The 144,179-nt window shown below is 42.2% G+C and overlaps 1 protein-coding gene and 1 long non-coding RNA gene across 6 annotated transcripts; one reads left to right on the top strand and one right to left on the bottom strand.

The window, feature by feature from the left end:
- The first annotated feature begins 24,229 nt into the window (after positions 1–24,229).
- Positions 24,230–32,187, top strand: LOC103349417 (uncharacterized). The gene is made up of 4 exons (XR_517585.3): positions 24,230–24,425; positions 25,627–25,721; positions 31,277–31,339; positions 31,544–32,187. It is a non-coding gene; the product is annotated as an uncharacterized lncRNA (long non-coding RNA).
- Positions 32,188–41,805: 9,618 nt separating this feature from the next.
- Positions 41,806–133,165, bottom strand: ITGB8 (integrin subunit beta 8). Of its 5 annotated transcripts, none has more exons than XM_008261486.4 (14): positions 132,358–133,165; positions 94,169–94,254; positions 87,667–87,841; positions 76,545–76,791; positions 73,941–74,106; positions 73,199–73,357; positions 62,478–62,573; positions 59,356–59,445; positions 57,804–57,944; positions 54,695–55,100; positions 51,168–51,393; positions 50,286–50,392; positions 47,359–47,522; positions 41,806–47,265 (listed from the first exon to the last, which is right to left on the bottom strand). In XM_008261486.4, exons 1-14 carry the CDS (start codon positions 132,482–132,484, stop codon positions 47,143–47,145), a joined length of 2,313 nt encoding a protein of 770 aa, XP_008259708.3. In that variant the 5' UTR covers positions 132,485–133,165; the 3' UTR covers positions 41,806–47,142.
- Between the last annotated feature and the right edge of the window lie 11,014 nt (positions 133,166–144,179).

Raw genomic sequence — 144,179 nt, 5'->3', positions numbered from 1 at the left:
CCAGTTGGAGCAACTCCATAGAGCTACCCAAACTCTGTACTCCCCATAGGGAAAGACTTCAGTTCTTGACCTCATGGCTCATCTTCTTTCTCTATTGTCTGGCTTTCCTCTCCCACACAGGTATAATCCTATCTCTGCCTAGAAGGTATAATCCCTATCTCTGCCTAGAAGGCTCCTTTCTCAAGAACCTAACATATGAACCTCCTCTCTCTCCCAAATGGGGATGGAGTGACCAAATCACCCTTCCCTTTGCCTGGAAACTGAGAAATCCTTCTAAAAAGGCTTGGAAGGTCTGCACAGCTAACATTGGTGGATTTGGACTAGGTTGTCTGTTTGCATGTCTGTTTGTCTCAATGCTTTCTTTTTATTTATATTATATCATTATTTGTTGAACACATCTTGACTTTGAAATGCCTCAACTTTGAGGAATAAGGTGGGATTTCAATGAACAAACCAATCAAATAAACGGGAATCAGTTTGTTTGGAAGCCAACATAAACCATGAAGCTCAGAGAATTAAGTTTTCTAAAGGAATATTTCTGTGCTTTGCACTAACAGGAGATTTGGGGGCCAAATATTGGGCATCTCAGTTACCCTTCCTCCAGCATTCTGCCCTTAGGGCCAGTAACAAACATCATAAAGCAAAAGCTGGGTGGGATAAATGTGGGAACGCACCTCTCTTTTTCTTTAAATTTACCCCCTGCCTAAGAAGCAAGGCAGGAAAGGAGGAAAGCCAGCCAGCTATGAGCTGGGAACTGCAGGAGGCAGATGGTTTGTGGTTTAGTGAGCCTTCCACATCCTGCCCGATGGGACAGTTGTCCGTAAGCCACCTGCGTCACGTCTTGATTCGGCGCCACCTCAAGCTGCGGCTCTCCTGGGAAATGAAGCAGCGTGGAGTGATAAGGCATCCATTATGTGGCCATGACTCTTGAGTCTCGGTTCCTCATTCTTCAAACCCTTGTTGTAACTAGAGATACCAGACCCCAGAACAGAAAGAGGTTACCTAACAGAAGCATTTCTTGATGCATGTTTCCTGTTTATTGATATTGTTAATAAACAGGAAACAAAGCGTTGGCTATTGTGTTTTGTCGGGGCTGAGTGAATTATAAGGTCTGTCAATGTGCCAAAGACATTTACATGTTCTGATCCTATTTCCTCCTTTGCAATTTCATTCAAAAAAATGGTATCAGACACATGGATTTCCATGATAATGGTGAGGGAAATGCCCGCATCTCTTTCTTCCCTGCAGTTGAGGTCTTCCTTGAGAACCCCAGATCCCTTGATAAGGGAAATCTTTACATAACTCCAGGCTTTAATCAGGGCATTTCCCATCAACAGCACAGACTTCTTGCAGCCAGGAGTTCTTAGATGAAATTTGCCTTGGACCTCAGAAATCAGGATAGCTGGTACATTTACCTTGGTAATGGCTGGGTGTCCCAGCAGAGAAAACACATGGAGTAATTCTAAAGGCTCATTAGACTATTTTGCAACTTGCTTATTTGTATGAATTATGAATATAAATTAAGGTCTGACATAATAGAGAATATAGCTAAACATTTATTTCAGCTGTCAGGTAGCAAATTATATATCCAAAGTATTTCTTTTTAAAATAGAATTAATATAAATTGTATGTCAAAAAAGAGTGAAATTATAAGACAAAATTTGCTTTTTAAGAAAGTTTATTCTGATAATAATTTTAAAGGATTGTGTGTTCTTTTATTTATTTTTCTTTCTTTATTTTTTTTATTATTTTTTGACAGGCAGAGTGGACAGTGAGAGAGAGAGACAGAGAGAAAGGTCTTCCTTTGCCGTTGGTTCACCCCCCAATGGCCACCACGGCCAGCGCGCTGCAGCCGGCGCACCGTGCTGATCCGGTGGCAGGAGCCAGGTACTTATCCTGGTCTCCCATGGGGTGCAGGGCCCAGGTACTTGGGCCATCCTCCACTGCACTCCCTGGCCACAGCAGAGAGCTGGCCTGGAAGAGGGGCAACTGGGACAGAATCCGGCGCCCTGACCTGGACTAGAACCCGCCGCAAGGTGGAGGATTAGCCTAGTGAGCCATGGCACCGGCCTGATTGTGTGTTCTTTTAAAAATAATGTTTTTGAAAAACAGATGGGGGAGACGAAGATACTTACTTAGCAAAGTTACGATGTTGGTCAGGAACATGGCTTGCAGAGAGCAATGACAGTGCAAGAATGTCACTCTGCACCCTGGGAGGGACACAGGAAAAAGTGATAGTAAAGGGTTTGACCTCAATACTACCTCATGCTCCCAATTTCTTTGTGAACCTGTTGAGTGGATTCACTAATAGAGGATGGAAAGCAACTAAGAAAAGTCTTACAGAATTTAGAAAAATGACATTAAGATATGATGTGATTTCCATTAAAAATGTCTGCAGAGAGTTCTTGTTTTTAAAAATGTATTATTTATTTATTTATTTAAAAGAGAGAGAGGGAAGAGAGTGAGAGATATCTTTCATCTGTTTCTGGTTCATTCCTCAAATGCCTACAGCATTCAGGGCTGGGCTAGGCCCACGCCAGGAGCCCAGAACTCTGAGTCTCCCATGTGGGTGGTGGGGACCCAAGCACTTGGACATCATCTGCTCCCAGGTGTGATAGCAGGGAGCTGGATCGGAAGTGAACTGGAACCAGCACTCTGATGCGGAAAGCAGGTGCACTCAGCAGTGGCTTAACCTGCTGTGCCCCCACACCTGCCTCTGCCATGGGTTCTGATGTGAAGAACAAGGCTGAACATTGCAGCTTAATGGCACTGTGCTTTATAAGGTTGTCTTCATCTAGGATCCCAGCCTGAAGTTTGGGGGATCTCATGCCACCTCTAACTTCTGACTGCCTAGCTGCAAATCCAGGGGTTCTCACTGCCTGGTTAGGTGGGTAGTTTGTTAGAATCACTCACAGAACTGAGGAATGCATTGTCCATATGCTTCTAGATTTATTATAACAAAAATGATACAAACGAGAACCAGCCTAAGGGACAGAAGCACAGGGCCAGATCTATGCAGGTCCTAGTCACAGAGCTTCTGTTGCCTCCTCTATGTGGGATAGGGCCTGTCCATAAGCACATCAGTGTGGGACAGCATATGTTGCCAACCAGGGAAGCTCATCCAAGGTTTAGTATCCAGGGTTTCCACTGTGGTTTGTGTATGTGGGCTTGATTGATTGAATGCCAGCCCCTCGCTCCTCCTTGGAGGCTGGGCTGGTATGACTGAGCTCAAAGCTTCAGCCCTTGAATTCTGTGGTTTGTGTTTCTCTCTGACCCTGAGTCACCTCTGTGGCATAAACTCAGGTGTGCTCCAGGAGTCATGCATCACAAGGACTCTCCCGTCACTCTGGAAGTTTCTAGGGTTTAGGAGAACCTCTCAGGCACCAGGGGGAAATAACTGGCAAATACCTTATTACTCAAAAGGGAACCAAAATAGGAGGGTTGACAGAACACTTAAAATTTTAGATTATTTTTGTATTACATTTTCATACATTTTCTTGGGAAGATGTCACAAGACATCCATGGAGTTGACTGGTGACAGCTATAAGTGAATCTGTATAAATAAATCTGATTTTTAAAAAGTAATTGAAGATTAAGGTTCTGACTCTTTTTGTGCTAATCAACATCTGACACAAGAACAATGATATGTTGGAAGTTACTCAGAACCTAAAACTTGGAGGGTGGATATGTAGCCTCGCTGTTAAGACACCACACCAGAGTACCTGGAATCATTACCCAGCTCCAGTTCCTGACTCCAGTTCCTGCTAATACAGTCGCTGGTGGACAGCAGTGATGGCTCAAGTTCCTGTCACCCGTATTGGAGTTTCAGATTTATTTCCCTGTTTCTGGTTTTGTCCTCAGCTCAGCCCTGGCTGTCGGTGGCATTTGGGGGAATGAAACAGCAGATGAGAACCTACACACTCTCTCTCTTTGCCTGTCAAATAAGTCAGTAAAATTCTTTGAAAAACAACTAGCATTTTCCAATCTATGACTAACACAGTGATTTTTTGGAGTAGGCACTTGGCTTAGCAGTTAAGCTGTTGTTGGGAAGCCCACAGCTCATATCAGAGTGTCTTGGACACAGTGTTGTATCCACTCTGGATTCCAGTTTCCTGCTAATGGACACCCTGGGAGGCAACAGGTCCCTGTCAATGATGTGGGAGACCTGGATTGTGTTCCTGGTTTTTGGCTTCAGCCTGGCCCAGCTCAGGCTATTGAAGCATTTGGGAAGTGAACCAGAGGACAGAAGCTCTCTCTGCCTCTGTCTTTCTGTTGGTCTGTCTCTTTTTGTCTCTCTATTTCTGTCACCCAAATAAATAAAATAAAATCTTTTAAAAAAAATTGAAGATAATGCAGGTTTTCATTTTGGTTTGGAGCGTGAAGCTGCCGTTTGCGATGCTCATTTCCTATATTGAAATGCCTGGGATCAAGTCGCTCCTCTACTACTGCAGAACCTGGGAGCAGGTAATGGCCCAAGTATTTGTTTCCCTGCCATCCATGTGGAATATCTGGGTGGAAATTTGGGCTCCTGGCTTTGGCCTGGCCCAGCGCTGGCTGCTGTAGGCATTTGGAGAGTGAATCAGTGAGTAAGATCTCTCTTTCTCTCTCTCTCACGCTTTTTCTCTCCCCTGCTATCAAATAAATACTGAAATACAAAGATTATTTTTCTAAAAATGATATATTTATTCAGTAAGTTTTATAATTAAGTATTAACAATTAAATATTTGTGTAATGCTACTAATTTGTGTAATGTTACCTTACAATATGTGGGATATTAAAAGTTTGAATTTCCTGGATTAAAAAAATTGTAGATGATGTGTTCTTGGTTCTAATTCTGGAATACAAACTTCTAGGGGCCAGTGTTGTGGTGTAGGGGGTTAAGCTACCACCTGTGAGGCTGGCATCCTATAATGGGCACTAAATTGAGTCCTGGCTGCTCCACTTCTGATCCAGAGCCCTGTTAATACATCTGGGAAAGCAGCGGGAGGATGGCCCAAGTACTTGGAATACTGTACCCACATGAGACACCAGGAAGAAGCTCCTGACTTTGGTCAGTTGTGGCCATTTGCAGCATGAACCAAAGAATAGATTTCTCTCTCCATTTCCTTGCCTCTCTGTAACTCCACCTTTCTAATAAATAAATAAATAAATAAATAAATAAAATTTAAGAATACAATTTCTAGGGTTAATTTTTAGGATTTTCCCATTTTTAAAGGAGATACTTCTGTTTGATGATGCCTTCCTTTTACTTATTTTTTAAGTATTTATTTTTTTGAATGGTGGAGTTAGAGAGAGAGAGGGAGAGACAGAAAGAGAGAGAGAAAATGATCTTCCATATGCTGGCTCATACCCTAAACAGCCATAACAATGGAGATTTGGCCAGGCTGAAGTTAGGAGCTAGGGTCTCCCATGTGGTTGACAGAGCCAAGAACTTGGGGGCATCTTCCAGTGCTGTTTCAGGTGCATTAGCAGGGAGGTAGATCAGAAGTGGAGCAGCCAGGACTCCCACTGCTTCTCATATGGGATGCTGGCTCACAGGTGGTGGCCGAAATTGGCACACCACTGTACCAGTCTCTGACTTTCCATTTCCTGCCTAAAGAGTCAAAAACATTAGATAGTGTCCATTTTATTTAACTTATCAACAAAACAACTATAAAATTATTCTTGAATGATTTTTATAAAGTTTAGCTACGTGATTAGGAAGGAAAGCTTTTGAGTTTTAATTTAAGTATTTTTAATTGGTAATATTTTTCTCAACCTTTTCTAGATCTCTAGAAATCAGAAGGTACTGGCACTGGATTTCTAGATTTCAGAAAGGCACTGACAATGAGAAAGGTAGCTGCCCATTACATGAGCAAAAACCATCCGTGACTCCAGGGTTCTGAGAAGAGAAATATCTTATTGTTGGCCACTTAGAGCAGCAGATGACCCAACTCTAATGCTCTGCTCTGGTCTAGGGAAAGTTCTATGGGTTGGGCAGAGAAAATTGGTGTGTGGATTGCTGGCAAGGCAAGTTCTGATTGGAAGAGCATGTAATTGGCCAGCATGGTAGGATGGGCTTTTCATGCTGGATCTTCTGGTTCAGTGGACCCTTGGCAGGCTACAGTGCACTGCATTCCCAGTAGAGCTCTGCTCTCTGATTCTACAGGTTAGCTTTTCCTTCTGTGCACGTCCAGATTTTGTGACCTGTAGTTCCAGGCTGTGTTCTTCCCGGCCTATGCAAGACCACATTCTAAGCAGGTATCCTAAGAAAGCAAGGACGTAAAAATGTGACCAAACGCATTGTTAAAGCAAAAGATCTTAAGGATGAAATTTACAAAACATTAATGAAAGAAGATGGGCCGGCGCCGCGGCTCACTAGGCTAATCCTCCGCCTTGTGGCGCCGGCACACCGGGTTCTAGTCTCGGTCGGGGAGCCGGATTCTGTCCCAGTTGCCCCTCTTCCAGGCCAGCTCTCTGCTGTGGCCAGGGAGTATAGTGGAGGATGGCCCAAGTGCTTGGGCCCTGCACCCCATGGGAGACCAGGAGAAGTACCTGGCTCCTGCCATCGGATCAGCGCAGTGCGCCGGCTGCAGCGCGCTGGCTGTGGCGGCCATTGGAGGGTGAACCAACAGCAAAGGAAGACCTTTTTCTCTGTCTCTCTCACTGTCCACTCTGCCTGTCAAAAAAACAAAAAAAATTAATAAATAAAAAAAGAAAAGAAAGAAGATGAAGACACATAAAAAAGGGAAAAAGCTCCTATGTTCATGGATTATAAGAATCAATACCATCAAAATGTCCATTCTACCAAAAGTAACTTACAGATTCAATGTGATCCCAATAAAAATACCAACGACATTCTCCTCAGATCTAGAAAAAGCTATACTGAAATTCATATGGAAATACAGGAGACCCAAAATAGCTAAAGCAATCTTACACAACAAAACAAAGATAAAGGCCTCACAATACCAGATTTCAAGACATACTACAGGGCAGTTATCATCAAAACAGCCTGGAACTGGCAAAAACAACAACAACAACAACAACAACAAAAAAACAGCAGATGGATATACCAGTGGAACAGAACAGAAACTCCAGAAATCAACCCATGCGTCTACAACCAACTTATCTTTGACACAGGGGCTAGAATCAATCCCTGGAGCAAGGACAGTCTGTCTCTTCAGCAAATGGTGCTGGGGAACCTGGATCTCCTCATGCAGAAGTATGAAACAAAACTTGTACCTTATACCTTACACAAAAATCCACTCAAAATGGGTCAAGGACCTAAATCTATGACCCGAACTCATCGAATTATTAGAGAACCTTGGGGAAACCATGCAAGACCTTTGAATAGGCAGAGACTTCTTGGAAAAGACTCCAGTGGCACAGGCGGTCATAGCCAAAATTGACAAATGGGTTTACACCAAATTAAGAAGGTTCTGCACTGCAGAAGAAATACTGAGCAAAGCTAGAGGCAACTGACAGAATGGGAGGAAATATTTGCAAACTATGCAACTATTCAAGGATTAATATCTGGAACCTATAAAGAGCTCAAAAAACGCAACAACAACAAAACAAACAATCCAGTCAAGAAATGGGATGAGGACTTGAACAGGCACTTTTCAAAAGAGGAAATTCAATTGGCCAGCAGACACACAAGAAATTCTCAGGATCAGTAGCCATGGGGAAATGCAAATCAAAAGCACAATGAGGTTTCACCTCACCCCAGTTACAATGGCTCTCATACACAAGTCAGCAAACAAAGAATGCTGGTGAGGGTGTGGGGGAAAAGGAACCCTAATCCACTGTTGGTGGGACTAAAAACTGGTGCAGCCATTGTGGAGGACATTATGGTGATACCTCAGAATTCTGACTATAGACCTACCATATGACCCAGCCATCCCACTGCTGGGAATTTGCCCAAAGGAAATGAAATCAGCATATGAAAGAGTGATCTGTACTTCCATGTTTATTGCAGCTCAATTTACAATATCCAATTCACAATTTCCAGATGTCCTTCAGCTGATGACTGGATAAAGAAATTATGGTATGTATACACCATGGAATATTACTCAGTGGTTAAAAAAAATAAACTCCTGTATTTTGCAAGAAAATGGATGCAACTGGAAACTATTATACTTAATGAAATAACCCAGTCCCCCCAAAAACAAATGCCATATGTTTTCGCTGATCTATGGTAACTGATGGAGTACCTAAATTTTAATGTGTTGGAGCGAAATGGACATATTGAGATTCAATGATTGTTTACAGGCCCTGTCTCTACTGTTGAGGAACAGGTTTTTTTTTTTTTTTTCTTCATACTATCTGTTGAACTCTTTACTTAACATAGGTTTAACCTTATGAGTTTAAAGTAAACTGAAAATAGATCTTTTAATTTTTTTCTTTCTTTTTTTTTTTTTTTTTTTTTTTGACAGGCAGAATGGACAGTGAGAGAGAGACAGAGACAGGGAGAAAGGCCTTCCTTTGCTGTTGGTTCACCCTCCAATGGCTGCCGCGACCGGTGCGCTGCGACTGGCGCACCATGCTGATCTGATGGCAGGAGCCAGGTACTTATCCTGGTCTCCCATGGGGTGCAGGGCCCAAGTACTTGGGCCATCCTCCACTGCACTCCCTGGCCACAGCAGAGAGCTGGCCTGGAAGAGGGGAACCGGGACAGAATCCGGCGCCCTGACCAGGACTAGAACCCGGTGTGCCGGTGCTGCAAGGTGGAGGATTAGCCTAGTGAGCTGCGGCGCCGGCCCTGAAAATAGATCTTTGTGAAAATTAATGGGAACAGGAGAAGGAGGAGGAGGAAAGGTGGGGTTGCAGGAGGGGTAGAGGGACGTTTGAATGGGAAGTATCACTCTGTTCTTGAATATGTGTATATGAAATACATGAAATTTATTAACCTTAAATAAGATTTTTTAAAAATTAAAAATGAAAGAAATTATGCTGACTATAACTAAAAAAACAGGAAAAGTAACTTTACTCAGATTAAAAAAAGCATAAGATGGGGAATTTTCAGGAAAGGAATGGGGAAACATGTCATGAAGATTTTTAGATTGGGAGATCAGGGGGAAGCCCAGTACAGGAGCAGATCAACCCCATAAAGATGCAGTCCCTCCCTTCTGTTGCTACTTCCTTGATCTTGAGGTATGGTGATACCATGTGTTTGATAGATGTTAGATAGATACCATGGTATGATAGAGTGGTATGGTGGCCACTCTATATACTTCCTGCTGATCACACAGGTACTGCTGGGGTTGAAGAATGTAATTTTTTGCCATTAATTCTAATTATTCTTGGATTTCAAGGTTTTATCCTTTTAGAAGCAGATTTTTCACCAATATAATTAGTTGAGGTTTCTTGTAAACATCTGGAAATACAGTACCCAACCCATCTTAACACAATTGTAATACTTGAAATGTTAACAAATTTTATGATAAAAATTTGCAATTCTGAGCAGTAAAGGCCATGTGAGCCTGAAAGTAGAAACTGGGCCATTCAAGTAGAGGATCCTCTCTCCTAATTTTTTTATAATAATGTAACTTTTAATAAACATTATTTTATTTACTTGGGTTTTAACTTCTTCAGAATTATTAATGCAGATACAAAAATCAGTATTTGCAATTGTATACATTTCTGCTTGTCTAACCAATAGGTAATCTAATGCTACTCAGGTACTTATAGTTACAGAGGCAAGAGACTAGGGCAACTTGGCAGTGTCTTCAGCTATCTGATAATAGTAGCTGACAGATATCAAGTGACATCCCTGTTTACATAGATTCTACCACGAGATGTGAGCATACCAAGAATACTTGTCTGACATTGCCATCACATCCAGTTAGCATCTCTCTTTTGAAATGGTGACCCTCTGCCTTGGAGGAGAGAAGGTAAGGGTGAGAGCTTATCAAACCCTCCCCTCTGATAAAAAGGAGAAGATATTCCACACCCAACTTGGGTATTACCTTGGAGCACTGAACAGAGCTCCCTGGCCACACCCAGCACACATCACTGACAAGTCACTGAAAGAGCAGGCACTCTAGGCCACAGAGGCATAGTCCAAAGATAAATGTCACCAGAGGAAAAAACTCAACAAATATCTCCACAAATGCTTAAAAATAAATGTAGAAATTCAAAACACAAGAATAAGGAAGACAGAATGATGCCTCCAAAAGGAATACAGCAACACTTCAATACTAGAATGTGAAGATGAAGAGATTGATGACATGCCAGAAATGGAATTCCAAAGATTAACCATAGGCTTACTCAGAAGCAGTAAGAACCAAACCCATATATTAAAGAAATGTATACATGACATAAATATAAATTTTCCCATGGAATTGAGATGTTAAAAAGAAATCAAAATATTACAAATGAAGAAATAAATAGATCAAATAAAAATGCAGTGGGAAGCCTTAACAGCAGACCCAGTGAGGCAGAAGAAAGAATATACAAGTTAAAAGACAAATCAAGCCTTTGTCCTGACTGTGGAGGAACAATTTAATACTTTATCCTTTTTTTGTTGTTGTTCTACTTAATACTATTGGTTGAACTCTTCAATTAACACACAATTATTCTTAGGTGTTTAAATTTAACTGAAAAGTGATCCCTGTTAAATATAAGAGTGGGAATAAGAGAGGGAGGAGACGTACAGTTCGGGACATGCTCAAGCTGACTTGCTCCAAACGGTAGAGTTAGAAACATACCAGGGGATTCCAATTCAATCCCATCAAGGTGGCATGTACCAATGCCATCTCACTAGTCCAAGTGATCAGTTTCAGTTCATAATTGATCATAATGATAGGACTAAGAACCAAAGGGATCACACAAACAAGACTAGTGTCTGCTAATACTAACTGATAGAATCAAAAAGGAGAGAACGACCAAACATGGGAAGCGGGATACACAGCAGACTCATAGAATGGCAGATGTCCTAAACAGCACTCTGGCCTCAGAGTCAGCAGTTAAGGCATTCGGATCTGGCTAAAAAGCCCATGAGAGTATTTTAGGCATGGAAAGCCAAGACACTCTGGCCAAAAAAAAAAAAAAAACCACTAAATGAAAGATCTCTGTGAGTGAGATCCCAGTGGAAAGAACTGGGCCATCAAAGAAAGAGGTACCTTTCTCTGAAGGGAGGAGAGAACTTCCACTTTGACTATGACCTTGTCTAAATAAGAACAGAGTTGGCAAACTCAAAAGGCTTCCATAGCCTTGGCAACTTATGACAAGAGCCTAGGTTGATTACTGATGCCATAAACAAGAGTGTCAGTTTGTTAAGTCAACAACAGGAGTCACTGTGCACTCACTCCTCATGTAGGATCTCTGTCCTTAATATGTTGTACTATGTATATTAAAGGTATAACTAGTACTCAAACAGTACTTTACACTTTGTGTTTCTGTGTGGGTGCAAACTGTTGAAATCTTTACCTAATATATACCAAATCAATCTTCTGTATATAAGATAATTGAAAATGAATCTTGATGTGAATGGGATGGAAGAGGGAGTGGGAGATGGGACGGTTGCGGGTGGGAGGGAGGTTATGGGGGGAAAAAGCCACTGTAATCCAAAAGCTGTACTTTGGAAATTAATATTTATTAAATAAAAGTTAAAAAAGACAAATCTATAAGAATTTTACAGTCAGACCCCCCAAAAAATAAGAAATTAGAAAAATTAAAAGCAGTGTTGGAGATTTATGGGTTTCTATCAGATGAGCCTATATACAGGTCTTAGGACTTCCTGAAGGTATAGAAAGAGAGAGTGAATTAGATGGCCTACGTAGTAAAATAATTGCAGAAAACTTCCCTAATTGGGAGAAAGAAAGGGAAATCCAAGTATAGGAAGCACATAGAACTCTTAATAGACATGACCAGAAAACATCATCACCACGACACATTGTAGTCAAATTTTCCACAGTAAAACATAAAGATTCTGAAATGTGCACGAGAGAAATGCCAGATGACTTTCACATTGATCTCCAATTAAAATTGCAGATGATTCTCATCAGAAACCCTACAGGCTAAGAGAGAATACTGGGATATAGTCCAGGTCTTAAGAAAAAAAACCCAGTCAACCCAGAATACTGTACCTTGTAAATCTCTCATTTATGAAGGAAGGTAAAATAAAGACCATCCATAACAGAAGTTGAAAGAGTTTGTCACCACTTGTCCAGCCTTGCAAAAGATGTTTAAGGATGTGTTACATCCTTAAGAAACACAGGAGCATAGTCATCACTATGAAAGAATGTGAAGGCAGAAAATCTACCAGTAAAAGTACAAAGTAAATCCAAAATTAATAATAGTAATATTTATGGAAAAATGGCAGGACCAAGTGTTACTTATAAATGGCAAACTTGAAGGTAAATGGCCTCAATTCTCCAGTTAAAAGATACAGACTGGTCGACTGATTAAAATAATAACATCCATCTATTTGCTTCCTTCAAGAAACACGTCTCATCAAAAAAAGATATCAGCAGACTGAAAGTGAAAAAGATATTGCATGATGACAGAAACCAGTAAAGAGCTGATGTAGTCTTCCTAATGTCCTAATAGATCTTAACACAAAAAACTGTTAAAAGAGACAAAGCAGCACACTTTGTAATGATTAAGGGATCAATGTAACAGGAAGATGAGACTATAATAAATATATATACACCCAATTACAGGATGCCAGGCTACTTCAAAGGAATGTAAATGTATCTAAAGGAGACGTAGACTCCAATACAATAGTAATGGGGGACTTTAAAACTGAACTTTCAGCAGCAGACAGAAAACCAGACAGAAAATCAGCAAACAACAGAGTTAATTAACCCTATTGACTAAATGGACCTAACAGGTATCTATAGAACTTTTCATCCTACAGTTGCAGAATACATATTCTTCTCACCAGTGCATGAAAATTTCTCTATGATAGATCACATGCTAAGCCATAAAACAAGTCTCAGTAAATTAAATTTTTTAAAAATTGAAAACATAATATGTACCTTCTCTGACCACAATGGAATGAAGTTGGAAATCAACACTGAAGAATCTCTAGAACATAAGCAAAAGCATGGAGACTGATAAATATGCTCCCGAATAAACAGTGTGTCATAGAAGAAATCAAAATAGAAATAAAACAATTTCTGGAAATGAATGAAGATGTCAATACATCATTTCAAAATTTATAGGATACAGCAAAAGCAGTGTTAAGAAGGAAGTTTATAGAAATTGTTGCCTACATCAAGAAATTGGAAAGTCATCAAATAAATGAGCTTCAATGCATATCAAGGACCTAGAAAAACAACAACAAATCAAGCCCAAAATTATTAGGAGGAAATAAATAATTGAAATTAGAGAAGAAATAAACAAAATTGAAACAACAAAATACAAAAAAATCAATGAAACAAAGAGCTATTTTTTCTGAAAAAAAAAAAAAAGAACAAAATTGATACATTGTTGGCTCAACTAACCAAAAAAAAAATAAGAACCAAATCCATAAAATCAGGGATGAATAAGGAAATGTAACAAAGATACCACAGAAGTAAAAAAAAAAGTAATCAGAAATTACTACAACGAACTGTATGCCAACAAATCGGGAAACCTAGAAGAAACAGATAGATTCCTGGAAACATACAATCTATCAAAATTGAGCCATGAAAACAGAAAACCTAAACAGGCCAATAACCAAGACAGAGATTGAACCAGTAATAAAGACCTTCCCAACAAAGAAAAGCCCAGGACTGGATGGCTTCACTGCTGAATTTTCCCAGACGTTTAAAGAAGAACTAATTCCAATTCTTCTCAAGCTATTCAAAACAATTGAAAGGGAGGGAATCCTCCCAAACTCCTTCTATGAAGCCAGCATCACCTTTATTCCTAAACCAGAAAAAAGATACAACAACAAAGAAGAGAACTTTAGACCAAACTCCCTGGTAAACATAGACACAAAAACCTTCAACAAAATATTAGCCAGTTGAATCCAACAATGTAACAGAAATATTATTCACCTGGACTAAGTGGGATTCATCCCTGGTGTGCAGGGATGGTTCAACATTTGCAAAGCAATAAATGTGATCCATCACATTAACAAACTGAAGAAAAAAACCATATGATTATCAATAGATGCAGAGAAAGCATTTGATGCATTTGGAAGCTTTGAAAAACAACATCCTTTCATGATAAGCAAACTGTGTACAGAAGGAACATTCCTTAACACAATTGAGACCATTTATGACAGACCCGCAGTCAGTAACTTATTGAATGGGGAAAAGTTGGGAGCCTTTCCGCTAAGACCCAGAGCCAAAGATGCCCACTCTCATGCTTACTAGTCAATATAGTCCTGGAAGTTTTAGCCAGAGCCATTAGCAAGAAACAGAAATCAAAGGGATACAAATTGGGAAAGAGAATGTCAGATTATCCTTATTTGCACATGACATGACTTTAAATGTAGGGAATCAGAAAGACTCCATTGAGAGACTATTGGAACTCATAAAAGAGTTTTGTAAAGTGACAGAATGTAAAGTTAACAAACAAAAATCTATAGTCTTTGGAGCTGGCGCTGTGGCTCACTTGGCTAATCCTCCGCCTGCAGCACCTGCATCCCATATGGGCATCAGGTTCTAGTCATGGTTGCTCCTCTTCCAGTCCAGCTCTCTGCTGTGGCCCTGGAGGGCAGTGGAGGATGGACCAAGTGCTTGGGCCCCTGCACCCTCAATGGAGACCAGGAGGAAGCACCTGGCTCCTGGCTTTGGATCAGCATAGCTCCGGCTGTAGTGGCCTTTTGGGGGGTGAACCAATGGAAGGAAGACCTTTCTCTCTGTCTCTGTCTCTCTCACTGTCCATCTCTATCTGTCAAAAATAAAAAATCAATAGTCTTGTATAAAAGGACAATGCCATGGCTGAGAAAGTGCTTCTAATTTAATACCATTTACATTAGCTACAAAAAATTAAATACCTCGGAATTAATTTAACCAAGGATGTTAGTGATCTCTACAATGGAAATTACAAAACATTAAAGAAAGACATAGAAGAAGACAAAAAATATGGAAAAATCTTACAGATTCACGGATTATAAGAATCAATATCGGCCGGCGCCGCGGCTCACTAGGCTAATCCTCCGCCTTGCGGTGCTGGCACACTGGGTTCTAGTCCTGGACAGGGTGCCGGATTCTGTCCCGGTTCCCCTCTTCCAGGCCAGCTCTCTGCTGTGGCCAGGGAGTGCAGTGGAGGATGGCCCAAGTGCTTGGGCCCTGCACCCCATGGGAGACCAGGAGAAGTACCTGGCTCCTGCCATCGGATCAGCGCGGTGTGCTGGCCGCAGCGCGCTGGCTGTGGCGGCCATTGGAGGGTGAACCAACAGCAAAGGAAGACCTTTCTCTCTGTCTCTCTCACTGTCCACTCTGCCTGTCAAAAAATAAAAATAAAATAAATAAAAAATAAAAAAAGAATCAATATCATCAAAATGGCCATACCACCAAAGCAATTTACATTCAATGTGATCCCAATAAAAATACCAACGACATTCTCCTCAGATCTAGAAAAAGCTATACTGAAATTCATATGGAAATACAGGAGACCCAAAATAGCTAAAGCAATCTTACACACACACACACACACACACACACAAAGATAGAGGCCTCACATTACCAGATTTCAAGTCATACTACAGGGCAGTTAGCATCAAAACAGCCTGGAACTGGCAAAAAAAAAAAAAAAAAAAAAAAAAAGAAAGAAAAAAGAAAAGAAACAGCAGATGGATATACCAGTGGAACAGAACAGAAACTCCAGAAATCAACCCATGCGTCTACAACCAACTTATCTTTGACACAGGGGCTAGAATCAATCCCTGGAGCAAGGACAGTCTCTTCAGCAAATGGTGCTGGGGGACCTGGATCTCCTCATGCAGGAGTATGAAACAAGACCTGTACCTTACACCTTACACAAAAATCCACTCAAAATGGATCAGGGACCTAAATCTATGACCCGAACTCATCAAATTATTAGAGAACCTTGGGGAAACCACGCAAGACCTTTGAATAGGCAGAGACTTCTTGGAAAAGACTCCAGTGGCACAGGCGGTCATAGCCAAAATTGACAAATGGGTTTACACCAAATTAAGAAGGTTCTGCACTACAACAGAAATACTGAGCAAAGCTAGAGGCAACTGACAGAATGGGAGGAAATATTTGCAAACTATGCAACTATTCAAGGATTAATATCTGGAACCTATAAAGAGCTCAAAAAACGCAACAACAACAAAACAAACAATCCAGTCAAGAAATGGGACGAGGACTTGAACAGGCACTTTTCAAAAGAGGAAATTCAAATGGCCAGCAGACACACAAGAAATTCTCAGGATCAGTAGCCATGGGGAAATGCAAATCAAAAGCACAATAAGGTCTCCTCACCCCAATTACAATGGCTCTCATACACAAGTCAGCAAACAAAGAATGCTGGTGAGGATGTGGGGGAAAAGGAACCCTAATCCACTGTTGGTGGGACTAAAAACTGGTGCAGCCATTGTGGAGGACATTATGGTGATACCTCAGAATTCTGACTATAGACCTACCATATGACCCAGCCATCCCACTGCTGGGAATTTGCCCAAAGGAAATGAAATCAGCATATGAAAGAGTGATCTGTACTTCCATGTTTATTGCAGCTCAATTTACAATATCCAATTCACAATTTCCAGATGTCCTTCAGCTGATGACTGGATAAAGAAATTATGGTATGTATACACCATGGAATATTACTCAGTGGTAAATATTATTCAGTGATAAAAAAAACAATAAAATCCTATATTTTCCAAGAAAATTGAAAGCATTATACTTAATGAAATAAGCCACTTCCCAAAATACAAATACCATATATCTTCCTGATCTATGGTAACTAATAGAGTACCTAAAAGATAATCTATGAGAGTGAAATTGACACTGTGAACTGTCATGATTTTAAACAGCCCTTGTTTCAACTGTTGGGAAATAGTTTTTTTTCTTCATACTATTTGTTGAACTCTTTACTTTGTTTAGGGTTAATGTTATACATATAAAGTTAATTGAAAATAGATTTTTATAAAAATAAGAATGCGAATAGGAGAGGGAAGAAGAAGAAATGTGGGATTGTGGGTGGGATATAGGGTAGGGTGGGAAACACCACCATGTTTCTAAATTTGTATATATGAAATGGGTGAAGTTTGTATATCTTAAATAAAAGATTTATAGATTAAAAAAAGGGAAATGGTGACCTTCTGCATGGATTGTAGGTTTTGCAGTCTTTCGTGATAGTTCCTATCAGGCAATGATGCCTAAGAACCCTTTCTTCATAACCTTATCGCTTTATTCATTTTTGCTTATGTTTGACACAAGTAACTTCACTTAGATTCTGACACTTTCTATTTCTCCCTTGTGATCAATTTTTTTTCTTGAAAGCATCGTTGATAAATCTTCCTTTGGTATGTGTTGTGTTCATTGTTACTAGAATCCATCTGTCTTGGTTGGTGATCTGGTTCCCCTGTAGTCACAGTTAATCAACAAAGACATTTTTTAAAGAGCGGTTCTTAGAGTAAACTGCTAAAAGCATTTAAGTGAATAATCAACAATATTTTGAGTTAAAAATACTAAAAGTAATAAATGTTAACAGATCTTAATCCCATGTAATTAATTCTTGCTCTGTTTGGTCTTTATTAATGGTTTTATTAATCTATTAGTGATTTAGCTCTCATTTGCTAGAGGCATTTGATCCCTCTTTGGTGTGGTCCCAACGACAGCCTCAACAGCAGGAGCACCATTTTTTGGAGTCAGCCTAGGTGGCTAGTCAACTCCCCAGTGGGCTTTTACGAAATCTTTCTCCCCTCCTCTGGAATAAGTAAGGTATTTAGCCTGGATATCAAACCAACTGAGACTATGAGTGGTTAAGATAAAATGAAATAAACTTTTTATTTTCCTCACATTGTTTCAATAAGAAGGCATGTGGTTTTTCTAATTATATAAATCTGAGTTTTGGAACAGGGAGTGGACATATTTTAAAAAAGCTTGAGGTTGTCACTGATTATTTAAGTCAACCAGGACTTGTAGAAGTGGAAATTCCCCTGCCTGGGTTTGAGTTAATCCTTTGATTTGTGTGTGCGTTTGTGTGTGCACGTAGCTGTTTTTCCTGTCCTTCATCTTGCACTCCTGGAAAGCTAAGCTGGGCTCTGCTGTTGGCTCCGTAATCCTCATATGGTCTATGTTGAGAATAATGCCATGAGGCCAGAGCTACAGAGGAGGATATAAAAATCAGTTAATCTCTATGAATACACAGAGACTGAGCCCATCCCTTCTCTTTTCTTTTTTTAAAATATATATATATATATATATATATATATATTTATTTGTTATTTGAAAGGCAGAGTTTCAGAGAGAGAGAGAGAGAGAGAGAGAGAGAGAATCTTCCATCTGCTGGTTCACTCCCCAAATGACTGCAACGACCAGAGCTGAGCTGATCCAAAGCCAGGAGCCAGGAACTTCTTCCAGGTCTCCAACACAAGTGCAGGGACCTAAGCACTTGGGCCATCTTCTGCTGCCTTCCAGGTGTATTAGCAGAGAGCTGGATCAGAAGTGTACCAGCTGGGACTTGAACTGGCTCCGTAGATGGTAGCTTTACCCACTACACGATAGCACCGGCCCTGGGACCATGAATTTTCAACAATGAAACCTGGTCATGCCTCTGATACACCAGACTTGGAGTTTACTCTGCCAGTATCCACAAAAGAGTCAATCAAGGTCCCCAGAGGGTCAAAAACTAAGGCTCAACAGAGAGGCAAGGGAGGAGAGCAAAGTATCTTTGAGATTATTCACCCAGAGACACCTTGTTTCAGAACTGGTTTTCTCAAAGGGAAGTGTTAAACAGCTTGTACTACTGCAACAGGGAGGGGTTCCCATGGACTAAAACATGGGACTAAGGGATCTAAGCAGGTTCTCAGGCTTAGTCATGGTAGCCTTCTCTCTCTCTCTCTCTCTCTCTCTCTCTCTCTCTCTCTCTCTCTCTTTTAACAAGAGATTTATTTCGGGACACACAGCAGACTCATAGAATGGCAAATGCCCTTAACAGCACTCCAGCCTCAGAATCAACCCTTGGGGCATTCAGATCTGGCTAAAAGGCCCATGAGAGTCTCACAGGCATGGAAAGCCAAGACACTGTGGCAAAAACAACCTAAATGAAAGATCTCGGTGAATAAGACCCCAGCAGAAAGAATGGGCCATCAAAGAAGGAGGCACCTTTCTCTGAAGGGAGGAAGGAACCTCCACTGTGATATTGCCTTGACTAAACAAGTTCAGAGTTGGTGAACTCAAGGGGCTTCCATAGTCTCGATAGCTCATAGCAAGAGCCTTGGGTGATTACTGACATCATAAATAAGAGTGTCTATTGTTAAATCAACAATGGGAGTCGCTGTGCATCTGCTCCCCACGTAGGATCTCTGTCCTTAATGTGTTTTACTATGAGAGTTAAAGATAACACTACTAGTCGAACAGTTCTCTATATCTTTTGTGGGTGTGTGGGTGCAGTCTGCTGAAATCTTTGCTTAGTATATACTGAGTTGATCTTCTGTATATAAAAATAATTGAAAATGAAACTCGATGAAGAGTGGGATGGGAGAGGGAGTGGGAGATGGGAGGGCTGCGGGAGGGAAGGAGGTTGGGGGGGGAGCCACAACAATGCAAAAGTTGCACTTTGTAAATTCACATTTATTAAATAAAAAATGGAAAAAAGAGATTGATTTATTTATTTGAAAGGCAGAGTTACAGAGAAGCAGAGACAGAGAGAGAAAGAGAGGTCTTCCATCTGCTGGTTCACTTCCCAGATGGCCGCAACGGCTGGAGCTGTGCCAGTCCGAAGCCAGGAGCCAGGAACTTCTTCCGGGTCTCCCACGTGGGTGAAGGAGCCCAAGGACTTGGGTCATCTTCCACTGCTTTCCCAGGCCATAGCAGATAGCTGGATTGGAAGAGGAGCAGCAGGGTCTCGAACCGGCGCCTGTATGGGATGCAGGCACTGTAGGCGCTATGCCATAGTGCTGGCCCCAGCCTTCTTCCTTTTGCAGCAGGCACGTGATGCCACTGGCAGATGGTCCTAAGACCTGAAATTCCTTTGTGCTTGCCAGAAATTGTTACCAAATGAGCCAGATATGGTGTTTGTTGTGCACATAACAACAACCTTTGGCATCAGTCATTTGAGAAGAGAAAGTCTTTATTATGCATCGTGAAGAGGCCAGAGAATGTGACTTAACCCTACCTCTTCAGTCAGGGGTCTGGGGGTAGTTTTATGGATTAGGTAGGGAAAATCTGGCATGCAGAAATGCTGGCCTCGCTATTTCTGATTAGAGGGGCTTGGAGTCAGAGCAGCATGGTAAGTGGGTTATTTCCTTTTATTATTATTATTTTTTAAAATTATTGACGTAGGAGAGAGAGAGAGAAAGAGAGAGAGAAAGAGAGAGAGAGAGTTCTCCCATTTCCTGTTTCATTCCTCAAATGCCCACATAAGTTGGGCCAGGTCAAAGTCAGAAGCCAGGAACTCAATCCACATTTCCCTCGTGGGTGGCAGGGACCCAGCTATTTGAATCCAGGATACACAGAAGAGGGAAGCTGTACTGAGGAGTACAGCCAGGACCCAAGCACAGGCACTGAGATACGGGATGCAGAGCTCCCGAGTGATATTTTAACCACTGCCCCATATGTCTGCTTCAGGCTTTCAATTCCAGATTTTCTGGTTGGATGGGCCCCTTGCTTCTGAAAGGGCTCTGGTGCATTTAATGTCAGGTGGTGCTCTGATCTTTTTGGCTTCACAGGTTAGGTTTCTTCTGCACATGCTGTTGCTGTATGATGTGCAGTCCTCTGCCCTGTGTCTCTTTGCACATGTGTGACCATGTCCTGAGCAGCTCTCCTAAGGAATCAGAAGCCTAAAAACATGTGATCGGGTCAACTTCTAGAGCCTAAGATCGGGGAACTTGTAGGAAAAGAGTAGGGACGAAACTGCAAAATTTGGGGCACAAGAGGAAGCCCATTAATGGGCAGTCGGATAGCAGTACTCCCACCTGGCAAACCCCTAGAATAATTTTTCCACAAGGGTATGCAGGAAGGTGAATTGCAGGAGTACTGAATAAAGACCAAAAAGTCATTTAGAGAAGTGGGAATTAGATATGATTGCAGAAATCACTTGAAACTGATAGCTGTGTAAGAGGTTCTTCCTTTCTTCTCTTTCCCCTCCTTTCCTTTCTTCTTCTTTCCTTTCCTCCATGCCTCTCTTCCCTTTTCCCCTTATTTTCAATCAAATAAGATTTCTTCAAAATGCTTATTTTTCATTTTACTTAATTTAAAGGTAAATGATACACACACACCCCTACTGGTTCGCTCTTTCAATGCCTACAAGAGCTGGGGCTGGGCCAGTGCAAAGACAGGAGCCAGGAGCTACATCTGTGTCTCCTACATGGGTGGCAGGGACTCAGTCCTTGAGCCATTATCTGCTGCCTCCCAAGTGCATTAGCAGGAAGCTGGACCAAAAGCAGACATGGAGGTATGTCTCAATCCCAGGCACTCTGACATGGGATGTCGGTGTCCAAGTAGCTGCACCGCAACACCTGCCCCATTTTCCAGAAACTCTTTGAAGTACTTTCATATGGTGCTGATGGAGATCATTTTTGAGCTTGTGGATAGTAGACATTCTTTCTCCTTTTTGTTTACAGTTGTTTAAATGCTGCTAATCTCTCTAAAGTCATCTCCTTGTGCTATTATGTTTCAGCACTTTGTCTCAGCTCCCCAGAGTAAAATGTAATGAAATCCTTTATTTTTCTGTGTGTGTCCTAAGTTCCAGAAACTTATGAAAATGCTTCACAATTCAGTTGTGTCATAATCAAATCCAGAACATTCTACCATTCATACCCCAAGCACGCAGGCCTGGGCAGTTCAGGAAGTGTGTGGGTACTGAGCCAAGCTCTCTTCGAAAAGGCGTCTCAGTTCTTTCTTGTCATCCAGTGGAGTGGAAACAGTAGCCAGACAGAGACAAGGGAAAGAGCCAGGTTGATAAGTGGAAAGATCATTTGAGAGCAAGGATTTTCTAATCATCCTTGCAAAAGAGAAAACATTCTTCTCGGGTATTTCCCCAGCCCAGCTTTGTTCATAGCCTGTCTCCACAGGTCCAGAATCAAGGCCCAGCCTTTTCTTTCTTGTGGTACTTTCTCTCCTTCTCCTGTAGTTAGATTATTGTAGTTAGATCTCCTAAAGAGGACCTCATTTGTGAGTTTGTGAATGATAGATAAGAACTAAATATGTCTTTTTCCACCCAAAGGATAGAGTGCCTTTGAGATGATACTTTGGGTAAAAAGGGATAAATATTTAATGATAGACTTATATGATTATTCATTTGTTAGAATCTTTAATTATAACCTAGCTAACACAACAAAATAGTAGAAAAGGTTACAATAAAAGAATAAATATAATAACATAAATGTATACAATTCAATAACTTATATTTAATGTATCATATCCAGAAGTAATCTTTTTAGTTGAAGGTATTTTAACTAATGGATCTCACTTTATTTGAAAGGCAGAGAGACAGAAAGAGAAAGACAGAGACAGATTTTCCATCTGCTGTTTCACTCCCTCAAGGCCTGAAATAGCTAGGCTGAAGCCAGGAGCCTGGAACTCAATCTGTGTCTCCTGTGTCAGTGGCAAGAATCCAAGTATTTGAGCTGTCACCTGCTGCCTCCTAGGGGGTACATTAGCAGGAAGCTGGGTTGGAAGCCGAGGAGCTGGGCCTGTAACCAGGGACGTAGATATGGGATGTGGACCTCCCAAGTTGCATCTTAACCACTGCCCCAAATATAAAAGAAGAGTTGAGTATGCAGTTATAGATCATAGAGTAAAGATGAGTACAGGGAGACTGATTTTATTTAGCAGACGCTCATGCTTTCTAAATTATTTTCTCAAATCGTGACATAACTACTAATAGGATTTCTTTTTTTATGCCTGTTGGGTTTGATGTAAAAGTCTCAACTGTGTCTGGAAACATGAGACTAGCTAAAATATTCTTGAGGAGAATGTAAAGATGAGTGATTCATCTTAAATGTGTAACTCTTATGATTCAAATATTGTAGTAGTGCAAGAATAGATCAGAATGGTCACTATGGGGTAGAGCAGTCACCCTAGGAAGTATTCACAGCCCATCTACAACATCTCACAACGGACTCATTCCGAAGACTTCCTCTAACTAAGCAACTCATTGAAGACCATTCCTAAGTGCACTTCTGTTTATCAACTGGAGAAGGAACTCAGTGTCTACCTGAGTCCCATGGGGCCTCACTGGCATGATCAGCACCTCCCACCCCCTCTTCCTTTCTCAGATGAGAGTTGCTGCATGAAATCTCCAGCTCTGTGACCTCTCTGCTGGACAACTCTGAGGAACCAGGTTTGCACAGACTCGCCGTGTTCCCTACAAGCTTAAGGTACAATTATCCACAGCAGTAGAAGGGTTGAGAATGTGCTCTTCTTTGGTTGTTTTTGTTTCTTCTTTCAATTCCCTACTCTGCCAGTGTTTCCTGAGATAACCTTGCAGATAGATTATCTGCACCTGAATTTTTGGAGAGGTTATGGCTCATGGGGAGCCCAGACCAACGTATCAACCAAATTTAGTTCCTGGTGACAGGGCCAGGTCTTCATAGACCAGGGGCATCATTTACCAGAAAGTACTTGGTTGCACTTCAGGAGTCATCCCATTGTGCAAGGCAGGGACCCTGATAGTTTGCCATTTCTTCTAAAGTCCACTTTTGGAATTGCATTCTTGACAGATTTTTAATGTTAGAGTGCAAATATTAATGTTCTGCTCAAAGTGATGCTATAATAACATTATCATAGTACAGTATGTTTTTAAATTCCTGTCTTTCAAATTTATAAAGATAAATGTGGCTTAGTTTCTGTGATAAAAATAAATTCATTTACTAGTAAAAGAAAAATCAGTGGTGTTCTGGCAATTAGGGAGCTATTTAGGGCAAAAATCAAGTTATTTCTGTCTTCATAGTGAACACAGAAAATAAATATCATATTGATCAGTGAATAAATAAAAGATACTCTGGAGCACTAGAAAAGATTACCTAATATTTATCTTATCTTGAGCATTAAGTGTGATGAAACTGCAGAACGTTGCTGACTAATACTGTATAAAAATGAAACTTTGTGATGTCATAGTCAACATAAACAATGTCAAAAGATAGAGTGAAAAATGTTTTCAGATGTCATTGTGACAGAACCCCAAACTCTGAATCTACTTACCCAACGTGCATTGAGTCATTACTGGGCATCTGGGTTGGGGATTGGGAGGAAGTAGCTTTCTATTTTTGCAAAGCACAGAGAAAGGAGTATGGGCAGTTGTTGCTTAATTCCCAAACTGCACGAGGGATTAAAGATAAGGAATCTTCCAGCTGAAGTTTCAGTTAAGAGGTGAGTGTTCAGCTTGTGTGCATATCTCTGTATTCAGGGTCTTCCTTGATTAGTCAATGATAGGATGGCCATCATGTTCTTTTGGGAATTTTGAGAATGGCCACATGGGCTCCAGCCAGTCTGGGGGCTACCATATTGTTTGCTCAGGGCATGTGGTTCCTGTAGAAAAAAGACAGGGTGTGGTATCACGATGATGTTTGTAGAATAGGTAAATGAACTCACGAGAATGGTGGCCTGGGACCCTGTGCAGCCTGTTGCCTCTAGTACACCCCCCTCACTTCAGCAACTGAATCTTAGTAAGAGATTGATTTGCAGTCATCAAAGCAGGAAAAAGAAACTTGAAGCTAATGCAGGCAGATGGAGAGACTAGGACTTGAGAATATCCACACCAAAAGCTCCGAGTAGCATTAAAGGGCATTAAATATGCTATTAACATTATGAAGAAATGAGTGAACTCATTGAATTAAGATCTGACTGTATTTTCTAGCTGTACCACCTCTGGGAAATTAATTCATCCAGCTGTCTCAATTCCTTTTCTGTTAAATAGAAATAATAATTATACCCACTCAAGAGGGTGCTTTGAGCATTAAATGAGATTATCTAGTTAAGTGCTTTGCAGAATTTTTGGAAAATGTTAAAAATTTTGACAAAGCCTAATTTGAAGAACCATTTTAAAATATTTCTTTATTTTTTATTTTTGTTTTTATTTGAAAGACAGAGAGAAAAGGAGAGAAGGAGTGGGAAAGGGAGGGAGACAGAGAAAATGCTAAAAAAGATTTTCTATCCACTGATTCACTTCCCAAATGCCTGCGAGAGCTGGAGCTGTGCCTGGCTGAACACTATCTGGATCTTCCTAGTGGGTGGCAGGGACCCAGGGACTTGAACTGTAACCTGCTGCCTCCCAGGGAGTTCATTATCAGAAAGCTGAGTTGGAAGCAGCATAGCCAACATTCAAACCACTCCAATATGGGGTGGGGATGTCCCAACCAGCTACTTAACTGAGTGCCAAATGCCTGCCCTGAAGTATTGTCTTTTATTTTTTTTTAAGTTTTAAGCTTTTTATTCAGTGAGAGAAATGCATAGGAGAGTGAGAACCCTATCTGAAGGAGAGAGAGAAATCTGAATTGAAGTATTGTCTTTACAACTGGTTTATATCTCCTATACATAGTGAATACTTATACTATTTTTTTTTTTATAAAAGAGGATGAACACGTCATAGAGAATCAAAAAGAGGATGGGAATAAATCACAATAAAGAAACCCAGATGATTAAGTGCCAGGCATTTAATGAATTTCCGTGAGTATGAACAAATATAAATTGAAGATTCCTTTGCATATTGTTAAGTACCAAAAATTTTGTTTAACTATTTTTTATTAGTTCATGATCAGTAGTGCCAATCTTAAATGTATTTTGATGATAATCAATTAAATTATTGCCTTTCATACTCATCACACTTGGGAATAGTATAAAAATTAAATTTGGTTGAGTTACTTGAATTATTCTATTTTATCTAATTTCTCCACCCTTGTTGCTTGCGGAGAAAGGATCTGGGTAACTAGGGACAGCAGTGGGAGAAAGACTTTGAAGCACCTGAGAAAAATCAGGGCCAGAGTTGGGGTGTAGCAGGTTAAGCCGCTGCTTCGGATGCCTGCATCACATATAGGAGTGCCATTTTGAGTCCTTGCTGCTCTGCACTTCCAGTCCAGCTTCTTGGTAATGTGCATGGCAGGCAGCTGATGGTAATTAGGGTACCTGGGTTCTTGCCACCCAAATGAGATACCCAGATGGGGTTCCTGGCTCTTAGTTTTGACCTGGCCCAGCCCTGGCTGTTGCAGGCATTTGAGAGTAAACCAGTGGATGGAAGTTCTGTCTCTCTTCTTTCTGTAACACTTTCAAATCAGTCACTCATTTTCAAAAAGGGACTTAAAAAATCATTTCCTTAATGACCCAGGGGCAGGTGCTGTGGCGTAGTGGGTAAAGCCTCCACCTGCAGGGCCGGCATCCCATACGGGCACCAGTTTGAAACCTGGCTGCTCCACTTCCAATCCGGCTCCCTGCTGATGTGTGTGAGAAAGCTGTGAAGATGGCCCAAGAAGCCGTTGGATCCCTTTATACACGTGGGAGATCCAGAAGAAGCTCCTGGGTCCTGGCTTCTGATCAGCCCAGCTCCAGCCGTTGTGGCCATTTAGGGAGTGAACCAGTGGAAGGAAGACATCTCTCACTTTCTGCCTCTTCTTCTCTGTAACTCTGCATTTTAAACAAACAAACAAACAAATAAATCTTTAAAAATTAATGATCTAAAGGAGCAAAATTATGATAAGAATAGAAAATGGTGGTAAATAAGCTTTTGGAATCAGGAAAATTTTTTTCATAAATTATACTAAAATTTATGCAAAATGAAAAAATCCCTTTATTAAGTTCTATTTTACTATTTAGACTAGGAGAATATTCTACTGATAATGACTTTATTCTATCTTTAATGTTCACAAAGGAAGAATTGTGACTTATAAAAATCCAGCTTCCATATGACATGCCGTTCTTTTCCTCAGCAACAGAAATATTGTTGACTGCACCGTGTTTAGAAATATTAAACGTGCCAAGACCCCTGCATTTCTTGACTCACTTTTTGGATACATGAATTTCCTACTAATGAGCTACTTGCATTAAGCCAAGTCCTACTGATCAAATTATGTAGCAAGAAATGTACATACTTTTTCAGATTCCTTTACCATAGAGCTAGTGACCTACTTAATATCATTAATAATTTGAATATGGGGGCTGATATTGTGGCATAGTGGATAAAGCCTCTTGCTGCATGGCCAGCATCCCCAGTGGGTACCAGTTTGTGTCCCTGCTGCTCCACTTCCCATCCAGCTCCCTGCTAATGGCCTGGGAAAAGCAATGGAAGATGGCCTGAGTGCTTGTACTCCTGCCACCCCTGGATCCTTCTGGCTTTTGTCTTTGGCTTGACCCAGTGCTGGCCCCAGTGGCCATCTGGGGAGTGAAGCAATGGATGGAAGACCTCTCTCCCCTTCTCCCCAACCTCTGTTACTCTGCCTTTAAAATAAAAAAGGAAATAAAACTTTTTTTTAATTGAGGTTTGTTCATGGTAAAATAAGCCAAAAATAAGTAAATAAATAAAAGAATGTAAGCAAAAATAATAAAATGTAGAACTATCAACCTGAATATCTTGGAAGATTGGGAGATTCTGTAAGGAAAATTAGCCTAGTCATCGGGAAAATGCCTGACATGTGGGGAGGGGCTTCATAGTCTTAACGAAATGATAGTATGAGGTTCTAAGCCCAGGAAGCTTAGTGGCATCTGGATCCTGCTAGGATCTCTCTCTCTTTCTCTCTCTCTCTCTCTCTCTTTCTAGAGATTTCTTTATTTATTTGAAAGGCAGAGTTACAGAGAGTCAGAGAGAGAGAGAAAGCGAGAGCGAGAGCGAGAGTGTGAGAGAAAGAAAGAGAGAGGTCTTCTATCCAATAGTTCACTCCCCAGATGGCCACAATGGCTGGAGCTGTGCAGATCTGAAGCCAGGAGCCAGGAGCCTCCTCCAGGTCTCCCTCGTGAGTTCAGGGGCCCAAAGACTTGGGCCATCTTCTTCTGCTTTCCTAGGCCATAGCAGAAAGCTAGATCTAAAGTGGAGCAGCCGGGACTCAAACTGGTGTTCGAGCAAGGCTGAGAGGCAACACTGAGATGGTGGGCAGGCATCACGTGGCAGTGGCCTCAATGGAGCAGCAGTTTCCAAGAGTACAATCAGGTAGGCTGTGCCATCCAAGAAGACACAGAATGGAAAGACTCAGAATGCAAACACATATCATCAGAGCTTGTGGTTCATCGAGTTGATGTAAACATAGAGACGCAGGAGAAAGAGGTGGGATAAGTTAGCACACTGAGAAGAGGGTAGAGGGTAAGAACTGGACATGGGATGTGAATGTTCTCTCTTACAGTACTTCTAAGTCTTACTTTTCTCTCCCTTATCTGCCATCTCCATGGCCAGTGTGATTAAAAGAATCCAAATTGAGGGTGAGCAAGGGGCTCAGCAGATGGAAGGATCCAGAAGTCAGTGAACACTTATGCTATAGAAGAGCAATAAGGCAAAAGCATCCTGATCTCAGCACCAGCTTACCAGGAAGCTATGGCTTTGTGGATTTCATCTCAGGCTGAGAACCTGGGCCAGAATGGGTATCACCTGGGTGTGTGTGTGTGTGTGTGTGTGTGTGGTGTGCAATTTACATCTCCTGAATATTTGGTGTCTTCTCATTATCATGTATGGTGTCACATTTGCCGCATCAATACTTAGTAGATCGTGGATTTTTGTGACTCATGAACCAATTTCATGCCTTTTGGTCCCTCTATCGCCACCTGTGTTTAAGATACTCTTTTGGTCTGTTTCATGCATCCTAACAGAATATCTATTGCTGGGTAGTGTATAAATGAAAGAGGTCATGCAGCTCAGACGTCTGGTGCCTGGAATGCCCCATAGGGTCGTGCTAGCACCGTGTGAGGGCCCCCTGGCTGTGTCACAACAGGGTGGGCCGGCAGAGAGGGAGCCAGCTGCATGCAGAGGGGTGCCGGGGAAGATGCTGGTTAGGATGCTCACGTTCAGCATTGCAGTGCCAGGGGTCAGTCGCCGTCTCTGTCGCTCCACCCGGCTTTGTGCTAATGCACACGCTGGGAGGCAGTAGGGATGGCCCAAGTTCTTGGGTCCCCGCCACACATGTGGGAGGCCTGGATGGAGTTCCTTGCTTGGCCCAGTCCTGGCTGTTGAGGACATCTGGGGAGTGAGCCAGCAGATGGGAGCAGGCTGTCTCTCCCCCCTGCCTTAAATAACAAACAACAATAATTAATAATAATAACAGTAAAGAAACTGGGAGGGGGCCGGCTTGCTCTTTTTTAACATCCCACTCTTTCTGAGAGCTCACCCACTTCTAAGGGATCCAGACCTGTGACATCATCAGTTCCTTCCTGAGGGTGGAGCCGGGACCTAACTGCTTCCCTTGGTAAAGGTGCTGCCGCACGGGGACCAAGCTCCCACACCAACCCTTGGGAAACAAATCGCAGCGCCTCCTTAAGCTCTCCTTACTTGTTCCGCCTCAAGTGTCTTGTAGCTCAGGGACTCGCCACCCACGAGTGACACTTGCATCAGTTTCTCTCGCATCTCACAATTACTGTTGTTCTCACTATCTGTATTTAATGTTTTGTCTGTGTTTCAGCATTTCCATTTGCTTGTCCTGTTTGCTACGGGGGAGCTGAAAAATTCTCAAATAAAATGGCAAAAACACCTTCAGAAGGGGAATGTCTGAACGGAGACTGGGAGGGGCCGGGCCGGGGTGTGTGGACGGTAGACTCTTGTGTGTTTGTGGAACTTCATGCTGTGATGTGCTGCGGTTCTGCGGGAGCTGGCAGGGGTGGCCGTGGCCCTCCTCTTCATCTGGGCTCTTCCGTCATGACCTCTCTGGTCTGTCCCTTCTGGCTTCAGGGATCATGTTTAGGCACCACTGAGGAAGCATCTTCACAGAGCTGTGTACTTTAAAAACATTCCTTATATAAACTGCATCATGCTGTTTATTCCTGCAGCATCACATCCTCACCAGAACTAATAAATTATTTACTTTCAGCTGACAAAGGCTTAGCTAGAAAAACATACCAAAAATCAGAGGACCAGGGGATTGCAGAAAGAGGAACACACGAACTTTCTCAGGCCCTTGACTCCCAAACTGTTCAAGGGAGAATTCAGACTTGCATCAGAATTGAACCGTGGATCACACACGAAACAGGTTTGTCAGGAACCCAGCCCGTAAGTCCCTCTGCAGCTGACTCGTGTTGTCTGGGCAAGCCATCGATTGATTCTGGTCATTCGGTGCAGTAAACTCCAGATGAATTTTCATGAGCTGAGTTCCAACATAAGGGAGAAAAATCCCCGCTACCACTTACAGTATAAGACTCTCTTCTTTGTTTTTCATCTGGGATCATGGAAATCACCAAAGTTTTACTGCTGTGTCTTAAGATTCTATCAGGGTGGGTTGTGTGAACCCAACATTTGGCAATTTCTGTTTCCCCAGGCGGTTCCTTGGTAGTATCTGTCACACTGAGACAAACGTACTTAAAAAAAAAAATGAAGTCTTTAGCAATTTGAAGCTCCTTCCCCAGGTGATGGAATTATTTATCTGGGGACTGCCATGAAGGCCAAAGTTGAAGATGCCATAATCATAGGTGACAAAATGCTTCCATAAACAGGGATGCCAGTGGCCAACGTTGTGGTGCACTGGGTTAAGCCATCAAGTTGCAACACTGGCAGCCCATATGAGAGCACCAGTGGGAGTCTCAGCTTCTCTGTTACTGACCCAGCTCCCTGCTGATGTGCCTGGGAAAGCAGCAGAAGATGGCCCAAGTGTTTGGGCCTCTGCACCCACGTGGAAGACCTGGATGGAGTTTCAGACTCCTGGCTTCGGCCTGGCCCAGCCCTCACCATTTCGGCTATTTGGGGAGTGAACCAGCAAATGGAAGACCTCTTTCTGTCTCTCCCAATCCCTCTCTCACTCCTCTTTTCAATTAAGTAAAATAAATATTTAGAAAAAGAAAAAAAACAACTGATGTCACATTCATTAGTTTTAACTAAGGTGCCTTTTATGTTTAATCATTAATCAAAACCAATTGCTATATTTCAAATGGATTTTCTGTTCAGAGATGATGATGAGATATTCAAGATGATTTTCATGAGTTAAGCCTTCTATTTCATGACAGTTTGATAAAGAAACTGGTTGTGTAAAACTAAGAGGAATAATACTAAAGGGATGTTAATGTGTTTATGAGACCAAATATTTTGTTTTTTATATGTTGAATAGCATTTTTCCATGGGGAGAAAGAAGCCAGGGGACTACAAAGGAGTGGAGATTTCAACACAGGCAGTAAGTAAATTCATATAATAATAATAATAAAAAATTAATATAATAATAAATTACATATAAATTAAAATTCAGAGATGTCAGCCAGGTCTTAGCTTTGTGTAGTGTACATGAACAGACATGTAACATTTCACTTATTCATGTATCTGTAGTTCTACAAAAGACTTTGGGAGAAGCCAGAGGTTGTGTTTATCTTTGTGTTTCCAGTCTTCCAGAATTGTTCCAAGAGTGGGAGGGGAGAAATGAGGATTATCTTTGATCAGAAACAGCATGACTGGAATCTCCCCGGAACTGGAGCAAGCAATTTCCTGGACTGTGACACCAGGAACAGAATGCCAACTGTGACTCTGCAGTATTATCCTACTCTCGAATGCCCTCCGGTGACTTTTGTTTTCATCCCTGGCCTCCTCCCAGAGTGCTCACATCCAAATGATTGGCTCAGGAAGAAAGGGAGAAGGAGAGACAGAAAGAGGGTGCGGGGCACTGAAGTAACTGGAACAAGCGTCATGGAGGAAGTGTGGTAGAGTTAGAACGACTTGAAGGGAGATCAGGATCCAGACAAGTGAAGGAAGAACATTGCAAGTCAAAAGGTTGGCATCGGGGCTGGCACTGTGGTGAACCGGGTTAAAGCCCTGGCCTGAAGCGCCGGCATCCCATATGGGTGCCAGTTCTAGTCCTGGCTGCTCCTTTTCCGATCCAGCTCTCTGCTATGGCATGGGAAAGCAGAAAAAGATGGCTCAAGTTCTTGGGCCCCTGCACCCATGTGGGAGACCCAGAAGAAGCTCCTGACTCCTGGCTTCGGATCAGTGCAGCTCCAGCTGTTGCGGCCATCTGGGGAGTGAACCAGTGGATGGAAGACTTTCTCTCTCTCTCTCTCTCTCTCTCTCTCTGTAACTCTTTCAAATAAATAAAATAAATCTTTAAAAAAAACACAAAAGTTGGCATCAGTGAGCAGAAGAGGCACAATTTAAAGTTTATGATTGCCTCTTCTGCAAAATATGGCTGAATATGTAGAGTGAGGTTGTAGTATGGGGTAGGGACTCGAAAGGGGATGGGTAAGTTCAACATTCAGAAAGCCAGGAGGGGTGAGCGTTTGGTGCAGTGGTTGAGACAACCACTTGGGAAGACAACATCCCGCATCTGAGTGCTGGGGCTCCAGTCTCTGCTTCCAATTCCAGCTTCCTGCTGATGCACACCCTGGGAGGCAAGTGCATCAGCCACCATCTGCCGCCTCCTAGGTGCATGTATTTGTAGAAGGATGGAATCGATCAATGGAACTGAGTAGATTCTAGAAATAGAACCATTCACACATAGTCAGTCACTTTTTTGTTGTTGTTGTTGTTTGTTTTTTTTATTTTTATTTATTTTTATATTTTTTTAAACTTTTATTTAATGAATATAGATTTCCAAAGTACAGCTTATGGATTACAATGGTTTCCCCCCCATAACGTCCCTCCCACCCGCAACCGTCCCATCTCCCACTCCCTCTCCCCTTCCATTCACATCAAGATTCATTTTCAATTATCTTTATATACAGAAGATCAGTTTAGCATACATTAAGTAAAGATTTCAACAGTTTGCTCCCACACAGAAACATAAAGTGAAAAATACTGTTTGAGTACTAGTTATAGCATTAAATCTCAATGTACAGCACACTAAGGACAACGATCCTACATGAGGAGTAAGTGCACAGTGACTCCTGTTGTTGACTTAACAAATTGACACTCTTGTTTATGGCATCAATAATCACCCTAGGCTCTTGTCATGAGCTGCCAAGGCTATGGAAGCCCCCTGAGTTCACTGACTCTGATAATTTTTAGACATGGCCATGGTCAAAGTGGAAGTTCTTTCCTCCCTTCAGAGAAAGGTACCTCCTTCTTTGATGACCCGTTCTTTCCACTGGAATCTTACTCGTGGAGATCTTTCATTTAGTTTTTTTTTTTTTTTAAGATTTTATTTATTTATTTGAGAGGTAGAGTTATAGACAGTGAGAGGCAGAAACAGAGAAAAAGGTCTTCCTTCTGCTGGTTCACTCCCTAAATGGCATCAATGGCCGGAGCTGTGCTGATCTGAAGCCAGGAGCCATGAGCTTCTTCCAGGTCTCCCATGTGGGTGCAGGGGCCCAAGCACTTGAGCCATCTTCCTCTGCTTTCCCAGGCCACAGCAGAGAACTGGATTGGAAGATGAGCAGCTGGGATTTGAACCAGCGTCCATATGGGGTGCCGGCGCTTCAGGCCAGGGCTTTAACCCGCTGAGCCTCAGCGTGTGGCCCCATCAGTCATTTTTTGATGAAGGTACTGAGGTCGTTAATGGAAAAAGAACAATCTTTCCTAGAAATGATGCTGGGACAACTAGACTTTCAAAGAAAATGGACCTACACCAGGTTTTATAAAAACCTCAAAATGGATAATAAGGATCATACTACTAATACAAAACCTAAATTTTGAAAACTTCTGGAAGGAAATGTTGGAAAACAAAATGCAACCTTTCATTAGGCAAAGATTTTTTAGCTAGGCCACCAAAAGCATGAACTGGCAAAGAAAAAAATTGGATTTCATAAATGTAAAATTTCTCTAGAAAGCTTCTGTAATATTATTTTAAAACACCATAAACTGGGAGTAAAGATTTGCAAAGTGCTTGTCTATTTAAAGGTTTATAACCAAAGTAAAAGAATATTTCAAAAAGTTTATGGGGTAAGGACTTAAAAGTTTGCTTTAGTACTAAGTTTTGAAATTTGTGCACAGGTTTTTCCTAATATGTGCTTTTCCATAACTTTTTGAAGACCCTCTCTACACATGAATTTCAGAAGTTTTTGAACCAACATGAACTTATCTTTCATTTTCTTCTTTTTTGGACAGGCAGAGTGGACAGTGAGAGAGAAACAGAGAGAAAGGTCTTCCTTTTCTGTTGGTTCACCTCCCAGTGGCCGCTGTGGCCGGTGCACTGTGGCCAGTGTGCTGTGGCCAACGCACCTCGCTGATCTGAAGCCAGGAGCCAGGTGCTTATCCTGGACTCCCATGCAGGCGCAGGGCCCAAGGACTTGGGCCATCCTCTACTGCACTCTCGGGCCACAGCAGAGAGCTGGACTAGAAGAGGATCAACTGGGACAGAATCTGGTGCCCCGACCGGGACTAGAACCTGGTATGCCAGCGCCGTAGGCGGAGGGTTAGCCTATTGAGCTGCGGTGCTGGCCATTTTCTTCTATTTTTTAAAAATGTTTGAGACAGAGTGGAAAGGAGGGACCAGACAGAGATGGACAAGAGAACTCCCATCTGCTGCTTCACAACTCAGATGCCTGAATTGGCTGGGGCTGGGGCTGGGCCAGGCTGAAGCCAGGAGCCGGGAATTCAGTTCAGTTCTCCATGTGGGTGGCAGGGACTCAGCTATCTGAGCCATCCCCTGCTGCCCCCCCCCCCCCCCCAGGGTCCACATTAGTTGGAAGCTCGAGTTGGGAGCAGAACTGGGACTCTAATCTGGGTACTCTGATGTGGGATGCAGACATCCAAGTGGCATCTTAGTTACTATGCCAAATGCCTGCCTTTACATAGCCTATTAAATTTAGGAGAGAACTACATGAGGGTGTGAATTCCATTATCTAGGGGTTGCTGGAGGTCCATCTTGGAGGTTGGCCACTGCGGATAACAAAGAAGAACATGAAGGGACCTGTGTTGTGTGCAGTGGGTTAAGCCACTGTTTGCAATGCCAGCATTCCATATTGGAGTACCAGTTGGAGTCCTGGCTGCTCTGTGTCCCATCCAGCTTCCTGCTAATGCACCTGAGAAAGCTGAAGATACTCCAAGTGTCTGGGCCTCTGCCCACTATGTGAGAGACCAGGATGCAGTTCCTGGCTCCTGACTCTGACCTGTCTCAAGTCTGTCTGGCTGTTGCAGTCAATTGGGAAGGGAGCCAGTGGATCGAGGATGATCTGTCTCTGTCTCTCCTCCTTCCTCTACCTTTCAAGTAAATAAATAAATCATTTTTTTTAAAAGAAAAGCACATGAAGAGAAGATATCCCACTTTAGTCTTTGGCAAGTACAGATTAAAACCACAAAGAGAGAAGTACACACGTGCCAGTATGGTTCTTCAAAACCATTCTGCAAAGTCATGACCAGGGATGTTGAGCAATCTGATCATTCAGATTACGGCTAGAATGTGAAACAGTGCAGTTTGGGATTTTCGGATGAATTAACCATATTGCTCTCCAATCAATCTAATAACACTACTTCTAAGTACATAAGTGAGAGAAAGAAAAACTCATCCATGCACAAGGCCCTGAGGGAGAATGTTCACAGCAGCCTAATTCATAGTCATGAAAACTGGAAATTCTCCAAATGTCCATCAGCTGGAGAGTGGATAATCAAATTATGATAGATACATGCAGTGGAATCTCATAACTCAGCAATAAAAAGGCACGACTTGCACAAGGAAACATGGTTGAATCTCAAAAGCAGTGTGCTAAGTGACAGTCACATAAAAGTGACCCACAAAAGGCTATCTACAGTATTATTCATTATTTGCTTTATGTGGCATTCTGGAAAAGAGGGATGACAGTGATAGAAATCAGGTCAGTGGCTGCCATGGGATGAGAATAGGGACAGAGGATGGGATTGATGGAAGCATTCTGTGTTTAGATTGTGATAGTGGTTTCAGAACCGTATGCATGTGTTTATTAAGATCCATCTAATGACATTCCTAAAAAGAATGAGCTTTTCTGTAGGGTAAGTTCTACCCGAATATATATGGCTTTAAAGAAAGCAAATATAATGTAAATATCAGTCTATTTTTCATATTTAATTTGAAAATGATATTAATTTAATTGGAAGGTGAGGAGAAATTGATAGAGATGAGATAGAGATAGAGAAAGAGATAAAGAGAGAGAGAGAGAGAGAGAGAGAGAGAGAGAGAGAATCTTTTTTAATCTGCTGATTCACTCCCCAAATAGCCACAACAGCTAGAGGTTGGCCAGGCTGAAGCCAGGAGCCAGGAACTCCATCTGGGTGACAGGAACTCAAATTCTTGAGCCATCATCCTCTGCTTCTCTGGCTCCTTAGCAGGAAGCTGGATCAGAAGCAGAGGATCCTGGAATTGAACAAACACTCCAATGAGGGGTGTGGTGGTTCTAAGAGGTGGCTTAACTAGCTGCACCATAACGCCTGCCCCTATTTTCCATGTTTTAGTGTTACCATGGAAAGGTTAGGTTTGGGTAAATGTCAGATGAGAAGCTATTATTCTAAGAGAAAGTAAAATAGGATAGATGTTGAAGTCAGAGATTACAAGGAAGTGAAATTGTATTAGAGTTCTCCAAAGAAACAGCTCCATTAGGATGTATACCCATGTATAGAGGAGATACACTTCACTGAATCAGCAGGTTCATGATATGATGGGCAGCCTGGCAGGCTGGAGACTCAGGATAGAGTTTGAGTTTGGAGAACTAGGACAAGGCAAAGCCACAGAGGAAGTCAGAGGGTGTCTGCAGGAAAATGAAGTCCCAGTCACACCTGGAGGACGATCGGCTTTACTCCAAGTCCATAGATTCATATACTGATCTCATGCAACAACACCCCTGCAGACACATCCAACACGAAATTTGACCACACATGTGGGATCTGTGGCCCGGTCAAGCTGACACATGAGTCACCCATCCCAGGCTGGGAAAAGCATAAAGAACATTCTGAGGGGAAAGAATATAAGGCAATTGGAGGGACATTTGCACTAGGGTTGGAGGCTAGAGGGGATATCCTCTGCCCTCTCCCCAAAGAGAGGGAGGATGGGGACTCGCACCAAGGATCTCTCAAAAAACTTAGTAATGATTTTCTTTTCCTCCCATCCCTCCTGTCTATTTTTATCCTCCATGGCCTGAAGGAGAGTCTCAGGACTGTTACTCTTGAAAATCTGGCAGCGTAGGAGGGAGTTGTCACACTCAGTCCAGCACCGTGCTGTCAGCAGGTGCCCCAGTTGGAAGTGCTGTGGGTCATGCCTATTCTAACACCACCATGCTTTTGTTTGCCTAATTACTGACTTTTGCAGAGAGTAAAAGTGAACTTTGGTGACAAATTTCTACACTACCAATTTTTTTCATACCCATTATACCCATTAAATGTCACATCAGGAAATATTCAGGAAAATTATTTTCTCAAGGAAAGACATTCTTATGGGAACCTTTAGACAAAATCTTTGTTCATTGATAACTAATATTCTAAACAGACTTAAGCAGGTTAACAAAGGAGCAAGGTCTTATTGAGACAGGCAAAGAATTAAGGGAAGAAACTTAACTTGCCTATAAAATTAATCAATTAATTATAAATTAATTTATCTCAATTATAAAGCCCAGTAATGTTTAGACAGAACAGGTAGCACCTACTCAATAATCTGTGGTTTTTTAACTTCCAGTTCTTTTAATAGTATTCTTCATCTATGATTCTTTTTTGTTCATTTTTTAAAGATTTATTTATTTGAAAATCAGAGTTACACAGAGGGAGAAAAGGAGAGGCAGAAAGAGAGAGAGAGAGAAAGGTCTTCCATCCACTGGTTCACTCCCAAATTGGCTTCAATAGCTGGAGCTGCACTGATCTGAAGCCAGGAGCCAGGAGCTTCTTTCACATGGGTGCAGGGGCCCAAGGACTTGGGCCATCTTCGACTGCTTTCCCAGGCCATAGCAGAGAGCTGGATTGGAAGTGGAGCAGGCAGGACTTGAACCGATGTTCGAGCAAGGCTGAGAGGCAACACTGAGATAGTGAGCAGGCATCACATGGCAGGTGCCTCTGTGGAATGACAGTTTCCAAGTGTACAACCACAGTGCCGGCTCCCTAGTTTTTAGCCTTTATTGTCATAGTTCCTAAACTTTGATGGGCATTAGAATTCCTTCAAAAGCTTTTTAAAAAACAGGAATCACAAAATATCTCTATTTTTCATTGATGCCTAGGTGATGTTGATGCTGCTGGTTCAAGGACAACCCTTCAAAAGCCATGAACTTACAGTTTGTCTTGCATTTAATAGGAAAAAGTGGGAAAGAATTATCTCATGACTTTCATTATGACCCACATGAATTTTGCACTCATAAGAAAAGAACAGGAATAAAGGAAGAGTTTTCCTCTTGCCAGTCTAGTCTGAAGATTTTTTCAGGTCTGAAGGCAATTCAGTAGGAGGAGCTGAACAACACTAGGCCCTAAGCACTAAGCTAGGCACTGGCCCAGTGACGTTCTCAAGAATTGCGGTGCCAGAAGGCAATGTGCCATGTGTTTTTTTCATGAAGTCCACTGCTTTTCAATTAGGATCACAACATTCAGAGGTAAATACATACATTAAAAGAAGATACTACTTATCTTTCCACTAGATTTATTCTGATAATATTTGAAAGCTTGAGCGTTGACATGATTTAAAAATTGCCAGCTTTAGTTTTGTCTGGCCAAATATTTTGAGAACGTTAGCATTTAGTCTAAAAGTCGTAGATTGGCAAGAGCAGGGTGGTTTTTGAGACAAGATGGGGAGTTATCCAGTTTGGCTGGAAGCCTACAGTGAATTTTGGAGCTGGCATTAGAATAATCTTCAAATAACTCCTTTCCTTATCACCTATATCGAGCCAGTGCCCGGGTTCTTGCCAGCTTTCCTTTCAGTAGTAGTCATATTCCCTCTCTCTCTACTTTTGTCTAGATCTTTACTTGCTCACAAAAAGTCTTCATGATCGGTTCACTGGCTTTTCTGTGTCAGAATTTGAAATGTTCCCCTGTTGTATCTTATATTCATCCAATTCTTCCTAACATAAAAAAGTCTGCACACTGGCTATTTCTCTACTGCATCAGAAGTGCTCGCCCTTTTAGTAATAATTTATTGAAGAGTAAAATCTCTTTATACTAGACTATGGCACATTTGATTTTTAAAAATGGTTTGTTTATTTATTTATTTGAAAGACTGAGTTATAGAGGAAGAAGGATACACACACACACACACACACACACATATCTTCTGCTGGTTCACTCCCAAAATGGCTGCAACAGCCAGGGCTGGGTCAGGTCCAAGCCAGAGGCCTGGAACTCTGTCCAGGTCTCCCACATGGGTGGCAGGGGCCCAAGTGCTTGGACCATCATCTGCTGCGAAGGGAACTGGATCAGAAGTGGAGCAGCCTGGACTCTAATCAGTGCAGAAATGGGATGCTGGCATTTCAGGCAGCAGCTTAATCTGCGTGTTTGTTTTGTAGTCACAAATAGATATGTATGCTTCAAAAATATTGGCCTTGGTCAACTCTGGGTGGTTGGTCAGACTAACATTTAATTTTGATGTCTAGATTTTTTTATAAAAAAAAGTTATTATCTACATGATAACAGTAGTAAGTACATAGAAAAATAAAATGAAAATGAATTTACATATGAATATCAGTACCACTAGGGGTTAGATTTTGAATTTTTTTTCCTGCTTTTGTATACTTCCAATTTTTAAACCACAGGATTAAATAGTATGCAATTTTAGTATTAAATAACCTTTAATAGCATTAAATAGTACTTACATTTAGTATTAGCATAAATTAATGCTGAAAAACTATATTCATTGTTTGTAAGTGTCAACCATGTTTAATTCCAATAATACCACTTTTCTGTTCTGAAATTTCTACAGTTGCTCTCTCCTTGGTAACCAAATTTCAGAATTCTCAGTCTAGAAATCAAGCTCTGCATAACCTAGGAACTGTAGGTTTTTTTTTTTTTTTCATTATCAATGCTGATTCCTAATGGATTTCAGTGGCCTTGGATGAAGCCCTCACACTTTCCAGCCTTGGTCATACCTTGGCTGTCCCTTTATCACTCTTATCTCTTCTTTCTGCATAGCCACACTCACCTTTGCTGCAAGACTTGGCTCAGATACTGTCCTCAATTGGCTTTCTACTAATCCCTGGACTCCAACATTTCAGTGCATTTAGCATTTTGTCAATTTTAAGACCTGTTCCTTTTTTCCTATGTAATTTTTGTGTATATACATCAGCTTCTCCAATTTATTTGTTGCATGTGTTTTGTTGAATGTGAGAACAAATGTTAACCAGTGAAACCCATCCTCACAATGCAAATTATCTTTTCTTATGGAAAGACAATTGGACCTGGATATGAATTCTGTCTTGGCTACTTACTGATTGGATGAATTTATACAAGATTCTTGGCTTCCCTTTACTTCATTGTGTTGCTGAGGGTTCAGTGAGATGTTTGTATACTTTTTTACTTTTTTTTTAAAGATTTTATTTATTTATTCGAGAGGTAGAATTACAGACAGTGAGAGGGAGAGACAGAAAGAGAGGTCTTCCATCCAATGGTTCACGGAGAGCTGGATTGGAAGAGGAGCAGCTGGGACTAGAACTGGCGCCCATATGGGGTGCCGGCACCGGAGGCAGAGGATTAACCTACTGCACCATGGCGCCAGCGCCAAGATGTTTGTATAAAGAATGCTGGATTAGTGAAGAGTACTGATTGTCTGATATAGCATCAGATGCAATGGATGAGCTAAGATTATTTCTTTTCCCAGGCACTACTGATGAGAGAAGCAGTCAACAGCTAAAGGGAAGGATCTGACAACTTCAGCACAGGGCCAGTTGTCCCAGACAACAGATAGGAGAGAGGAAGTGAGACCTGGGGCTGAATGTATGCCCTCTCTCTCCCTTTCCACTGGTTCACATTTAGACTTCCAAAGACACTTAGCTGCAAAGGAGTCTGGGAATTCCAGTCTTAACTGTGTGCTCTGTGACCCTCCAGAGGTTGATCTCATTACTAACAGGGGAAGGAAGGGAGGAATGGGGTCCAACAACACTCGTGTCCAAATCAGGATTCTGAGCCTGGAGACTGCAGTCCCAATAGCCAGGATGAGTTCTTGAAAACTGAGGCTTCAGAGACCCCGGGCTAGCTTCCCCTCAACTCTCCAGCACAACACTTCCACCCACAGGCGGGTTACGCATCCCGTCTCCTTCTAGTGATGGAAGCTCCTTAGGGAAAGGGCATCTGCAGACATGTCTTTACGGAATTTTTAACGTGTGCACTACCTTCCTGCTTTATTCTTTATTATGTAACCTAGGAAGGTTACATAATGGAAAGTCACAGTACACGAGTGTTTGATAGATTTCAGTTGTTTTAAGTCTGACCCTCCAGAATGTACCGCTGAATGTGTAACATTACACTTGCATCGAGGTGATGGTAGAAGTCTCTATCAGGGGCAAAAGCCTGTTTTAACAGTTAGCTAATTTTTCAGTTCTTTTTTCACTAGGATGTTTCTTCTGTTTCCACACTTTGGCAGCTCTGGGAAGGCAAAGGGCAATTATCTGGTCTCACTTATTCACCATTGGCTGTACTGTTTCCCAGAAGTAGCATTTTTGGAATTATACCATGTCTTCTGCCCACAGCAGAGTGTGGACATCACATTTTCCTCTCATGACCTTGTACTAGCGCTCGGCAGCTTTGAAGGTCAAGTAGCACAAGGCAAATAAATCACCGTTCTGCACATTGGATCTTTACATTTTTATTTTAAGACAGAAAATTTCATATTGGTTAACACCTACATTGAAACAGAATGGTGCAATAGTGAAGGGCCTTGTCATAACTGTTGTAAGCTCTGTTAGAAAAATATACATCTCACAACAAACTACAGTGTCAGCTCTTTAATAAATACATAGAACGGAAGTTAGTAGTCAATCAGCTCTATAAACAGGTTCATATTGTAGTATGTAAAACCATCATATTCTCCAATCATCTGTATCAGTTAAGGCAATTTATGTTTATGAATAATTAAAAGCCAGAAATAACAGGATACATGTGAAGTGAAAATTTGTTTCTTAGTTGATTTATATTCAAATATTTTAATTTAAAAATACATTCTATATTAAAGTTCTTTTTACAAAGGCAGTACATGTTACGTGAGACAAATAGGGTTATGTTACTGATAATTTAAAAACATTTCTAAAATTTTTTTGCAGAGGTTTAAACAACTTTAATAAAGTAGCTGGTAAATGTAAAATAGCTTTAAAGATATGTTAAATATACACAATGGATTTCTATATTAATATGTGCAAATTTAATTTTTTATAATTTAGAATTAAAACATTATATATTCAACATTCTCAATAAATCTGTGTACCATACTTGTCATCGTGTAGTAATCTCATCAAAATCACATTTATCTGTAGGACAGTGTAAAATTGGTAAAAGTTCTTTACACAAATCACACATTTCCTATCTTTGATGATTGCAGTGTTTTTAAAATCATTATTGTGTTAGACAGTTTTAGCTGAAGTTGGCTGTTGAGGCTAGACACCTGATTAGAAAAGTTAGCTTACAAAGGTAAAATTTATGCAGAAAAAATATTCCAGGTAGATAAAAGAGTAGTGTTATTACTCTCAGATATTTCATTAACAGCTGCCCAGAGAGTTGAACAATTATTTCAAATAATTCAAATCACTTAAATATGCAGATTTACAACAGTCATTACACGGGCTTGAAGGTAAGTTTATCAGAGCCCGTGAAAAAATGAAAATGATAAAGAAGAATGAACAAGTAGGAAGACCCACGAGGAAAGTTGTTTTCCACTGTATGGATGGATTGCATCATATTTTTCTCCTGCCATTGACGTAAGGCATATAAGATACTGCAAAATCTAACTATGATGGTTTCATATCGTATTTTTTCCAGTTAATTCTGTTTAAAAGTGAGATGATCATATAAAAGGATCCCTTAGAAAGGAATAGAAAATATAAAACTTTGTTAACAAAACTGCAAGAAGCCCACCCAGTCGTATCAGTTAAGTTTGCTGAAACCATAATCATTAGCAAAGAGTATAATCAGGAGCCTGAAAGAGCTGTTGTAAATTAAAGATCTGCAGTATCTGACCAGATGAGCTCTCTATCGGTTGTATGTGATATAGTTGTACTGAATATTGGCTTCACATGTTATCATATGAGAGTTCACTCACATTCATGAGGCAAGGGATGCCCTTATAGCCATGAACATCCAGCTAACTTGGAATTAGTGTAATATGTATTCAAGCACAATATTTAACATTGCATCAATTGCAAGTGCCAACAATTGCAAGACAGATCACAATTTCAGATGTTCTATGGAAAATGTGAGTGTCTTGGAATCTATGAAATATGAACATGGAAGTGTAGAATCAATTACATGCAGCACTTTTGCTGTAGCAGAATTACAAAAGAAAAGGAGAATGAATTGAAAGATGCTAGTACTATATTTCTTTGCAAACGCATCTCAGTTTGCATTGGAGGAAATGGAGTTCTTAAGATCACAATAGACATGAACAGTCATAAATTAAATATATGAGTACACAAAACAGAACAAAAGGTGCACATAGCTGAGCTCCCAGGTCACCATATATCACTTGATACTTCCATGAAAGCATATATCTCAAATCCTTCAAAATGGACAGAAGCCCAAACAGTTATGAAAATTTCAAAATGTGACATTGTTAGGTTTTAATGGGTCTATGCTTGTTTAGGAGCATAGATTCAAAGGCGTTTTAAAATTGGTAAGGTGAATGGGAATCAAGAACTTCATTATATCAATCAATTCAGTGATTTTTTTCACTATTAAGTTTATGGAGCTTGAAACTTTAGGGCAACGTCTTGGAAACATGTGGAGGGAAAAACAGGAAGGAAAGGAAAAGTCACTGAGTGTAATCTATGTTATCAGGTACCAGAAGGAATACAGTGATGTGGAGAAAACCTTTCCATTCCATGGTCTACCACGACATACGTCAGTGTCTCAGGGATGTCTTCAATGAAGATTAAGTAAATATCTTTTAAAATATTGGGGATTTATTATTCCATGATGTGCTGCATCTGATGTATTCATCCATTAATTTTATTTATCAGTTTTGAAAAATTCACCTCCAGATATATTAATTCTGTTTAACCTTGGGCTTTTGGGGTTACTTTTGTAAATCAATGCCAAATTAAATATTTAGGACCCTGTCAGATTTTTAGTGAATTTTTTAATCTTTCAGGGAACTTCTAAGACTTAATAAATGTTAGCAGATTTCCAAAAGTACAGCGAACGCCTACAAATATATGTGCACTGCAGTGTAAAGATGTCCCCAGAGAAATCAGACGCACACAGCGCTCAGCTGTGTTGTAGTGTATGTATGGCACGTCTTTAAGTCATTACAAACTTCAGGGCACAAAATGCTGCCGTACCAAAGTGGTGTTCAAGTTCTAAATATTATTAACAAACTAAAATTTCTATAGTTGTATTTAATATCAATGAAACTCAAAAGGCTCCTGTAGTCCTAGTAGTTGAAAATAGGCTTTATGTACATAAATTATTTAATCTAAGAATACCCTGTGTCCCCTTATCTTTTAATTAATTCTAACTAGTCAAATATTAATTCTCTTTTCACAAACCATTATACAGAAAATATATCAATTATTCAAGTAAAAGATAAGCTCTAAAATATTTAAGAATTAGCTCATTAAGTTAAAAAAAAAAAACCGAAACAACAAGAAAGCACAAGATGTCATGAGCATAACTACAATCACCAGCTAGCACTGAGTTTCCTGTGAGAAAGTCTGCCCCTCCTTTGGTCACACTCTCTGTACACTATGCCACTAAGGCAAACTTGAGAGGGTAGAAAAATATACATCCTTGGTTTTTAAGGATCTCATTTTATTATACTCATATGGACATTCAGTCCATATGGCAATTAGTTTACTGTTCATTAACAGTGTAATGTCCCTTTAAGAAAATTTAGCATTTGAATCATGGATATCTTCCATTTTTGTATTTTAGAAGTTGTTAGGCATCCTTTTTTTTCCCTTTAAAATGGATAGTATGTGTTACAGGACACAAATGCACTTTGTACATAGTCTTGAGTAAGCAAAGGTTGCTCACATGAGTAAAACACAGTGCCACGTGTTGTTCATGTCCCCAGTCTCTATACGAGGAAGCAAGTGCCACGCCATGTAGGATCATCACTGCAGGGCTGTGACAGCCAGAGGAGCTGTGGTGTAGTTGGCTCCAGAGCAACTTATGAAAGGTTTCTCAGTCCTCTCTAGGGCTGTCTTCACCACCATGCAAATATCTAGTACTTAAGCTCAAGTACTAGAAGGCAGCAAATCTGGGAACTTAGTTAAAAGATGCTTTAAATAAATCCCTTTGTGCTCATAGGCAAAACTCTGTCCTACACACAGGCTTGTTGGACCACCAGCCAGGAGACCCAGATTGACCAAGTCCATGGGAATAGAGAGTTGTAAAGTTTTCTTTGAGGGAGAGAGAGCACAAGGCCTTTTTATCAAGGCCTCAAGCTGCGCACTGTACAACTGCAGGGGGCACTGTTCATCCAGGCTATGGAGTGTGTGCATTTCCCTGTGGGTGCGCCCTTTCAGGCTGGTGAGCAGGAAACACTGGAAGCCAATATGGAGAATTTGGTTTGAATTACTCATTTCAGCATTGCTTTGAAATGTCTTCTTATGTTCTTAAGACTTCAGTAAATCCCATTTAAAATTTTTTGTCAGTTGGATATCTTAAAGAGGTAGCATGATATTGTGCAATGAACACTGGCCCAGCAATAAGACAGAAGCTTTTTCCTAATGCTGTCACTTTATCAGTTGGGTGTGTTTCAAGACATCATTTAAATTTTCTGAGTCTCAGTTCCCTGACTTACTAGACAGGTGAATGAGCTTATTTAAATCATCTTCCCTCTTCTGATTTTATACCTGTATGAGTTCTGGTGGGTATGGTTGGGTAATCCAGAGAAAGCATGACTTTCTAGGTCGAACTGAAGGGCAAATAGAGCTGCTCATTTAAAAAACCCCTAACAGCTATTTGCACTCAAAACTGTGAAAGAGAACTCATTCAATTGCTTGAGGCAAACTTTCTAAATGGCTTGCAGAATTTACCTTAATGACTACACAAATGAAAGGGTTGAACAATCCATCCAGTTTACCAGGTGAAGAAGAAATCAAAACACTAGGTCTGCAAACAATGAAGCTATTCCGGTTTGGACAACAGTTTACAGTGTTTCTCATTAACATTCAGCCTTTAAAACCAGTATTCTAATAAAGTGACATTGTATTATTAGTTCTGTATGCAGTAGTAACTTAGCACTTATTCAGTCCAGTCATTTGTGACATATAAACTTATCCTGCAGGGGAGAAAAACAAACTACAAAGAGAAAGAGGAGAGAGTGTTAGAATTTGCAACCATCTTGAAAAAAAGAAAAGATCAACACACATGCATTAAACTATACAGTTTCAGAAGCAATATCCCTTAATATTAAGCTTTCATATGTTCACCTCTTGAATAAATGAGACACTAACCATTTATTCATCTAGTTGTTCTTGTCTACTCATTGCCAACAGTTGAAGTGTTGGGCAAAATTGGCCTAAAACATCCGGTGTAACTACCAGATGATATTTTTCGTCTGCATGGTCAATGCAGGGATCACTGTACCCTTGTGGTGGCACAATGCAACTCTCTCACAGCGTTGTCTCTCTCTCTCTGGGAAGCATAGGAATGGAAGGTACCTGTAAAGTGTAATCAGTGCTCTTCAGATGATCTACATTCTAGGTTGATCTAAATAAGTTATATATTACAGTAAAGTGCTACAATGACACTAGTCTCAAACAGTAGTAAGACATTTTTCTCTGAAAAATTCAGCAGCTATGTGAGTCACATGACGATGAGGATGCTTGGCAGTCTTCACTCGAATCCATCCAGCAACTGGCACAATCTGGAACAATCTGTCTCCTCCTGTGACTTTTAGAACTATCCTTTTTTAGGAGCAGTTATTGAAAAATCAGTTTCCCACAAAGTATTTTTTTAAATCTTTTTTTCTTAGAAGTTGCACCTGAAAGTTTCATGAGCATTTAATTTACTGATATCCAATTTTATCTCTTCAGGTTTCTCACGTCGGTAGGTCACTGCTCTTGTGCAAACACTCTGCAGAATCAGCTTATCCTTGACGGAGAAGAAATATTGTTGTTAGTTAAGGGCCTAAATAATGTAGCTAGACAATAATTACTGGCAGCATTTTTTTTTTAATTCACTGACCTTTTTTGAGGCTGACACTCTGTAATCTGAGGAGGACTTGATTTTACTGCTATTCCATTGTAGTATCACTTGTCTAATGATCAGGATTTTAAGCAACCCAATCAAGAACGTGACTATGAATATGATGAAAAAAATCCTCAAGTAGCTTGGGCTAGAGAAACACTCTGTAATAAAGTAAACAAATAAATGGATTAAAAATCAGTATGAGGAGATCAGAGGATGGTACCAAGCAACTTATGCTGAGAGCTCAATGAATAGGACCAGAGATATTTGCAAACCTATATTTTTAAAATAGGGGATTCACATGACATGATTGCTGGCTCAAAAAAGTATTCTCTCTAATTTTATTGCATATTTCTTATAAAAATATTTTCAATAGATAGCCTCCCTTAGGGGAATATCCATGCTAATGGGAGCCTCCCTTAGGGGAATATCCATGCTAATGGGATTCAATAACATTTTTTTTTGCAGCTTGATGCTTTAATTGTATTAACTGGAATGTGTCCAAATCCCTTAACCAAACATAATTTTATCCATGACAGAGAAAAGGACACTTTTTGTAGTGTTTACTGTTGATCACTAAGTGGAAAATAGGATTTTAAACAATTATCTAACAGCTCTGGGCATGAGCATATGTTTCCCTTATTATTTTGTTGCACACCAGTAATGGAAAATTAAGTAAACATCTACAGAATCTAAAATCGGTACTAGATGAACAAATATTTCCTCTGAAGTTGCAGTGTAGGTTTTCATTATTATTACACATGGCTTCTCCAGGAAATGGGAGTGTCCAGTTTGGGACACACTCAAATCTCTTCCTCAATTTTATTAATTTCTTTTTTTACTCGTCTGTTAGCTAAATCTACTCCATTTTCTACTAAAATTTCCACCCTATTTTTTTTCAAGGACAGATAATTTCCAGTTGGAGGGGAAAAAAGCAGCAGTGTGAAGAGCACGCTAGATCTCTGCTTCAGCACCAGGCCTTTGGCACAGCGTCCTTGGAAAGCGGACAGGCTTGGTTGCTGCCAGTGGTATTACTCTAATCGGAGGGGAACATGGTTGCACAATAGACAAGTATTCCAGGGAACTCAACAGCTGTCCCAGATTCAGAAAGTGACTTCCTGGCTAAAGAGGCATTTGTGCCTCTGCCCATTCTCCAGGCATGGGGAGGAGCCCTTGAACGTGAAGGGTCTCCAGGGAGGCGACTGGCCAAGGCCTGGGGTAGCACATCCCCAGTTTATAGGTGATCTGAGTTAGAACTCCCAGGGACCAGCACGTGGGGCTCTTGGATCCACCAAGAGCTCGGTGATGAGAGGCAAGGGGTGCTCTCTCCAGCTGGGAAGGCAGAGGAGCCTTCCTTCTGGTCGGCAATCAGTTAACTTGAAAGAATGGACAAAGGCAGAGGCCCCAGGGCTCCTACTGGAACGGAAACCCTAAATACCAGAGCACGTCTCCAGCCATGTCGGGGTGGACTCCAAGGCGCTCTCAAAATGGTGCCCTGGAGTCTTCCGCAGTGACTTGCGGGGTCACGACGCGCAGGATGCATTTTGTCATTTGCCTTGGCTGATTCCAGACCAGTCACCCAGCCAAGCAGATGCTCAGAGGGGGCACGTGGCTGGATTCCCCTCTCTGGCCTCCTGCCCGGTAGGAGCTTAGCCAGAGAGACCGAAAGAACACTCTTTAAGTGTGATTGAGCGGACGGATCTCAGAGGTGCCTAACAGAAGCCTTTTCCCCACTCCTTGCACAAGAGTTGTGACGAGGAGGGGATCTCCCTCGCAGCTGACACATTTTAGGGACGTTTCTAACAGGGTAGGGTAGAAGACATTTTCAGGGTGCAAATCCGCTACCTTTTCAACCGTTGCTAGGGGTGGTCAAACATTTTCCTCTGACCCATGCTTTTCTTAGTTTTGGTCAGGCCGGGGCTTTTCCTAAGAAGTTTTAGGCAATTTTTTTTATGGTAACAACAGCTAAATCAGGAGTGTTTACTGAACATTATAAATGACATGTTGATAGCGAGGGCCCTTTTATTAGAAAAGGCACTTGGCTTTCTGGAGTGATTGCTGTAGCCCCAGCTGGCAGCACATGGGTTCTGTTCAGAGCCAAATCCATTACGGGCTAAGACCAGTGTGGTTGCAAAGCAAAAGGGAGAGAAAGCTCTAGTGAAAGTTTGCTTCTGTGTTCCATCTCTGCAAGAGCTGCACTTTTTCTTACTGGCATGGTGGTGCTGGTGGTGGGGGCAGCCCTGAAATAGTAGATGCAATCGGAATGTTTCCAGTGAGGACACGATTTCAAGGTTTATTCTAATTCAGATAAAGTTCCATACCTCAAACCTGTGCAATGCTGGCTCTGGCTTTTTGGGTTCTACGGAGTTTTTAGTTTAAATAGTCTTTAGGCACAGGTCTCATGTATTTCCCCGATTTCTGTGTCATCTTTAGATTCCTCTTTGATGATCACTGACTCAGTGCCGCGTGGCCTTTTCAATTTGTTATTGCCTCCGTTTCACAGATCAGAAAACTGAAACCCAGGGAGATTTTCTAAGAGGGCTGAGAATTTTTTTTTTTGAAAATGATTTATTTATTTGAAAGGCAAAATGACAGGAAGTGGGGGGTGGGGACAGAGAGAGAGAGCAAGAGTGAGAGCGAGAGCGAGAGCGAGAGAATCTACCATCCACTGGTTCACTCTCTAAAAGCCTGCAACAGGGCAGTTGCTGGGTGGGCTAGGCTGAAGCCAGAACTCGATCTGGGTGTTCCATGTGGGTGGTAAGAATACAAGGAATGGATCCATCATTGCTGCCTCCCAGGGTGTACCTCAGCAGGAAACTGGAATCAGAAGTGGAGTGGGACTGCAGGTGCCTCAGATGGGGACTTAACCTCTGTGCCCCACAGTGGCCCTTCCCCAGTGCCTTGATTGTCCAGTGTCGGTTTACCTGATGCCTGCTCCACATAAGGCTGCTCCGTGGAAGCACATGAGGTTCTACACTGATCAAGTATAGCCTGGGACAGATTGTGAGGGTGAAGGCATTGCACACAATTCCTGAAGGGGAAATGGAAGGGAAAATCTTTATTCTTTAAAAAAGTGTTGGCTGTCAAATGTTCTGTGAGAAATACAAGAATACATCTGCAATGACCAGTTTAAATTTCAACAGGTTCATTAGAAATAACTCCATCATTATATTGAAGTACTGCATTTCCAAATTAACCAATAATGAACAGCTAATTATCAAACCCGTTATTGGGAAATTACTTAGTTTAATTAAAAACTATTATTGGGAAATTAATTAGAAACCAATAAACAACAATGTCACCTTCATTTAACATATTAATCACTTTTAGAGGACTTCATAACCACTCTCGTTCTTTATCATTAAAATAGAGTAATAACAGCTAACATTTATCCTATGATTACCATGTACCAAGAACAAAGGTGGTATTCTTACATGAAGCATTAACTTATTCAGAATTGTAGCATGGTATTATTTACTGATTTTCAATATCAGCAAACAAAGGCATGGAAACTTCTAAAGCTTGTCCTAGATCACATAGCCAACTAATAATAAGCTGGGTAGCCCATATATTCAGGAACCTATTTCAAAAGCACTAAGGCCACAGTGAATTTATTCTGATGCTTCCAAAGCTTTCTACAGCAAAAGGTTTGAATTTCCACCTCCTCTAACATCCACTCAACACTTTTTAGGGTAATGGTAAGAATTCACCAGGCAACTGTCAAGACTAAGAAATGCAGGAATGAGGAGGACAGGTAGCCTTCACGAGGGCTGCTTTAAGACTGACTGGAGACACAGGAATCGTACCAGTTTTCACTGCAGGCTGTAGGACATGTGGGACAGTGTTCACAGAAGCGACCGATGCTCCTGGGATCGCTGCACTCGCACCTGCCACACACACACGTGCCTCTTCCGCTGCACACTTGGCCCTTGGAATTGACACAGTGCTGGGCTGCTGCTGACGGGCACTGGCACCGATCCCCTTCCCAGCCACTGAAGCATTGGCATCTGCCCGCTTCACACTCTCCATGCCCTGCAACACAGACACCCCAGGACCTCAGTTGCCGAGTCCTTGATTTTGTGAAGAGCTCCCAGATGTGGATTCCCATCCTGTCTCCTTGGAAACACAGTGATGCTCAAGTGAGGGGGAACAGCGTTGTTTTCTATTTGGTTGACATCTACAATGCCAGGACTTAGAGGTACAGCTCTTTGCAAAGCAGTTCTATTGTAGACCATCTCCCGACGCTAATGTATTGGGCTAACATGTGTGCAGGGTGTCCCCAAGTCACTGGCAGCCCAGTCACTTGAGTGCCCTTGCCCGGTGTTAAGTTAAAAACACACAACTATAAAGAAGTGACAAAGGCTGCAGTAATGTTGTCTGAGTTGAAATCAGTAAAATAAGAGTATGTGAGTAACGTAATCCATTCTCTCAGCCTCATTATTACAAGTCTGGGATAACTGAGAGGCAGACGAGTGCTTCTTGCTGCCAACACCATTTAAAGATACCAGGAAGCAGACTGACTAATCCTTTCACACCCTCAGTACATTTAAAATTATTTAAAAGATTTAACAGGCATATAACATTGTATGTATCTGTGAGGAACCATGCGATCTTTTGGCTTGTGCACACATTTTGAAATGTACTATCAGCGTAAAAATAGCTCTCTTTTCAGACATTTAGCATGTCTTTATGGTGAAAGCAGCCAAAATTCCATCTTCTAGCTTGCTGGTTGCTGGTTTTTGAGAGATACACGGTACATTAACTTTATCTATGGCCACCCTGTACAGTGGATCCACAGACATCCCTACTCCTTTCTAGCTATAACCTAGTGCCTTTTTTTTTTTTTTTTTTTTTTTTTTTTTACAGGCAGAGTGGACAGTGAGAGAGAGAGACAGAGAGAAAGGTCTTCCTTTTGCCATTGGTTCACCCTCCAATGGCCGCCACGGCCGGCGTGCTGCGGCTGGCGCATCCCGCTGATCTGATGGCAGGAGCCAGGTGCTTATCCTGGTCTCCCATGGGGTGCAGGGCCCAAGCACTTGGGCCATCCTCCACTGCACTCCCGGGCGACAGCAGAGAGCTGGCCTGGAAGAGGGGCAACCGGGACAGAATCCGGCGCCCTGACTGGGACTAGAACCTGGTGTGCCGGCGCTGCTAGGCGGAGGATTAGCCTATTGAGCCGCGGCACCGGCCTAACCTAGTGCTCTTAATTAAGCTTTCCCCAACCCTTCTTTCTCCCTTGCCTCCTCAGTCTCTTGTAGCCACCATTATAACCTTCATTTCTATGACATCACCATCTCCAAATATGAGTGAGATCATGTGATCCTTGTCTTTCTGTGCTTGGTTTGCTCTGCTTAGCAGTTTCAGTCATGTTGTTACAAATCACAAGATTTCATCCTTTTTATGGCTGAGTAGTATTTCTTTGTATAATAGCTTAATGGGCATGTCCTTAACTACATGGTGAGCTCTTATTTGGTGATAAATGAAAAAAAAATAAACAAGATGGTGTGTGTTTGGAGGGGTGGGGTGGAGGCACTTATGCACACAGGCAAGTTGAAGTAATGTTTTCTATATATAATTAAACAGATGTTAGACTGAATAAAGTAGCCAAAATTTAGTATGACAAAGGGAACTAGAAATCATAAGGGGCTTACATTTTATTGGGGTATATAATGTTTCCTAAATGCACGTGTCCACAAATCAGCCGATCTGCATTCACTCCTTCCTTTCTCCCTCCCTCCTTCTCTCCCTCCCTCGCTTCCTTCCTTCCTTCTCCCACTCGCTCTGTCCCTTCTCGTATGCTGAGCACCTTAGAGTGGCTGCCCCAGGGTCCACGGCGGCAGGATCTGCCCAGTGTAAAACTAATGAGCTCCAGGCCAAACAGACGTCTGTCAGACTCTGTTCCTCTGTCGGCTGTGTGCCAAACCCTAGCCAGCTGACCTGTGAACATGTGTTTTTCCCTGCAGAGGAAACGAGTGGCGAAAACTCATGTCAGCCCTGCAGTGTGCACTTCAACACAGACAATTCAAAGCAGATCCTCCCCGCCTGCAGCTCAGAGCACCAGAGTTCTACAGAAGGGCTAGTTCTTGAATTTTTGACATGTCACTGTAATCACAGTGGGATCCTCATTGTATCTGGAATTTGTTTGAGAGACTGGATGCTGTAGGAGATGATTTCAGTAAATTCTTTCTCCCCTCTGTAAAATATTTCTCATCTCTGTAACATGCAGTAGACAAACTGCTGATTCATTCTTATGTCACCTAGAAATCTAATTCATCCTACTCACAATGCCAGTTATAGCTGAATAAATGCTTGGGATTTAAAATATTCTATGTATGTAACAGGATATAAAGGCAACTTGCCATCACATATTTAGATGCTGTAGGACCATTTTTGGTTTATACAAGAATATAAAATTTATTTTTTATAAGTTTGTTACTTTCTATGTCCTTAGGACAATGAATTATTTCTGCTCATCAATAATTTAACACATATTTGCTAAATGAAAATATTACCAGGGTTTTTTTTTTTTTTTATAATACGTAGACTCAGCACATTGTTACAGGGGCGTTTCCACAGAAATGACTGTTTATTTAAGTCATTTAAAAATAATACTTTGCTTTCATTTCCAAATGTGTACAAATTTTCTCTAATCTAACCTCTAGGTGGCGGCAAACCTAATTAGCCCATAGGAATTGTGATAACTTCATTTTCTGTTTGGTCTGTGTGTGGCCTCAGGAGCTAATCTTCCAGATTACTTAGTAAAACAGCATTTTCCTAAAGAATGCTGTCCTTTGGCAATTCTGTTGCTAGTGGTTTTCAAAAATTGGCTGGAGAGATTTAAATTATGCAGATTTATAATTCCAGCTACAATCATGCATTGAGAATTTTCCAATGAATGAAAAGTGTATTTTTATAGCTCAGTTCTCATTATCCTGATAGAAATAAAACCCTCTGAGTCAACTGGGGGGAGTGACCATTAACTAGAATGAATCAGGTCCTTCTAGAATATCTGATTCTTCTAGAAGGTGGGTCAGCCATCATCAGCCATTTCCCTTTCAGATAGCTATCTTTATGAGATCAAGGAATACATGGAAATGACAATTAACTTTAGTTTTTATTTTAAAGTATTTCTTATATGAAGTAAGCTAAAATATAAATAGCAACATTTGAGGCAATAGGTCTTGTGCTGTTTCCTAATCCCACACATTAAGAAACATTGAAAATTAAATTCAGACTCAGTGGTGGTCATTTGTAAGATGAGACGTAAGGGACTCTCACTGATATGCCAGTGTCTTCGTGACCACAAAGACAGACTGTGTCCACCCATACTCACCAGCACACAGACTGCCATGATGATAGGGACAGGAAAAGTCATCTTTTTCACAGTATTTTCCATACACTTTTCCAAGCTTCATCTTGTGACATAGGCATTTCCCACAAACGCAAACCCCTCGGCCACTGCACACCGGTTGGTCCTCGTGGGCCTTGCAGCCCTGACTGGGAGATTGTGCTTCCTCTTGACGACACTGACTCTCCTGGCACTGGGGACACGTGGAATCCAGGGGTGCTTCCTCGGCACACTTCGCTGCACCTCCTCTGCTGGCCTCACACTCACAGCCACAGTTTTGGTGTATATGGATTTTACTGGTTTCATTGAAACCAATAGGTTTGATTATTGCATAGTTCTTCCCTCCTGTGACACTGCATTTTTCCATTGTCACTGTTACATTGAAGAGCACCTAAATTGAGATTGAGGAAATAGATTTACATACATTGATTATTTTATCACCAATATTATAACTGCTAAGATTTGAATTGATAATATACTATCTTGAAGACATGAGTAATATTTGTAAAATACACATGAATCTCTTTTATAAGTAGATGCAGCTTCCCTTTTCAAGGTCATTTGCTTCTTAATTAATACCTAATTATTATTAGTTAATTCAGGCATTTATTTCTTAATTGTTAATAATTAATAAATTAATTAATAACTAGGGAGTTGAAGGATGCAATGGTTGCTAATATTGCACTATTAAAGAGACTAAGCCTATTTAAAGCATCTACTCCACCATTATGATTAATTTCTTAGCAGATTTGAGAAAGAATAGAGCATTGGTCCGAATTCAGTCCCAAAATGTGGGATTATTGAATACCTGGTGCTAGAGAGAGCAAGTAAACCCAAGCAAAGGGCTCTGCTCCGCTGGTGTAAAACCCTGAGATGAGATACTCAACCAAACAGCTTTCTTTCCTTCCTGTTTTCTAGGGTGCTAAGTTTCAGAGTCACATTTTCTTTTATACAGGGTGCCAAAGGAGGAAAATATGAGGTTTACTATGATCAGTCAAGGACAAAAGATTTAGACGTCTCACTCTCAAATCTTAGATCTTCAAGATGAGGTCAAATATTTATCCCAGAGGGAAGAGTTACTCCAGAACCAAGGAAGAGGACCGCCAGGCTTTGGTTTCCCTCCTGAAACTACAATGCCCTTCCCTCGGCCACTTTTTCCATTTGCTCTATTTCTTCTTTTTGCACAGCACAATTGGTTTGATGTGTCCACTTATAGTTGACCTGCCTTACCATCTTCAGGTCATTTGTTACATAAGAAGGTTGTATATTTTGTGGCCTTAAACAGAAATCTATTTAATTAGCATATATGTAATTAAATATACATAAAATCTAAATGTAAGTTTATTTATGCATAAGGAAGTAGAATCGGTCTCATTAAAATCAATACAGTTGGTTTGCACTTGAAATAGTTTTTGTTTTTAGGATTGTTAAGGATTAACAGATGTGTATGGTAATGTGGCCCCTGCCGTTCTGAACAGTGGAACAAAACTTAGGGTTGATGTAATTAGGAGGGAGGGCAAATGAATATTCCTCAGAGTCAAACTGCTTATGTTACTTGGTTGAAAGTGGAGGGGAAAGGGGATACAGGCAAAGAAGAGGGGGAAAAAAGTAAGAAATCAGGAAAATACTTCTTCTAAAATAGAGATTTTTGAAAGAAAGAACTACTCATAAAAAATTGGGTTTCATCACTCACTATCTTTTGCTAGTAAAAGTTTTCTCTGTATTTAAATCATAAATATTTTGTAAACTGCTGTGTGATACCTTTTGAACAAAATCCAAAGAGTGATTATAGAGGGAACTACAGAATTAGAAGCTTGCAATAATTAGTTTAAAATATACAGCTCAGAGGAAAAATATATGTGCTATTGCAGATTCTAAAATTTCCAAGATGGGATAATATATTCTAATTAAGGAGAAAGGAAAATTCTTTCTTTTTGATCTTAGAATAATAGGACTTTCCATCTCTTTCAATAACTCTTTACCTATAGCATGCCATTGAAGTAATTAACAATACCATAATACCTGAGAGGTGGAAGAAACAGGGATTAGAAATCCTATAGTCCCAGCCATTTATTTAATATATTTATTTAAAAATTATTTATTTAAAAATTATTTAAAATGAATAGAGTGTGTGTTTGGCAGGGGGTCAGGTCTCTACTTGGGGCACCTGCAGGTCAGAGGGCCTGGATTTGAGTCCTGGCTCTTCCTAATTTCAGCTTCCTGCTCATGTGCATTCTGGGAGGCAGCAGGTGATGGTTGAAGGTTGATGGATCCTTGCCATCCACATGGGAAACTTGGCATTCGGGGAGTGTCTCTCTCTCCTCCTACCCAACTCTCTGCCTTTCACATAAAAATTAAATAAATGTATAAAAAGGTTAAAATGAGGCAATTGCTGCCCCACGAGGTGAATGACTCAGTGAAAATCAGTTCGCCTTTCAAGGATTGTGTGCCTTGCTCTGCACTCTGGCAATCCTCAGAGAATATCTCCTCTGCTTCCCTGTCCTTCTGCTGGGGGTGATCGGGGCCTCTCTTCCTTATGCCTCATCCTTTACAGTTAAGTGATGCCACTTCTCTTTTCTTAGGAGATTCTTAGTAAGTGTCCCAACCTCCTCACTCATGCTGAGTGTACCAGCACCATCACAAACTGAAAGACCTCAGAATTCCCAGCCTTCATCCTCTGCTCCCTCATTCCCACTCTTTTCTGTGTCTTGATGCTTTCAGTTTCACATTCACTCTGAAAACCCGCAGATTTGAAACCAAGATGGTATTCTATCACCACTAGGTCTGAGACAACTTACTGAAGAGATGTGACTTTTCTAACCTATGCTGGTTGTGACAACCGCTTTAGGAGCTACTCATTATTATTAAGGAAGAGCTTAATTGAATATATTGATTTATTTTAACTTGAAAGTTAATGAGAATAGTCAATTGAATTTAAACAAACAGGAACATTGTGAAGAGACGATGCAAGATACAGGGAGCATAAATAGGACGCTTGGAATAAATATGTCAAGATGTCAACAGTGGTTTGATTTTTCTATGAGCAAGCACGCCAAACAACTTAGTTTCCTGTAAGTCAGAATGGCTCACTCACACGTACTTCGTCACTGCTTGTTACATTGCTGCATCCTTCCGTGCCCAGCTTCCTGGATCCATCTGGACAGATGGCTGTGACGTTAAAGTAGACGCCTGGCACTTTGCTTTCCACCTGCACTTTCACTTCTGAAATGAGTTTCTGCAGAGACATCGTTTTTTAATTACACTCTATCGCCATTTCCAACGTAAGCAACAAAGCAGAGTCAAGCTTATTAAATCATTTTAGACTCAGCTGTTAACTAAATCCAAGAGTCTGCTCTGCAAAGGATGAATAAGAACCACATTTTCACAGTGACCTGAGAATATGTGAAATACTGAAGGGTTAGATTATCTGCACAGAAACGCCTGTATTTTCCCACGTATTTCCCATGACCGTGCATTTTGATCATTTCAAAGAGATTTCTCACTCAGCCTGTGTTACAAAGATAATCATTTTAAATCCAATAATACTGACACATATTTTAAAGAAAACATTGCGAACACATTCATCATCACAAGTGGCCATTCTTGACAGATTGAAATGTGGAACACAGCTCTGATGCACTCAGCTGCTACAGTTCGGCTTCCAACGCTTCAGACTGACATGGAAGCCAAAATGCCTACTGATCTAGGACTATGAGGTACAATTTCAGGGGGAGACCATTGCTATACTGCAGGTACAAGAAGCACCTGATAGATGTCCTATCAGATTCTTCAAGGCCTGGAGGTAAAGAACAGCTGGAGTTTGCTCCTGCTTCTTCAGCTCATGAGCTGTGTAACTGTTGGTTAATTTGCTTAGTTTCTCTGCACCTTGGTTTCTACAAATGTATTTGTAAAATGGGACTGCTGACCCTTGCCATATAGGTCAAATGTGAGGACTATATGAGATTATATGTGGAAAATGACTGGTTCTTAGTGGCATGAAAGTAATTGTCACTATTATCAAAACATCGTAACATGTTCTAACCAGAAATGACCCAGTTTTAGAGAGCAGATATTCAAATTCTTGGCCATCAGCATCCAATCAATAAGAGAGTAAGAAGGTCGCTATTAAGGTGATTCTTTTCATCAAACCATTTCACAAAACTGCTAAAATAATTGGATAATTGTCTGACCACAGAGACTTAACAGAGTCCTCTTAGTAACCTCTATATCTCAGATAGTTCATTTCCCTTGGTGGACTTTTTGCTTTAAATATTAGTGTGAGTTTCTTATTTTACTTTATGACATGGGATTTTTGCAATGTCTTGCTAATAAAGTATATTGCATAGCCATGGTTTGGTGACTTCTTGAACTTTGAGTTTGGAAGGAAGTTGGGTTATCCTCTAGCCCAGTCTTATTTTCTTGTGAATGGGGATAATTGAGGGACAGAAAGCTGAAGTGACTTTTCCAAGGTACCATTCCTAGTAAAGCTAGGGCTAAGCTCCAGGTTCCTAATTCCTGATGTTCTTTCAACCACTCTTCTCAACATTTATATCTTGCCAAAGAATATACATATAATTTATATCTTGGCACAGAAATCAGGGTTAAAATTTACTGTCTGCAGAAACTTGGGTGAAATATATGCATACCTGATAGGCTTCTACTACCAAATTATTGAGGTTTGCAGCCTTTGATTCTATTTCACCAGCAATGGTACCCGGCAAGAGGGGTAGAAGGTCCTAGAAGACATATCAGTAGCATTTATGTAATGACAGTAGTATGCAGTGGTTTAACAGTCAGCAAATATTAAAACTTTCTTATATTTCTCAGAAAAGGGTGAGCTATTGTGAGACACAAGAAAAATACAAGCAACCTAGAAGGGCAGTCACAACATATACTCCTGAAATGGTAGTGAGTGTGAGTGTGTGTGTATGTGTGTGTGTGGCTGTGCATGACACAATGGCCTAGAAACCTAATCTCCAACCACACACCGGTGTGTCCTGAAGTATCTTCCATGGAACACAGCCCCAAAAGATTTTAAACATGAAATGAGTTTGGAGGGGAAAGAAAGAAGTTCTGCATTTTATTTCTTCCCCTTAGGGACTCATAACACACACCCATAGTTTAAAAGGATCAGAACAGGCTTGCAATTTAGAAATCATTTAATATTATTTAATATGGTATTCCTAATCCTGCCTAGGTTATCAGACTCTTTTCTCATGTACCATATATAAATATTTTACAGAGCTGCTGCTTCACAGAAAAGCTTCTAGGAAATGCAGGGGCAGAGTGGGGGATACATCACAGTCACAGAAGCTTTATGGGGCAGGTGTTCCAGACGGGGCCCTTAATAACTACAGAGAAAAGTCCAAGTATTCCTAGGAGGAAATGAGAACAAGGTCTACCAGAGGTGGAGATGAAGCAGAGAGAAGAAAGTAGCTTCACTAGAATGCAGGGTGCATTTTTTATAAGGAAGGAGATGCCAAAGTGTCTCAGAAATCCATTAATTCACTCATTTTTCTACTCGACAAGTATCATCAAATTCCTGCAGCATACCAGCCGCCACAGACACCAAAGACATGGTGTCTCAGATCATAGGAAAAACATGTCACTTACAGATTCTTAAAATTCACTTATCCAATTTTATTTGGTGCCTATTGTATAGCCTTTACCATAACCTATACTACATATGCACATATGCTACTTTATAGCCTATACTACATATTTTCTATCCATCAGTTTCATAAACCATCGTCCATATGAAGCCATAGAGATCTGCACAGACCCCTGTGAGAGGGGCAGCAAGCAAGCATTTGAGTGTTGGAGAAGGCTCGCAGGGACCATGTCCTGGAGGAGCTGATGCAGGACTACGTCTTAAAAGCTGAGTACGAGTTACACAAGGGATGATGGAGATTGGCATCCAGACACGGGGCTGTGGCAGGCAGCAAGAGCAAAGGCACAAAGGAAAGAAAAGGCCTGATGCGTACGTGCAGAGGAGGAGGAGACGCCTGGCTGGAGGAGCAAGTGCAAGGCCAGCAAGAGTGGGTAATGAGGCCGCTGCTGCAAGCAGAGACCAGATGGCCTCACAGACCACAGCAGAGCCTGGTCCTCTAAGCCAGAGGCAGCCACTGGAAAAGTAAACTCCAGGAGCTCTGTGGGTGCACTTGTGAGTTCAGTAGTCCATCTGGCCACCACTTGGAAGCTGGATTAGGGAGGTCAATTACAAGGTTGTTAGAACGCAGATGAAAGGGGATGGATAAAAATGATCCCTGGGCACTCAAAGCAGGAGGCCTTGAGGGCACACATGGGACTCGCTGCAGAATTTGTCAGGCTTTGGAGCCTGTTGATTCTTACTCTGCAGAGAATTTAATTAAAACTGTACCTGGTTTTATGGCTCATTGTTCAATAGCAAGTTTACAAGGCATAGGGAGAAAGTGTGATAGCTCATAGAAGTATCAGGAAATGATCAACAGCAGAGAAAGAGGAGGCACAAGTTATAAAAATTGGCACAGTATTTAGAGGTTAAGAGCTTGGGCTTTGGGTTGTTCGAGAACGTTGAGCAAGCATTTAACTGCTCTATATCTGGTTCCTTGTCTTTACATTGGGCATATGGATCATTGTGCCCTCATTAATAAGGGTTCCTAAGAGGATGAGATGAGTTAATGTTTATCAACTCAGCAGCAGATAATAGCTAAATGCCCAGTAAGCAGAAGTGGTTCTTACTGTTAACAAAGTGGTTTGAGCCATCTATTTTGGGCCAGATTCCCCACTTCCATGGGAAAGTGGTTCTATGCCACAGTGCAATGGGTTCAAGACTCTGAAAAGGTAGTTTCTTCAAAGTTTTAAAAAAGTGAGTAAAAGGTATTGAAGATGGGCCACTTAGCAGGATTTCCATTTATAGAGTAGAAGGAAGATGCAGAAAAGCAAAGGAGCTGAGAAAACCCAGTAACAGAGAACAGAGGAGCTCGATGGGAATTAGGGCAGCACAGAGTCACAGACACGAAGGGAAGAGTGGATCTAGGAAAATTAAACTTAAGAGACTGTGAAAGGAAGTTACTCCAAGGTCACAGGGGAGCAGGTCTTGCTGTGGGAGTCCATGGTGCCTCCACAGTAATACAGTTTCCACACTTGATCTTAGCCAAAAGGCCGAGAAGTGATAGTAATACAGTTTCCAAACCCCAACAATATTATTCTTATGTATGAAGCTGTGTCAGCTCACGCACTTCTATGGGGTGACCCAGGCCAAGCTGGGTATGTTGGTGCTACTGAAAATTAAGCTGGTATTCTACAAGGGCCAGAAGATGAGGGTACTTAAAAGATTAATGGAAAAATGAAATTAAAAGATAAGTCAATTTGGTGCCCAAATTGGAGTCTATGTGTAGTTCTTTCATACTGTGCATTTTCCATGAATATCTGAACACCGCCCAAAATAAGCAAGACTCTGGACGTGAAAGGTGTAGACATGGATTATGAACTACTTATCACTTGATGAAGTCTTTTCCTTTGTTGTTGCATTCAGTACCATGTTCATTGACTATAATTCTCAAACAGCATTTGGTGCCCACACTGGGTTCCATGTGTTACCAATGTAGACAGAATTTATACTTAATGCAAAGTATAAATTTAAACTTCAGACACTGTAAAATATACTGTAGTGACTACAGTATTAAATTCATTAACTGTACAAGATATAGTAATTCCAAATCCTTACCTGTGGTTCTAAGAAGTCTTCTAATGTTAATTAATTCCTATATGTGGGAAATTAACATACCTTATACCAATGAAACTGTTTTCCTTGAACTGCAAAGATGACATTGATGTTGTTGTCTATTAATTTCTCTGAAAGTTGGCCTAGTGAGGGATGTTCCTGCAATGGATAATGAAATAAAGAAGGGAGTGAAATTAGTAGCTCAATCCCACACATATCCAAACATCTATTATGAAGAAAGCCAGTTGATTTATAGAAAATGGACTTATTTTGGAAAGTAATGGATTTACTAGATGCATTTACATTCTTTTCAAAGACAATATCAGTATCAATGTATTAAGATCTTTTATAAGTAACATAAAAACCTGTAACTTGGAAAAACAAAGAGGGCCGGATTCAACATAACACAATGAGTTCAGCACCTCTTGAAGTTGACGTTGAGTTCAAAGTGACATAACTGAAAGGTAATTTAATGTACAGAAATATTAACACACTAGTGGCATTCATGGTTTGAGGCAAAACTCAGTGTTAAATTACAAATATATATTGTATACATGACATACCTATAAATATGTATATGTAATATCATCTATATGCCCAAATATGATATTAGCATAAACCTCTGCAGTAGCAGAAAGTCCTGAACTCAACTCTCAGGTCTGTCACTTTACAGAGTTCTGGCTTTCATGATTGCTGACAAAATTAAAATGACAACAATAGTGTGTGCACCAATACAATTGGTTCTTGATTGAATAGCAATTCTGGGGCAGATGCTGTGGCACAGAAGGTTAGACCACTGCTTGGTATACCCAGATCCCCTTCCGAAATGCCTGGATTAAAGTCCTGCCTCTATTTCTAATTGAGCTTCCTGCTAATGTGTGCCATGGGAGGTGGCAGGTGACAGCGCAAGTACTTGGATCCCTGCCAGGCATGTAGGAAACCCAGATGGAATTTCAGGCTGACGGCTTTGGTCTGGCCTGGGCTTTGTTGTTCCAGGCATTTGGGGAGTGAACCAGAGGAAGGAAGAGATCTCTGCCCCAACTCTGTCTCTGTCTTTTGCCCTCTTTGTAATTCTGCCTTTCAAATAAATAAAAAGAATAAACTTTAAAATAGGTTAAAACTAACAGCAATTCTAATTTTCATTTCTAATTACTTATCTAAGATATAGATTATAGCTATCTCAACAGTATCATTATACTTAATCGATTTGCCATTTTACCTATTATAAACCTGTTTTACATGGACAAATTAATCTTGCAGTCAACGGTGGCATTCGTTGTGGTAAACTGACAGCTGGGGATGAGTAGGAGAAAGTGAGTAAAATTTAATTTAGAAGATATGAGAAACCTGCAAACTGCAGACATTTCATTGTAAAACCATATTAGAACACTGTTGTTTCTAATTCAACCTTTGGATCTACTTATCTCGCCCACCACCTCCTTTCCTCCAGTTTGTTATACAGGCTCCAATACCTTATTGTGAACTAGAGTCCCCAAGAACTTGTTCCTTCTGTCTAACTCTGTTTTGGTGCCTGCTGGCCTGTCTCCCACTAGCCTCCTTCCTCCAATGCTTCCTTTCCACAAATGCTCTTCTAAAAGTCAAACTTGTGTCTCCAATCTCAGGTTCATCACTGGACACCTCCCAGTGAGATGATACCAACACTCACTTACAGGAGCCTCTGCCTGCCCACCGGCACCTAGTGCATATGGCCAAACTTAATTAGCATCCTGTAATTCAGGTTCAAATCCCTCTATACTTTTTGTTTCTTATTAGATCTTCCAATGTTAAAAATTTCACTAAATCATTTTGGTTAACATTTCTGCATTTTGACAACCATATGAATTTGGTAAAATTAATTAGTTTCACTTACAGTCTAAGTTCTGTGACCCAAATATTACATTTATACATGGACATAAGATATCATTTTATGCTTAAAAATGCAATGACTAACATGAGTAACCATAACAAATGTCATTTCTTTCTATGCTGTTCTATAAATGTGATAGAAAAATCAAATTTCCATGAATTGCATTTAAATGTGATATGAAACCAGTTTGTGAAGACACAGGGTATTATCACCTAGGTTTGCATAATGAAAGATTCTTAAGAAAATTATTTTAAAGTATTAGAAAACAAATCCTCCAAATATAAATTTTGCTGGTTAAATTCTTATTCCTGTTCCTAATACAATGTATAACCTTAAAATGCATTTATGACAGCTTGAAAAATGCCAGTAAGTTAAAAAGAACAAGTAAAGGCAACGTAGAAGCAGCCGTATTGGGAATAATTTTTAATGGCAACAGCCACTTTTCAAATCTTTTTGCTTTGACAAAAAATAATTGCAGCTTGCCAAGCACTCACCCTTCTTAATTTTTAAAACCATTCCTATTTTACAGGAAATGTAATCCATATGTTTTTAACCAGTTTACCCTCAACTCACATGAAGTCAATATTCAAAGAGCAGCCTAAGATGGAAGCAGCTTTTGAAACCCTCTTAATCTCTTTCCCTGCTCCAAAGACAGGAAATCCAATGGACCAAAAGCACGCAATCTTTAAATCTAGAATATTCGAGCTTGATCTGGAGTTCATGAAGAAAGTTAGGTGGAACACACTTTTTGAACCCTAGAGAGAAATCTCTTTGAAAAGAAAAGTGCAAGTAACCCAGGCAGATTTTTTTTTAATTACAAATGTATAACAGATGTTTAAATAAGCCAGCGTTGACAGCAGACCTGTGGAGGAACAGCCATCGCTGAAGCCCTTCCCCTTCCTTCCATGAAACGTATTATCCTCTGCGAAGCTTTCTCTTTCATGTCCTCCCTGTTACCAGCAGGGGAATGCAGTCCCTCTCAGCCATCTGTCCTGTTCTGCTGATGTCACTGTTCCTGTACTCCAACTCCAACTCCCCCTCTGGCTAACCCATGACACGGTGCTTCTCTAACTCTGCAAACAGTGAGTAGAGCTAGAAGGCAAGAGGGAGAAGGGAAAGTGCCCTCCTTACTCAGGTTACGGGGACTGATATAAGTGTCAGAGGAAGAGCAGGTGAGGGTCACTCACTGAGAGCTGTTTCACTTAAAGCGATGATGCAGAGCCATGGGGTGGGTCTTCTACACTTTATTTGATAGGACAGGGAGAGATAGAGATAGATGATAGATATGTAGTAGACAGTCAGATAGACAGGCAGAAAAACAGACCCAGATAGATCTCTCATCCACTGGCCCAAATGCCTGCAAGAGCCAGGGCTGGACCAGGCTGAAGCTGGGAGCAATGAACTAAATTCATGTTTCCCAAGGGACAGGCAGGGACCTAATTCCTTGAGCCATTCCCTGCTGCCTTCCAGGGTGCACATTAAATGCAGGAAACTGAAAAGGGAGGTAGGGCCTGAAATTGATCCCAGGAAATCAGATTTGGGACACAGACATTGCAACCACCAGGCAAAACTGCCTGCTCCCAGCAGATTTTAAGAATGTATGGACCCAAGTGGACAAAAGAGAAGTGTATGACTCTTTTCATATTAAGGGAAATTCATAAAAATCATTTCATAAGATATATAAAATTTGAAGTGTTAATGAGAAGATAAAAAACTCAACAACTTAGTTACACAGAATGCTCAGTGGTCTGGATTATTTGGTGGAATTTATTTTCTAAAGGAGAGACAAATATCAAAATGCCATGGGAGCAGTCTGATAGCAGAGGCTGACTTTAAATTAGTCTTGTTAGTCTAAATCCAGTCCCATCCCATAGCCTATTTTCTATCCACATGGCTTTGTAGTATAACTTTATATGTCAGGGTTTCTCAAGAGTGGTGCTGTTGACATTTTGGGCTGGATGTTTCCGGTGCAGGGAGGAGGATGCTATGTGCACTGTGGGAGGATTAGCAGCATCCCTGGCCTCTCCCTGCCAGATGTCTCTGCTGCCCTCTTTCTCCACTGTGACAACCCAAGTGTCTTCTGACACAAACATCCTTTACAGGGTAAAACTGTCCAGCTGAGATGGTCTGCTCCTCTCTGGGAATGAGACTGTTTTGTGTGTGTGTGTGTGTCTGTGTGTGTGTATGTGTTTTGGTAGAGATTTATTTATTTGAAAGGCAGAGTAACAGAGAGAGAGAGAGAGAGAGAGAGAGAGAGATTCTTCCATACACTGGTTCACTCCACAAATGGCTACTGGGGCTGCCCCAGGCCAAAGCCAGGAGCCCTGCATTCCATCCAAGTCTTCCCCATGGGTGTTAGAGGCTCATGTACCTGGGCCATCTTCCACCACTTTCCCAGGTGCATTGGCAGGGAGCTGGATCAGAAGTGGAGCAGTGGGGACTTAAACTGACTGTCCAATATGGGATGCCAGCATCACAGGCAGTGGTTTAACCCACTGTGGCACAAAACTGGCCCTAGGACTACTTACTAAGAGACAGTTTTTAATAAAAGACTGCTTAATAAAGGCATTTGAAGGTCACTCACAAAGGCTGAAGGTGCTCGTGGATACATGTTGACTGGCCTTTCCTTCATATTTGGTCTCTGAAGATGTTTAGGTCTCTGCCCAAAGTAGAGTTGATTTGTAATCATGATACTCTATTCACTAAAGGAGGGCACGGGCTAGTAATTTTTGCCAGGTTTTCGAGAAGAATGGCAACAGTTTTCTGTTTCTTTAGAGCAGTTTCCAGGTTAATTGGGACAGTCCATTCCATAAGTATTTTATGAAATAAAATTTGATTTTGATTTATGATTTGATAAATTTCATAATTTGATAAATTTCATAAATTTGATTTATGAAATAAAATTTGGTTTGAATTTGATGGTGCCATCTTTGCAAACTCTCAGTTTATCCTATTCAGAGATACTTGGGTTACTTTGAGCCTGGTACAGGTGATTTCTGCATAAAATATTACCTTTTTGTTAAAAAAAATCCTACTAAATACTGACTGCAGAGACGTTGTAAGTTTTTAAAAGCAAGATGTAACATTGCATTTGTTAATGCAACAATGCATTTGTTGAAAAGAATTGCACATGGACTTAAAGCCTTCTAGGTGTATTCAGTGCCTGGCGCAGAATAAATGCTCAATAGATTAGCATATTTGGGGCCAATGTTTAGTTTAGTGATTTAGTTGATCTCATCCCCTATTGGAAGAACTGGGTTCAATACCTGGCTCTGGTTCCTGACTCCAACTTCCAGGTAACATGGACCTTGGGAGGTAGCAGTGATGGCTCCAGTAACTGGGTTCCAGACACCCACATGGGAGACCTGGACTGAGTTCCCAGTGCCTGGCTTCCTCCTAAGCCCAGCCCAGCCCAGCCCAGCCCAAGCAACTGTGGATATTTGATGAGTCAATCAGTAGAGAGAGGCTCCCTGTCTGTCTCCCTGCCTGCCTGCCTATTTGTTTTCCTTGCTGGCTATTGAAGAATAAATGAAAAATAAATCAGTGGGGCTGACGTTTTTGCATAGTGGGTGAAGATGCTGCCTATGGCACCAGCATCCCATCTGGGTGCCGGTTCATGTCCTGGCTGCTCCTCTTCTGATCCAGCTCCCTGCTAATGGCCTGGGAAAATCAGCAGAAGGCGGCTCAAGTACTTGGGTCCCTGTACCCCCGTGGGAGACCTGAATGAAGCTCCTGGCTTCAGCCTGGCTCAGCCCTGGCCATTGTAGCCATCTGGGGAATGAACCAACAGATAGAAAATAATCTCTCTCTCTCCTGTCTCTCTCTCTTTCCAACTCAAATAAATAAATCTTTAAAAATGATCATTTTTATTAGCGCTTATCCAAGACAAAGCAGCCCAGAAACAGGAGAGAGAAACATTTTCAAGTTTCTGACGTCCAAGAGGTTCTTTCTACTCACAGGGCAGCAAAGACAATGAACAAATCCCTTAACTAAAAGATGGCAGTGAAAGCCTTAAATGCAATTCTGTGCAGTATTGTTAATTATCAATGTCCTCCAGATTTTGAAATGTCATAAAAATCCCTTTTGGAAAAAATAGATAAAAACAGTGAAATAAATGTGGTAACTTTATGAACATTCATTAAATCAGGTAGTAAAGATGTGGATTCAATTAGTTAAGTATGTTCTTACGTGTTCCTCTCCCTGCAGTTCTAGGACAACTGAATAGAGTCCAAAGTAGCTGGACTTTGTGGCAAATAGAAAGACTGTTCAGTGGCGTCCTAGAAGTTGAGTCTCCGTGAGGCACAGATGCAGGAGAAGAGGAACAGTGCTGATGGTTTTCACCCGAGAGAGCAAAGCTGTTCAGCTGTGCCTAATATTCCTGCAGCAATACTGCCCCAGGTCTCTAAGCTGCACCTGCTCTACCCAAAGGAGGCCACAGCAAAAGGCACTAGGAAGCCAGGGGTAAGGGAATCCTAAGGAGGTAGCAGCATCTCTGATCACCATGTCACAGGACACTGAAATACTCAGTGGAAAAAGCCACACCAAGCCTGACCTCGTGACTGCTAGCAGACAGCAGGAACGTGGCAGGAGCTCACCGAGCCGAATCTTTCTACTCAGGACCGACAGTCACACCAACATCTGAAAACCGCACTGATGAGGTCCACTGGGTGACCTCCACATACTTGCTCCTTGTTCTCCTCTCATTGTGACTGAAGATCTTTGTGCTGTTCTCAGCCTCTGCCAAGGGTGGGGTGAGTGGTTTCTGGGAGGGCTGAGAGAAGCTGGAATAACCCCGGAGGAGCTGGGTGCGGAGGCAGGGTGAAATTCCAGACCCTCGGTATTAATAACCCATTTTCTACACCACAAGCAACTTTCATATGGACATCTACCATTACAGAAAGAACTCTCCTTATTACTGGTTGTTAAACTACTTGGGTTTCTGATTCATGCACTCAGTCTTGAAGAAAAAGCAGTAAAAGATGTTATGTTATTCTCTTGTGTAACATCATTGCCAATATACAAATATAAGCAATGTGTACACATAAACAATTTTAAATTATACCTTATTTTGTAATTTACATAAGCTAAATCCTAAGTAAGATGCACTCAGAAAATTAGAGCAGAAATTACACCAGGAACCTCATGTCTACACGTCTCCTTTTCAGTTGAAATTCCATGACAAAGTGGACAAAAATTATAGATTTTAACATAAGATTGAGATGGATTTGGCCCAGCTCTGCAACTTAGTGATTTTTCAGCTCTCTGTCCTAAGATAACTAACTTAACTTTTCTGACCTTTGACCTTTCAGTATGTGAAAGGAGATACTTATGATAATCCTATGGAGTTGTTGTAGCCATTAGCTTGACACTGTTTGCTGGAGTGCTTTCAGTTAACACATACTCAGTGCTAGTTGTTATGATTCTGGGGTTTGCACTGACCTTCATGCAGCAGTTATGTGCATAAGCAGTGGAACTTTGGCCTTTGTAATTTGGATATATATGAGGGTATTTCAAAGGTTTGTGGAAACTAGAATTAAAAGATGTTTATTTTGGTGCAAAAAATTGAAATCCTTGCATACAAGGAGTCTAAAAGGTTGGTAGAAAATGCATATTATGAAAAGCTATGCATGATTTCAAATTTTCTTTGCACAAAAATAAACTCAAATTAAAAAAAAAAGATGTATTATTTAATTTGAAAGGCAGACTATCAGAGAGAGAGAGAAGGAGAAAGAAAAAGAGAGAAATCTTCCATCTGCTGGGTCACTCCCAAAATATCTGGCAACAGTCAGGGCTGGGACACACTGAAGCCACGAGCTGGGAATTCCAGCTGTGACTCCTACAGGGGTGGCAGGGACCCAAGCACTTGAGCCATCATCCACTGCCTTCCTGGGTGTGGCAGCAGGAAGCTGGATGTGAAGATGAGCAGCTGATTTGAACTGGAACCCTAAAATGGGATACCAGTGTTGCAAGCTGAGGCTGAATGGTTTGTGCCACAATGTCAGTCCCAAACTTATCTTTTAATTACATTTGTTCCATGACCTTTTTGAAGTATTTGTGTAAGTGGTCTTTTTCTAATTATTTCTCCTTCTGAATAAAAGAACCGGAGTCTTAGACCAAGAAACTCAGCTGTGAGCACTGTTCAACATTGTTGGTATTGGCTGCTGGAGATAAAACCAGGAATCCAAGTGTTCCATTATTGGTATACCTCATAGAAATCTTAAAGTTCTGGGGCCTAGTGCTGTGGTGTAGCAGGTAAAGCCACCACCTGCAGTACCGGCATCCCATATGGGTGCTGGTTTGAGTCCCGGCTGCTCTACTTCCAATCCAGCTCTCTGCTATGGCTTGGGAAAGCAGTGGAAGATGGCCCAAGTCCTTGGGCCCTTGAATCCACGTGGGACACCCGGAAGAAGCTCCTGGCTCCTGGCTTCAGACTGGTGCAGCTCTGGCTGTTGTGGCCATCTTGGGAAGTGAACCAGCAGATGAAAGACTCTCTCTCTCTCTCTCTCTCTCTCTCTCTCTCTCTCTCTCTCCCCGACTCTGCTTCTCTGTAACTCTGCCTTTCAAATACATAAAGAAATCTTAAAAAGAAATCTTAAAGTTCCTCCATCATGGTCAAGTTAAGGAGGATGGTGGTCATCTGAGAAATGCTTAGAGTCAAGGTCAAGGCAGCCTTGGATAAAGGGAGTTTCAGAACAGCAGCACATCTTTCAGAGAGGAAGCTTCCAGACTTTGGGGGGAAGTGGAATTCAAAGCACATTTTCCATGAACTGTTTAAGCCCACAGATCTATAAATGCATGGCTAAGAGAGCAATCAAAGTGCTTTTAAGCTCCTTGAAAACACAGACCTGCCATAACTGAAATCAAGTATTCTTCTAATGTAGTAGCCAACACACTACCCCTTGGCCTACTCAATACATCACACCAGTGACACATGGAAGGGTCATTTCTTCAAATAAATGACTCGATCACTCAGCAGGTGGGGGAAGTTCATGACAGACTGTCCAATTTCCTGATATCATAAAAACCCAAACACTGTCTGAAATTCCACCAGAATTCTAATTGATTTCCATAAGGTCCTGTGACATGATGTATGTCTAGTATTATTACAGCATTTCCCTGCCTAAGGAACCCTCTCTAGATGAGCAATGGCCTCTCAACAAAGGAGAGATGACTTCAGTGAGCTGGCAGAACTTCAAAAGAATATAGCAATTTGAGAAGAATGTCACTGTTCTTTCTCCTTAAAAAATAAGAGCTTCTCATTGTCTCCTGTCTCCTCCTCCAGTCTTCAATAAATAAATGAGAACTGCACCTCAGATTAACAGAGGTCACACAGAGGAATAATAGATATGAAATGACTAAGTAGAAGTAGATGTGTCTGCCAAAGGCACAGGAGAACTAACACAGGGAAAGACTATTGGAATAACTCCAAATTCTGAAGTTTTACATTCACTGACCAAGGGTTGAACTTATGGTCTATGCCAACACAATTGCTCCTCTAGCTTTTCAACAAGTTTTGTAGAGTGTCTGACAAAGAGAGAGAGAGAGTTATTGGTGGTCTCTTTAAATTTTATACACGGGGACCACACCATTTCAGCATAATTTGTCTGCTTCCAATACTGTAGCTCCGAATTGTGTATGAAGTGCCTTGGAGCACTGTGCTACACTCACATTTATTTGAGAGAGACAGACAGAGTGAGAAAGAGTTTTTTTGTTTGTTTGTTTGTTTTTTGCTGGTTCACTCCACCAATGCTGGCAACAGCTGGGGACCTGAGGCCAAGAGCTAGAAACTTAATCTAGGTCTTCCACATGGGTAGTAGGAACTAAATTATTTGACCCATCACCACTGACTTCCAGGGCCTGCAAGGGTTTGCACTGGTGGGAAGCTGGAATGAAGAGCCAGAGCTGGGAATCAAATCCAAGTACACCAATGTGGGATGCAGGTGTTCCAGCTGGTGGCTCAACTGCTAGAACAAATGGTGGCCTCATGAAATATTTTAAAATTTCAAGGTAAAGACAGTGACAGTCAGTATATGTCAAGAGCCCATAAACTACTCGCTGGAGGTAGCAGTTAGTTCCTTGTAAGATTCCATTTAGTTCTATTCCTTTAAAGGGAATCCTATCTTGGCCATGTGGGTCAAGGTGAAATAGCAAGTAAGGGGAGCAATGTCCTGTGTGATTAAAAAGTTTGAGAAGTTCTCATTGTTATTTCCTAAAACTGACACAAAATTCTCTCTATATATTTGATTCACAAATATTATTTTTACTACCTCCTAAGTTGTTGTGACATAAATAGTGAATTTATTTAGACCTAACTACTCAATACATGCAATTGATAGGTATTTATTTTGGCCTGGAGGCACTGTGGAAAAAAATCATTGAGACACTAGGGAGCCAAGATCTGAGAAATTTTGAGAGCTTCTATCCGTTTTTGTTTGTTTAAAGATTTATTTTATGTATTTGAAAGGCGGAGTGATAGAGAGAGGGACACACACAGAGATTTTCCACCTGTTGGTTCACTCCCCAGATGGCCACACAATCATTTTTCATACCACTCCTTAATCTGTGTGTAGATAGCAACCCTGGAGAACTCATCTATTTGTACAAAGCATACTCTCCCCTTTCCCCTTTTCAAGGTTATTGAATTGCATAAGAAAGAAGGCTTTGTATCACTTTTATTTTTTAAAACCTTGCCTAGTGCTACATTTGCAACCCATCAAACCAGGTGCTGTCCAAGTATTTAATGTTCTGTTGATCCACATTTGTAAATGGCATTATTCTACCTGTTCTCAATCATGGCTTATCCTGGTGCTGTATCCTGCTCTTTTAGGTCAGTTCTTGGTACAAGAACAGCTGGACTGCCAATTTAAACTTGTCCTTGAACTCAGTCATAGCTCTGAGAGGGCTACTGCTACATTACCATGGTTGTGGACTTGACGTAGACGTTGTTTCTCAGATGGCAATTTCCATCATTCGGCACCACAATGCCTGCCAACTTGCTATCAAGGGCCAGATGAGATGTCTGATCCGTCATCACCAGCAGCAATCTTTTAGCTTCTTTTCGCCATCCGATGTGACTCTTGAAAGAAACATGTAATTAGACCTAGTGCAGTAACACAGATCTGCACTGTGGTTTTTACCTCCAGTAAACGTAACATTTGAGTTGACAAATATTAAACCAAGGCTAGAAGGATGTGCATGCGGAGAACGCCACTTCATAAACAGTGTTTTTTTTTATTTGTCTATTCTCTATTTTTCCACAGTCATTTTGACCACACTAGTTCCTGGATACAGAGTTCTGGGGTTGCCCTGCCTGGAGGAGGAATGAGACAAGCTACCAAGTACATAGGTAACACGTTGTGAGTGCCACGGCTGGCTAGTTCTGGTTCTTCCATGATGTGAGGCGCATAAAGAAAGCAGTCTTATTGGAGAGGCTTAGTCCATGTGCATAAGCAACCTTTTACCCTTGGTGCATTCGATTTAGCCTCCTCTTACAGTTCAGCCTGTCTCAAACACGTGCCCAGATGCATAACACTGGAGACACGGGAGAGATAGGAGAGTGCGTTCTTCTGCACGACGGTTTCACTCCATCAATGAGACAAGGAGTTCTCCTTTGAGAGCTCTGCAGGTGCGCCAGTGCTCAGCAGGGTGCAATGTCTTACCTCGCAGACGGCAGCCTGCAGCATGGCATCAAAGCCTCCTTCGGGTGTGTCGATGTTGCCAGAGATTTTCTGTCTGTGCACAGCTCGCTCGAACTCCGTGATGTTCTCCGTCAGGGACAGCACATGGATGTATCCGTGGGGGGGCATGCAGTCTAAGTTGTAGTCACTGAATGGGGAAAGACGGAATGCAAATTCATTTTGCTATGCTTCCTGGAATGTTCCAGAATACCACCCACATGCTGTCCTTGGTAGGAGAAAGGGAGTGTTTTTATTTATTTATTTATTTATTTATTTTTTTAATCAGGGAAATTTTATAAGCAAAAAGTTACACTTACAAAGTTAGATAGACGTTTAATATTGGTGAATGCTTTCTTGCATGGTGGAAATAGAACTATAAAGCTTGGTGTTCAAAAAAATGAAGATTAAACATGTTTCTGTAATAATACAGGACAACAAAGGGCTGTTGATGTGCTAATATGCCTGATGAAATTGTTTTTTTTAAAGATTTTTTAAAATTTATTTATTTGAGAGTTAGAGTTATAGACAGTGAGAGTTAGAGGGAGAGACAGAGAGAAAGGTCTTCCTTCCGTTGGTTCACCCCCAAAATGGCAGCTACGGCTGGAGCTACCCCGATCCGATGCCAGGAACCAAGTGCTTCTTCCTGGTCTCCCATGCGAGTGCAGGGGCCCAGGCACTTGGGTCATCCTTCACTGCCTTCCCAGGCCACAGCAGAGAGTTGGATTGGAAGAGGAATAGCTGAGACTAGAACCGGCGCCCATATGGGATGCTGGCACCGCAGGTGGAGGATTGATCTACTGCGCCACGGCGCCGGCCCCTGCCTGTTGAATTTTTAAGATGAGAATTTGCAGTGGTTCCCTATCACAACTGATCATGAGATAGTTGAGTAGCACATATTTGGGGAATGGTTTCAGAATTTAGTTGAAGTATTCTTTTATTGTTTCAATTAAAAATATTACATTGAATTTTAAATGACTATTTTTATTGATCTATATTTGAATGACAGAGAGACAAAGATACAGAGAGGAATCTTCCATCTGCTGGTTCACTTTCCAAATCCAAATGTCCACAGTAGGCAGGGTTGGGCTGGACTGAAAGCCTGGAACTCAGTCGCCCATGTGGGTAGAAAGGACCCAGGTGTCTGACCCATCACCCACTGCCTCCTAGCATGTGCATTAAGAAGAACCTGGAATTGGGAGTGGAACTGGGTCTCAAACTCAGAATTCTAATATGGGATGCAGGTATATTTCAGTGATGTCTACCCACTGAGCCAAACGCACACTCCCTATTATACTGATTTTCAAAATACTTGGTGTGGAATTCTTGGTGATGAACCAAAATATCTAGATTATTTTAAGAATTATAGGATATCCCAGAAAATGAGACTTCTTTGTCAGACATTCAAGGCCAGGAACTCATGGAACTCCACAAGGGTCTGAATGAATCCTGTTCTGGAGCAAAAAAAAAAAAAAAAAAAAAAAAAAAAATATATATATATATATATATATATAAAAGCAAAAAGAAATTGCTTTAATGAAGTGAAATGTGTACTGGAAGTTGATGTGAGCAATTCATGGAAATGGGAAAGTTATTAAAATGCTTGATGAAGAAAGAACTACACAGATTTGTTTCTCTGAAAATTCAGCAGGATTATGATAATACCGTGTGATAAATTTGCAATTTTAAGATTACTTTTTCAGGGCCGGCGCTGTGGCGCAGTGGGTTAATGCCCTGGCCTGAAGCGCTGGCATCCCATATGGGTGCCGGTTCTAGTCCTGGCTGCTCCTCTTCTGATCCAGCTCTCTGCTGTGGTCTGGGAGAGCAGTAGAAGATGGCCCAAGTCCTTGGGCCCCTGCACCTGCGTGGGAGACCAGGAAGAAGCTCCTGGCTTCGGATCGGCACGGCTCCAGCCGTTGTAGCCATCTGGGAGTGAACCAGTGGATGGAAGACCTCTCTCTCTGTCTCTACCTCTCTAACTCTTTCAAATAAATAAAAAATAATAAATCTTTAAAAAAAGATTACTTTTTCATTCATGGTGGAGCATGTACTATTTAGAACCAGAATTCCAAAATGATGAAAAAATAAAAAAGACTTTCAGCAAATTCTCATCCTTTGGCCCACTCTCCATGTGATAGCTGGCTGAGTTTCCTTTTGGTCATGTCCTCAACAATACAATTATACACAGTCACAATGCAGTCACAGAGAGCTAGGCACAGTGTGGGCAAGATAAACACTCTAAAATCTTAGTTCAACAAATTTAGAGCAATCAAAGAGGAGAAATGCCGAATTTCCAAACACATAATTATATACACAGCAACCTGATTATCCAAAGTTCCCAATGTTAGGTAGAGGGTATTTTTTGGTGATTAAAAACTGAATGACTGATATTTGAAAAAATAAAAACAAAAAACCTGATCTACAGATCCTTTCAGAAGTTTACAGGCAGGAATTAACCTCCACATATCTTTGATATTTATCTAATAAGACTAAAATATAAAATCTGTACACTTCTTTATATAAAAATAATGTGAGATTTTTATAACAAAAAGTTGATTTAATATGATATCTGTGTCACATATGAGATACCTGCATTGGTTGTGAATCCTTTCTGGGTGGATACTGATGTATGGTGAGACTGTTTTATCAACATAGGAGCCGAACCCAAGGCGGAAGTCACGGGAGAAAAATGCCATTTTTCTAGATAAGTCATTTCCAACAGAATTTAATTTTTCTATATTGTTGTGCATTGATGCTGAGACATCTACCAGATAATAAAGATCCACAGGATATTTCTTCAGCGGATGAATTTTCAGCATAAAATTAGCTGCAGCTCCTAGTTCAAAGAAAGATAAAAATCATCACATGATCTTCATTTTAAGCATCTTGGGAATCAGTCACCTTTCAGCATCTGAAACAATTACCACAAATTTGCATATAACAGAATTTGGAATATTCTGGAATATAAAGCATTTAAAACTATGCCAACGTTTCTCTTAATTCTATAGGCTAGATAGGGATGATAACCAATGGATGATCTTAATGCAAACGAAACAGAATACGTTTATGAACTTGTGTTGCCTTCAATAGCTAGAAATGCAGTGTACAAAACAGCAAGCAGTAATATGTCAAGACAGTAGGTGGCTGTGCTTCTGCAAAGATTTCAGGAAATCAGAAAGATATCCCAAGAAAAATGCTCTTTTATTGGATGAAGGTATGCACATCTTATTTACATATGAGGTATGAAAACTCTGGTAGTGGGGAGTACATGGAGCTGGCCAAAATATTTAGTGCCTCATCATGAATTAGCAAGATTCTTCCTAGCCGTCAACGAATTAGACTGAGGGCTAACACAGTGGTGCCAACCGAAGACTTGGAGGATCCAGGGAGCTGCACTTGTCCAGCACTTAGTGGTTGCACAAGAAATGTATACTGGAGAAGAACCATAGCAGAGAGGCACTGGCCTTGGCCAAAGCAGCTGGAATGTGAAGAGGGGATTACACGGAGAAATTGAGAAGTCAGCCTCCCAAGGACAGCCATCTGTAACACCATTCTTTTCAGTTTTGTGTCACATTATTATTGAAAGAAGGACCTGGATTATCCCCAAGCACAGTTAGTAGAAGAGCTTTTAATTTAAAGTATTCGGTGAAAAGTCATCTATTTAAATTCAAGCAATATGAGAATTTCACTTTTTGTAAACAATAGAGTAAATGCTTTGTAAGTCACTCATTATTTTTCCATGGAAAATATTTTTAGTGGAAAATAGTTTCTAAGTAGACACCAATTTCTATCCATAATTGCTAGGCTAATCTACTGATTAAACGAATACCTTAATTTATCCAATCATATTTCCAGTCTTAAGACACTTGAAAGTAGCAATATCCTCTTAAATTATTTCACACATCAGACATTTTTCATTTGAATTAGTAACTTATTCAAAATAGTAAGGTTTTACCAAAATGTAGTATTAATTACAGGAGAAAGGGACCTGTTCTTTCGTTCTTAATTTGCCTTTATGTGTAGGAACTCCCTGTAGTGTTCCACTCCTAGCTTTTTGGTCCAAGACTTTGGAAGAAGAACCAGGGCATGCATAGCTCAGCTCAGCCCATTCTCTCACCCCTTCATTTTGGGAGCTGGGCTAAAGGAGAGCATGTATGAGTGTTTTGCACAGCTTTTGGGCTTCTGGTGACAAGACCTGTTCTGAGAAATTAAATTCAGGGGCTGGCAGTGGGGTGAAGCAATTGTGATATGATGTGATAATTGTGACATGAGCATCCAATATTAGAGCATTGACTTGAGTCCCAGCTGCTCTGCTTCTGATCTAAGCTCCCTGTTAATGCCCTTGGGAAAGCAGCAGAAGATGGCCCAACACCTTTACCCTGCTGCTGATGCTGGTGACATGAATGGAGTTCCAGGCTCCAACTCTGTCTATTACAGCCTTTTGGGGAGTGAACCAGTAGCTGGGCGATCTCTTGTTCTCTCTGTCTGGCCCTCTCTCTGTGTCATTCTGACCTTCAAATAAATAAAACAAATCTTTAAAAAAAATAAAGAAATTCAGAAAACTTAAACTTGAACACGGGACAGATCAATGAAATATAGAAGGGTCTTGAACTTTAACGTGTGGGTCAGCATTCTTTAAATAAAATTTTATAAATTGTGTAGTGTTTTTTTTCTTAACTGTTGACTTGGTTGTGTTGCTAAAGGCCTCGGGCACTGGCCCATGGTATTTTTATCTTGGTGAATCATGGTAGTTTATGGTAGCTCTGTTTGAAGATGAATGTCTGTGTGTTTTCATTGAGGCGTAGCTGGATGCACCAGATACGCGGCCTATTGTGCAGGGGGCTCAGCCATAGTGTGGGTTGGTGACCTCAGCAGAAAGGCAGAGTCTGTGAAGCATTAGCAAAGAAACAGTCCTTGGAGGCCCAAACAAATGCTAGCCACACAGGGACCCTGAGCAGACATCAGCTACTGGGTCGAGGAAGCACACTAGGTTCTTAATGGCCCCAGTGAGGAAGAAGGCTATGTGCAATCCTGCCCAAATGATCAGAGTTGCAGGATACGGTGGCTTGGTTATGGATCACATAGATGCTGGCCTTGCACAAGTAGTTAGGGTCAGATGAAGATCTCAGCATGGGCAGGGGCCTCAGTATGATGAGTTTTCACTAAAAGAGGAGAAAGACTATACACAGACTTCTTAGTCCTGGCTGAAGAGAAAAGCAATCACTTGCAAGCACTTACCCTGCAAGGCCCCTGAACTTCTTGGGAGGTCCCATTTTAAGCAGTCAGCCCTAGAGAGGTGGAGCCCAAATCTCATGCTAACAAGGAAACGAAAGGGGTTGAGGTTGGATCACCATGTCTTGCCCATGAAATTTGAGACCTTCCCGAAAATATGCTCCCAGATTGGCTTTGGATTGGATAATTATGTATGATTGCTTCTCATGGAAGAAAGTTTCTTAGGCATTTGAATCCCACAGTAAAAGGTGGTAGAAATACCTCTCTCTGGCAGTGCAGATACTACTGTGTCTGATGGAAAAACCCAGACTCACTCAATACTAGAATGCTACCAATAGAGGACTGAAAAGGCAGATGACATTAAAGAGGCTTTGAATATGCTGGATTGGAAAGAAACATATCTAAAAGTAAGGCCTCATACGTGTGCTGTCACCATCATGAGGTTACAAATTTCCTCTGACCAAGGAGCTCTGCAAAGCTGAACTCTGCTCCTAGATTCTGCAACACTGGCGTGGATTGACCAGTACACAGAAACCAGTTTTTATGTAATCTCCTGGTGTTACCACTTATCAACTAGATTGGACAAGATGCAGAGGCTTAACTCGGGATGAGAAATAGAACAGGGTGTGAAACATGGGCTTAGAGGGACTTTGGAAACTAATTATGAAGTGCTAGGGCTGGTTGCAGGAAGTTGGGGCAAATCCTCACTCCCCGCCTTTGGTGCCAGGTTGCCGCCAAAGGAACTGTAGTTGGCAGGAGGAGGTGACTACCTGGGAACCACAGCTACACTTTGCTGACAGACCACGGATCTCTGTCCTGGAGGGGTAGTGCCCTTAGGTTCGTCACATACTGAGTGGTTATAACCAAGTGATTATGCCCCCGTCTTGACCTTTCCTCCCATGTAGAACGGTTGTCTCTAGAATAACACTCCATTGCACACCCAATTATCCTCTCAGAAATATGTAATTTGCAATCCCATTTTCTCTAAGAGCTTTGTTAATTTTTCATGGTCTAGGTTCATACATTTCTGTTATTTTAAAACTATCTGGAGTATTCCAAATACCTGATGGTATTAAATAGTTATATTCAACTGAATATGTAATATAAATAAAGCTAAACTTGACTGCAGTGCACTCTCCAAATATTGTCAGTGTTTAATAAGGCTTAATATTTAAATAAATTTAATGCCAAGGTGTCTTTTTTATTTCACATTAAGTTAATGATAGCTGCTCTTGTCACATTAAGGGATTTGGCTGTTGAAGATAACTTTATTTATATTTCTTGTATCTGGTATCTTTCTTTGTCAGTATCAGAACATAGCTTAAGTATTTTTATTATTATACAATTGTTAAAAATTTGTTTATCCATTTGGGTGAAAGAGACACAGAGAAACACAGAGATAGACAGTGGCATCTTCCATCTTCCAGTTCACTCTCCAAATGCCCCCAACATCTGGGGCTGGGCCAAACAGAAGAAAGGTGTCAGGAGTCAAACTAGGTCTCCAATATAGATGGTAGGCACCCAAGTACTTGAGCCCTCACCCCATCACTTGCTGCCTCCCAGGGTGCACATTAGCAGGAAGCTGGAACTGGAAGTGGAGCCAGGACTGGAAATCTAGGTTCTCCTATATGAGATGTGAGCACCCTAAGTGGCATCGTAACTGAAACACTAAGGGCCCTCCACCCCTGCACCCCGAACCCAAGTAATTTCCTACAATAGGGAATGTGATGACTCAACTGTTCTCTTGTTGCAAATGCTTCCTTGTTTTCAACAGCTTTCTAATTTTTGGAGAACAGGTAAGTATGAAGGATCTATCTGGTGATGTGAGTTTATGAATATCTTTAAAATACTGACTCCTGGATGTAGGGCTATCTTTTTTTTCCCCCTCAGTACACATTGTTTCACTAATTTTAGTTTTTTTTTCTGCATTAAACAATGAATCCCAACCACTAAACATATGTGATGATTAGTTAAGGCCAACTGTAAGGAAAATAGTGTAATAGACCGTCACTTGGGGTTGACCATAACACTTCCTTTTTGGTTTCTTCTTTTTCCTTTGAGATGTAGAATTTCTAACACGAGGCAAAATTAGATTGACTTTAACATTGTAGCTCTAACTCATTACTGCTGACATGTTAAAGGATTTAAGAGTTGTGAATCAGTAGTTTAGAACGTAGTCAAATACTTCACTTATGTTCACCAAGTTAAAAATCTCCAATGACCTCCTGCGGCATTTCAGAATGTCAGATACGTTTCCATCCACACCAGCTTGTCTTGGCTTTTGCCTGGATAATTTCTATAGTCTCTTCATTTGTCTTCCCCTAATGGTCTCATTTTTCCTGCAATTATTATCTACACCACCGAGTCCATCATTTTTAAGACTGAAAATTGCATACGTCACTCCCTGCTTAATATGTCAGTCGCTCTCCAACTATCAGATGATTAATCAGACCAGATCAAAGTGACTCCACCATCCTGACTCTACATCATTAGTTCCAGCAGGACAAAAGGGCTGGGAATTCCCCACATAAACTCTGCAAACAGACACCCGTGTCCTGCTTACGTGATTTCTCTTCCTGCGGTGCCCTAACCGCCTCTTCTCATCCTGTGTCCACTTACGTGCCTTGTCTTCCTGCGGTGGCCTAACCACCTCTTCCCATAATTACCACTGGGTAATCTGCTCCTCCCAGCAGTGGGCTGAGGTCCCTGCCCCTGTGTTTCCATGACAACAATAGCGTCCCACCATTACAGTGCTTGCTATATAATTATGAGATTCCAGAAAGGGCATCCACATCTTCTTTTAGTGATTAAGGGCTACTAAAGGAGTAGATCTATGTAGAATATTTACCAGAGTATTTGGTAAATACATATATTTTTGTCATTAATGCTCTTATCGCTACTAGACTCTAAGCTAGTGAAAGGCAAGAAGTATTTCACCATGGCTGAAGCTTCTATGTTAGGTCCACGCATAGTCATTCATCAACCTCTATAACTCAATTGTGCTCAGCAGGTATGTCTTTGGTAGCAAAATTCATTTTTCAGATGAGCCTATTTTCAATGTAATTTAACACACATTTGCTACAAAAAAAGGAATATAAAATAAAGTTCTGCCAATAAAGATCTCAGCTATGTTGGAAAGATTTAGCCACATTAGCAAACTATGCTAATTTGTATAAGTTTATTTTCGGTGAGATTGTTCTTATTAAGGCCATTTTTTTGGTCATATTGTTACTACCACCTGCATCTTTTCAAAAATGTATTTAGGGCCAGTGCTGTGGCTTAGTGGGTAAAGCTGCCACCTGCCGTGCTGGCATCCCATATGGGCGCCGGTTTGAGTCCCGGCTGCTCCTCTTCCGATCCAGCTCTCTGCTATGGCCTAGGAAAGCAGCAGCAGATGGTCCAAGTGCTTGGGCCCCTGCACCCACGTGGGAGACCCAGAAGAAGCTCCTGGCTCCTGGCTTCGGATCTATGCGGCTCCAGCCATTGCAGCCATCTGGGGAGTGAACCAGCAGATGGAAGACCTTTCTCTCTCTCTCTGCCTCTGCCTTTCTGTGTAACTCTGCCTTTCAAATAAATAAATAAATATTTTAAAAATGTATTATTTATTTTTATTTGCTAGAGTTACAGAAAGAGAGAGGCGGACAGGGGTCTTTCATCTGCTGGTCCACTCCTCAGGTGGTCACAGGAGCCAACAGCTTCAGCCAGGTCTCCCAAGCAGGTGCAGGGGCCCAATCACTTGGGCCATCTGCTGCTGCTTTCCCAGGCTGTTAGTAGGGATCTGGTTGGTAAGGGATGCTAGCAAGTTGCAGGTGGTGGCTTTACCGGCTATGCTACAACACTGACCTATGTTACATAGAGCTTAACTATATTTACTAAATTTTTATTAAGGACTTGAAGGAACTGAGAAACCTCTAGAAGCTGTGTACGATTTTGTATGAGAGGTCTCCGAGAGGTTCATGGAAATGTTTATCGTGAAAAACTATGCCTGGAGTTAAAAATTTCCAAAATAAACATCTTTTAAATTGTTTCTTAAATTTACTTATTTGAGGTGGAAGGGGGGAGAGAGGGAGAGGAAGGAAGGAAGGTCTCCCAAATGAGTGGCAGGGACCCCACCACTTGAGCCATTACTACTACCTCCCAGGGCCTGCATTAGCAGGAAGCTGGAGACGAGAGCCAGAGCTAGGTGTCAAGCCCAAGCACTCTGATTTGGGATGTAGATATCGTAACTGCCTGAATTTCTGAAGTACCCTATAACGTATTCCTGGAATGTTTGAGTGAAAATGAAACGTTCCTTCCCTTGAAAACGCTTAGGTTTGATGTCTTTAGAGAGTTCTCTTTATTTTAATAAAAGAATGATTGTAATTTTTATAATTATAAACATTTATAGGTTTTAAAACTTCTTGTATATTCTTGGGTTTCTTCAGGTTCTCCCCTTTCAAGAGTCAATTTTAGACTTGCATTTTCCCTACAAAATTATCAGTATTACCAAGTTTTAAACATTTTACCATAGGTTTTTGGTTAATATTCTCTTGAAGTCTCCTTTTTCAGTATTTGTTTCTGTGATTAGTTATACAATTAGGTTGTTTTTTGTTCTCCTTAATTTGATTTGCCAGTAACTTATTTTATTGGACTCTACAGAGAACCAACTCCTAGACTTATATGTCTATTTTGTTTTTATTTCTACTTTGCATTTCCTCAATCTTGTTTTTGTTTATGTGTTTGAACTCCCTTCTCTTGGTTTTCATATGGCTATTTTCTTTTTGCTGTTCTCATAGCTTTCTTTGGATGCTTAATTCATTATTACTCATTCTTTCTTAATAATAAAAGCATTTAGTGTCTTGAATTTTTCTGAGAGAGAACAATTTTGGTCACATCCCATATAGTTTGATGTGTGTTCTTCTTCTTATTAGTCTGTGATTATAGTTTTGCTTTATTTTTGGAGATAGAATTATTTAGGCTTTCCTTAATTTTACTGTTATTTGATCTTTATCTTTCTGGATTGTTTTCAAATTTTATTGCATTATGTTCAGAGATGTTGGCTTATGAAAACTTTTTCACTTTAGAATTGAGGTTTCTTGTTTGTCTAAAATATGATTGTTAAAAATATTCCGCCTAGCGGCGCCAGCACACCAGGTTCTAGTCCCGGTTGGGGCGCCGGATTCTGTCCCGGTTGCCCCTCTTTCAGGCCAGCTCTCTGCTGTGGCCAGGGAGTGCAGTGGAGGATGGCCCAGGTGCTTGGGCCCTGCACCCCATGGGAGACCAGGAAAAGCACCTGGCTCCTGGCTCCTGCCATCAGATCAGCGCGCTGCACCGGCCGCAGCGCGCCGGCCAAGGCGGCCATTGGAGGGTGAACCAACGGCAAAGGAAGACCTTTCTCTCTGTCTCTCTCTCTCACTGTCCACTCTGCCTGTCAAAAAAAAAAATATTCCGTGAATTTTAAAAATGTTGTTTTATATATCAGACTCTATGGACTGAATTACCTGGCATGAAGCTGCTCCCCAGGATTCCTAAGTTGACGCCCTAAGCCCCAGTGTGACTGTATTTGGAGATGGGGCCTTTAAGGGATAATTAGTTTACTTGAGTCTCATGAGGGTCAGCCTCCACGATGGGCTTAGTGCTCTCAAAGCAGATACTGAAGCATTTGTGCAAGTGTTTCTCTCCTTCTCTCTCTCTCTCTCTCTCCCTCCCTCCCTCCACTTTCCTCTGCCATGTGAGGCTACAGAAAGAGTCCTCACAGGACCTGAATCTCCCAGCACCTTGATCTTGGCCATCCCAGTCTCTTGGACTTCTAGCCCTTCTAGAACTGTGAAAACAGATCTTTTCTGTGGTTTATGCCATCCCATCGATGGCATTTTCTTGTGGCAGCCAAACAGACTAAGGTGGCAAGTTTATGATCACTGTATTGTACTTTGTCTACACATAGTAAGGAGAGTGTTTTCAAATTCTCCTTTTTAAAAAACCCACTAAAGGAAAATGAAGAGTGAGTGGAGAATGAATAGACAGGATTCCAGAATATTGAACAACAATTTGTAAAAGATGTATTAGTAGTATCTTGCTCTCACATTTTAAGTGTGAACTGAGGAATATCTACAGACCCATCAGAGTCAGGAAACTGAAATGTAACTGAGTGGTATATTAGCTACAGTTCAGTGTTAATCAGCCTCAAAGGGGCGACTTGCTAAACTAAGACCCTAAAGAGTCTTGTGATGAACAATGGGAAGGCACCAGATGACAGCATTGCTGGGGATATGGAAATGTGTAAGAAACTTGGGTTCTATGCATTATTTATTTTTATCATTACTTATCTGAAAGAGAGATTCATGAGAGTATTTCAGGCATGGAAAGCCAAGACACTGTGGCAAAAAATGACCTAAATGAAAAATCTCTCTGAGATCCCAGTGGAAAGAAGTGGCCATCATAGGAGGAGGTACCTTTCTCTGAAGGGAGGGAGAACTTCCACTTTGACTATGGCCTTGTCTAAATTAGGTCAGAGTTTTTGAACTCAAGAGGCTTCCATAGCCTTGGCAGCTCATGACAAGAGCCTCGGGTGATTACAGCCATCATAAATAAGAGTGTCAATTGTTAAACCAACAACAGGAGTCACTGTGCACTTGGTCCCCATGTAGGACCTCTGTCCTTAATGTGTTGTACTATGAAAATTAACAGTAAAACTAGTCTTCAAATTGTACTTTATGCTTTGTGTGTCTGTGTGGGTGCAAACTGTTGAAATCTTCACTTCGTATAGAGTTGATCTACTGTATAGAAAAATAATTAAAATGAATCTTATTGGAGAGTGGGATGGGAGAGGGAGTAGGATATGGGATGGTTTACGAGTGGGAGCATGGTCATGGGGGGAAGAACCACTGTAATCCAAAAGTTGTACTTTTGAAATTTATAAAATAATAGTTTTCTATATAAAAAAAAAAGAAAAACAGAGGGACTGTAAAAGCAAGACAGAGATCTACGATCTACTGGTTCACTCTTCAAATTCCCATAACAGAAAGTGTCAGATCACGCTGAAGCTGGGAGTCAGGAACTCAATCTAGGTTTCCCACATGAGTGCGAAGGACTCAAGTACCTGTGCATCATGGTTGCCTCCTCAGGGGTGATAAGGTGGCTGGAATGGAAAGTGGAGGCTGGGACTGAAACCCAGGAACTGGGAGATGGGAGGCAAGGGGTCCCAAGGAGCAACTTAACTGCTTTGCTAAATGCTCACTTCAGAAACTGGGGATATTACAGATAGCCTCAGGAGAAGCTCCAAGAAAGCTCACACTGATCAGAAAATCTAGAGTAATGAATTTATTAGAGTAACAGGAAGAGAGAACGAAATCAGTAAAGGGTTTGGGCAACGATAACACAGTGTGTATGTGCAAGAGAGATGCATGTGCAATTATAGCCATATTTAAGGGCAGAGTCTAGGGAGCATACTGAATTAGAATTAGGTGAACAAAAACATAAAATATTTGCTTTCCTCTGTTTTTCTAAAAAGGAACTCATTAGCCATTGTAAATTGTTTTTTGCAATAAAAGGTGACGAGATCCATAATCTTGCCAACCTAAGCACTTTCATTTTCTATCTCATTTTCTTGCTGTTACTCATGTATGTACATACTGGGCAGCAGTATTATTTTATATGGTGAAGAACACAGTTTTAATTGGCAGCTGGAAATACATCAATGGCCAAGAAAGAAGTAGATTTTGTTTTTCTGGTGATCAAATAGTCTGGAAGAACTAGCTCAACTATGGAGTGGGGAGGGGGTTGTGTCAAGAGTGGTTGTTAAAAATAAATGACAGGGTAGGACCACCCAGAATGAAATTATGAAGACTTGAAGGCAATTGCATACCGCTCTAAACCAAATCCACCTAATTGAGTGCCTGTGTATCCTGACTTACCTTTCTCTATGTAATCATACACTGGGATTCTCTAGCACTGAAGAAAAAGTGCTTTCTATAGCCCTATGGCTTGTGTCAAACTGTAGAATACACTGTGGTAGAAGAGGAAGTGTGGCAGAAGTACAAGAGGAAGGGGCACGACACAGCTGTCCACTGTAATACAACAGTCACAGAATCCAGTTTTGTGTCTGCAAGTTCATTACAAAGCATAATTCCCATCTCCTACTAGCTAATTAATCAATCAATCCAGCAAATATTTATGGAGTATTTACTATTGACAGCACTCTGCTGGGCATTGGAGGAGAAATGGAAAAGTGGAATAAAGCATGTTGCCTTTGTCTGTGAGCTGGTGGTGAGTAGGAACATGACCATGTCATGGTGTGAGCAGATTATGTGATCAAAACACATTGTTATTACATAGTGTGGTCATGTTCACAGGGTGTCTCAGGTCATGCAGCTGGCCACAGGCACAAGAGACTACAATTCTGGTTTTTTGACTGTGAGCCCATATTAGACACCAGCAAATTCAAATGAACTATAATTTCCAATCAAAATTCATCATAATTTTATTTGAAAAATCATCAAACCTGGTCGCAGCTGAATCGACACTTCTCCTGGTGTCACCTGGGTATTAACTTCATTTTCACTTGGAATTGTCACATGCACAGATGGGTATTCTATTGAATCCACCGGGCAGCCTTTGCTTATTAAATTGGAAACAATATCACAGCGCTCACTCCTTGGTCCACCTGAGATGAAATCCTGTTTGAAAGAAGGAAAATCACTGATGCTTTTGGTGCACATTATCTCAGCTATAACCAATGAAAACCACATAGCAAATATTGCAAAGAAGCCACCTTCCAATAGAGAATAAATTATGCAACTATTCATAGTAGTTGCATGTTTCCAGTAAGAGTACTGGGAAATGTGCCTGAAATAAAATTTTAATGTCTGAATCTTATTTATAAAGAAGAAAATGAATTATTAAAAAGAGATTTAAACTAGGCACTTCAAACATTGTTAACTGATCACAGTAAAATTATACCAACTTAATTCTTTGTAGATATTTTATGTTGGAAAGACTGATCCAAGAGAAAATTTAACTGAAATAGACTATTCAGTGGTTCCAAATGTGAGCCTCTGGTATGTCTATTACATACTGTTATGTTTGGAATATGAAAGCAAATGCTCAGACATCACATGCCTAATTAGCTACTGAAAATTCATAAAAGACTAGCATCAAGAATCAAGCAACTTGTTATATATGCAACAGTCTGTAAATAATTCAGTAATCCAAGGAAGATGTTCATGATGGGGTTAATAAATATTGTAGTTCAGTGTCTCACGATTTGCAACTGAATCTGAAACGATTAACTAACGTTCAGAATTAGATATTTGATAGCTATCTAAAAGTCATCCAGGGGCCAGCGTTGTGACATAGTATGTAAAGCTGCCACCTGTGACACCAGCATTGCATACGGTCACCAGTTCATGTCCCCACTGCTCCACTTCTGAACCATCTCCACGCTAATGGCCTGGAAAAATCAGCAGATGAAGGCCCAAGTGCTTGAACTCCTGCCACCCACATGGGAGACCTGGATGAAGTTCCTGGCTCCTGGCTTTCCCCTGGTCCAGCTCTGACTGTTGCTTCCATGCAGGGAGTGAACCAGCGGTTGGAATATTCTCTCCCTCTCTCTGCCTCTCCCGCTCTCTCTATAACTCTGACACTCAAATAAATAAATATATTTTTTAAAAGTCATCCAATAAATTTGGAATTAATAGAACAAACTTAAAATTTACTTCATCATGATTCAGAAAAAAAATTGAAATTTTTATTTTTTATATAAGCTTTCAGATTTATTTTCCAAGAGTGGTAAATATATTGAACAGTATAGAAGTATGTTTTATTATATATATATATAACATTAGATTTGTATACTATATGTATAGGTATACTATATAGACATACATAAATATATAATATTGTATATATACACATATATAGTGTGTATATATATATATATATGCATAGCACAATGTTGGCCTGAATTACTTGGGATATTAGCTTCATGTGAGCTGGATATCTGCTCAGTGATCTTCCTAGAAGTGGCTATTTTGATTTGATATTCAACTTTCCTCCTTTAGTTCTGATGAATCAGAGAACTGGGTTTCCAATCTATTAATTATTCCATCACAGGATGTTGAATGAATAACTTACTCAGAAACAAAGATTTGTTAGGTTCTCAGCATACAGGTTGGAGGAAGGCAGATTCCCTAACAGCCAAGTTGACAAAACACAGGTGAATGTAATAAGTAAATGCAACCTTCCTGGGAATTAAACTTAGGGGAAGCACAGAACGTCATAGGGTTATAGATAAAGGGGGTTATCAAGTTGAAGCAGAAGTAAATGTTGACTATGAACTCACTCGCTATAACCAGGGACATCCCTGGCACTGGTGAGTACTGAGATGGGACAGTGGTAGGCGACACAAAAACATCCACACAAAGACTTTAATTCCCTTCTCAACAGAGTCAACTAGAGTCACTGAGACAAACAGAGCTCATGGGTTGTTTCTGTATCATTTGAATGCCAAAAAACTCTTTTACATTTTTTAAGAATTGTAAAACAATGAAACAGATGAAGAGTGCAACGGAGACATTGTGTGGTCTGTCAAGACAGAATGTTCATCACGGGACTTTTTAACGGAGTTAAAATGTGTCACAAATACAGGTAAAAGCCAAGAGGGAATAGCTCCTTCCTTCCAGTCAGGATTTGCAGGTGTTATCTGGCAAATGACTTCATGGAAACAGAAAGATTAACTTTGTTCACCAGTTGACCCACATCAAGATTTCCGAATGAAGTTTGAAACAACCGGTCTTAATTTCTTGTCTTAATTTATCCTACCTACTGACAAAATTTGGAGGTACTGCATATGAGACTTACTTTTTTTTTATTTTTAAAGATTTATTTATTTATTTCAAAGTCAGAGTTACACAGAGAGAGGAGAGGCAGAGAGAGAGGTAAAGACAGAGAGAGAGGTCTTCCATCTGTTGGTTCACTCTCCAGATGGCTGCAAAGGCCAGAGCTGTGCCAATCCGAAGCCAGGAGCTTCTTCTGAGTCTCCCACGTGGGTACAAGGGTCCAAAGACTTGGACCATCTACTCTGCTTTCCCAGAGCTGGATCAGAAGTGGAGCAGTCGGGTCTTGAACCTGTGCCCATATGGGATGTTGGCGCTTCAGGCTAGGGAGTTAACCCGCTGCGTCACAGTGCCAGCCCCAGTGAGACTTAGTTTTTAAACAGCTGGGAGTTCCTTGGAAAAAGGTGGCAAGGAAGCTTCTAGCATGTGTATCACTTTCCTCCCAAGAGTCCACTCCTGCACGAGAGCTACTGAGAGGACACGAAGCTTGGCACACAGTTGCTCCTCCATGACTCACAAAACCTGCCTCCGACAAATGCCACATGCATGTTACTCATCTAAAACCCCCACGAGTGCACATCACGGAAAGGAAATGAAGAACAAATAGCTCTAACTGGTTTTTGTTTTTTGTTTTTCTTTTCAGCCATGTAGTCTGTTAATTGTGTATACAGAATGGAGAAGAGATTGGTGTAAATCATGGTAACTATACATCAAACTGTGAAATTTGACCTTTAAATGTCAAATAGTTCTGCCGAAGTCAGCAAAATATGCTCAATCAGCGTGGCTGTTTTTACACCGCTATAAAAATGAAGTTAGCAAAACATCGCCAATTTGCCAATTAGGTTTGAAATGGAAAAAAAAAAAAAAAAAAAAAAAAAAAAGCCATGGCATCGAAGAGGAGAATGGAACGCTGTCCTGCCCATTGTGGCCTACTTTCCACTTCATGTAAAAGAAAAGCAATTTGAAAGCACATCCTTTTAATTTTTGGCATTTTGTGTCATTTTCATTTCTTCTAATCCATATATTTTACTTTTTCTTCTAGTACAGCACAAGCGAAATCACACGTCAACCTTCTGCCCCTAAAAGCTACTCAAGGGTGAAAAAACCCAGGTGGACATGACTCTGGCTGGCTCTGTGCCAATCGATCTTTTCATTCATTTAATACAATATTTGGAGGGTATCAAGAAGGGAAGTTTTTTTTTTTTTTACCTCCTCATTTCTTAACCTTTCTTTTAAAAAAAAGATTTATTTTATTTATTTGAAAGGCAGAGTTACACAGAGAGAGAGGAGAGGTAGAGAGAGAGAGAGAGAGAGGTCTTCCATCTGCTGGTTCACTCCCCAGATGGGTGCAATGGCTGGAGCTATGCTGATTCAAAGACAAGAGCCAGGAACTTCTTCCGCATCTCCTATGCGGGTGCAGGGCACAAGGACTTGGGCCATCTTCTACTGCTTTCCTAGGCCATAACAGAGAGCTGGATCAGAAAAGGAGCAGCCGGGACTAGAACCGGTGCCCATATGGGATGCTGGTGCTTCAGGCCAGGGCGTTAACCTGTTGCACCACAGCGCCGGCCCCTGAACCTTTCTGATTTCCAAACAGGCAACCCGCACAGAAAAGAAAGGCTTCTATCACTTCCTCAGGACAGTGAATGCCCTCTGTATCACATGTCAGTGTAACTGTGCCCCAAACCTGTCCTCTCAACTTTGCCTATGCCGTGATACTTTCTATCAGCCAAGTCACATGAGGCAAGAGAACAAAAGGATTCTTCAGAACTTGTCTTTCATAGCTGTTAAAAAGGAACCTAAGGCGTAGAATTAGGTCATATTGATAAGATCCTTTCCTTCTATCTCTCAGTTACTTTCAAATCAGAAGCAAACCAACTGCCTCCTCCTTCCCTCTCTGTCCATTCTTGCTGCTTGAGAAATCAGAGACATCATTTGCATCTGGGTCTACAAATTCACCAATCCATTCTTCTTCTTGATGCTGTCAGGCCAGCCAGCAGGGAGTGGACAGCTCCTTGTGCTCATCAAAATGTCAGTGGCTGTCCTAACCCAATCACTTCCCCTGAGGCTATGCTCGCCATCAGGCAATCCCCTGGGTTTCCTAAATTGCACGGAGGGCTCCAGACCCACCTCCCACCCCGCCCAACTCAGGTCTGTTCTACTCATCAGTGCCATTTCTTCGGCAATGCCTCTGCGTCCACCTCATGCTGGATATTGCTTCATTTCATTGGTGCAGCGTTGTGACTGAGGTCCAACTGGCATTCCCATCTTAGAGGTGGAGAAAACTGAGATTCAGAGTAGATCTATCAGATGCCCAGGTCTGTACAGTTAGACACTGGGCAACTGGGGTTTGAGTCCAACTCAGCGTCTCTACAGAGCCTGCCTTTCAGTGCATAAAGTCAATTGTACTGCACTACGGGATACTTTGGGGCATACGTATTCAAGGGAATGACTGGACGTTTTTGCTAAGATCCGCTCTAAAAGCCTGGGCCATCCATGGCTGCAGGTCTGCCTCCTTCCTCTGGCTACTGCCCATTTGCCCCTCATCTTCCTCCCTTTCATCTGAGTGCCTATTCCTGTGAATACTCAGAATTCCCCCCTCCCCTTCTGTGGCATGATTGCTTTTCCCAGAGCTGTGACTCTCCACTCTTTCTGTGCTGTGTGAGCTGGAGAAAGGATATTTCCAGAACCCGGCCCTCTCTGGCTGGCATTTATACTTGGCTGACAACTGGGCTTCTGCACTGTATTTTGAAAGTTCTCCCAAACGACCCTCGCTGATGCACTCCACAGCTCATGTCAGGTTGGCACAAATTTCAAGGCTCTAAGAATCTTTCTTAGGGATGCAGCTAAACTTTAAAATGGATATGGTTTGGGAGTCAGGAAATATCAAGCCAGGAAGCAATCTTGACAGAGAAAATCCTAGAGGCAAACTCCAAATTCAAGGAAATGGAGACTCAGAGAAAGGCACAGACTCAAACAGATCATCTGCTTCACAGGAGGTGAGGGGACTGGCCCCAGGATTCTGCAGCTGTCCACCCTGACATTACCTGGCTCCATGAGTTCCACTCAAACGTGTCCTAATTTATGAATGGTACCTGCTTTTCTCACTGGTGGAGCTCTGGGCAACTTGAGGCTGTCAGTAAGAGATGCTGACTTTCAGGCATGACTGCTATCTGTAAACTTTTCCCTTTCCTCTGTCTGACTTGTTTCACAGAAGAAAGGCATGTCCATCATCCTTTTCTACTTTCAGTTTTCCTTGCCTCCTGGGGGAGGCTTTGAGACAAACAGTAACCTGAGAGGATGGAAAGATGGTGGTAGGTACACCTGTTGAGCTAACCCGGAGGAAACACCAGCCAGAGATGTGTCAAGCAAAAGGCCCAGGAACTACATAAGTAACATGTAAAATTACTTAGGAAATCTCATGACTTAAGAAACCCCAAATTAGCAGATGTCTTCTTCATTACAATGTTTGCATTTCTGACAAAAGAAAAAAACTCAACAATGCACAATAACTGTTTTACTAAGCATTTTGTTACTGGAGATTTGTTTCTCTCAGTAGAATAGGAAAGCGCTAATTTTGAACAAATAAACATTTTCTGGACTATTCTCCAATCCGACTAATTTAAATGTATAAATCATCTAACATACAGAGTCTCATGTCAAAAGCAGAACATCACATTTTCCATAAGTAACCGACAAATTGATTCATGATGTTATGAAATCGAGTACATCACTTATCTTCAAGTGTTTTAAATAAAATAAACGGAATAGCCCAATAAATTATCTGGCTTTGCTTTAATAAGCAAATACAAGTGAATGATCCAAGTGGGATTTATAACTTTATGCTTCAAGCTGCAGCAGGAATGTCACGCCAAAGCTTACTGAACTACCAAGAGTTACTATCTGTGTTTGCCAATTCTCTCTATAGAACAGATGGAAAATATAAAATGGTTTGCAGTTCATTTCAAAATTACCATAATTTTCCTAATAAAAATGTTACTTATTTTATATCCAGCCAGATAAAACCAAGTAAAACTTTCCTGATGTTAAGCAGTATCTTTCTTTTTCCTGATGCACCTTCAAGGCACTGAATCTTAGGGCGATGAAATCGATCTGGTGAGAAAAATCAACTCTGAGGAAAGGAAAAGATGAAAGACAGAGAAGGCGCACCTCGTGAACACACCATCCACAGTCTGGACCCAGCGCAAGGCACTCGGAACACGACACAGCATGGGAGGATGCGCATCTACTGTTTTCTGTAATAGAGGAGAAAAGGTGTTAAGGTTCACACTCATTTTAGGAAGGCTCTGTAATTTTACATAGAGATGGACTTTGAAGACTTCAATCAGGCAACCTTTCATTTTAAATATATGCCATCAGAAACATGTCATTTCTTGGGGTTGGTGTTGTGACACGGTGAGTTAAGCTGACGTCTGCAATGTTGGCTTCTCATATCTGAGTCCTGGCTGCTCTGCTTCTCATACAGCTCCCTGCTAATATGCCTGGGAAGGCAGCCGAGAATGCCCCAATTTCGTGGGTCCCTGCCATCATATGGGAGACCTAGATGGAGCTTTAGGCTACTGACTTGAGCCTGAACCAGTCTGGGCTGGTTGTTATGGCCAGTGGGGAATGAACCAGTGAATGGAACATTACTTTTTCCTCTCTTTCTCTCCCCCTTCCTCTCCTCTCTCTCTGCCTTTCAAATAAATAAACAAATCTTTTAAAAATGTGTAACTTCTCTAGGAAGAGTTAAACTGCTCACTGCAATTAATATATATCTTGGGAGTTATTATTTAAACGTTGAGGAAAAGGAAGGTGTTTAAAAATGTGGTTTTAGTCACATTTTAGGGTCTGGCTTGAGTTTTGCTGCAACAGCAGTGACTCCAAATTTTTAAGTGTGTTGACATTTTGCTGAATTTCATAATCTCTGAACCAAGCAGTTGGTTTTTGGGTTGTAAAGGTTTCCTATAAATTTAGCATGTACAGACGTAAATCTTAATATATAAAACCATGTTGAGTCATGGTCAGGAAATTTCCCGAGAAATAACCTTGGTGGACACACAAAGTATTTAGGTTGGGAATTCTGATGGTGTTAACAGTGATTATTTTGGCATGAAGAATATCAGAACCAGATAGAATGGTGGGATTCAGTATTTTAGAACTAAAGTGGCAAAACTGAATGAGTTATTTTGGTTAGCTCAATTTAATTTCTCAAGCTGGGTCACTTTTTTAAAAAAATATTTTATTTGAAATACAGATTTACAGAGAGAAAAAGAGAGACAGTGAGAAAAGGAGAGATGGGCAGAGATCTGTCATCAGCTGGTTCACTCCCCAAATGCCCACAAACGCTGGGGCTGGGCTGGGCTGAAGCCAGGAGCTCCATACAGGTCTCCCACGTGGGTGCAGGGGCCCAAGTACTTGGGCCATCTTCCACTACTTTACCAGGCGTATCAGCAGGGAGCTGCATCAGAAGTGGAATAGCTGGGACTTGAACGAGGGTCCATATGGGATGCCAGCACTGCAGGTGGCAGCTTAACCTGCTAAGCCACACAGGCTTCGGGCTGGATCACTAGCATTATGACCAATGCCCTATTCCATAGAGTCCTGTCCTTGGCTAAGATATTTCAACTACCTCATTGTTCCTGGAAATAATTTATCGTTTGCTTCTCTCCACTGACAACTCAAACAATTAAAACAAGACTTATTATTATAGACATAAACAAATAAGCTATGATACGGAATGATTCAGATGTCATCTTATCGTGAGTTTGAGGTGGATCAATTACACACATTATGGACACTGAACTTCACAGGGAGATTCTGTGCATCTCACTCATGGACTCACAGCAAATGAGGTCAACATCCTGGCCATGAGCAGCTCACAGGCCAGGTGAGGAGAAAACCAGATAAGCTGACAACAGACACAGTCAGTGTGACAACCATAAGAGAGTTCACCAGATTGCTATGGGAACATGGTGGTGGGGGGAGGCTCTCACTATCTTACAGTAACAGACAGGGGTGCAGGAAGTTTGAAGATGGCTACTTAGAGGCAGTGATCTGCCTTTTCCATCATCTGCTTCTTTTAATCTGTGTCCCTCTCTTTCAAAAAAAATGTAATACCCGGGTGCTAGTCCCGGTTGGGGCGCCGGATTCTGTCCCAGTTGCTCCTCTTCCAGTCCAGCTCTCTGCTGTGGCCTGGGAAGGCAGTGGAGGATGGCCCAGGTGCTTGGGCCCTGCACCCGCATGGGAGACCAGGAGGAAGCACCTGGCTCCTGGCTTCAGATCGGCACAGCGCGCCGGCCTCAGCATGCCAGCCATGGTGGCCATTTGAGGGGTGAACCAATGGAAGGAGGACCTTTCTCTCTGTTTCTCTCTCTCACTGTCTAACTCTGCCTGTCAAAAAAAATGTAATACTGATGAAAGAAAAGTGTGTGTATGCACAGTCACACAGGGACATGGTAGTTTTATTTATTTATTAAATACGTATTTGTCAGAAAAGCAGAGCAACAGAAAGAGAGGGAGAGACTGAGAGGGAAGGAGCTTCCATCTGCTGCTTCACTCTCCAAATGGCCACAATAGCCAGGTATGGGCCAGGCCCAAGCCAGAAGTCTGGAATTCCACCCTGGCCTCCTACTTGGGCACAGAGGCCCAAGTACATGGGCCATCTTCCACCGCTTTCCCAGGCACATTAAGAGAGAGCTGGTTCAGAAGTGGAACAGTCAGGACTCCAGCGGGTGGTATTGCAAGCAGTGGCTTAACCCACTGAGCCACAGCATTGACCTTGACATGGCTGTTTTAAAGGGACAGAGACCATGGGCCAGCTCTATGGCATAGTAGGTTAATCTTCCGCCTGTGACACCAGCATCCCATGTGGATACCGGTTCTAGTCCTGGCTGCTCCTCTTCCAATCCAGCTCTCTGCTATGGCCTGGGAAAGCAGCAAAAGATGGCCCAAGTTCTTGGGCCCCTGTACCCACGTGGGAGACCAGAGAAGCACCTTGCTCCTGGCTTTGGATTGGCGCAGCTCCAGCCATTGCAGCCATCTGGGGAGTGAGCCAACAGAAGGAAGACCTTTCTCTCTGTCTCTCCCTCTCACTGTCTGTAACTCTACCTCTCAAATAAATAAATAATCTTTAAAAAAATTAAATAAAGGGATAGAGAGCACAAAACTCCCATGCCAATTGGCTTCCTTTTCCTTCTCTTTTTTTCTGAGTCTCTTATCCCTCTCTTTGCCTCTCTTCCTCTCAGCATTACCCAACATTCTGGAAACTAATATAAAAAAAAATTCTGACGTGAAGGTGGCAAAGGTTGGGTGTTGGCAGTGGGCAGAGGACTAGCTCCAGTGAGCACTCTTCCCTGTGTTTTCCAGGAATGGTTTGGGTTAAGCTACTATTCCCTGTTTGTGTCCCTTTCCTTTTATCAACTTTTTTATATATGTTATTCCAAACCTCTTTGCTCATCTTTCAAAACATGACCTAGAATCTCCAAACCTAGAAGTAACTGATGTTCTGGGCTCCCATCATTACCACAGTGGCCACACAAATATGAAGATTCTGTTGCCTACAAACTGTCCATCTGGCTTAGCCAGCAACCTGTCAAACCTGCTGATTTCTGAAATTTTCTGAAGAGGGAGTGATCTTTTCAGTTTTATTTCCAGACAGGAAACCAAGTTAAGCTTAGAAATCAAGCACAGCAGGTTAAGCCACCACCTGTGATGTCGGCGCCCCATCTGAGTGCCAGGTTGGGTCCCCGCTGCTCCATTTCCCATCCAGCTCCCTGCTAATGTGCCTGGGAAGTCAGTGGAGGATGGCCAAAGTGCTTGGGCCCCTGCACCCACATAGGAAACATGGATGGAATCTTAGACTCCTGGCTTTGGCCTGGCTCAGCCCTGGCCATTCGGGGAATGCAGCAGTAGATGGAAGACCTCTCTGTTTCTCCCTCTCTCTCTCTCTGTATCTCCACCTTCACCTTTCAAATAACTAAATACATGAATCTTAAAATAAAAATCAAGCACATTTGCAAACCACCCTCAATTCACGAATTGAAACTCCGTGTCCAATGCAACAGTATTAAGAGGTGGCAGTTTGACAAGGTGGTAACGTGGTGATGGCTTCTCTCTCATGGAGAGAATTAAGACCCTTATAAAAGAGGTGTACACAGCACTGAGCCCTTTCTTCCTATCAGTTCTTTGCCACACTGGAACCCAGCAAGAAACCCTTCAGCAGACACAGAACACCAGTATCCTGATCTTGGACTTCCCAGACCTCTAGAACTCTTACAGTTTCTGTTGCTTAGAAATTGCTCAGTGTCGGGGGTTTTGTTCTAGCGGCAAGAATGCACCTAACCTGTCTTTCACTGATTCAGCCTTGAGCCAAGCAGAACATGGGATTAAGTCTATTTCAGTTCAGACTTGAGCAAGACTTTCGCTCAACAGGTAGAATTTCATGTTGGCAGCTGTGCCTGCAGTCTCACGGGAGGGAGGCTGTCACAGTTGTTTTCAGTGCTTGTCGGATTCTTACTATGTTAACCCAGAGTCAAGCACCGGGCAATCGATGAATTCACAACCAAACCCTTTTTGCTTTGGATTCTGACTCTTGCACGTAAAAACCTTCTAGGGCCAACATTTTTCTCTCAAACTCCAGACACCTAAGGATGATGGCCAAAGGGACAGAGACTTTGGTCCTGTCCACACTTCCAAAGGTTCCAAAGCTGACATTTCTGAGAGTGTGCGTAACTACAGGGAAAAGATCCCATAAATGGACCTGGAGGAGGTAGGCCTTGTAGTTCTGCAGAACTGGAGGGAGGCCATCAACTGAATGCCATGGGAACAGTGTCAGACATTATTTCTGGAGAGTGTCACCGTGACGCTGCGCAGAAGACCTGCCAGATCCACTTGGACATGCAGGATTTTCACGGTCGTCTTTTTAGTTTTAAAAATATGCAAGTAAGTGAAGTACCTAACGTGCAAATGTCACATCACTTTATAACAATTCTTTTCCCTAAATGATCAAACTATTTGGAGAGCTATGCATCAGCATGTGCTACCAATTCTCTCGCTCCCTCTCACACACACACACATGCACACACAATCCATACAGGACTGCTGTTTGCAGACCTGGCAGTTTGTCATTTGTCTCTGGGTCGCTCCATTCCTTTGCTGCGAATCCCTGAGGTTACAGCCCCAGCTGTGGTTTCCAGCAGCTCCTGGCACTGCCTCCACACCTTATTAGCTTGTGCATCTGAGTGGTTCCTCTTCCTACTCTATGGTTGTGGGATTGTGGCTGCTGCTTTTTTTTTTTTTTTTTTTTTTACAGCAGAGTGGACAGTGAGAGAGAGAGAGAGAGAGAGAAAGGTCTTCCTTTGCCGTTGGTTCACCCTCCAATGGCCGCCGCGGCCGGCGCGCTGAGGCTGGCGCACCACGCTGATCTGAAGGCAGGAGCCAGGTGCTTCTCCTGGTCTCCCATGGGGTGCAGGGCCCAAGCACTTGGGCCATCCTCCACTGCACTCCCTGGCCACAGCAGAGAGCTGGCCTGGAAGAGGGGCAACCGGGACAGAATCCGGCGCCCCGAGTGGGACTAGAACCTGGTGTGCTGGCGCCGCAAGGCAGAGGATTAGCCTAGTGAGCCACGGTGCCGGCCTCTAATGGATATTCTTAAGCCCACAGAAATGGAATGATAATGTTGGAGACCACGGGTCCTCAGATCTTTCCTTTATGTCCACGACGTCAGTCCTTGGTGCCGACTGAATCCCAGGTCATTAAAAAATGTGCTGCTTCGGCAGAAATCAGTCAAGGATGTAGCAGCAGACTGTCAATAAGTGCACGTGTTCTAAATGACTGTTCCTTGATCAGGAAAGCAGGGGCTGGGGTCTTCCTTTTTCTCATGAATACATAGAATACATAGCATTCCACTTGTCTAATTTAATACATATAATACATGATGTCACAACTGGAGGTAACACATATACTGTAGTAGCATTGCTAAAGCTTGCTGGTAAAGAGCTTCTGAACTTTCACGGCACTGCTATGTCCCGGCCCTGTGCCTGTTGGCTACTTACTTAAACTCTAAATCTCCACATCCACGCTGCAACACTGACTCACTGCACACATGTTAAAAACTTGAGATGAGGATGAAGTGAAGTCAACCAGGCTGCATATAGTGCTCAGGGCATAGCAGGCATTCAGTAAAGGAACTGTCAAAATGTTGTTGTTATTATTATTATTACTACTATTATTATTACTTACTCATGTGTATATACACGCAAATATATACATCTGTGTGTGAATGTCTTTAATTCTAGGCTCATTAAAAGTGAGATGTTGATGTGTCTTTAAATGTACTGCATATGTAATTTACTGTCTTTTATATGAAACCGCCTTGGGTCATAAAGACAAAGTTTTAAAAATATAGCTAGTACATAAAATCCTTATTAAGTAAAACATTAATATGTTTATTTTGGTAGCTTCAAAATAATTCTTAAAAAGCCAACTAAGTTGAATACACACATTTAATCTATTACAAATACAAGTCGGGCATGACTATGAATTGGATTACTGAAAATCTCTTAGGACAATTTCATTTTATTCACAGTTTGCAATGTGGACATTGACTTAAGCTGAATAATTTCTGAATGATTTCCCAGAATCAAATGTTTATGACACTTGTGAACTGACCTGTATAACGGCCTGTCATAAAGCATAATAAACATCCCTCATCAACAGGATAGGGCCTACGAAAGTCAGGAAACTGTGCGTGACACCCTTGAATGGTTGTTTTAGATGATACACTTTATTCATGTTATTTTGAGAACATTTAATGGATAAAAGTGAGAAAGAGTAAAATGCACCCCCCCATTAAAAAAAAAATCCAAAAAACACAACCAAAGTTCCATATTTAATTTGGGATCTTTCTATACGTTAAATATCATATATAGTGAAGGTTTTAAGAATCATGTCTTTTTTTTCCTGCTATAAGTCTATATAACAAAATTTCCACAAAATTTAAAGAATTCCCATAATTATCTGTAAAGGAACACATAAAATGGATACTGATTGTAGTCTTTGATATTCAGAATCAATTATTCTACCTTTTCCTGGGACTCCACGGAAAAATGATCTGTGAGAAACACTTTTTAATTCTCAGGCAGCATCCCTTTCCTAACTGCATTGATTATACGAATTAAAACAAACGTGGATACCTGTACAAAGCTAATTCCTTACAAAAACAAATAAATAAATACTTAAAAAAAAAGAAAGAAAGGAAACAAGGTTGCTGGGAATCACCACAGCTACTTCCATCTCTTTTCCTCCTAGGTTCATCCTTAGACTTCAAGTATACATGTGTATGTAACACAGACCACATCATTATTAGCATTACCACTTGTCTAATTTAATATCTAGAATACATAGAACACAATTTTGCAGTTGAAATAGACAAAGACACAGATATACTTAAAAGAAGGACTGCTGTTGCTAAACTTCTGTTCCTAAAATAAGTTTTATGTCACAAATACATATTTCAACTGGACATTTTTAGAGTGAGTAGCAAAGTCCACTTTATTTATTTTTTTTTTAATTATTATTTTTTTTTTTTTTGACAGGCAGAGTGGACAGTGAGAGAGAGAGACAGAGAGAAAGGTCTTCCTTTGCCGTTGGTTCACCCTCCAATGGTCGCCGCGGCTGGCGCGCTGCGGCCGGTGCACCACGCTGATCCGATGGCAGGAGCCAGGAGCCAGGTGCTTTTCCTGGTCTCCCATGGGGTGCAGGGCCCAAGCACCTGGGCCATCCTCCACTGCACTCCCTGGCCACAGCAGAGGGCTGGCCTGGAAGAGGGGCAACCGGGACAGAATCCGGCGCCCCGACCGGGACTAGAACCTGGTGTGCCGGCGCCGCTAGGTGGAGGATTAGCCTAGTGAGCCGCGGCGCCGGCCCGCAAAGTCCACTTTAAATTTGGTGGCTTGGGGGCTGGTGTTGTGGTGCAGCTGGTTAGGCTGCCGCTTGTATTGCCAGTATCCCATACAGGAGTGCTGGTTCAAGTCCTGGCAGCTCTGTTTCCTACCGAGCTTCCTGCAAATCTGCTAATCTGAAGCTTCTCAAAAAGGCAGGGTTTTGCCTTTTGCCTGGCTTGCTTTCTTCTACATGGAACGTGGATGTGATATATAGAGCTTGAGCACTATTTCAGAGCAGAGAGAACTTGTCTCGTGGAAACCAAGGCTAATAGTGCATAAACTCACTGCAGCTGTCCAGGGCTAACTCTCAGAATTCCATCTGGTGGCAGAAGACATTTTACCTTAATATTTTTCAATCTCACTAGCAGATAAACACAATTCCTAGCTGGTAAATATTCATCTGAGCTTTGAAAGATAAATTAAAATGACAAACTGAAGTAATACAAAGAAAAAAACATAAAATTACATGCATCAAGTATAGCATCCACATTAAAGAGATGTATTGTGTGTGTGTATGTGTGTGTAAGTAAGATTACTAAACTATCAGTTCCTGGTAGGACAAACACTTAAAACCAATTTTTTCTTTCTTATTTTTTTTTAAATATCTTCATTACATGAGCCTTGTACTTGGTGCATGACTCAATAAATGTGTAGTAAATAATGGTATTCTAAGTTGAAGCTATTTTGAAAATTTACATCCTGGCTGGTGCCGTGGCTCAATAGGCTAATCCTCCACCTTGTGGCGCCAGCACACCGGGTTCAATTCCCTGTTGGGGTGCCAGATTCTGTCCCGGTTGCCCCTCTTCCAGGCCAGCTCTCTGCTATGGCCCAGGAGTGCAGTGGAGGATGGCCAAGTCCTTGGGCCCTGCACCCCATGGGAGACCAGGAGAAGCACCTGGCTCCTGCCTTTGGATCAGCTGCGGCAGCCATTGGAGGGTGAACCAACGGCAAAGGAAGACCTTTGTCTCTGTCTCTCTTTCTCAATGTCCACTCTGCCTGTCAAAAAAAAAAAAAAAAAAAAGAAAGAAAGAAAGAAAGAAAAAGAAAAAAAAATAATTTACATCCTGAGGTTTTATAGAGAATAAATATTTATATATTGTAAAATATCTTCCCTTGGGGTAGGTGCTATGGTGCCAGTTCAAGTCCCAGATGCTCCACTTCCCATCTAGCTCCCTGCTAATGTGCCTGGAAAAGCAGCAGAAGCTGGCCTATGTCTTTGGGCCCCTGCACTCATGTGGGAGATCTGAAGAAGCTCCAGGCTCCTGGTTGGATCTTCGCAGCTCTGGCCATTGAGGCCATTTGGGTCGTGAACTAGCGGATCTCTCTCTCTCCACCTCTACCTCTGCCTCTCTGTAACCCTGCCTTTCAAATAAATAAATAAACAATTATTTTTTTTTGACAGGCAGAGTGGACAGTGAGAGAGAGAAACAGAGAGAAAGGTCTTCCTTTTTCCATTGGTTCACCCGCCAATGGCTGCTGTGGCCAGCGCGCTGCGGCCGGCACACCACGCTGATCCAAAGGCAGGAGCCAGGTGCTTCTCCTGGTCTCCCATGTGGGTGCAGGGCTCAAGCACTTGGGCCATCCTCCACTGCACTCCCAGGCCACAGCAGAGAGCTGGCCTGGAAGAGGAGCAACCGGGACAGAATCTGGCGCCCTGACCGGGACTAGAACCCAGTGTGCCGGTACTGCAGGCGGAGGATTAGCCTAGTGAGCCACGGCGCTGGCCTAAATAAATCTTTTTTTTTTTTTTTTTTAAAAACCCTTCCTGTTCAAGACCTATTTATTGCAAAAGGTAGTATAATTTTTTTAAAGATTTATTTGAAAGAATTACACAGACAGAGAGAGAAAGGGGAGAGGGGGGAGAGAGAGAGAGAGAGAGAGAGAGAGAGATCTCAAGATCTTCCATCCGCTGGTTCACTCCTCAGATGACCACAATGGCTGGAGATGAGCTGATCCGAAGCCAGGAGCCAGGAGCTTCTTCTAGGTCTTACCATGTGGGTGCAGGGGCCCAAGGACTTGGGCTGTCTTCTACTGCTTTACCAGGCCACAGCAGAGAGCTGGATCAGAGATGGAGCAGCTGGGACTCGAAAGAGCACCCATATGGGATGCCAGCATTGCAGGTGGCGGCTTTACCTGCTATACCACAGTGCCAGCTCCCAAAAGGTAGTATAGTTATGCTTGCTTTATGATACATATCTGAGGGAACTTATTGTTCCAAATGAGAAAACAAACATACCTATAATGACATCACTATGTTAACATTTGATTAATATTTTTAACATATTGTGTAGTTCTGGTAATTTAAAGTAAATCAAGTTTTCTTTTTCCTACGGAATGCTGAATATATGATGATACTGAATTGTAATTGTTGCTCCCCCTCTTCATGGAGGAACGACACTAAGTCCTGCCTAGGCTTCATATCCGAGTCACGGCACCATTATGTCGCTCCCCGTCTTCGTGGAGGAACGACACAGGACCCTGCGCTGTTCTTTTGTCTGCTCGGCCCTCCCCGGGTTTGCTGCTGGTTCTTCCCGGGTTGGCTACCGACCCTTCCACCTCCGTGGAAGGGCAGTTCCCCCTGCCACATTCCCCACTTCCGCAGGGGAGCGGCACACCGCCGGCCGGCTCTCTCGGGGGGCTGCACAGGTGTTCCCTTAGATGTTCCCCTTAGATGTTCCTGGTGCATGCCGTCTCTCTCCTCCTTTATAGTCCTTCTCTGCCAATCCTAACTCGGCTGCCCACACACCGAGTACGCTGCTCTCCAATCAGGAGCAAGTCCTACAGTTTATTGGCTGAACTGGAGGCAGCTGTGTAGAAGCTGTTTTCTCCTCTCCCAGCGCCATATTGTGGGAGAGCAGATGCATAGAATAAGTCTTAATTCCAGTAACTTAGTCTAGTCCGAGTTGCTCCCAGTTGCTCCCCACAGTAATACCTATATTAATGTTAGAAATACTAACACTACTTTTAACAGATGCGAACTCACTAAATTCACTTTTTGTCATCACTCATATCTTAACCAAATTTTAATTCCGCAAATGTTCCATGCTCCTCTGAAATTGAGTAATTCCTTACTGAGCAGTGTTAGGAAATAGCACTGATATTTTTGATTCTCATAAACCAGTTTTTTAAGGCTTTTTCTTATATGTAATCTTTATGTTTTATGGACAAATTTCAACCTGTTATATAGTAAACAATTGATGGAATGATAATGGGATTTTGTGCTTTTATAAGAATTTTTGGAGAGCAAAAGGTGGAAAAAAAAAAAAAACCTCTGTGCACCTTGGGCAGGTTTAGAAATGTTGGGGCAATGTTGCATTCCATTAGTGTGCCCTGCCCTCCTTTTGGGACAATCCCAACATGAGTCAGAGTTCAAAGTGGGCTAAGATGGCATAAATCAAAACTGTAGTTTAAGATGGAATTTATAAAATAAACCACTGTGAATCTGGTAATGACACTCATTTGTATTAAAGCCTGATCAAATGAGATTATATCATAGGTTTTTTTTCCTTGTAATTCATTTATACACATTGCAAGCAGCTTTGCATAGGAAAAGCTCTAATCAAAACACACACTGGAAGACTAATTTAAGACCTACACTGGGATACTTTTGAACTTGAAAGGGACACTATTTATTGCACTGGTACAACAGACGTGAACTGGAACTCCTCAAGCCAACTGAAGGGCAAGGTCACCCTAGATGCAAGGTATTTTAGGGGTGTAGAATGAGAAATAAAAACAGCAAATGAAGAAACCCATGCAGAGGCTACAAGACATGAGAAAGGAGAATGAGGAAACAAACCATGAGTTAATGATGAAGGATTCTTTCTTCATAAAGGTGGACTTGGAACTAGGAACTTATGTACATCTGGACACATACTATTTGATGTGAGAGGCAGACGAAAGAATACTTGTCCTTTGCAGCTGACTTTGCAGTCTGTATTATTTTCTCCGCCAGGACATTTCTCTGGTGGGCTTGGTGGCCACCCAACACTCAACAGGAGTAGCTTCTGGAGGGAATCCAGTTCAATGTCACAGTTGCTCACTCACCTGAGCACATCGGTTTGTCTTCTCACGCTCACCTGGTGGGAGGTTGTGAGGCAGTGAGAGGAGCTCACATAGAGATGGGGAAGAGCCAGGTGGTCTCTCCCACTGCCAGTGCCCCCACTGCAGACTTGGGACCTCCAAAAGCATCAACATCTCAAGATGCAAGGAGAGCTCCGGAGGCCCCCTCTGAGGCCAATGCTGGTTAAAGCTGCATTTGTCTGACTTGGAAAAGCAGCCTTCGTCATGTGCTTTGTGTCTTGTTTGCACTGGAACTTTTCCATACATTCCAACTGTCCTGTTCACGAGGCACACTCCCTTGCTATAAAAGCCAAAGCATTCACCGGCTTCCACTCTGCTCCTCTAAATAATGTTTTCAACCTAACATACTCGGTGGAGAGAGTTCCAGGACCTCTTCCTATTTTTCTGACTCTTGGCAGATACATCTTTCCTTTCTCCCACTTCTCTCTCTCTCTCTCTCTCTCGCTCTCTCTCTCTCTCTCTCTCACACACACACACACACACACACACTTGTTCATGTCAAAACTTCACATGGCATGGCTCAGGAGGTAATAGCCTAGGTAGTAGGAATGCATTTCCTACACTGTGTAGCTTTGAAAGCTGAGGTCAAATTCCAGGTGTGTACCTAATCAAAGCAGCAAAGCCACCCTCTAAATTCTGGGGAACTTAGTTTTAAGTAAAAAACAAGTAAATAAATAAAACTCAAATTTAATTTTAGTTCACTTAAAACTTATTTTTTTTTTCTGTAACTGTATTTCAAAACTCAGAAAAGTATGGGAGCAGGCATTTAGCTAGCAGGGATGGGGAATGTCCAAGCCCATGAAAACATCTGGTTTGGCTTTGCCAAGACAATTGCAGACAGGACTTGAAATTCATTAAGTCCATAGCAGGCTAATTTTTAAGCTGATAATTTTGTATGGCCTGCAGATAATGTTATAAATATCCAAATGGCCATTGCAGGGAGAAAGGTTCCCCACCCCTGCAGCGATTAAGACGCCTGCAGCCCAAATCGGAGAACCTGAGTTTGACTCCTGGCTATGGCTCCTGATTCTAGCTTCCTACTGAGGCGTAGCCTGAGAGGGACAAGTTGGGCATCTGCCATTCATATGGGAGACCTGGATTGAGTTCCTGGCTCCTGGAGTTGTCCCAGGTCCAGCCGTAGCCACTGCATGCATTTGGGAAATGGACCTGCAGATGGAAACCTATGACCCTCCCTCACTCTCCTTCTGCCTCTCAAATAAAAAAAAAAATTGAAAAACTTGACTGTGGTCCTTGCCAATCAAATCCATAGGCATGTGTACTTCAAAAAGTCTATGGAAAATGAAATGAAAAAAAGATAACCACTTTGCTATAATTTTTTTGAAATCCAGACATAGTTTTTTCATAATGCACATGACCCACAAAAATTTAAAGTATCTTTGTACAATAGAATAAATTAGGGCAACTAAAACAAGTATCTATGTTTGGCCCTCTACCAAGCACTTCCTATTATTTAGCTCACTGAAACTTTGTAAAAAAAAAAACCCTCTGAGGAAAGCACTACTGTGCTCATTTTGCAGACAGCAAACTAAAGTTCAGAGAGAATAAGTTCTCATCCCCAAATCACACAGGTAGTTAAGTACAGAGATTGAGTATGAACCCAGTTCTGACTGCAGAATGTTTCCCATAAACACTGTTTGAGATAGGATAGGAAATAATATAAAGACAGCACTCCAAAGTGCGCCTGCAATCCCTTGATATTATTACTATTACTATTATTAGTCCTTAAATGGGGACTCAGCTGTAGTTTCCATGCAGCTGAAGATAGTTCTTTAATCTAAAAGTGCATCCTTACTTTTCCTCGCATCCTTGTTAAGATCATCACACTTTCCCACTCTAAAGATGAGGCTTTAGAGTCTCCTATGCAGGGTTATTTCCTACCCACAGTGCCAAAGACCTCCCTAAAGACTTCTCTAGCCTTCTGAGCAGTCATTTTGTTGTTTCTGTGCTCACGGAAATGCTGAGCGTTAGTGTGGAAGTCCCAGCCTGAACATCTCCCCGAGCACATGAATCAAATGAGCTGGTGCTCGCTCAGCACAGGGTGGGATGCTCCTTTTACAACTGTGTTTCCCCAACCTCTTGCCAAGGGATGGCTCTGAGCTGCCTGCTAATTAGGCAGAAGCACACGGAATGTTGTGTGCTGTTGCTGTCTCCATTTGTGGATTTCCAGTTCTGCACTGGAAGCCAAATCTGATACAGAGAAGGAGACTTGTTCCTGTCCTACCCCTGCCAATGCACTGACCTTGGCTTCATAAATGAACTCTGAGGCTACACTTCCTTGCTGCTGAGGTGGGGGAAAATGGTCCCCTCATGCGGGGCTGTGTTCCCCACTGAGCAGCAGAAACATTTTAAAGAGTAGAATGGTACTTAAAATCAAGTGACTGGGGTAGAATATTTGCTTTATGGCATGTACAATTCTGTTAATTTATGGGATTACTGTAATATACATTTCATACTATGGAAGATGTATTATAAAAGGCCACCAAAATCCCCATACATTAGACACAACAGTTGTGCATAATGTAAAATGAATATGTACTCTTCTTTCTCTTTGCATTTGAGAGGTAAAGAGACAGAGACAGACAGGCAGACGACAGGTGATAGGTACATAGGTAGACAGATACATAGATGACCTGTCTGCTGGTTCACTCTTAAGCGTCTGCAAGGGCTTGGGCTGAACCCAGGAGATGGGAACTCAATTCTGATCTCCCACATGGAGATCAGGAACTCAATTACTGCAGCCATCACTGCTGTCTCACGGGGTGTACACTACAAAGAAGACAGAATCAGAAGCCAGAGCTGAGAACTGAACCCAGGCACTCCAAGAAATCGTAACTTCTAGGCTAAACACTTGCTGCCTTTTATTGTTCCAGTCTTTTTCCTTGAACTTGCACTGTCAGCAAAGAGACATGAGCAAGCCTTTGGGGGATGGATAAGTCCTTTGTGGTTTTGTAGCAGTTCCCCCCACCCCCAGGCCTATACATCTGTAAAATCCATCCATTGACACTTTAAATGGAAACTTTGTTAAAGTAAATTTAAGCAAAAGATTTATTTAAAAGTAGCACCGTAAATTGACCCAGCTGAAGTATTATTTGTTAGGTAAAGGACAATCAGTGTATAATGAAAAAATATAGTCCTTTGCGGCCAATATACAGAAAAACATATGGGTTTCAGAGAGTAAGCCCTTAATACACTGTGCATGTCTTTCAGCTTAAATATCAGTTTGTGGTTAAAACTGTTTATCCTTACATAGTACTTGAATTATTTTCATATCTTCTTCTATTCAGAGTAAGAGGTTAATTATTTTAGTACTCCTTCATATGGACAGAGCTCAGTGAGATGATAAAACTCTTTGCAAATTCAAAAATTACTTTTTATAGTCTATTTGGCATTTCTTCCAAACTCTCTGCAGCAGCAGAGCAGGTAGCAATATCAATGTGAGGGCATCTTTGCAATTAATACTATTATTATTATCACTAATTATACTAACGTAGTTTGATCTTCACATTAATAATATACTTTATATTTTAGTCTCTAAGTAATTTTCTATTTTTGATGCCAGAGATTATTCTAAATTGCTTATGACTTTTCCAAAATTAATTCCATTTGGGGGCTGAGGCAAGGGAATTCTGAATTACAAGCGAAAGATTTTACCCCAACTATATCTTACAAGTTTTAGATATTTATTCTTCTGCAATACTTCAATTACTTTAAACTTTCCAATGACTATTTGTCCAGTTTCATCTCCTGGTCTAGAATTTGGTAGAACTAGCAAATTCAGGAGATCTAATACTGATACCATTATTAGTCTGCAATGTCCTATGCAATTGTTGTTCTATACTCCCCATAATTCCCAAGATAGTTCAGCTACTGTTTCCCCTTTATCTACACTCCCCTTTATTCAGGGTCCACAGTTCCTGGGGAGAAATTTTCCATCAGTGCCTTAATGTCTCTCCTTACTCTCACTGTCTGCTTACAGCACCCTCTCACCTCCTAGTGCTTATCATCTCCTCTACTCCTTCAAAGTGCACAGCTCTTATTCAACACACCTCTCCTTACCTGTGTTACCATCACCAAACTTTTCTAAACTTTACACTGTCTTCCTCTCCTGGCTTCAGGTTTTGCTGCCTTACCCAAATCCCCCCGCCAGGCCTCTCTGCCTCCACCATGGACAGAGACAGTAGGAATTCCTGGGGCCAGGGACAGATGCCAAGCATTGTCATAGGCTATGGGGATGCTGGATCCTGAAACCAACAGAGTTCTTAAGCCTGAGATACCGAAGAGAAGCAGAAAAAGTGACAAATTTAAGAGAACCCAGCATTTGGGACAGAAGATAGGCTACCAGGCCTGGAACTCTTAAATGTGAAATTGAAAAAACACAAAAACAGGTCAGACAGAGTCAGGTGACACAGTCCAAACAACAACTTAAACCTTAGCATCTGACATTGCCTTATGGGACACTGTCATGAATCTACTAAGGATTGAATCTGCCCCCCAAAATTCCTTTCTCATCGCCCCTCCCTCTCAGACATGCTTTGATTCACCTCCTGTTAATTTTCCATTATATTTTTTCCATGTACATTATTCTCTTTCCTTAAACCTTCAAGAATTTCTGCTGGAATAGGCATTTAGCTTAGTGGCTCAGATGCCAGTTAGGAAATGCTCATAGCATGTCAGGGTTCCCAGTTTCTGGTTCCAGCTGCTGGCTCCACTTTCTGCTCATGTACACCGAGGGGCAGCAGTGATGGCGCAAGTGGTTGGCTTCCTGGCGCCAGCATGGGAGACCTGGACTGAGTTCCCAGCTCCCAATTTTGGCTCAAGTCAGCCCCAGCCACTGGAGAACAAACCAGTGTAAGTGAGAGTGTCTTTCTCACTCTCCCTCTCTAAGAAATAAAGAGTAATAACAATTTTTTAAAGAATTATTTGAAAGCCAGAGCTAGAGAGAGAGAGAGAGAGAAAGAGAGAGAGATCTTCCATCTGCTGGTTCACTCCCCAGTTGAGCGATCACAAGCCAGGAGCTTCATCAGTGTTTCCCATGTGGGCAGAAGGGGCCCAAACACTTGGACCATCATCCCCTGCTTTCCCAGGCAAGTTAGCAAGGAGTTGGATTAGGAAGGGGAGCAGCCAGGATATGAACCAGTGTCCATAGGGATTCCAGCATCACAGACAGTGGCTTTACCCACTACACCACAACACCAGCACCAACAATTTTTTAAAACAGAATATCTATCAAGTCCTCCACTTAAGCTGTGAGTCTTACCTTAATGTTACTGAGAAAATCTAAATAACTTTTCTTCTTTTCAACTCCAAATTGTCTTTGTTCTCTTTCTGGAGGAAGAAGAGTTCTCTGTTAAGATCATTTCCTTTACCTGTCTAGTGAATCACTCACTCAAAGACGAATGGCAATTTTCTAACTATATTTATGTATGTATTTATGATCTATTTTATTTATTTTAAAGGAAGAGTGAGTGAATGAGAAAGAGAGAGAGTGAGAGAGAGAGAGAGAAAGAGATATCTTCCATCTGGGCCAGGCCAAAGTCAGGAGCATTTTCCATGTCTCCCACATGGCTGTCAGGGCCCAAGGACTTGGACCATCTTCTGCTCTTTTCCCAGGTACATTAGCAGGTAGCTGGATCGGAAGTGGAGCATCCTGTACGAGAACTGGAGCCCATATGGAATGCCGGCATCACAGGCAGCTGATTAACCGATAACACCACAACACTGGCCCCTCCTAATATTTGGCAACTAGCATTAAGTGATGTGGATGCCCTCTGCCTTTTAATAGTGGGTGGGTACTTTATCATTCCTCCCATTCGCAAACTACTCTATGTCAGACAGTTATGTGAATGAACAGGTTACATCTCATCTCTTCTCTGGGGACCACCAATTCACTTCCTCAGTACCACACTCTCACCCGAGTTTCTGACTTGAATTTTCAAAGTCTGTGGCACATTCCATTGCTCCAAGTTCAAAATCTATGAGTCTCAAATAGAAAATGACACTTTTTTCTGACTTGATCGGCCCATATTTATGCATTACATCATTTTCCTAGTTATTCTGGCTAAGTGTCCTCCCTCTACCACACTCCCAACCACCTGTTAGCCAACAAGACTTTCTTTCCTTCACAACCTTCAGCATTCAACTCCCTCTCTGCCCATTCCCACCTGCTACATCCTAGTGGGGGCCCATGTTCTTTGTCCTTCTCTTTATTGCAACACATCTCTCACAGTCATGATTAGAGGCACTGCTGCTATATTCAGTTCCTGATACATTGAGATCACATCGCTATCCCTCCAAACAGTACCACAGCTTGAATAATCAATTAGCAACACAGCTTGTCAAAATTCTGGAGGAAGAGAAATCCAAGATCGAAGTGCCAACAGATTTGCTGTCTGGTGAGAGTCTTCTCCTCACACCGTGGAGGGGCAAGAGGGGAAAACCAGCCCCCACCCCAGTCTCTTTCTTAAGGGCACTCCTACAAAGGCCCTACCTCTCAGCACCAACACCTTGGGGATTAGATTTCAACCTGCGGGTTTTAGAGAAACACAAGCACTCATCCCATAGCATAAGGTTCCAGCAAATCTGCCCTTCCTAACTCTGCAGCCATCACTTGGCCCCTCGTGCCCTAGGTCATGGTCAAGGATGTACGCCTCCTCCCTGGCTGCAGAGCTGCCCTGTGCATTGCCTCCTGGACAACCTTGCCAGTCCTTCAGAGTCCATTTAGACCCTTGTCTCCTGCATCCAACATCTCTGCCTTCAAACTCTTCCTATCCCTTCAGAAGCAGCCAATCTCTCCGCTTAGTAATCTTGACAGAACTTGCTTGGTCATCTTTACAGGAGGTGCAGAACTCCAGTTATTAGTATGTTAATCATGTGTGTGTGTTGCTTATTTCACCAGTTGTGTGTTGTGTGTCTGTCATTTACATATTATACATGTGTGGACATTTCTAGCCAGAAGCAAATTCCTCATGGAAATAGGCAACATTAGGGAGTTTGGAAACTCTTCTCTAAACCTCTCTACCCCCTAAGCACTGTTGTTTTCTATCACCTCCAGGGACTTCTGCCAAGTACTATAAACCTCCCCAGGTGATCAGCCCCATCATCTGGGGTCAAGGTAGCCCAATGTACCTAATGAAAAGTTCATCTGTTTCTTAGCTGGAGGTGCAGGGAGTCCATGACAGTGGAACTAAATCAGGCTTCCTCATGTCTTCCCTCCCCTGCACACGAATCAGGTGCAAGTCCTTAAGCCTCCCCTCCCTGCTCCCTGCACTGTGGCTCAGCACCACAACCCTGCTTCAGTACTCCTGGCTTCGCTCATCCTGGTTGGTAGCAGTCCCTACAACAAGCCCATGACTCCACATCTAACTATCTCAAGGCCCTGCACATCCCCTCCTTCTCCTAACCCTTTACAACCCAGGAACCCTTCTCCTACACCCCCTGAAATTCCAAGGCCATTTCCAGAAGGCTCTGTATCCTGGACTCAGCTCTGAACACTCCTTTCATCTCGTTCTAACAGAAACCTGGCTCCCTGCTGAGGACTTGGTTTGCTCGGGCTGGTCTCACGAGTGATGTTTCTCTCCCCCTCCTCACAGCCCTGGTCCTGGGGGTGCACAGCTGTCCTCCTTATGGACACCTGCCAAGCATCCGCTTGCATCCCAGCCATGCTTTCCCTGTTTTTGACGCTTGTCCCTCACACTGGTCACTCATGACCCTGATTCATTACAGGCATTTTCTGAGCCCCGCATGAGCCCTTCTCATTTCCACGATACGATGCATGTGCACCTGTTGCCACTCTCTCCAGCACCCCTGCTGTTTAAATCCCTGGTGACTTCATGAGGCACACAGATGGTCTCTCCCATCCTAGATGGCTCTGCTCCTCATGCTCTTTTACAATATGTTGTCTTCCATATGGACTTAGTCCCTCTTGCCCATAGTCCTTGCTTTAGAATTTGCGATTGCCAATAACTGCAACGGACCCATACCTCCTGATCTGCCTTCTAACCTCCTTCTGGAATCCAGACGCTAACAGTCTGCTATATCCAGTTCTTCCATGGTCCCATCTATCAAATGCCTCTCATGTCATGTGACCTCCATTTCCCTAATTTTCCATGAGGCTTTCTCTCTCACTGCCTTCACCACCTTATTCCCACATCACCTTTCATGACCAGGCCTACCCCATTCAACCCACCTATCCTGGCTTCACTTTTTCTCACTAATTATCACCCCCTAACATACCAGGTAATTACTTATCATAACATCGTTATTTTTATTTTATCTTTCTTCTCCCCAAATATAACACTCGTAAGGACAAGAACTTTAGTCTTTTTGTTTCCTCATTCTTTCTCCCTGCATACTGGACAAAGCTTGTCACACAGGTACGGTTAAACATATTTATTAAATGATCAGATTTGTTAGATTATAGCTGAAATTACAGAATCTGTGAGATAATAATGGATAAGTATCAACCTCTTGTTACATTGATGCACCACGGAGACAGATGCTATCTGGTTCCTATTTTTCTACCTGAACTCAAGGACAACTCATCACTTGCCTTATTTAAGGCAACTCATCACTTGCCTTATTTAAACACACACTTTCTCCCTAGTACTTCTTTTTATTTATTTACTTATTTATTTATTTGAAAGGCAGAGTGGACAGTGAGAGAGAGAGACAGATAGAGAAAGGTCTTCCTTTGCCGTTGGTTCACCCTCCAATGGCCGCTGCGGCCGGCACGCTGCAGCCGGCGCACCGCGCTGATCTGATGGCAGGAGGCAGGTACTTATCCTGGTCTCCCATGGGGTACAGGGCCCAAGTACTTGAGCCATCCTCCACTGCACTCCCTGGCCACAGCAGAGAGCTGGCCTAGAAGCGGGGCAACCAGGACAGAATCCGGCGCCCCGACCGGGACTAGAACCCAGTGTGCCGGCGCCGCAAGGCGGAGGATTAGCCTATTGAGCCACGGCGCCAGCCTCCCTAGTACTTCTAATTCCTCCTCTGGTTTGCCAGGCCCACAGTACTGTCCAGTGTGCCATGCATTCTATTTCTTTGTCTACTGCCTTTCTCTTGCCATTGGGAGGTAAGCACTACAAGGGCAGATATTTGTTGTCTGCTTTGTTCACTGCCACATCCCCAGGGCTTAGAGAAAAGTCAGGCACATAGTGAAGACTCGGACATGAATGCTGAGCAGACGAGTAGATGTTTCCTCTGCACTGACCACACTGTCCCAGGAGCTTTCTCTCTCTGGCTTGAAGTGCTCACTTCCGGACATTTAGGCGAATTTCTCCCAACTCTGTTTTCTTCCTTCAATCAACTCAGGGCCCTCGGGCAGGATGCCTCCCAGGGCAAAGCTTGGCCTACTATAACACATACCCTGAGGCCATTCTACTCCCAGTACACACGTGGCACTGGCTGTTCTCTTGGCCCTGATTTTTGCCACTTTGGTATCCACATTCTACTCATTTGATAAACTAACTCTCACACTTTTGTTCTTCCTGTCTTCACACTGATATTTAACAGTATTTACTAAGAGCTGAAAAAACACAATGCAAGTAATCCTGTGTACTGCCAGGGTACAGCATATGCAAGCTGGATTCTACTCTGTGTGGACACCTTTGAAGAAAGTGTCATTGGGCACACATTGTGCCCCAAAAGGTGAACCATCTGTATGGGAAAATCAAAGCAGTTGCAACCTTCAATTAACCCAGGCTTGCATCGGGACATCAGACAGACATCTAAAGTCCTACATTACTAATTGCTCAAACCACCAACCTCAGTCCCAACCACTCCCTCATACTGTGTTCTTCAGGTCAGTCAGCCCAAGTACAGGGCCTGCCCTCAGAGAAATCCATCCAAGGCCCAATGCACGGAGTGGATGCTTGAGAAATACGTTTTCATTTGTTATAGAATGGGGCTCTCCTCAAATAACAAAGAAAGCTTCAGTGATGACCCTCCAAGACAGGAAAGTGTACACATCCGTCTCATAAAGATTTTCCAGAGGAAGACTCAGAATATCAGATGTCTTTATAAGTTCATGGACATTAAGAAAAAATATACAGAATGAATTTTTTGCACCAAAATAAATTTGTCTTTTTAAGATACACTCATTTAAAAATTATTCACTTACTTATGAGAGAGAGAGAGAGAGAGGAAAGAGTGTGAGTGTGCTCCTGCTGGTTCACTGCTCAAATGCCCACTGTGACTGGGAGCAGGAAGTCAACTCAAGCTCCCACACAGGTGGCACGAACACAATTATTTGAGCCAACAGCCAGAACCCAGGTACCCTGATGGGGACATGGGTATCATACTCACTGTCTTAACCACTAGCTCAAACAGCTGCCCCTTTAATGACATTTTATGTGAGATTTTTGAAATGCCCATCTATGAATGACCACAACATTGAATTAACTAAAACACTACCTTCCACCTGCACCCTGAGTAACCATGGCTTTACCACAGCTGTTTTTCAGCCTCTCCTTGGAAGCTCTGTTAGCTAGCAAAAGGAAGAGAATGGGGCGGGTGAGCACGGAGATTCAGTCAAAAGAGGAAGGACATTATCATCTGAGACTACAGAACAGACAATTGCTCTTCTTGAGGAATTTTGAGGTTGTAATGATTTTGATGGCATTTATCCGTTCCTGCATTTTTTTGTTAATTACTTAATACCTGCTATTACATCTTGGCATTGTGATGCTCTTAGGGATACAGTATCTGCCTGGGTGCAGCTTTTGGAGTAACAGCGAGACTTGACCTATGATAAAACCCTAACAGGTGTGCTGTAAAAAGCAACAGGATGGTGCCAAGGAGGCAGATAACAGGAGGATGTCACCTCCAGGAGAGACAGGAAGGCCAGAGAAAAATCTCCTTCAGGGATTTCCCAGGTTAGTTTACTGCATGATTGCACCTCTGTTCTATCCGGTCCCCCAAATATGCTGTCTGTGAAAAATCACACTGCATTGTCAGGTTAGCCCAATCAATTGGATCAGTAAAAATGGGTGGAATAGCACTGTGTTCAGAGACATGAGACCACGCCCCAATATCCAAGCGTTGTCTTGGATACCTGTACTCCTCTCTTTCCTTCTTAGCTTCTCCTTGGACCTCAGATCTCTTTTGTCATTCAACACTCAGTGACCTGTTTCAGGCCTTTTTTGCTAGAGACCCACAAGCTGCCTCTAGAAACAGATAGCCCAACTGTGTTTGTATGGGCAATACAGGAGTCACCCTCTCACTAGAAGTCATGCTGTAGGATCTCTCTCCACTTCTCAGACCACCGAGTAAGCAGAGGTAGCTCAGCTTGTCTACCCATTCTCATCTATAGCTCTATGATTTGTCCCCAAATGACAACTAAGCCCCTAACTCTGGTTCCCAGTTTCTGTGCTCTCATATGCACTAGGAATACCTGTGGTTACTGATTCCTTGGCCTCTGGACAGCCCTGAAGCTCTTGGACTCACATTTCCATGCCAGTAATGTAATGAATCATGGCCTTTTTATCAAATACGCAATGGGCACATCCTTGTAGGCTATTGGTAAAGCCCTCCCAGACTCTACAACTCCCTATCAGACTTCCAGTGTTCATGGGACGTCTCCTGTGATCTTTTGGGTGAAGATGATCACCATCTATCTGGGAAACAGCCAATAACCTGGACTTCTATAAGTACCTCATTGTGACCAGCCTGGGCTCTTCACATGCAGGCTTCTCAAAGCTCTACAATGGTGAGCTGGCACTCAAGGGTAACCCAAATTCCTCCGAGGAAATTCATGTAGAAAGAAGAATGCCATTATGTTGCAGAGGTGGGCTTCCAGGTGTTGAGATAATTGGATGTTTCTTGAGATTCTTCAGGGTGAAGATATTCAAGGAGGTAGATCAGTGAGTAGCCACTTCTAGAAGATCAGATTGTGATGTATTCTGGACTCTCTGTTCTTTAGCACAGGGCCAAGAACATCCTCACATGGGAGTTTTTGTTGAAAAAGATTAAACCCAAAGGAACTGATAATTATCTAGTGTAGGAGAAAAAAAATCTCATGCCATCGGAAGTTTATCCTGAGAAGAGGAGGAGTGTAGCTTGCAGTGATAGTTCTAACTGACCCAACATTTCTCCACTGCCTAGGGGGCAGCCCTTGTCTTTGTTTCGAAATCAAACGCATCTCTGGGAGGAAACATTTGGCCAAAAAGCCCTAATGTCTGACTTTTCACTTGCTCACAAGTCAATCTGCGTCCCAACAAATCTATCACTAGATAATCCAGCCCCCGGAGGGGTGCTGAGCTCTGGCATCGCTGAATGTCAGCCCCGCCTGTGTATTCACAAAGCATGTACCCACGGCGTGAGCATCGAGCCCCATGCTGCAGCTGCACTGTCCTGCCTTCAGCTGTAGACATGTGCTCAGGAGCCCCCTCCTCCTCCTCTCCCAGGTCATCACAGTCCCACTGGATCCCACCAAGCTGTGTGTGGCCTTGGCTTCTTCACAAGTCATCACCACGCTACAGCCTCTAAACTAAGGACCGTTCCTAACAACATTTAGTTCTATTTCTGTCACTAGTCTCAGATGCCAGGCACTGTGACTATATAGGTCAGCCCATACTGTAGGGTTTGCATTCTAGCTGGTTGTAATGGAAGCACTTAACAGTAAGGACCTTTCTAAGCAAAACTTAGGATGTGTGAAACTGACTTCCTTCTTGAATGCATTTGTTTGTTTTTTTTTTTTTTTTTTCCAATGTTACTACCTTCTAGGTGAATTTTTTGGAATGTAAGCTCCACCTATTATTTGTAGATAATTTGTAGAGGATTTTCTTTTGCAAATGATGACCCACTTGTGTTCAGTTCACTATCAAAATCCAAAGCAAATGCACACCAAGACAATGGAGCAATACCTTGGGAGGTATGCCTCCTGCTAAAAAGACCAGCTCTGTGGTTTTTCTGCCAACAATACAGCTCTGTTACAACAACTTCTTTGTTTCCAACTAGAACAGCCAGTTCCACAGCAATTCCTGGCCACCCCACAGTTTTCTTGTATTCAATGACCAGGCGTAGCCAAGCCTGGGTTCTTTATCCCTTCTCCGGCAGGCAATTAAGGAAGACATTCCTCACTTTGGTCATCCTTAAGGTATATGGACTCCACCCAACTCTTGAACAATTTTGAATTTCTCCTCTAATTATTTCTTTGTTTGACCTCAGACTATTCCAGTGCTTTTCAGAGTGTGAGGGTAATCCCTCATTCCATAGGGATGAAGCTTTCTACCCGGCTCCTTTCCCTACATGGAACCTGCAACACTGCCTGAAAAATTACACTAAGTATAATAACTCCCACTGAAATCAGGAAACACAGCTTATGTCCGGAGACATATTTGTAGTTCAATTCCTAGGAATGGATCCTGGGACCATTAGCACACATGGAAGTGTAGTACTTAGATTCACCATGAATGTGTCTTGATATTCTAATCCTTTCTATTTTAAGAGGAAGTTAGGCCCCAAACCATGTGAAATATCAAAACATTCCCAGCCAATACTCACAGTACAGCTCACATATCTAATAAGATCTAATTTTCACAATTCTTTAGAGCTGAAATGTATCTAGTCTTCCATCTTCTTGTCTTTATTACCAGCCCTTTTTCCCACTCCCTGACTCAGTTTCTCCCTTGGAGAGATTTGGTTTGGGCTAGCCCTTAACAACTACTCTAGTCTCTTATCCTAGACTAGCTAGGGGCTGCCACCATTACTGTTATTAATGTTATTATAAATGGACACTAAGAAACAGTGACTTGATCAGCCCTTGTCCTGAATGTTGATGAACAACTTAATACTTTATCCCATTTAGTATTTTTTTGTTCTACTTAATACTATTGGCTGAACTCTTTAATTAACACACAATTATTCATAGGTGTTTAAATTTAACTGAAAAGTGATCCCTGTTAAATATAAAAGTGGGAATAAGAGAGGGAGGAGACGTACAGTTTGGCACATGCTCAAGCTGACTTGCCCCAAATGGTAGAGTTAGAAACGTGCCAGGGGATTCCAATTCAATCCCATCAAGGTGGCATGTAACAATGCCAACTCACTAGTCCAAGTGATCAGTTTCAGTTCATAATTGATCATAATGATAGGATTGAGAGTCAAAGTGATCACATAAACAAGAATAGTGTCTGCTTATACTAACTGATAGAATTAAAAAGGAGAGAATGATCCAACATGGGAAGTGGGATACACAGCAGACTCATAAAAGACTCATAGAATGGCAGATGTCCTAAACAGCACTCTGGCCTCAGAATCAGCCCTTAAGGCATTTAGATATGGCTGAAGAGCCCATTAGAGTATTTTAGGCATGGAAAGCCAAGACACTCTGGCAAAAAAAAAAAAAAAAGCCTAAATGAAAGATCTCTGTAAGTGAGATCCCAGTGGAAAAAATGGGCCATCAAAGGAGGTACCTTTCTCTGAAGGGAGGAAAGAACTTCCACTTTGACTATGACCTTGTCTAAATAAGATCGGAGTCGGCAAACTCAAAAGGCTTCCATAGCCTTGGCAACTCATGACAAGAGCCTATGGTGATTACTGACGCCATAAACAAGAGTGTCAGTTTGTTAAGTCAACAACAGGAGTCACTGTGCACTTACTCCTCATGTAGGGTCTTTGTTCTTAATGTGTTGTCCAATGTGAATTAATGCTATAACTAGTGCTCAAACAGTACTTTATACTTTGTGTTTCTGTGTGGGTGCAAACTGTTGAAATTTTTACTTAATATATACTAAATTGATTTTCTGTATATAAAGATAATTGAAAATGAATCTTGATGTGAATGGAATGGGAGAGGGAGTGGGAAATGGGAGGGTTGCAGGTGGGAGGGAGGTTATGGGGGGGAAAAAGCCACTGTAATCCATAAGCTGTACTTTGGAAATTTATATTTGCTAAATAAAAGTTAAAAAAATTATTATTATATCAATCTTCTAGAATCATCCAACTGCACCATTACTGATCTGGAATGACAACAGACTCTGTGTATGACAAATGTGACAATATTTGTCAATTTAAAACAAAACAGCATCAATTAATCTGGCAAAGAGATATGTTTCTTTAAAACCATCACAATTTACATAATGACTCACTGATAAGGCCAGCACCAAAGGATGCCTTTTAACACCTGTTTTAAAATTTGGATTTTTAGTACTGTGAATGGATAGCAGTTCCCTGTCTTTTGAAATCATCTTAAGTATATATAATAGCCAATAAAGTCACTGTAATTTAACATTATGATCTTAATTTTATTTATTTTGGTTGGGGATCTTTTTACATGACTCTGGAAAGATATTTATATATTTATATTTAATGTTATGATTTCCCAGCAAGAACTGATCCCAGCACTTTTGTTCAAAGGTGTGACTGTTTTAAATAAATTACAAAATCCTAGAGGACAATATTTTGACCTTTATTTCATTTTTCCTTGCTGTGTGAATTACAGTCATTTTCTTCCTGTGAAAATAGACAGAAGGTCACATTGTGATTGATTCTAAATTGAAAAATTGTTCTTTTACACCACGAAGGCAGTGTGGCAGTGTTTTCCCAAATATCATTCATTTAAATATTAAATATAACATACTAAATAATATTAAATATAGTATAAATGCTAATTAATCTGACCAAATTTAATTCATTCATGTCAATAAAATGTTCTTTTCTGTGACAGCCTTTATACTAATAGAAGGAAATAAAGAGTCAAACTGAATTAACAATATACATCCGCTAGACTGTAACACTACTTGCAAAACAGTAGAACTCAGTGTCATCTGTATATAACCTGGAGCTTCCTAATGAGATTTACTTACTGAAATATATAAGCACCTTGACATCAGGTAGGTATCCTTATGCATTGGTTTCTGGTGCTTTTGTTGTTTGTCCTCTCTCTCTTTGCCCCAAGAATATGGAAATAATTATGGAAGTCTGCCCCTAACTTTTTCAGGGCCAAGAGCAATAGTACAAATGGCAGTGAGCAGAGCAAGACTAAATATTTAACTGCTACACACCAGTTAAACCATTAAGTACAGAGCAAACCATTAAGTACAATAGCTTCTCTCTACCTTCCTTGATAAATATACATTCATAATGAATGACCTAGAAGACTAGATCTGAATTTAGAATTAGCAGCTCCTTAGGTGTCTTCCTGAGAGCTTGGCAATACTTGGAAGCTTTGCCCCTCCAGCTCACCATCTGCCCCAATTCTCCCCCACCTGGAGATTTATTCTGCACCACAAGGAGGCTGTTGTTTGTTTCACCTGTATGGACACACCTGCCTGCACGTCTAAGTCTTCTCCACTTCTCTTCACCGGCCACTCTGGGCTACTCTCACCTTGGGTTTGGCACAGGGGTGGCATGGTTTGCTCACAGAAGCAAGGCCTTGCAAGTAGCTTGGGTGATCAAGAAGGAGGTGACAGAGTGGGGATGGATGGATGGACAGACCCCATGGACATCTTGCCCTTGGGTGGGGCCGTGGCCAGAGGAGGCTGGAGCCCTTGTGCCCTTGGGAGGCAGACTGTAAAAGGGACTGAGAATTCAAATAAAATCTACATCAGAGTCCCTTTAGTTATTAGGAAAGAGATCTTGAGGAAGCCTTTCATCTTTTTGATTAGTTTGCTTACCCATACAATGGAATACCAATACACAGAGAGTTATGAACAGGAAAGGATATATTTCCAGATTAAAGAATATTTTGTATTTTCACATGTGTCCAAGAAGGTTCCTGGCCTATAGGTAATGCTCCACAAATTTAACTATTTTTGGTATTTTAAATCCCAAACTCAACAGTGCTGTCATAAAGCTGTAAGCATTTTAAGAACATTTGCATAACTAATGATTAAATAGAATAGGATAGAATTTTTTTAATGTTTTGTTGAAAATGCCTAAAACTTCATGTCTGTTTAAATAAAAACTCATTTAAAAATTGACACGCAGAGGAAAGAATCAGAATTACTCATCTTATTTAATTATCAACAATCAAGATAATTATAAAATCATGAAGATAAAAAAAGTTACGATAAAGAAGATTAAATACGACCAGATCACAGCTTTCGATCTTTGACAAAGATTTGTTTTAAAGGCCAACAGATGGCTTTGTGGAGAGGACCAGGAAAGCAGACACAAGTGTCCTTTATGGTGTAATCCACAGTGAAAAGCACCCTTTACTTCTCTAAGTTCAAATTCTAGGGAGGATTAGAGCTGATTAGGGCATATTTGCTTAGCTGCCCAAGTTCAAACTGCTCATACTGTGCTCAGTCATTCAGGAGTCATTTATTTCAGACAGTTGGTTAAGGTCTACTGCCTGCAGGCATTGAAGACAGAACAGGCACCTTCCCTCCCTTCTGGAGACAGGACAAGAGGTGTGAGATGGCTGGCATGTGGTGCACCTGCAGCAGTTGAGGCCCCGTGGCAAAGCCTGAAGACAGAGTGCAGCCATGGAAGGACTCTGAGCAGGGAGAGGAAGTGTGGACAAGGTTTGAAATGCAGGCTACTTTCCAGGAAGCTCACATAATGAGGAGTAACTTGGGCTTTGTCTACGCTACTCTATTAAAGGAGAGGATGGGTTTAAGAAACCATCATGGACCAAAAACTTGATACATATTAAGAATCACCATTTCTCTTTAATCATCTTATCTGGGATCATTCGCTTATCTATACCCTTGTTGCCCTTCACAGATAGATAACTCTTCTACCTAGTCCTCCATGAGTTTCATTATCTTTAAGAGCAAAAGAGGAAAACATAGTCTTATGACTGTTATCAACTTGGAAACTTTAACATATCATTTTTCACTTTTTCCAGGAGATGCTAAACTCCAAGAAAGACTATGAAATGCCTTATATGGCCAAAGAAGGAAAACATTCAAAAAATTCAGTGTCATGTTATAGGAGCTGTCTGTTCTGAGTAGTGTGTGTATAAGAACCACCTGTCTTTCTCAGGTCAATTTAATGACTTTGCATCATTTTTTTTTTTACTTGCATTTACCTCCCTCTGTGTGTGTATCTGCATGTATTCACACATGCACATGCACATGTACATGTATGTGTCCTCTTCTATTAAAAGGTAAACCTCAGTAGGAGCTGCGGTTCAATAGGCTAATCCTCCGCCTGTGGCGCCGGCACCCCAGGTTCTAGTCCCGGTCGGGGTGCCGGATTCTGTCCTGGTTGCTCCTCTTCCAGTCCAGCTCTCTGCTGTGGCCTGGGAGTGCAGTGGAGGATGGCCCAAGTCCTTGGGTCCTGCACCCCATGGGAGACCAGGAGGAAGCATCTGGCTCCTGGCTTCGGATCAGCGCAGTGCGCTGGCCACAGCGGCCACTGGGGGGTGAACCAATGGAAAAAAGGAAGACCTTTCTGTCTCTCTCACTGTCCACTCTGCCTGCCCCCCCCCCCAAAAAAAAAGAAAGAAAAGAAAAAAAAAGGTAAACCTCATGAAGCAGGGGCTTCACTTTGCTCTCTGCTGTATTCCTAGTGCTTCAACAGAATTTTTGATGTCTTGGCATCCGGTTGTTGCTGAAGAAGGCATAGTAGTAGAAGCCTTTAATCTAGCATGTATGGAATGCCATGTTCTCAATGACTAGTCCCAGTGGATGTGGTCAATCACTATGAATATTTAATAGCCAAAGAATACCTACATTAGTCAATCTATGTGGAGTAAAATGGTAGGAATCTCTTATTCAATATGGAACCTAGACCTGTAACTGGATAGCTCTGAGCAGGGAGAAACATGGTTCTTTGATGATGGAAGCTCACTCTACCATGACTTTGTCCCTTTGAGCACTTTTGATGGAACTGTTTCACAGCTATGTAGCAGGTCACTCTCTTCCTCCTTTCCTTTCTGTCTCAAAACACAAGTCATGCACCTCTATGACACATTGGAAATCCAATGTGTTACAGGGAGAAGTTTTATTTCAGGTTATTCCCATGAAGCCATGGGTTTTCTCATCCCTTCTCACTCAGAGATAAAAGCATCCTTAGCGAGGGGTTCTCGGGGTGAGCTGAGTGAGTGCAGATTCTTCAGGAAGAGGAATGCTCTGACCGGGTGCTAAATCTGAAGTCTCCTCTCCACCATTACTCAGTGTGGGCAACAAGGTTACCCAGGGTGGGGTCACCAGTAAGGCATGTGCAGCAAGGTCTTCTGCCATGGGGCAGTCACACTGTAGGCACCACGTCCAGAAATTCTTTGAAGAAATCATGATCATGATAGAGTCCCAACCCTCCCTCTTCTACTTAGAGGCTAGGTGATCTCTTCTGAGCTCTAGGACTATAACCCTACCTCTCTCATGGTAATGCCACAAAGATTAATTTAACACAGTGACTCATTTGCATCAGTGCATGGCTCAGAGCAAGAGCTAATGCAGTGTTTGTGCAATTGCATAAGCATTCCATTTCTTTCCACGGCATGCAGAAGCCATTCATTTGTACTATCTTTAGGATATAACTGGAAAAGTTATAATTTTAGAGATTAACAATTAGGTCACATCTTAAAAAAGTCCATTAATAGCTGTTCAATTTAGTAAAATGCAATATAAATTAGTATAACATGTTATTTTTCCTATAGATTAGTTTATAATCACTAAATAGCTTCCAGAATATACTTCATTTACAACTAAGAAATATATGAGTACAGAGGACCTCACAATCCTCCTGCAAGCAAAACTCCTTTAAATGTGTAGACTTGGCTGCCACAGGGGCTAGGGTTGGAGGACCAGGAAGGATTGAATAAATACAATACAAATTGGTAACAAAGTTGCGAGGTTGTTCAATGAATATATAATAAAAAGACTATGTCCTTGCATCAGCTGGGCAAGTACCATTCAAGAAAATCACATGATTTTTATATAAGACTTGCTTGTCAAACTAACAGAAAGGATATCATTCCAAAGACTGAGGATTTTGGAAAACAGGTGCTTTTGAAGGATGCTATGAGCCCTTCTGAACAAGTATACACAACAGAAAGAATCAAAGGCAAATCAATAAAACTTGATGTCTGGCCGGCACTGCGGCTCAATAGGCTAATCCTCTGCCTGCGGCGCTAGCACACCGGGTTCTAGTCCCGGTCAGGGTGCCAGATTCTGTCCCGGTTGCTCCTCTTCCTGTCCAGCTCTCTGCTGTGGCCTGGGAGTGCAGTGGAGGATGGCCCAAGTCCTTGGGCCCTGCACCCCATGGGAGACCAGGAGGAAGCACCTGGCTCCTGGCTTCGGATCAGCGCGGTGCGCTGGCCACAGCACGCCGGCTGCGGTGGCCATTGGAGGGTGAACCAACAGCAAAGGAAGACCTTTCTCTCTGTCTCTCTCTCTCACTATCCACTCTGCCTGTCAAAAAAACAAACAAACAAAAAACTTGATGTCTACATAAAGTCTGGCTCTATATGCTAAAGAACTTTAAATCAAAATAGCAGCCTCTGACACCCACACGAGTGTTCAATAAATTGGCCTTTGGTGGGGGATGGGTGGCTGAACACCAAAGTGAGGAATTTAAGACCAAGTGATTTGTACCTGGATAAAACTTACCCAGACTCTGAAATGTTAAGGAACAAAGACCAGGTGACCCTGTATCCTTTATTTTCTGTAAGGAAGTTTCACTCAAAAGTGGGGGGCGCCAGCATCCCATAGGGATGCTGGTTCTATTCTGGCTGCTCCACTTCCAATCCAGCTCTCTGCTTACGGCTGGGAAAGTAGTATAAGATGGCCCAAGCCCCTGCACTCACACATGAGAGACTTGGAAGAAGCTCCTAGCTCCTGACTACGGATTGGCCCAGTTCTGGCCATTGCAGCCATTTGGGGAGTGAACTAGCAGATGGGACCTCTCTGTCTCTCCCTCTCTCTGTCTCAAATAAATACATAAAATCTTTTTAAAAAAAAGGAATGTAGGAAAACAAAAAAAGTATTGTAGTATTGCTATATCATAAGCTTTCTCAGATCTCTCAACAATCACATTTAAATGAAATTTATTATATTTATCTTGTTAATAACCTATATTAACTGTTATTCAAAAATTTTCCCTTCTTTTCTGAGCTATACCTTTTTACTTTTTTTGGTTTAATACTAATTTTGTTTATAGTCTAAGCAAGACATGATTAACCTGAGTAAATAATATAATACCTTTAAAACTTCAACATACATTTTAAAATATGCCAAAATTATTCTGAGAACTTTTTTATACCTAATCAATTCCACTACTTTTTAGGATTCCATATGTGGTTTTAGCACCTGAGAAAACCTATACTTTTCAAAATTCTCCCAAAAAAGGAAGTTGGAAGGCTAACCCTATTTTATGAATTCTGAATGGCTAAAAAAATTACAGCAAAATTGGCATTATTCAGTAAACTAGGTCTTCCCTGCATTCATAGTAAATGTAGAAATACTTTTAATTATTTTTCTAGAAGAAGACTGTTATTTAATTTATGATCAAATATACCAGAACACAATTGTTCAGTTCACCTTGGTTACAAAGACAACAGAGGGCAAGAAACCAAATGAAGCTTTGTCTTGGAATGTGAACAGGGCATCAACCTGAGATAATACTGAGAAGAAATTTACTTATTTATTCAAGAACTGTATGCTGAGTACTTTTCACATGGCTGGCATTTTCTTATGAAAGAGAACAAAGTCTCTTTCCTTGTGAGCTGTATTTTCACTTCAGGGTTGGCAGGATGGAAGAAGGACAGTAAGCAAATGGACACATACATATGAAAGGATGCCAAGGGCCCCCTCTGATAAGGTGACACCCGAGTAGATGTTTGGAAGAAGCGAGAGAGGAGTCAGCAAGACATCCCAGGGAACAGCGTTCCAGGCAGAGGGAACAGAAGGCTCCAGAGTGGAGGCAGGATTGTGCTTAGTGCATCTAGGGTGTAGCAAGGAACAGTACCGCCAGAACAAAGAGAGAGGGAAAGAGAGGATAAGGAGATGAGGCCACACAGTCAACAGATCTAGCTGCCCGTAGAGTTGTGGATGCCGTGTGTAGACTTGGCCTTCAACCACGCAGCATGGAGAGTTCTGAGAGGAGAAGTGACGCCGGTTCTGAAAACTTGAATCTGGCTGTGCTGTGAAGTAGAGAGGCCACTGAGCAGGCATTTGAGAGGCTGAGCCAAAGAGGGTGGCATGGACCAAGGTGGAGGCAGTGGGGGTGATGAGCTGACTGTGGAATGTGAGGGCGAGGCAGGAAAGATGAGAACACGGTGTTAGCCTCAAGTGCAGGGACACTGCTGTGACATGTACTGAGATGACAAGGATTACCAAAGGAGTACTCTTGGGAAAGAAAACAGGGCTTTCGGCTTTGATTGAATCTGAGCTGATTTACACACAGAGTTAAGATGTTGAACTGATGTCTGTTCTTATCACTGTAAGAGGTTGCACTGGGCAGTTCGCTGAACTCTCTGCAGAAGTCAGCACTGGAGATTTGTAGCTGCGACGTATAAGCCTAGAAACGGCATCTAAGATCCAAGACTGAGTCAGCTCACCTGAAGACACACCAGCTAAGGAGAAGAGAAATTCTAAGGAATGAATCCTGGGATGTCTCTACTTTTGGAAGTGGGAGATGAGAAAAAACCAACACCAGAGATGAAGAAGGAGCTTACACAGGGCAGTGTGGGTTCAGGATGCCAAGGGGAGAAGAGCTGCCATGGAAGATAGGTCACAGTTGTCATGTCACTGACCAATGACAGGTCCAGCAGGAGGAAGGCCAAAACTTGAAGAGGTCACTCTGATCTGAAGAGAGCGGGGCTGCAATGATGACAAAGAAAGCCTGACTGCAATGGATTCAAAGAGAAGCTGCTAAAAAGAATTGGAGCTAGAAGTATGGACACTTCTTTCAAGGACGTGTAGCAAAAGGAGAGTGAGGGATAGGAAAGGTGAGATACTGCAGCACATGTAGACACTGCTATGAGCAATCCAGCAGAGGAGAAACGTGGATAATAAAAGAGACAGAGGGACATCTTTACAATCACAACTTTCCCAAGGTACACCTGCTGGGATCCCACTGGGATAAAGTATTTAATGTGTGTCTGGGGGAGTAGATTTATTCCTGTTATTTTTGTTCCTCTTCATATGCATACATACCAAAAAAGCTATCAGATACACATGCTTTTCAAGAAAAAGATTTTTTAATGGAACCAGAATAGACGCATTGAGCTGTAAGTGGCTGAAACAGTGACTGTCTTTCCTCTTTCTCCTCCACAGTTCCTCCCTTAAAAGATTGTGAACACTCTGGTGGTCTTAAATTTCATTTTAGAATTCATGTTTTGGAAATTAGTGAGAATGTGTTTCTTATCCAGGAGTGCTTCAATTTACTAGATATAGTTTAGGATAAAGTAATATGAGAGTTTTGCTTCAAAATAACTTAGTTGGGGGAAAAAGATGAGCTGGGTGGGAGCAGCAATGGAAGAATTTGGCTTTGATTTAATGATGACTAAAGCCAGGTGATGGACATAAGATGGGTTCTGATATCGTTCTCTCTCCTTCTGTATATGCCTGAATTTTCCATTACATAATATTAAATATTAAAAGAAACACAGGGTCACTATCATAGTTTTTCACCCAAATTTCATTAAGTGGCAAATTTCAGATATTGCTAACAAGAGAAGGAGCTGTTTGGGGGCACATAAAATTTTCTGGTGTTTTTCAAATCATATCAATTACTTTGCTTTTGTATACGTAGCAAGCATAGATGACCTTTTAAATGATCAGAAGTCAACTCTGCTGCTTTAAGATAGAATTAATGAGGGTCCTTATTATGCAAGTAATGTGGAAGACAAGCTGTTTAAATGAAGCCTTGGCTTTCTTAAACATCTGACTACTTTAAGTAAGCATAAATAACCCTGAGAACACTAACACTATGAAATATGTTTTGAGGAAAGTAAGCTACGGTCACTAAGGCATGCTAATTTAGTTTATTGTCATTTTAGAAAACAAATAGTGGAGAGTTGAATAGACAGTGAAATTTCATGGCAATAATAGTTTCCACATTTTAAAAAGAAATTGTGATTTCTGAAATCTGTCACTCATACAGCTATATAAAATTTTAGGGAACAAAAGTTCTTTCCTAACCCTTTAAAATAAGCGAAAGTAGTATCAACAGAGTCGCTACATCAATTCTTCACGTATTAACCACCAGGTAGTCTTTATGTTTTCCGGTTAATCATTAATCAATTTCTAATGTTGTTGTTTCTCTAACTGTTGAAAATTTCCACCAGGGAAGTGAAAACTAATTTTCCTCTTCATAAGAAACACTTGTATTTTATGAAGAACACCCCTCTGCTCACTATATGTTCATCATTAAATGCACACTATGTATTTGAGACTTGGAAACGCTGCTTTAAAACGTAAACCCAAAGTGACATTGTTCTCATAGAGCTTCTGGTCTCTTTTGTGTGGCTTTCTTTAGCCCTCAATGTTTTCTTGGTGTAAACTACTGAGCATGGGAACAAGATTTCCTTTGTAACTGATACCTAAATTTCTATTCTGCTTTAAGCATCTAATTTGCACTGTGAAGACATATAATTTGAGACTTGTAGCTCTATCACGAAAGTACAACAGTTTACACTGATCTCTAATTTTCTGAGTTGTACTGGCTATAATTTAAATTTTTTGCATGTTTTTAACTGCCATGCAAATCACTACACATCACAAACCTTTGTACATTGACAGAGCGGGTAGGGGGTGGTGGTAGGAAGGATGCCTTGTTCTGATTTCAGATAAGCATTCTCCTTTCAGGTCTGCAGGTGCAAGGAGGCCCATTCAGAAAATTTGCTTCAAGACAGTCTGGTCCCTACTTGGAAATACAATGCTGTTACACAAGAACTGAACTTATGTTCACAAGCACAGTGACTTTAAAAGAAAAAATTTTAACCGTTTTTAGCAAATTCTAGAGACAAGTAGGACTTCTTCCTCTTTAGTATATATTGGGAACAGAATACACTCCATTCTGTTTTGGTTATTTTACTAGTGTTTACTAAATCTAGAAAAGTACTTTATTACTTATTGCAACAGGATGAAATTATGCACAGTGGAAAATCTGCTGAAACAAATGCATGTTCCATTTAAGAGATAATTGATAATGAATGTTACTTTTTCCTTTGCCTGAAGTTTCACTTAGGTTATAAGCCAAAAAGCAACCGCAAGATAAAAAATTTACTCTGCCTTCATTTCAGATCACTGAGTAAATCTCTCTGAAGCAAATATTAGACAACTGTATACGCAATAATTAAATGAAGCTAGTTGCTTGTTTCTATTATACACCCTTATTTATAAGGTTAGGATTTGACCATTTTAATTAGCTTCAGGCAGAAGCTTGGCACATCAATTCAAAGCGCAGGAGTATTGGTCCACCAAACAATCACGATTATTCATTGAGCTTCCCTTGAACCAGAGGGATTGGAGTTAAGTCTCTAATAACATATAAAGACTCATGGAGCAAGCAGAGAAAAAGTGATTTAAAAAAAAAAAACTATTCACTACATTGGTAAGAATAAATATTTTGCCCACATGGAAAACCCAGTAAGAATCCACGGTAAACTGATGGTTATGATGTTTATTTACGTTGTTTTATGATGTGCTGACAAGCCAATACTACTACCTCACATTTGATTTTGACTGCATAAGAGACCCCAAACACCTTATTCCTGTATTATCTGACTTGAGCTTTCCTTTGTGACTTGGAGGGGGTACTAACACCCCCATTTTACAGATGAGAAAAACCAAGTTTAGAACACACTGACTTCTCCAACTTCAGGCAGCTCCTACCCGGGCGGACAGCCTGCACTGGTCAGTCCTGGTCCAGGATTCTTGGAGACTGAGCTCAGGGAGGGATTGAGTAGCTGGGAAGCCGACTTCTTTATTTCATAAAGCTGCAAGCAGGGCTCTTCCTTAAACGCCTTTACTTCATTCAAACTAAGCAGAGAAAAGAAACTTCTGTGTCGAAAAGGACCTGTCCCTCTCAGCGTCAGCAAATCGATCCACCGCCTCGGGTCAGATACAAGGTAGCGGTCAGTGGACCCCAGAGCTGGAAGGATGGGCGCACGGGGACCGAGGCGGCACCGAGACCCTCCACTGGCTGCTGCAAACGCACCCCCAAACTTGCGTTCCGTCGCTGCGGGCCCCAGCACCTGAAGGCAACGCGCCGCAGCTCCCAGCGCAGTTCGCGATCGCCGTCACTGCGGGGCGCGAAAACGCGACACCCGGCCTCTGGGGACGCGGCAGCACTCCCCGGCCCCTCGCACCGCCTCCGGCTCCGACGTCTGCCCTTTACCTGCCGGGTCAAGCTGCGGCCGAGGCAGCTCCCGGAGCGCGCCCAGAAGCAAAGGAGAAAAAGCAAACAACTTACCGCTTCGACCCAGTCCGAGAACAAGTGAGAGCACCCAGGCCGCCTGGAGGAACGCCGCAGGACCTGGCCGGCAGCTGCGCAGGCGGACGAATGCGGCGGGAGGGAGACCCAGGGCCGAGCCGCACATACTGCACAGCGGCCCGCCCCGCGCCCGCCGCCTGGCCGCTCTGGGGACGCGCGCTCGCGCCTCCCGGGCGCACCTCGGGGCCCGGGCCGAGCCCGGCTAGGACGTCTCCAGCAGGCCTGGCAGGCGCTCCCCGGCAGGCGGTGCAGGTACGCGGGCCCCGGCGCCGCTCGGCATCCCAGGGCCCCCGCGGCCCTCCCAGCTCGGCGCGGCCTCGGCCAGCAGCGCCTCCCGCGACGGCCGATGGCCCCGCGTCGCCGACGCGAGCCGGGGCTCCGCAAGCCCGCTCCCGGGACAAAGAAAAGAGCTTTTGTTTCTCGCCAGCCGATGGGGCTTGTGCTGCATAAATCAGCTTAGCGGAGAGCCAAACACAATCAAACCCAAACAAAGCCCGAAGCTGGGGAGGGGGAAACCACCCTAAAGTACATTCGCTGGGTGATGCTGCCTTAGTGGGAGGGGACGCCTGCGAGGCCGGAGGGCGCAGCCATCGGCGCGAGCTCCTTCCACAGGTGGGCAGGAGAGGCCACGTCCCCCGGCTTGCAGCCCCGCGGCCCGGCGGGCCAGGGAGGAAGCTCTGGGCGCCAGCAGCCGGGGAGGCGGCTCCGGGAGCGCCCTAGCAGCGCCTGCCGACGCCCGCAGGCTCCGCGCGAGCCATCGCCGCGCCCTGCCTGGCCGCGAGTGGAGCGCACGGCCGCGAGCGCAGGCGGGGAGGTTCTGCCGGGGGGTGCGGGAGCCCAGCCTCGCGGGGCGGGGGCTGCGTGCCCTGGTCCTTGGCTCCAGTGCGCGGCCCGGGCGTCCGCCGCCCAGAGCCCGGGCAGCTGGCGCGCTCGGGGGGCGTGCAGCCGGCCAGGACGCCAGGGAGGCGAGGCCGGCGGCGGGCCGGGGGGTGGGGGGTTGGCGTGGTCCTGCCCCGTTCCCCTCCCCGCCCCGGGGGGCTCCCAACCTGCCCGGAGCGCTGGGCGCGCTCCCAGGACCGAGTTGCTAGGAGACCGCCCCACGCCACCGAGCCTCGCCCCCGGCAGCCCCGGCGGCGGCGGCAGCAGCGGGCTGCAGGGAGCGCTCGGAGCAGCGTGGGCGGGACATTGGTGAGGCATGAAGTCACCGCGGCCCACACTCGCTCTTTGTTTTGCTCACTCCGGCTCCTCTTCTCCCCCTTGGCTCTGAGACTTGGCCATTCCCCTCGTTCTCAGAGCTCCCGAAGTGCAGCCGCGCAGCGGGGACTCGCACGCCTCCCTCCTCCCCCTGACCTCGGCGGGGAGCGGCGCTCGGCGCTCGTCACGGGGCCGCAACGCCAAACCGCGCGCGCTCTCCGCGCCCCCTGCGCGCGCGCCTTTGTTCCGAGGTACTCACGGCCCCCGCAGCTGCTGCGTGAGGAGTGGAGTCGGGGGCCTCTCCCCGCCCCCGGGCCCCAGCGCTTGGGTCGGGGGCGCCCCCTGGGTCACGCAAAGCTGTCCGGGGCTGCCCAGTCCCGGGAGAGCCAGAGACTTATCGCCAGAGGTGCACAGCCTCAGCCCCAGCCCCCTTGTTTTTTGTTTTTTGTTTTTTCTTCCCAGGGTCTGGTGGTGATTCTGGACTTCTGCTGGTGACTGTGAGTCCTTTGACCTTAGGCGTCACCTTCCCAGTAACCGGAACACATTAGTTAGGGACCGCAGCAGAGGAGGCGAGAGGGCGTCCTTGCCAATCGAGGCGCCCCGGGAGCTGGGGCTTGTCCGTCCGCCGTCGGGGAAGAGGCGCGCGCTCTTGGGTCCTGTCTCCTGCACCGGAGGAAACCCGGTGCTGGCCTTGGAAACCAGGCAGGGTTTCCAGCTTGAGACTCTGGGGATGGTTCCCTGTTCCTACCAGAGAGGGAGTAAGTTTCCCCTGCCTCGAAGTTTGTCCACCAGCAGCTTGGCGGACCTCTTGGACCGGTCCAGCCAGGTCAAGGTGAAATATGCGGGAGTTTCCCCCTGGCCGAATGGTTTCCGCCTTCTTATTTGGAGTTAGAAAGAAAGAAAAACAAGTCGAAGTCGCGCGCCCTCTCTCCTTTTTTCTTTCTGTTTTCTAATTATTAACTGAGCGAATGGAAAGCACCTGGTTAACTAAGTGCAAGGCAGGAAACCCCCTCCCCCTTTCTCAGGTGTGGACTGCCCGTCGGGGCGCGTGGAAATCGGTGCACAGCCCTGGAAGCCGGTTGGGAAATGAACTGTGTCCTGGATCCCCAGAACAGGTGCTTCTGAGAAGCCGACTGCGGGATCCAAACCTGAGCCAGGGATCCTCAAATGCAGCCCCACTAGAGCGGTGTACCCTAAATACATGGGGATAAATCCAGAGCGGCTTCCCTTTGCCTTGTTTAGTCCCAGGTTTGAACAGCTGTGACTTTGGAGCGGGGAGGGGACCTTACAGGAAAGGCCTGAAAGTAACCTGGATGTAGATGAGGACTCAATCTCAAAAGAAAAATTGTTTTTGAGGCTGCCTTTGTGGAAAAACAGGTAAAACCACAAGGGCATCCCATATGGGCTCAGGTTTCTGTGTGGCCTGGCTGCTCTGTTTCCTATCCAGCTTCCTGCTAGTGGCCTGCAGAAAGCAGTGGAAGGAAGATGGTCCCAGTGTTTGGGGCCTGCCACCCATTATGGGAGACCTGGATGAAGCTCCTGGCTTCAGGGTCGTTTGGGGTGTGAACCAGGAAATGGAAGATTCTCTCTCTTTCTCCCTCTCTCCCTCTCCTCCCATCTCTCTCTCCCATTCTCCCCCTCTCCTTTTCTCTGTAACTCTGAGTTTCAAATAAACAAATCTTAAATTTTTTCATATATTTGAAAAGGGGAGAGAGAGAGGGAGAAAGAACACCCATCCACTGGTTCACTCCTCAAATGCCAGAGCCAGGAACACAGTCCAGGTCTCCCATGTCCGGGGCAGGAACCTGATTACTTAAGGCATCACTTCTGCTTCCCAGGGTCCACATGAACAGGAACCTGGAGTCAAGATCCCTACCCTGGAATCCAACCCAGGTACCTTGTTGTCAGATGAGGGCACCTTAACTACTAGGCTGAACATCTGCCCAGGACTTGAACATTTGAACACAAAAGTAATGCTTTCAAGATGTAATTAGCGACTCTTCAGGGTATTTTCCAGAGAAATCTCAGACATAAGGAATGTAGCCACCTTTGAGAGTGTACTAAGACAAAAGTTGAACTCCTGTAAGGCTGAGTGTCTATGAAGTCTACACCGCCTGCTGACTATCACAGCAGAGTTTCAGGATGCATCTTAAATTAGTCAGTGAATTAATATGAGAGGAGGGGCGAGAGAAAGAGAAAGAATGTGCCCCATCAGCTGGTTCCCTCCCCAGATGCCTGCAATGACAAGGAGAGAGGAAGAAGCTGGGGGCTCAGGCTAGGTCTGCCACGTGGGTGGTTGGTAGGAATCTAATTAATTCCATGAGCCATTAACACCTCCCCCCTGGATATGCATTAGCGGGAAGCTAGAGTTAGGAGCTGGAGCTTGGAATCCTTCTGATAGAGGACACAGGATGCCTTAACATGGGTTAACCTGTGACTTATTTAAGTGTTAGACTAATGCCTACCCCTCCAAGCATATTTTTAAATCTAATTTTTTTTGACAGGCAGAGTGGACAGTGAGAGAGAGACAGAGAGAAAGGTCTTCCTTTGCCGTTGGTTCTAATTTTAAAAAAGAATGCTTACGTGTTGATTTGAAAGGAAGAGTGACAGGGAGAGGGAGAGGGAGAGGAAGTGACGAAGGGAAAGAGAGCAGGCAATAATTACTCCCCAAATGCATGCAGTAGTGAGTTGACCAGGCCAAAGCCAAAATGGAAAATCTCCATCTGGGTCTCTGACTTGGTGCCAGGGACCCAAGTACTTGATCCATCATCTGCTGTCTTCTCAGGCGTGTTAGTAGGAAGCTGGATCAGAAGCGGGTGAACCAAGACTCAAACCGGCACTGAGATGTGGGATGACAGTGTTGCTTACCCTGGTACTCCAAAATGCCAGCCCCTAAGTCCAATTCTCGATGCAGGTTTGTGAATGGCAATTACAGTATTAAATACAAATAAAAAATGGGTGAAACTTTGTAAAATTGATACCATATATACTAGTTTCTATTACGTTTCTTTAATTATAGCCATAGTCCATATATTAAGCCAAATTAGATGTGTAGCAAGAGGAATAAAAGGAAAGCTCATAAATCTGTCCAAGGAGATTTTGAAGTCTTTTAGAAAGAAAGACTATTTTCAACAAATATTTTTGGGGGCTGGTGCTGTGGTGTAGTAGGCTAAGCATCTGCCTGCAATCCTGGCTGCTCCTCTTCTGACCCAGCTCTCTGCTGTGGCCTGGGAAAGTGGTGGAGGATGGCCTAAGTCCTTGGGCCGCTGCCCCCATTGGGAAACCTGGAGGAGGCTTCTGGCTCCTGGTTTCAGTTTGGCTCAGCTCCAGCCTTTGCAGCCATTTGGGGAGTGAACCAGCGGATGGAAGACCTTTCTCTCTGACTCTCCCTCTGTCTGTAACCCTACCTCTATTTGAAAGGTAGAGAGACAGAAAGGCAGAGAAACAGAGAAGTCTCCCATGGTTCCCTTTTTGGGAAATGCCCACAACAGCCAGGACTGGGCCAGGGCAAAGCCAGAAACCAAAAACTCAATCTAAGTCTCCAATGGGAGTGGAAAGGACCATATTTCTTAGACCACCACACACTGCCTTACAGGATGCACATTAGCAGGAAGCTAGAATTGGAAACAGAGCTTGGACTCAAACCCAGGCACTCTGATATTGGAAGTGGGCATCCCAAACGGTGTCTTCGATGCTACTGTGAACACCTGCCACAAAAAAAAAAAAAAAAAAAAAAGACTCATTTGAGCCCCACACAAATACATGTCTGAATGCCAGTAAAGAGGTGTTGATGAATAACATAGCATGTTTTGTCACCACTTCTCAGTGTGAAGAAGTTAAAATTCTGACTACCGAAAAAATTAGCCAGAAGATCCTAGATGTAAGACTGTGGTCCCTGCCATATTATTTAGAAACAAAATATCTGAATTGCAGGCGATGGGGAGAAGAGTGAATTCTCCTGAAATCCTGTGAATCATCTGTAGGGTTTTCTTACAGTAAACACAACGAGCGACCCAGGAACCAAGCGCTTGTTTCCAATAAATGTCATTGGTCATCTTAACTCACCCTTTTTTTCTGTAAGAAAATGTGCAGGATATTGTGAGGAAATGCACCATCGTCTCCTTCTTCCCAGTACCTGAGCAACTGTAACAGAGAAGTGAGTGTTCCTGAAGACGATGACTTAATTGATTCCAGTTTTTCTATCCTGTTCTGCTGTCTTGCTTTGAAATTTCTGACAGCTAATTTTTCATGGTTTGTGGTAATGAGAGCAAATGAAATTCACAGATAGTCTAAAAATAACATTGTAGCTATTCATTCCAGTCTTCCTACCATCAGATTCTTTGAGTTGTGAATAAGTCATAAAATCAGATGACTTAAATTCCTTCCCTACTCCTTTGACCTTGATTTCTCACCAAATCCCTTTATGGCAAGAATCTAAGACATCGGTGAGTAGCAGGAGTCAGAGAAGCATCTAGGAAGCTGGTGCTTCCATTGGCTATTTTAACTAGATTTTGCCTAGATTATAGACCTCGAAGTCGCAGCCAAACCCACATTCACTTTTTAATATTATATCTCCCTGAAGCTGAGCTGGGAGCTATCCAGGAGGTTTTCAGTGAAAAGTTCACAAGTTGTCTGTGAACTTCTGTCATCTCGAGCCCTCAGGAGACAATGAGCATTCCAACAAGTGGGATATATTTCTGTGAGTGTGGCTTTTAGCTTCTACCTGAGCCACTGAAAGATACTGGTCACGGCATAATCACCTGCAGCCTGATCTTGTGCTATAACTCTTGGTCCCTATTCCAGGACCTTCAGAGCTTGTATGTTGCCCTGGAACCTGCACTGTTAACAAGCCCCTCAAGTGGTTCTTCTATGCACTGATGTTTAAGAACCTCCTACTGTAATGGGTTAAGGCAGAGTGTCCTCCTCGCTCTCCTACGTGTTTACTGACAAAATCCAGGCTCAGGTGCAAGTTCAAAGAAAGATGAATTGCTGAGGACAGCATCTTTTGCCAAGGAGGTCTTTGGATGACTAAGTCTATGAGATGTTAATGTTTTCTTAAACAAGACTTCCATGATTAAGCTTGGGAAATTCTTGGTTAAAGTTTTAAAGTCTTCTCTGGAGAAATTTCCAGAAATTCAAGTAGACCAAAATGCAATGAAATTCTCCAAATGAGGTAAACCCTTCATTCACAGAACATTTCACAGACTCATTTTCCGTGAGCTATTCCCATTTTACGAATGTGGACACTGAGACCCAGACTGCAAAGAAAATGACTTTCTGCCTTCAAGGGAATTACCGAGCAGGTGTGAATCAGAGAGCTGATTCTTCCCCCACTGTACTGTATCTGAGACTGCCACACTCCTATCAGAATGGTCAGAAATACAAAATATTGACAACATCAAATGCTGGGGAGGATGTAAGGTGACAGGAACTGTTCTTCACTGCTGGGGAGAATGCAGAAAGTTTCAGCTCTGTGGGGAGACAATTTGATAGTTTTTTAAAAAAATTATTGTAAAGGCAAAGAGAGATTGATCTTCCATCTGCTAATTCACTCTCCAAATGGATGCAAGGGCTGGGGCTGGAGCAGAAGCTGGGAGCCTGGAGCTCCATCCATTTGGGGCTCCTATGTGTGTGGCAGGGGCCCAGGCACGTGGGCTATCTTCAATGCTTTCCCAAGCACATTAGCAGGGAGCTGGATCAGAAGCCTGGCAGCCAGGACTCACTGGTGTTCAGTTATGAGATGCCAGTGTCTTAGGCAATGGCTTAACTCATAGCACCACAATATCAGCCCCCGTTTGGCATTTTTTTTTTACCAAACTAGATAATCTGGAAGTCATAATCCTTGATATTTGCACAAAGGAATTCAAGACTATGTCGACACATAAACTTGCACATTTTTACAATAGTTTTAATTATAATTGCTTGGACCGGGAAGCAACCAAGACATCCTTCAATAGGTGAATGGATAAAAAAGCTTTGGCATATCCAGAAAATGAAATATTATTTAGTGCATTTAAAAAAAAGAGTTATCAGGCCATGAAATGACATGCAGGAAGCTAAGTGCTTGTTACTGAATGAAAGAGGCCAACTTGAAAAGGCTACATACTATATGATTCCAAACATATGACATTTTGGAAAAGGCAAAACTTTGGAAGCAGTAAAAGGTACGGCTGATAGGGGCTGGGGGAGAGGAGGAGGATCAATAGGCATAACACTGGGGATTCTCAGGGCAGGGAGAGTATATTCTGAGAGATTCTACAGGGGTGGGTACGTGGCACTATGCACATCTCACAACCAATAGAAAACACAACACCGAGAGTGAACCATAACTCAGCTATAGACTTCGGGTGATACTGGTGTGAAAACGTGGATTCGTCAGTTGTAACAAATGTGCCAGTGCATTGTGGGATGTTGACAGCAGGGGAAGAAGGCTGTGCGTAAGTGGGTCAGGATATAGCCAAGCTCTTCAGGTCTTTTTAACTTTCGTCTCAATTTTGCTGTGAACCTAAAACTGCTCTACAAGATACAATGCATAACCCTCCCCGCACCCAGAGTAAACATTATGAACGATACATGTCAGATCTCACCACATGCTATCCCAAGGCTCTTTGCAATGGTAATCCGGATTATTTTACTTTCATCCTTTAAACAAAATGGAAAATACACAAATACTTACTCCAACACTTGTATATTCTCATAAAGAATAACATCAAATGTCTGATTTTGCTGAATATCTAACTTTCCCTTCTTGATAACAATATAATTCTTTTCTCTCCTTAATAGATATAGTGAGTATATCTTTACATAGAAGCCTACAATCCTAGCATTCTTTATCACAATTTAGTTTTACATGTCCTTAATCAAACAAAGTTGTTCCAGCATCTTTCAGCTGCAAGTCGTCATGTGGTGTACAAGTGGATGAAAGCTTTCCTTATTTGCACATGCTGGGGACACACATGTTTAGTACTGCTTTCCATATAAAATTTAGCATGCTAAACTTACACGTAGTTAGCAAGGTAAATTAACATGTAATAAGTATTGTTACTGCTTTATCGCTCAGTATTCTAAATGTACAGGAGTGCTACAGGCCCACAGCTGGTTCCCCCAAATAGAGTATTAGCTGACATCGTAAAGACAACATGTCCCCACTGACATGGTTCAGCTGGTGAGCCGCATGGTATGTGTACATCGTTACACAGTGAAACTTACTGAGCCTGTTACTAGAATTCTCCCTCTCCACATTTTCTCATGATCGCATAGCCTCTGGAGAGTGAAGTCACTGCAGCATTTAAATTATTCTAATCAAATTCACATGGAATTTCTATACTTGGACTATGGCCATTCTCAGCCCCCTTCTCCAATTTCAAAATTACTTCATGTTTCACCTTGGAGAATGTGACCTTTTAACATAGCGAGGAAATTCTTTGTATATTGGGCACAAGATATTCAGCTGAGTCACTCATTTAATAAACATCTAAATATTTATTGAACATTTACTGTATGTAAAATGATAGGCCTTATGGAAAATACAAACATTCATAAAGCCCAGTTGCTTGTCTCAAAGATGTTATAATGTGGCTTGGAAATAATAGACAACAATGGAGATGACTCAGTTGATAAATTGCTAAGTAGACCAGCTTAGGAACAGACTCTCGTATCTGTAGTAATAGTGTTAAAATAAAACATGATTTGGAAGTCAGCAGGCAGGGGATAAGTTATTTAATAAATGATGATGGGCAATTGTTAGCTATTCAGAAAAGTGACTTACTCTGTAAACTGACTTTATACCAATATCCATTCATGAAGGTTAACATGGCTTAGTGTAATCCATGAGACCACATGAAGGGTCTTCAAAGAATTCATGGAAAAATGGAAATTATGAAAAATGATTGGTGACTTTCAATTTGTTTTTGTTCCAAAACAAATGTACCTTTTAAAAGAAAAGGTGTAGTTATTTATTTTAAAGGCAGAGTAACAGAGTGGGGTGAGGGGGAGAGAGAGAGAGAGAATCTTCCATCTGCTGGTTCACTCCGCACATGTGTGCAACAGCCAGGTTGAGCCAGGCTGGGCCAGGCCACAGCCAGGAATGAAGAAGTCTATTCAGGTCTCCCACACAGGTGTCAGGAACTGAAATACTTGGGATGTCCTCCACTGCCTCCCAGGTGCTTTAGCAGGAAGCTGAGTTGGAAGTGTAGAGTAGCCAGGACTTACTTGGACCAGACACTCTGATAAGGGAGGTAGACATCCTAAGCACTGTTTTAATCTGACTGCCCACTCAGAATGCTCTCCCTGTAGTATCCTCATATACACATATTTTTTTTCTGGCATTGGTAATAAAAGTTCTTTCTATTTGTAAAAATAACTTGTTCCATTTCAAAAGGATTTAAAAACGAATTTGAAGATTTTTTGAAAGTATGTACTTGTTTATAAATGTTGCAGAAAGGCATGAAAATGCATGCCATAGGGTGTTTCATGTGAAGGGATAAGAAAACCTTAGTCTACAATAGGTGAATGCATAAGGAGGGTAGGGATATAAATACTTAAAGACGTATGGACAAGTTCAGTTTCTCTAGGCACCAAAAATATTAATTTAAGAAATGAGAAGCTGTTTTATCCATCTAACGCTCAAAACCTTTCACAATGACAGTCCTTCACACTAGAAATAGAGGGAAAAAGAGGAACTGATCTGTGGTGAGCTGTCCATTGGCTCCAACTTTCTTGCAATGCATTGGGGACATGTAATGAGCTCTTAAAAATATATTTGAAACATTGATCTATTTGAAACTGGGGAATTAATTCTCCAAGACTTAGTAGGTAAATAAATTATTTTATGAAGATATGTATTTCAGCATGATATACAATTGCAATAAAAATGGAAACAATGTTTTTATTTGAATCCTTTTCAAGCTACAGAGATGATTAAGTTCTTATGTGTACCCTAGGCAATCGTTTACTTTTACAAATATTTGCTGGTTTACTCTTGTCTTTCATTAGCCTATGATTTATATTAATCCACCTTCTAGAAGCTTCTTCAATCTTTCCTGTTCTCTTTCTTATCTTTATGACTCAGGAAAATGTTTGAGTTCAGCCTTCATCATCCTTTCCTGGGACCCCCCCCCCCCCAAGCCATCCCTCTCCCGGTACTGGGAGAATTTTTCTTCTGAAACACAAATCTAAACTTTTTGTCCTCTTTTTTTAAATTAATTAATTAATTTGAAAGTCATAATTAAAGAGAGAGAGGGAGAGGGAGAGGGGAGGTAAAGGGAGAGGGAGAGGAAGGGAGGGAGGGAGGGGAGGGAGAGAGAGAGAGAGGAAGGGATGGAGGCAGGGGAGGGAAAGAGAGAGAGAGAGAGAGAGAGAGAGAGAGATCTTCCATCTACTGGTTCACTCTTCAAATGACAGCAACAACTAGGGCTGGGCCAGGCTGAAGCCAGGAGCCAGGAGCTTCCTCTGAGTCTCCCATGTGGGTGCACTTAGGATCTTCCACTGCCTTCCCAGGCACATTAGCAGGGAGCTGGATCAGAAAAGGAGCAGCTGGGACTCGAACCAGCACCCATATGAGATGCTGGTGGCTTTACCCATTATGCCATAGTGCCAGCCTCACTTCTTGTCCTCTCCGTTCCCTTTGTTGATTCATTTTATGCCATTCCCCAACCTCTCTCTCTCAGGCCATGAACGAGATCTTTAGCATCAGCTACCCTTTTCTATATGATCCCCACAGCTCTTCCCAACTCTACCTGGCCACTGCTCTACAGAACAGAATCCTGACTTTCCATCTGCACTTTCACCTGTCTTTCCCAGTCTTCTTCTTCACCCAGACCTGTTTTGCCCCTTTCTCTTCTCCCTTGTTTTTACTTGATTATCAAGAGTCATTTTCAATGAGACTCCTACAGAGTCTTTATAGATACCTAAGCCATAACGTGCAATGCCCTTCCCTTTTATGTCATTAAATTTTTTTATAAAAAGACAGTATAATTTTATTGCAGAATATGTATTGTATATGATGATTAATTTTATTTGCCTTATTTTTATGTAGCTATGCCATTTGTGTTATATTTCTTTCATTTAAAAATGTTTATTTATTTGAAGGACAAAAACAAAGATATCTCTCATCTGTTGGTTCACTCCCCAGTTGCTCACAACATTTGAGCCTGGGTCAGACCCAAAGTAGAATTAGGGAACTTAATCTAGGTCTCCTATGCAGGTGGCAGAGACATAACAGCTTGAGCCATCATCAGCTGCTTTCCAGGGTGTGCATTAGAAGGAACCTGAAATCAAGAGCAAAGCTGGGACTGGAGTCCAGGCACTCTGACACAGGATGCAAGTATTCCAAGTGGCATCTTAACCTTGGGACAAACGCCAGCCCCATTCATTAATGTATTTCTATGTCCATATCTTCTTCAGGAGTATCCTTCTATATCACATAGTCTTATGCATGGATTTCAAAACTTTTTGAGCCAAATAAACTTCTTTCAATTTCACTTTGCTTGAACTTTTTGAAGTGCCCTTGTAGCATCCAGAAATGGGTTTGTTTACTTAAATATGCTCCTTAATTCTACCAGACTCTTAGCAGCAGAAACATATCTGGCATATTAGGCAATTTGAGG

Source organism: Oryctolagus cuniculus, chromosome 16, assembly GCF_964237555.1.
Source record: "Oryctolagus cuniculus chromosome 16, mOryCun1.1, whole genome shotgun sequence".
In the NCBI taxonomy this organism is placed as follows: Eukaryota; Metazoa; Chordata; class Mammalia; order Lagomorpha; family Leporidae; genus Oryctolagus; species Oryctolagus cuniculus.
The sequence above is the reverse complement of the archived record's forward strand: the minus strand, read 5'-3'. Positions and strand labels throughout refer to the sequence as shown.

Coding starts and splice junctions, on each gene's coding strand:
- ITGB8 (XM_008261486.4), bottom strand. CDS start 132,484: ATGTGCGGCTCGGCCCTGGGTCTCCCTCCCGCCGCATTCGTCCGCCTG. Junction 74,107..76,544: donor AGGATTCACAACCAATGCAG/GTATCTCATATG, acceptor TTCCCCATTCAG/TGACTACAACTTAGACTGCA. Junction 57,945..59,355: donor TGGTAGTAGAAGCCTATCAG/GTATGCATATAT, acceptor ATGTCTCTGCAG/AAACTCATTTCAGAAGTGAA.